The sequence below is a fragment of the Gobius niger genome (assembly GCF_951799975.1).
Source record: "Gobius niger genome assembly, chromosome: 1".
Lineage (NCBI taxonomy): Eukaryota > Metazoa > Chordata > Actinopteri > Gobiiformes > Gobiidae > Gobius > Gobius niger.
In genome coordinates, this window is record NC_136852.1 from 21,435,646 (window position 1) to 21,579,824 (window position 144,179).

At 41.3% G+C, this 144,179-nt stretch overlaps 3 protein-coding genes across 3 annotated transcripts in view; 2 read left to right on the forward strand and 1 right to left on the reverse strand.

Annotated features, from left to right (window-relative positions):
- Positions 1 to 7,654: 7,654 nt before the first annotated feature.
- clmpb (CXADR like membrane protein b) lies at positions 7,655 to 76,910 on the reverse strand. Its single transcript, XM_079553873.1, has 7 exons — positions 76,387 to 76,910; positions 22,149 to 22,300; positions 16,071 to 16,266; positions 11,679 to 11,846; positions 9,799 to 9,921; positions 8,948 to 9,089; positions 7,655 to 8,046 (listed from the first exon to the last, which is right to left on the reverse strand). Exons 1-7 carry the CDS (start codon positions 76,415 to 76,417, stop codon positions 7,710 to 7,712), a joined length of 1,149 nt encoding a protein of 382 aa, XP_079409999.1. The 5' UTR covers positions 76,418 to 76,910; the 3' UTR covers positions 7,655 to 7,709.
- A 53,251-nt stretch (positions 76,911 to 130,161) lies between these two features.
- On the forward strand, positions 130,162 to 133,306 carry rbm7 (RNA binding motif protein 7). The gene is made up of 5 exons (XM_079565060.1): positions 130,162 to 130,398; positions 130,646 to 130,808; positions 131,560 to 131,635; positions 132,297 to 132,387; positions 132,472 to 133,306. The coding sequence occupies exons 1-5, from the start codon at positions 130,306 to 130,308 to the stop codon at positions 132,775 to 132,777; spliced, it is 729 nt and encodes a 242-aa protein (XP_079421186.1). The 5' UTR covers positions 130,162 to 130,305; the 3' UTR covers positions 132,778 to 133,306.
- Positions 133,307 to 135,449: 2,143 nt separating this feature from the next.
- barx2 (BARX homeobox 2) overlaps positions 135,450 to 144,179 on the forward strand; it is a gene marked incomplete at its 5' end in the record, with an annotated part of 9,238 nt that continues 508 nt past the window's right edge. The window contains 3 exons of the mRNA XM_079561236.1: positions 135,450 to 135,636; positions 139,938 to 140,262; positions 142,995 to 143,079. Of these exons, the coding sequence (XP_079417362.1) occupies positions 135,450 to 135,636; positions 139,938 to 140,262; positions 142,995 to 143,079 (597 nt within the window). The remainder of the gene's footprint in view (positions 135,637 to 139,937; positions 140,263 to 142,994; positions 143,080 to 144,179) is intronic.

Below are 144,179 nucleotides of genomic sequence, written 5' to 3' on the forward strand. Positions count from 1 at the left end.
ATAAATGTGGATAATCTTGCAGTTCATGATCCAGCAAACAGTTTATAATCTCTGTGTCCACAGGTCTGAGCACAGCCAACAGAAGGCAGTGAATTTTAACAGGATTAGGCCTATTGTTGTGGGGATTATCTCAATCTAATAACCTCACAGAAAAAGCCTGACTGGCTGCAGTCTTTCATTATGATTGTTCTCATTTTGGTGTTTGCAGAAAAACAATGACAAAGCTGACAAATATGCACATCTATAATTACATTTTCCAAAATTCTTTAACCCAATCAAAAGCCTTTTGGAAAATCATTGGCAGTTTATCCCTGAGAACATTGTTTAGAATTTTGTCGAAAACCAACTGTCTTAATTCAGTGAAACACATTCTGTGCCCGCAAACATTTTCTCTCAAATCCCCTTAAGTTTACTCTGGACAAAATGCTGCTTTTATTCAGGCTTTATTTGTCATGTTTAAATGTTTACATAAGTTTATCTTCACTTAGAGCATCCACACTGTGTAAAATAGTCGCAACAAATATAGCTTCAAGTATAGCTGTTTTCTATTATCCCAAAAAAGGTTGTGAAATGTTTTCAATCGTTTGCATCACTCATCTGTCAAGAAATACTATCTGCTACACCAAAATAGCTACACCCCTGAATAGACACAGCCCAGTTCTGCTGCCGTTGAAAAGGCTCCCCTCAGTCTTTGATCTGAGAGGTGTTTGTGGATTATCACTGAGAGCTGGTGCAGATTTTCAGGGATAAAAGCAGAGATGTACCCATTCGGTGGAGCTCTAGTTTGGCCTCATTTCTTCATTCTTTTGGCTCTGGCTGAGTTCTCTTCACAGTCTTTCGCACACTGCCTTTGTCAAGCGATACGTACTAGAATGTGTACAATTGAACTTCCTACTTTCTCGTGAGCACTTTGTCTGAGTGTACACACCTCAAGCATTTACAGTGTTGTTTGAAAGAAGGCTCAGTGAGAAAGTACAGAGAATTTAACTGGTTGACATATTGTTAGCCAACACCGATGCACATGTTCTTCTTTGTATTGGCTTTATTTATGAAACCAAATTATGCAGAGTCGTTGTTTTACATTTGACACTTGGACACATCATCACTTTTTGACAGTGTGGGGATACTTCAAATACCCTCCTGTGGCACCCGCCCGTCCATGGGTGAATCAGCATCGAATGTCCCCATGACTCTCCCCTCCATAGGGTAATGTCAATCTGCCGGCCACTGAAGACAAGCCAAGATGTGTTTGACACTTTTGCAACTTTTATAAAATGCCACAAAACTGCTTGATGTGGATTTCTTATTTTAGCCCTGGCAAAAGTCAAGTTAAGTGACAGAGTCCGCCAAAGTTGCCCAGCATGTCAGGTTATACTGACGTTTCTTCACACAGAAGCACCAGCAGTTATTGCAAGATATGTGGGGAAAGTCTAGAGTTAGTTGACTTTTCCATATGTAGGGAATGACACTTACCTTATATTAACCTTAGATTGACAAGATGAGACTGTGGCTTAGCTCAACATATTCCCCAAGAGTTTCTTTTGCAACCATTGCAAATCATTGCAGGTGAAATGCTTTGGAGTTGTTGGTAAACACCAAAATTCCAGGACTTTATTCGTACATGCACCAGAGAATCCGTTGTTACTTTTTTATTATTAATTCATCTCTTCATTTAATTTGAACCTTTTATTTGTTCCCTATACAGCTGCTGTGTTTTTGAGAATGACTGATTATGTGATTACAAAGCAAACAATTAGTGTTTTAGAATGAAGGGTCAAAGAAAAGCCATGGAAATGGTTACATGAATTGCATATATTCTTTCTTATTAAGAATCCACATAATTTGTCGGTCTTTCATTGAGCTGTGTGGTACTGACAGCGGCTTGCATCTGTATCGAGAATTATGAGATAGATAGACAGTGTTTAATGGAGGAAAGGACTGGTGCCCAGAATGCCTCAGTGACAAAGGCGTGCATTGACACAGCCCTATCTCTCACCTGTACTACGTTCATTACCATTTGCAATGACAACTACAGAAAACCACTAAAGTATCAATCACTTTCTGTTGTGTTCAGAAGTTCATTGTGGTTGATCACAAGTATTAATGTGGCCATGTGAAAATGAAAAGCTGTGGCCTTTGCAGTTTGACCACATTATGTTGTTAATTCAATTTGAAATAATGATTGTAATGTATTAATTAACCTGTTAACTGCCACCTTAGGGTTAGGATTAGGGTTATGGTTAATTATTTATATCCAAATCTCAAAGCCTACTGACTGGAGAGTTTACAGTCCATGTGCCAGTGTGATACCTCATTTGAAAGACAAGACCTTCTAGTTTCTAAAAATATGTGTGAGATCTGTGTGAGTGAAACAAAACTTACATTACATTTGCCTAACATTTGCCTAACTAATTTAACTAACCCTAACCGTAGCCCCCTGATCAGGGGGGACGACAGCAGGTAACAGGTTAACAGGAGAGATTAACGGAAGCAATACTGGATTGCATAAACCATTTATCAAGAAATACTGTCCACCAAAGAATGAATGTCAGTCAAAATTTAAATTATTTAATTTATTAATTTATATTTATTTATTTATTTAATTATTTAACTTTTAAAAAAAGTATTAGAGTCCTGTCAAACCGAATAACGCTAGACTTTAATTTACAACCAAAAGCCCAGTTAAATTGGATTTAAAGAATTTTAAAGTTTCACATGGCCCAATGAGCATCTACTGCTGATTCTCCACCAGGGGGAGCTGTCAGCATACTCCTACATTCTGCATTCAGCACACAGGCATTCTCTTACAAAAAGCCTATAACAAGAATCTATCTTTGAACTATAGATAACAGTCAACAGCTGAAGACCTCATCTTGAAGCTAGAAATGTATTATTTTAGTTGTTTATTGGTCAACACATCTGACATGAAAAGATGTGAAGTCACTTACAGCCAAAAAGAAAAGTTTTTTAAAGCAGATTTTCGAATATTCATCTTGCTCCTTTAAGTGTAATTAGCTCACACGGCATCTCTTTAAGTGGTGTTGATGCAAACACTTTATCTTGGCAGTTCAATAGATCAGCAACATGAGAGGGACTTTTTCAGAGGAAGGACATGAACGGCATCAATAGGGGCAGGGCAGGTCGATAGATATCTCTGACCTTGTTGCCTCGAGCTCAAGTTGGAGATTGGGAGGTCGGGAGGGAAGCCAAAGATGCCCAGGGTTTGTTCTGCATCTTTGATTGTTGAGGATTTATTAAGAGATGCTTTAAAAATTCTGTTCAACTAGTGCTTTGTATTTATTTCCTTAATTTTTTCACTTTGATCTCTGATTCCCACCAGTGTTTTCCTTCATGCTGTATGGCCTTAAACTCTTTGTGTTTTCTAGAACCCATCTGGTGGAAGGATTTGGACTAAACTGTTCTAAAACTATTGTGTATCAATTTTTCTCTGCTTTAATAATGATAAGTGTAATGAGAGGTCGTACAATATGTAACAACAATAATCAATGAACACAAAATTAGATATGTTCTCATTGTATATTTTATTTGCAAATGAAAGAGTAGTAACTCAGAAGTCGTAAAAATATACATTTTTTTTTTTTACTGGTGTGATATTTACACGGATTGTATTTCTCAAACGAACGGACAAACAAACATAAAACAAAGCACTGAAGAAGAATAGATGAGCATGAATGAAACCGTGTCTGATACATTTCCCTTTCGTATAGCCTTGTTGTGGCATGCTGTCCCTGACGTCCACGAAGCCCCACTGCCCGACAACGGGCCAGTGACGAGCCGAGCACACACACAAAAAGTGCAAGTACATGTATATGAGACAAAAATAAAGCTTCATGAAACTTTCTGTGATTATATTTACAATTGTCGATTCGTTTTTATTGTTTTCTCAATCTGAAGTTATGATACACCAAAACAAAGCATTGCCATTCGCCTGCCGAGTCTCAGTTAAAGACGCGCAGATGCCTTTGTCTTTTCTTCAGGACTTCAACCCGTTATCTTTTGCTGAAATCATTGACATTCCACTATATAATAACACAACTCTCAACATAAAGATGTGTGAGTTATACCTCTATCATATGTAACGCAGATAACCGCAAATGTGTATACTGTGACTACATGTCAGTGCCAATAATATACTATACTGTGGATGGATACAGTCAAGGTAGGATGTGCTGTTCTCTGGTTCCTGACTGACCTCAAACTCTCAGAAATATATCTAGGCCAGAATGGAGAATAGGACTGGAGCGATGTAGGACTTACAAAATGGGGAATCCGCCACCTGAGACATCTCGCCATTTCTGGAAATAATCACATCGAAAAAGATGTAACGATGGGAGTAAATTTTTACAGCTGGAAGACTTAGCCTCTTCTCCACCTCCGATGCTACTGTACCGATGAACTTCAATGGCATGAGGCTACGGTATCTGGCTCTTTATCAATCCTGTTAGTTTTCCTCTCCTGATTTGCACCACTTTGCTCCCATTATAATAATAATAATAAAAACAGTCTTGAAGCATATGCTATCCATGAATTTGAAGATGCATAGCTACGTTTCTGAAACAGCAAGTTTTATGTTCGCTGTATATTTACAAGTGAGTGTGTGTATTTGTGTGCGAAAGTCCCCTGGGTGTTGAGCAACGCCGGTTAGAGTCCTATTCTGTGCTGCATTTGGGAACCCTGGCTCCATCCGTCAGCTGTAACACCTGCAGACATTCGATCCATCACATTGATTTGTAAAGAGCTGAAATAAACAAGGATTGTTTTAGTTTTTTCAAATATGGTGAATCTCTGCCTATATGCATGTGAATGTGCCTTCTAAAGATACAAGTGCACATCAACATCTGTTGTATAGTATAGAGAGGAACACAGTACCCTCCAGTGCTGACAATAAAAATGAATTATGGACTTGCTTTATCTTTAGACGGAAGTAAAAACAGGCAACAAGACAACTGTTGTTTCTGGGGTAAAAGTGGTCTAAATGAGTGCAAATCTACCGTACACACTGGCAGTCTGCAGTCATATCAATTTGGATAAAGGTTGCCTGACTGGATCTTTCTACGTCGCTGACTGGCTAACAGAGGAGAGAGTGTGGGTGTTGCCTAAGGGCTGATGTGGCTGACTTTACATGCACACCCCCCCATAATTGCTCGACATGCATGCATTCTCCAACACACGCGCGCACACATGCACACTCCCTGCTCAAATGTCATCGTCTGTCTATAAGGAGTCATATAAAAGGCTTTTTGTCATCATCCCTCAAGAGTGAAGTCACATGTAAAATCCCAATTCAACAGGGTTGCTTATTTAATCAAAGGATTCCTCCAAATCAAATTTAGAGCAATGCATTAATTGTTTTGTTTTTTCCTGAGAGAATATAGCCATGATGCACTGTGTATAAATGCAATGTCAGAAGCGAAAGAAAAGAAATAAAGGAAAACAAAAACAAATTGAATCCAACAAGTGTATGAACTTAGTGACCTGATCAAATTATTGTCCCCCCCCCCATTGCTGTCCCCTGGGGAAAGGCTACAACAAAAGGAATTCTCTGACGACCAACAAAGCCCATACATTAATAACTGGAATGTGGCTGTGAAGATATGTTATTCAAAACATTGTATTTATCATTATATATGTTCTGTGAATGATAGCGTAATGAAAAACAAACACAACAAAAACAAATCACTTCATTAGGTACACCAGTCTCAAAAAATATTCAAAGCATCTTTTCAGAAAGTGACTTCTTACAAAGCACGATGTTCAATCGAATCATGTATTTGAGTCATTTAATATAAAAAAACACAATAGACAGACGTGTCCAATGTCCATTGTGCTTTGATATATGTTTAGATAAAGGTATTGTCTTGATGGCTAACATGCGATTGCTTGGAGAAGCAGTGTGACAGGTGTACCTAATAATGTGCCCATTGAGGCGGCATATTGAAAACAGGGTGTTACATTTGGATTTCCCATTTGACTTCTTGTAAGGGGTCTGTCCTCTGTCCCCTTACATCCCCCTAAATTCAATCATATGACATCATGTGCATATATCAATTTGTATTTACAATATAAAACAAGTCTGATTACACAATGTACAGTTTATATACTAAGCTCTGGCACTAGATTGCGTTCCCCCTGCAGATAATTGGCGTTCACTCCGCTGGAGGCTTACACTGCAAGCTGTATGACCCTTAAAGCTAGGCATGAACTGAGACCTAACCACTTGGTGGACTGAAGATAAGGACCAAGAAACGAAAAAAATCAAAGAACTCCAAAGGCACACTAGATAGGCAACTTGTCCCCTTTTCAGCTATAGGCTCAATCAAACTGGGACTCAGAGTGCAACAGAAGCAGAGATAGAATGACGTGATTAATAACAAAATGTTCAGTGAGACAGTAATAAGAGTGCCACTTTGCAATGAGTCCGTCTGCACCATATCCGCCAATCAAGCATAACATTTAGACCACTGACCACCTAGTGAACACCTTTTCCTCTAAACAAGAAAGCCAGAATTAATTGATTAAATTGGATTAAGGCCAAAAAAGGAGGGTTAATCGTAAAACTGCATATTTTCTTATTGACAGTGGTTGGTATCAATCAAAAGTGGTCAAACCGTAGACTAATGTATTTAAAATGATTAATGACATTCAGCACTATTTGTTGAGTGTGGGTTTGCACATACACATTTTAGCGTTCATGACGTCATGCTGGGGTTTAATTTACATGAACACTTAATTGAAGTTTGTGCCTTATAACTCAGATACTGACTCCAGGTTTTACAGATCCACCCTCTCCAAGCCTTACACACATTCATCATCAGTTTTCACTGTAACATTGCAGAGACATGACCAAGTAAGATAAAAAACAAAACACTGACTAAAAAACGATCTAAAGATTTGTGGCACTTTTAAATATTAATGAATGCACACCACTGTCAGCCTGTTTCCCAGACAGACATAAACAAGGGAAATAAAAAAGCCAAGCTAATGTAACAGATGCTTATCCCCTATAGTGAAAGTATTGACTGCCTATAGACCTAATACTATTAATTATTCAGCAAAGTTAGTTACTAGCAGCATAAAATAGGGATTCCTAATTAGGTACTATTGTATTATTTACTCAAATCAAGCATAACTTTAAGAAACCAATTCTTCAATCCTCATTGCAATTATTGCAATCACTGTTCATCCAATCCCTGGGACATGGTATCTTGAGGCATGGAACTGTGCCTCAATAGATAAAAAGAAAGAAGAAGAAAAAAAATATCATTCCGTATTTGTTTTGTCGTCAAAACATCTGCATCCAATTCGAAATTTGGTCTGACAATATTTTCCGTCCATCTTCATTTTGCATTCCTTCCTCTGAGCTTTTGCCTTAATAAATAAATAAAGCTCTACTAGGGGGGCCTTTCCACCTTGTTAAACATTGTACTCTCAGTGTCTCCCGAAGCCAAAAAAGGAACTCAGTTCAGCCAAGACACACAGTGTTGCATTCTGGAAATGAAATTTCTTCTGTGTTGTTCATTCAATAGGGGCAAAGCATGTCATATTTTTCTTTATGCATTCATTAAAAAGTACTTTTGGATTGATAATATTAATAACTTCCTTTTAACTATTTGCTTTTATTTATTATAGAAGAGTTTAGTCAATGAGGGCGCTGTAGAGCAGGGGTGGGAGTGCTGCGCCTTTCCTGTTTAAACAGTCTGGAAGGCCTTGGTCTGCGCTGGGACCATGAGGGTGGGGGGCGTAGGTGCGGTGATGTTCCTGGAGTTATATTTGGGTGTGGTGGGGGGCTCGGGGGTCTTGGGTGGGACCACTGTAGTGTAGGCTGGAGGGGACTGAGGGAAGCCCGGGGGTTGTCCATTCTCCTTCAGAGCGGCCACAGCGGGCGGGCGTGGGCGGTGTCCACGCTGGACACTGTTGTGCACCATGGACTGGGTGGAGGATGCACCCGAACGAGAGCTGCCGGACCGCGAAGAGGACAGAGAGTTGGGCTTCACCAGCTTGGCCTTCGGCGCCTCCGCGTCCTCCCTGTGGTAAGAGACACACAGTGAAAGGTCAATTTATATTAGCCCGCGATTGAAAATAGAACGAACACTGCACTCAAAACAGGCCAGCGCAGCATGATTTCTACAGTGCCTTCTGTCTCCAATTCTCATGGGGCTAATGTGTAGAGACCTCATGTAATTCATGAGGCACCCAGACACAGTGTTCAGAAGTGCATTTGCATCAAATAATGAATTCTGCTGAAATCATGAGTTCCACCCTGCAATTGTAAAGGAGAGAAATAAAGTTTTTCTTCTTTTGCTGAGAACACAATGAAAACTTTAGCCTTGGTGATTCATCCAAATACGCCCCTCTGATATTTTAAATATGCAAACTTTCGGAAATTAAAAAACATTAGTAAGTGCAAGAGTTTGTTTGAGAGGAAAAATAAAACAAAGTCTGTGCTCTTCGGTGTAAAAAGCACATTTACATTATTCATTTGTGTCTGTCCCATCCTGCATAATTCATCGTTACATCAGTAATAACAAGCACCTTCGCCACAGCCGCTCACAGACAACACAGTGATTAGCTCAGAATAAGGCTGATGCAAGTTGCACGATGTCATCTGAGGGAAGGAAACAGTGGGACACTTCACATCACTCATACTCTGAAGTGCCACTATGACAAAGGCACAAAGTGGCTCCAAAGTTAAACCTGCAGTGTCTTTCTCAGTACACTTTACACAAAGGCTTGTGATTATCCTCTCCCATGGGTGCAGGACACCCACCTGCAGGTGCAGTATGCCCAGCCTCTCACGGCTGCTGCAGAGAGCTGTACCTTTCTGTAGTTTGGCCGATATTTTCAAGAGCAGCACAACAGAACATCTTATATTTATCTAATGTACAACAAAGTTACTATTGGTTTGAAATACCACATTAAAGCTTACCTGATTTCATTTGGAGTCTCTTCTTCCTCATATTTCTTCTTCTCCTTTTTCCGAAAGACAAGCCAGATGATTAATATCACAATGAGGACACCCAGGGATATCCCCACCACTGCACCAGCCACCATCCCCACGTCTCGAACGTCTGCAGATGAAAAATGTTTCACAAGGTTGATCAGAATTGCAAGTTGCAGAATTGCAAGTTGCAGAATTGCAACCCAAAATGCATTTGGGTTGATGTTAGGTAATGTACTGTTACTAAGTGGCAAATCAATGCCCTACAAAATACTTACAAAAGAGATTTCAATTATAGTGTGTTTTTTAATACATAACAGACAATACTTTGGATGGTAGAATTTAACTGATCATAAATTGTACAGTTTAGGAACTGCTGCTACAGAATCTTGCCTTTGCCCATAAAATGGCACTTAAGCATAACATATGCGGTGTGAAAACCCCCAAATTTAATTCAACACCTGGGGACTCATAGTTCCAAATGAGTGGCCCCAAACGTGTCTTCTTCCCTGCACACCACACTCACTGCTCCGGACCAATCATAAAACGTATTAGTGAATCAGCCAGACAGAAAGTACCGGACTCTGGTCGCCACCTCTGCTCTCTTGTTTGGTGCAGTCCCTGGTGTTTAAACATAACCCGATGTGGAGAAGTGAAAAAGGCAGAGAGCAGAATAAATGTATTTCCAGCTGGAGTTTGAAACAATAACCATCAATCAGAGTGTCAGCTGTGTATGAGGTGACTGCAGCAAGGTCGACCCACCCCTCACTCTCTTTCTCTCTCTCTCACACACAGTATCTCTTTCGCTCTCTCTCCTCCTCTGCTGCTTGAACACTCACGCTGCATGGTGACCTCTACGGTGCAGCTCTCCTCGCCCACGTCATTGCTGGCCGTGCACCTGTACACACCTGTGCTGTCCATAGTCAGGTTTCTCAGAGTGACGATCTCTGGGTTTTTCAGATCTATGAGGAAAATATGGACAAATACTTCAAGTTCAATATGTTTACATTATATATGCAATATAACAGAATGCAGGTATCTTAGAAGGATGTAAAAAAGATGTTATTCAAAAAAAAATGAAGCTCTAAACAACATGAGCTTCAGTGTGCCAACAAAGCTATAAGTAAAATGCAAAATCCATAAATGAAAAGGCAGGTCAGATACGTTCAACTACCATGTATTTTTCTATAATGGCAATCATTTTCATGATATATTTGCATTTACTAACTTACTACACTACACAACTATAGACCAATATCAAATGGCAGCATTTCACATCACAACACCACAGTTATTGTGGAAACTAATAGAGAGGTAGCAATGGCTTCAGAGCTGAAAATATGAGCTATTGTACTGACGAAGCAACTGACTTGCAGCCATAAGCAATACGTATTTGTTATGGAACTCTAAGGCCGTAGATTATCTTGTCACAAATGCCCCTGAGCCAGACTCTGGACATGTCTACCTCAGACCTTACATAAGGTTAGAGGGAAGAATGAACCGTTTATCTTGCACTGAATGCCCATAGACAGTAATAACAAAGGCATGTGTTGAAAATATGGCCCACAGTGCGCCTCTGATGGATCTGTAATCAATCTCACGGATGATAAACATATTATATTACCTTTCAGCAGGCCTGTGAATAATGTCTGCGGATGCTGTGGGTGATCGTCCAATAAAAACTAATTAAACTGAACAGGTGTTGTTTGGTTGAGGTCATTAAATTGAATTTCGGTCTGGGCACATGCCATTGTGGATTTACTGAAGACAGGAGACAGAGATTCAGCGCCTGGAGCTGTTAGTGCCGCTTTAGCAGATATTCACTGTGGAGACGGCGAGGCCCATGGTTACATTCTGTGTCTCGGTTACTGTTTAGAGATGGTGAAGATCCAAGCAAAATGCCAGGATCCACTCTGCGTGAATGAAGTGCGCCTTAGGGCTACAGCTCCGACAGTTTCGGTGTTGAAACTGTCAGTCCATTCCACATTATATTGGATTTTCGTGCACTTTTCACACGTGCATGAAATATTTCAAAGGACATTGACTTCAGATAAAAATCAATTTGAGTCAGGCTAATGAGGAGGCTGGTTAGCATTAACCTTATGCTATGAAGAGCAAAAGTGTAAGGATGTCCTATTTTGTGTCCATTATTGTCCACATTTTTAATGAATCCAGATCATGATTTCAAATGATTGGCCTCGGTACCATTTTAAAATATGACTCATAGAACTCATTTTGTGAAATTATGTTTTGGCTCCAAGTTAACATACACACACAGCTCCCCTTAGTGCTTTTCCTTAAATCCTGACATGAACTTTTGCAGCTATCTGGTAGAATTCAACTGCCACTAAAGTTATTTCTCAGTTAAAGAGACCGTCTTCTGTCTGGTATTAGTCTTATTTTTATGACGGTTTGCTGCCTGAGAAGATAAGGGATGCGTGCAAAATCGGGTCTAATTGGGGCATTAAGAGTCCGTGTTTGTGCCCTTTAGGAAAGCATTGTAGCTAATTATCCAAGTAAAGCAGCTCGGGGACCAGCTGCACTGGGAAGAGATAGTGTTGTGAAAATTATGCAAAAGTAAAGAAATCCTGGTACGATCATTTGTCAGACAAACACAGCCTCTAAAAAAACTCACCAATCTAATAAATCTTGTTAGTGGATACATCTGTACAGCGTTCGGATGGTGAATCAGCATGTTGTGCTCAGACATTTTGCTTACCTATCAGAGCCAGGTTTGGCAACTTGCCCAGGCTCTTGCCTTTGTCCAGGACTCGCTCCCACTTGTAGCTGATGGGATCTGAACCGTCGCTGGACTTACAGCTCAGTTTGACATCAGTGCCCTCCAGGTGTTTGCCGTCCATCCTGCATTCTGGCTTCGAGGGCTTCACTGCAACAACAAGTAATAACACATTTAGAAGTTTTCAGATAAGATTCATGTTCCCGAAGTTGAAAAAAACTGTTAAAACTGTAAGGAACTGCGTGAATTTGAGTCTGAATAGAGATTGTTTATTTATATATAAACAATGCAAGTGTTGCCAACTAAACCTTTTACTAATAATAATTATTTCCGTATTCTAAACAAACATATATATATAGATATAAAAGGATGCATTTTACACACTGTAATTATGCAGAGCTACTTAAATGTACTGGTTCCCCATGTTGGTGGTTTATTGCACGAGAAACCAGCTTCCTCCATCTTCATTATTGCTTTGCCTTGACCACTAAAGGCATTGATGACTGAAAATGAAATGTTTGCACCAGTCGCCCTCGTGTTGGCTGACAGAGGCACGGGAACAACAGTGCTCCCATAGGGAATGGATCAATGTGACCTCAAAGCTGGCTGCGAGTGCTGCTGGTGATATGCTCTGTGCAGGTCAAAGGTTTTGGTCAGAGTCCAATAGCTCCAGGCACAGTATGTATAGAGCCTGCTGCCTGCTCACTATCACTCGCACTGCCACTGAGATGGAGAGTCAGTGCTGTGTTCCAAAGTTGCATATTTTTAGATCGGCGGAGAGCTAAATTTAATCTGTTTCGGACGTTGTTGCTGGAGATGTTCAAACTACGACTATTTCAACCATTTCCACTGCTATTACTGAAATATAGTATATAACAACTAATTGCTATGACATTATCAATATTACTAAGCTAAAAACGGCTTGTACTTAACTTCTGCCACGTTTGGAATATATTTAAAATCAACATAAAAAACAGATCATTCTCTTTTCACTAGAGCAGGGGTGTCAAACTCATTTGGGTCGTGGGCCAAACTTCAGCCCCCACAGCAGGCCGCAAATGTTGTAAAGGACTGGCCTAATAAATAATAACGGCTACATTGTGTTCATTATTCACTCACTCCACACTCTGTGGTAAGCTACTACTGTAGCCACAGCCGCCATGGGGCAGACAGATCATTGACCACATGACAATGATAATGTAATGATAATGTGTTGTTTATATCCTGATCTCTTATTATGTCAGTGCCCTCTGCTGGACAAGTGTGGAATTCATAACTCCGCACAAGAATGGGACATACTTTTTCTTTTACATACTCAGAAGTCCATGCTCTACAAGAGGCCGGATTAAATCATCTTGTGGGCAGGATGTGGCCCGCGGGCCTTGACACATGTGCACAAGAGTTTTATCCTCTTAGCCCCCGCCATTTTCTCCAGTTCAACTTTACCCAAATCTTAAAGGTCACAACCAGTGTAACGCCTCATTTGAAAGCCAAGACCAACAAAACTCATCTAAACAGATCTTGTTCTTTGCGTTGGTTTTTTTTTTTTTTTGCATTTTTGCCACATTTTCATTGTTTTTTTGTTTTGTTTTTGGTTGCTCTTTTGTTGCATTTTCATCCTCGCTTCTGTCTCATTATTGTTGCCATTTTGACACTTTTTTTTCAAGACGCTTTTAGATTTGGGAAAAGCCAAACTGGAGAAAACGTGCTCGGTTCAGGCGGGGGTTAAGAGGTTAAGGATTATTAAGGAACAGAAAAAAATAATAATATTGCAATGAATCAATACACAATGGGTGCATCTATATGGGATGAAATGTGTTGCACATTCAAACGGGGCTGCCTTGTACCCGCATAGATCTTGGCATACAATTACATACACTGGATATTGTGCCAAGGCGGCTACCAGTTCTGCTGCCAAGCTATTATCTGAGCGTGGGGAGCGGGAGGAGAGAGAGAAAAAAAAATGCAAATGTTCTTCTTTCTCAAAAATCGAAAGTGTCACCACAAAGCTGAGGGCAATTTGTAAAAATGGAGCCACTAACTCAGTGAAATTGTCTTTATGGAAGAGCGAGGGGCCGGCGGATTAACAGACTGTTCTATCAGAAAACCAATAGCGCCGGGTCGGACTAATCTCTCGAGACGTTTTAATAAATCGTCTGCTGTTATGACATTGAGAAAGCTGTAGCTCCTCCCTTTAGACTTCCAAGACGGTTCTGTAGCTTTTCCCTCGACTGTCCTTCAGTGCCTGTATAGGACGGGAGACATGAATAAGCAGAAACAGCTAAGCCCTATAACAATCCAAAGACAAAGAAAAATGGAGCACGGTTTTACAGTGATGACATTGCAAGGACCAAAACAGGGTCTGTCTCTGTAACAAGAACTGACTTTCAAAATAAATGGGCTTCCTAAGTAGCTTATCCAACGAGTAACGATAGCTGACAGACTTTCAATGTCATTCCCACGTAAATTTGATTTCAGAATACAACCGGAAAGTAGGGCTGCATAGTATGAGAATATAATATGCCGAAGCTATACGTCACAGAATGGCATACGCTTTGAATTCTCTTAAAATACTTTGACAACCATAACTGGATGAAACTAGGTGCAACTCATGGCTAAAAGATATAAGAAGGTACTGTATAAGTTTCCTGAAGTGGAGATATCGCAAACTTTTCCACAATACCGCAGCGCCCCAACCCCAAAAGAGGATGACGCAAGCAAGGCATGAACTTCTCTCGACTTAATCAATCTGTGCTGTGCCCACTCAAATGTTTCTGGTCTCACCTCATCAACAAAACCAATCAGAGTGGACCCCGAACAGCACGAGTGAAATCAAATCACAGTGTCTGAATCCAATTGAATCATTAGATCAGTCAGCATGACAGAGGAAATGTGCCGCGATAACGATCCAGAGATTAGGGCCTTGGTGTGAGTGTGTGCGGCTTGTATTATTCACCCACCAATGAGGAGAAAAAAAATGAATTTGAACATTTTTGTAAGCTGACCGACATGGCTGGGGCGTAAACCTTTCGTCATTGGAGCGATTGTTTCCGGTTCCTGTATAGAAACAGTCGCTTAATTAGGATGGCATAGATCTGTGTCTGAAAGGTAGAAATGAACAAAAGACGTCTCAAGGGTATTATTCTCAGAAAGAATCGAATTTGTATATATTCTTAAGAAAAACAAACATCGATTGGAGGGTTGAACCTACAACAATTTATGTATTTAAAGCACAACTAAGTAACTCATGCCCCTAGAGGCCATAAGCACCACTGCAGCATGTTGAAGTTTTTTTTTTTACTCATTAATTGTCCGTGAGAGTAAATACTACGCTGACAGAAAAGACAAAGGGAGAGAGGGATATTACGTTGTGCCACAACTCAATTACACAATGGAGATTTTTTTTTCCCACTTAAACTTGACTGTAAATAGGTGAGAGTGGGATAAGATGAGCCACTTTTTGCTTTGGTGGTTGTTGTGTAAAAACAGTACACAATAGATGCATAATTGTACTATACACATTTTGGGATGTTTTCTATTCTTTTGCATCTTCAAAAATCATCTGAATTTTATGGTTTAAAAGATGTTGGTCTTCAGAAAAAACTTGTCTTGTGGCAAATGTCCGGTATTTTGTCATTCATTGTTTCTTATGGAGCAGAGGTGGCTTTTGGGGTCAATTTACCCCATTATTTCCTCTTTGAGAATACCAAGAGAGTTGTGTTTATTTAAGAACAAATCTTCCTAAATTATGAATCTGCTTTTACACCTAACTTAATGATCAACCAACATCAGGAAAAAAAAGTGTCCTGCATGTTTTTGTTTCTTTGTGACGATCGATTTTGGGATCAGGCCAAAAATGTACTCTGAACAGTGAAAATAAAGCTTTTTCATAAAAAAGTGGGGTTATTTTACAGACACATTTTCCATGTTTTTGTCTGTCAAGTTCAAATCATGTAAAGATTAAATCTATAATCTCACATTTCAAAAAAATGTTTTATTATTTAAAATATTACCAAACTCTCCCCAACTGCTTAAGTGGTGCAGTTAGCTTGGCCCGTTAGCTTGTTAGCTTCTTCTTCGTGATTTCATTAGTGTGTATTGTGACCCGGAGGCGTGGAAGTTGCAAGGGTGGTTTTCTGGACACCAGGGGTAGATGAAGGACCCCCCAATCATCCCATCAACACTTGCATTACCCCAGAGGAACTACAAAAAGGATTTAATAAGGTTCACAAGTTACTTAGTTCTTTTTTGTGAACACCATTGACGTCACTATGAAGTGTCTGGTGCTGCTACATCAAAGTGGTTTGTGGTACCAAAGGGTTCTCTGGACAGTCTAAACCACAGGGGGCGCTCTCATGTTTAAATGAGTCTTACCCAGTACAATGAGGTTGACCTGGCTCCAGTGGTACTTCCCTCCAGTCTTGACTTTACAGTAATACTCTCCGGAGTCGCTCAGCAGCAGGTCACTGATTAGAAGAGAGGCGTCCCCACCGAGGTACTCCCCCGCGAAAGACAGGCGGGTGGACTCTGCGTCATTTGTGTACACCTGTCCTCCGAAGAACGTGATGATCTAGATATGAACAAACAGAACATACATTACGAACTTAGATCATTTCACTTGTGCAATAAAGGGCATTGCTATGACCATTTATTCACCGGTGCTTCTTTACTTGCTTATGCACATGGAAAAAATATTAAGTTCTTTGCACTGATATGTCATATTTCGCAACACTTAACGGTAAAATAAAACCATTTCTTTGTATGAAAACTGCCTTCATCTCCATGGAGAGAGCAAGGAACAAAGCTGTGAGAGATAAAGTTTGAGTGCAGAAATGTTCAGAACGTGTGATGATGTTTTTGATGATGAAACAACCTTATAACACGGTGAAAATCTCGGCCAGCCATGGAACCCATTTCTCTGCAAAGGTAAATGGTTTAGGGACGCCATTCATTTACATGGTTGTCCTCTCCAAAATTGCATCCACACTTCTATGCGTGTGTTGTACAATATGCTGAACATAATGGAGAGCCAACACAATAAAGTCGTATAAATAAAAATAAAAAATCATATGAAAAATCCATTCACAAAACTACGAACTCATTGCAAAGTATCAACTGAGGCATGTATGGTGTTTAAGGATCATACTTAAGAGAACAAAATACCGATACCAGCGCAATGATGTTAACATCCGCTTTTCAATTATCGCTGGAAAATCACACTTGAAAAATGAGTGCATTTGCTGTAATGCCTGCATGCTGCCAGCGTTCATTTAGCTGATTATCTGTGAGAGCTCTTATGGCCTATCCACTAACGCTACTGTCAAATTGACCAAATCGAAATCAATTCTGCAGATAAAAGATTCAAGAGCCTCGCTGGAACTCACGTAGACAAAGTAATTCTGAAGAAATGGTTCACTAATGCGTAAGGCACTCTGTGTATATCTATGCATCCCCTTGTACAGAAAATATCCCACTTCGGCTCTGATGTGCAATCCATATTATTTGACAAATCTCTTTAACATAATGTTCCTAATGCTACACTTACTGTCAAACACACTTACATGACAAACTGTATTTTAACATGTCTGAGCTTTAAGAGCACAGAAACTATAGAGACCAGGTGGTGTCATTAACAGTAAATGTTGCTTCCAATGCACATATTTTAACACGAAAAGTCATCAATCTGGCTTCCCTGGCACTCCATTCCCTTCATCACAATAAAAATGCAACTTTCAAACTGTGCATCCTTTATGGGCATTCATAGAATAAAACATCGTCTTTGTTTGTTTCCACTCACGCACACACAAAGCCACCCCAGCTGTCACAGTGGCCCATTGCTGCGGGCGGTGGAGGGCCTGCAGATGTGAGCTGCTAAACGCCAGTGCCACAGTGCATCAGCGCCTCTGCAGAGCGGGGGGGGACACCTGCTGGGATCACAGGTGACAAAATGGACCATTCGCACACGCTTTCATACACATACGTACACATGCGTACTGTCGCCCACGCTCCCGCTAACATGTAAAACACAGCCATGAAGCTAAACAGACAAGATTATAATAGCAGAGCCGCCGGGCAAGCATAAAGCGGAGGTAACACAGCGCCGCACACTCGCATACCAGGGACGAAGTTTTTTTTTTCTGTTATTGGAATAAAATTAGTTTTGTCCTTTAGTAAATGGTACAAGCAGACATTTATAAAAAAAAAAAAAAAAAACACTGGTATATTATAAAGCCTTTTAAACAGTCATAAAATGTCAGGCTAGTAGGCATTTTTTACAGTGACAGTGACAGTTTTCCTCCCTGAAAGTTGTGAAACCTGGTTTAAACGAATTTTGATGTTGTAAATGCATTAGGAAAGTTTGAGATGAGTTTGGACCAGATAATAGCAATTTGAAATTTGAGTGATCCTGTTTCTTTGTACAATCAGGTATAGCTCCTTTAAGGATGAAACAAGTATAAACACGCGGAGGAGACTCATTATTTGATAGAAGACTGATTATTACTGATTATTTAAATTTTGAAATTGTTAGTTGAGGTCCAATCCATTTCAAACATCCCAGATTTTACACAGGCACGAGTTTCCTAACTTTCAGAAAGCAATACAACAACAAGCCTTCAACTTTATTATAAAAGTATACAAAGTAATAAAATAAAAAGGATCTAAAATTGGATTAGCAAAAGTATTTATTTTTTGGGTGTGATTTTACAATACACTGAAGGATAATCTACTCTCCAACAATCAAATGCATTTCAGAAGTCTAAAGGGTTGTATGCATTACACAACCGAAAAATTCAGGTTTTGCAATTTAATAATAGCAATTGTTAAAATGACAGCTAAAGTTCAATGATGTCGTCTAAAATACAGTCATCACGAAGCTGAGCAGACAACACTGGAGTAGCAGAGCCGCGGGGCAAAGACACGACAAAGCAAAGGTAACAAAGTCGTGCATTTTAAAACGACTGCTGCCGATGGGTGAAGATCCTATACAGGCTGTGTGTGAGGTAGATGAATATGTTTACAGGTCTGTTTGCTGCATCTGCTCACAAGACGGATGGGGAGGAATCTGTTAGTTAAAGAGAGTAAATCAAGAGTGTTTTTGCGCAACAACCTGAGGCGAGCCGTTTGTAATTAACATAAGATGTTGCTATTTTCTGCAACAATAAATATGAGCCAAGCTAAATATATGCAACCTCTAATGAGACGCCACAGCAATGCACATACAAGACAAAAAGACATAAATAAACTCCCCTTTAATAAGTCGCATGGTGAAACAGGCGATTTGAATCATAACGCGGGTATTCTCGCACATTATGAATAAGCAAAATGGCTCCTAATAGTGGGATTGTTAGTTGATAATTATCATTTAACATTTAACTTCTCATAACTGTCTCTATTTATGTGCCTGTGAAATGGCGCGTCTGTTGTAAAACACATGTAGCTTGGAGACTTGCTGACATTAAGCTAAAGTGTTGACAATGGTTTCTTCCCCACAACATGGCCATGCTGCAGAACAAAAGAATCATTTATTCATTGGGGCACAGGCGCATTCTCTCTCTCTTAATCAAATTTTCAGACGTTTGATTCTAATTAATGGCGTCTTCAGTGTTATCTTCCTGCTGAATATTCATCACAATGTGGAAGCCTCCATCAAAATCATCAAAGCACGGAAGAACACTTGTTTTCTACTTTCACTCAACCAAAGATCCCTTTTCATTCCCATTTCTGCTTTCCTCCCCTTTCCCCACTGTAACCATTGTCTGAGCTCGACAGCACATCGCTGCACAAACAAATGAGGGCCAATAGAAAGGAAATCTCTTTCTTGTGAGCCTTCATGCTTGGGCTGCTATCTGATACGGTGTTCAAATGGATGGAAAAAGGCAATGATTTAAAAGCAGTCAATGTAATAGATGCGGCACAACAATAAGCTTTGGCTGTGTGGCTGACTTTGAACTGGTCTGAGCTCAACAGGAAAGTTGAAATGTAGATGAATCCCTCAGCCAATGCTTGATTGTGAAAAGAAAAAAATAAAGTCAGGAAAAAAGAGAGTGAGAATAAAATTGAGCGAATAACATTTTGGTTACAACACGACAATTTTAAACATACTGTGGGACTCATTTTTTTAACTTGAAATGAACTTCTTGTGTATTTCTTAAAGTGCATTCAGTATTTACTTGCAAAATCATGGGTAACATATCACACTACAGATTTAAACACTTAGTGACAACTCTCTCACAGGGCTGGCCCTGGTCATAGTGCGATCCAGGCGGCCGCCTAGGGCGGCATCTGCTGGAGGGGGCACCAAGTTGTGCTTCAATTTTTGAACCCCATGAGGTCCATGCTCCCGCCATCTACAACATCGCCGGATTTCCGACATAACTTTGGAACAGTGATAGAGACTTCGGGTCTTTTGTAGCCTGGTTTTACCATACACTCGTACTTACTGCGTTTCGTACAAGGGTCTGGACCTTCACAATTGAGCTCCGTTATCAGGTGGGAGGGGTGAACTCCTTTGAAACGATTGGATCTGATTTTCGCTAGCGTTTGGTCGTGACGTATGTAATGCTCCCGAGTGAGTGAAGCAGATATCATAACTCTTGGGGGCATTCCTTGCGCATTCCAAGGCTTCAGTTTTAATTTCTGGATATTTGGGAGCCGAGCCAGAACGGATTGAAGAGCTTCCTTTACTTTCGTATCCGCCGCCAACCAGCAAATGCGGCGCAAATGCTTGACGTCACCTACATCAACCGCTCGCTGAATGGTAGGTTGAAATTCAACCGATGTAACGCGGCCATTGAGATCAGGCCCAGACGTACATGTAGGGAAATTATAATCGACCGGAGTTTACGGATGGCTAACGCCAGGCTAGATCTTTTGTGTTGGAAAATAGAAATTTCAGTCTTTCAAATGACCCCTCCCTGGTCCTACTGCGCCTCCGGTGAGACGCGTAACATTGCCGTGAAAATTCGGAAATTTACTTAGTAGAGGTTCCTCCTACAACATAACTGTTGTGCACGTTTCATGATGCACATGTTTTTAATGAATAGATAATAATAATAATACAATTTAACAGTGATAATCAGAATGAAATTAAAGAAGAACTAAGTAACTTGTTTACCTTAATACATCCTTGTCCTAGTCCCTCTGGGTGTAATACAAGTGTTTGTGGGATGATTGGGGGTCTTTCATCTCTGGGGGGTCTCTGGTCAGAAAACCAACCTTGCAACTTTCCCTGCACCGGGTCGGAGGCGGAATACACACTAATAGAATCACGCAGGCGTAACTGCTGGCGAGCGCCACTTTAGAAAAAAATAAAATAAATCCATTGTGTAATTGGATGTGCAATATCCCTCTCTCCTCGTCTTTTCTGTTAGCGTAGTATTTACTCTCACGGAGAAATAATGAGGAATAAAAAACGCAACATGTTACAACACCAGTAGTGGAGCTTATGGCCTCTAGGGGCATGAGTTACTTAGTTATGCTTTAACAATAATAATCATTAAAAAAAAAACATCCTTTTCCATTTCCAAAGTGTGTCCAAAAGGATTGAAAAAAAAAAAAAAGAAACAACAACTACAGAATGCTATTTGGGTCAAGAAAATTAAGAAAAAGGCTTTGTGCATGTGCGCGAGGACGTCAAAAGTCTTGCCTTGGGCGCCAAATTGGCCCGGCCCTGCTCTCTCACGTTCATTCACAAAGGGAAATGTGGTGTCACTAATTCCCAAGCAGACTTATAAATAATGAAATTAAAGAAAGCTAACAACGACCACTCGTAGATGACGCACTAAGAAAAGCACAGAGAACAACAATGTCTTTTCAATTGTTAATGAAAATGGCGGATAGAACACACTGCATGGCGGCTGCTCCGCTGGGAAACGCTGTCTGACAGAAATCACTCTAAAAATAGCGCGCTCCTTACCTGACATTGTGGGTTTAAGACAGGCACTATTTATAGAGGCTGAAATATGTTTTAGCTCGGGGCTCTCTGCACCACTTTAGGTTCTCACTAGTGGAGGTCACAGCCTGCTTATACCTTTGGATCCAAGGCCACAGTGGATGTCAAATGTCTTTCTATGGTCTGTTGTTTGTCGAGAAACACCCCATTTGTGAGCTTTTGCATTGAGTAGGTGATATGTGAGCACAGTAAGGACAAACACAGGTGACAATTCAAGATCATCTATTAGTGAGAGAGAAAATAACCAAACTTAGATCAGAACAGGCATGTAAGTTGACCATTAAAAGTTAGGGAACAAAGACCTTATATTTATTACCTGGTCCTTGTAGTAATGTATTCCCTGCTACACTTACATCAGCTGCTGGAAGAGATGTTCCTGCTGCTGCCTGTTTTATCACACTCCCCAACAGTTGCCATGATATTGAGATAATCCGGATTCATAACTCAGTCTTGCTGTCACTGGCTATAATGCTATTCCAAAAAACAGGGAAAAATCTCACCACTTTTTGTTTGGAGTTGGGTTTCTGCAGCAGCCACTCAATGTCGAGCGAGTTGGACGGCGAGAACTGATGGTGACACGGTAAGGTGGCGTTGTCCCCGACGACCTTCTTCATCTCCGTCTGGGCCTCGGCTGACAGCAGGCACAATAGCGCTGTGCGGAGACGAGACAGAAAGAGTGGGAGAGAGAGAGAGAGAGACGTCAGGCCCGGGACGCTGACTCAATTCAAAAAACTTCACACAAGGAGCAGATGCTGCAGATTGGATGCAAAAACAAACGGCGATAGAAGACAGTGAGAGTGAAGACCCTGAATCCACAATAGCTTTCTGACGGTGGCTTTGATTTTGCCACTCGCGACGACAGGGTGATGCTTTGTACATAAGATGATGTTTGACGCATAGGTGATCAAAGCTGCACATTGTAATTAACTCTTTTTGACAAGGACTTTCAAATAAAGCATTGCAGAAAATATGCAACATCTTCGAGACATAGCGATAGATAGATTCGTTCATAGATTCGTCACGTGCACAATCGTACAATGTGCAATGGAATGCGTTTTTTGTATCTGCATCCAAGAGAAAGAGAAAGGAAATCCAGAAAAAGAGAAAAATAGAACAGATAACGCAGCAGAGCACAGCCCATTGATTCCGTCTTAAGTGTATTAAATATAAAATGTACATATAAATGACTAAACTGAATCATATGCATTATTTGCTACAAAGGAAATGACAGGAGTGAACATTTTACACAGATAGGAAAAATAAAACTCAGTGTACTCATACCAAAGTTTGAGAACCACTGAGCATACTGTTCTTCGCTATATTTAGAAAACTTTCCAAATTACTCCTGCTTGCATTTCATCACCCTGCAAATAGAAATGAGGGAGCTATTGCAATTGCATGATACAATCCTATTAGCGCACATACCAAATGAAAAAGCCAGCCCACTCAGTTAAGAGCTTGAGCTGCTGAAGTAGAAATAGCAATAATTCACTGTGTGCTGTGCTTATGCGTGACTTTGGGAGGTGGCCAGACTGTCAGGGCCTCCGTCTCAGTAGGGGGAGAAGTCAGGCTAATTTATTGGAGGATGCGGGACGTCCTGGCGGGGCTTGGAGTGGAATTAGCCAGAGGCGTCACTGGGGCTTGCTGGAAGCTGGAAGAGATACGGATAGAGTGGATTTTTTCTTTTTTCTTTTAGTCGCTTCCACCTGGTGCTGTACAAGACCTGAGCAGCTAATGCAGAGCTTACACACCCAAATCTGACACATACACCAGGCTCAGAAAGCATTTAACTTTACTGCCAGGATTAGATTAAATTTCTTAATCAGATTACATTGTAGCTTCCGCAAAGTTAGAGCTCTGAACACAGCAGATCAATTGGCCACAGTTATTTCAAACATATTGTCTTGTTTGCCATTTTTTTCCTCCACTTTACGCCAAGGGCTTTAAAGGCAAATTGTTAATGGCCATTGTGAAATATGTATTTTGTATGTGATCTGTTTAGGTTTTACCTTGCCATGAACCAAACGGTCAACAAAATGAGTGGAAACCTTCTAAACCTTCATGTTGAGGGACTGCTTTCAAGTTGGGAGATGACGTTTAATTAATTATAATTTGTCATTGTTGAATTGTACAACGAAATTGCATAGATCAGATGAGCCGGAGGTTGGGGAAACCGGAGTACTGCATAGCTGTCAAGTGTCCCGTTTTGGCTGGGAAACTACCATATTTTACCCCTCTTTACCGGCATCCTCCCGTATTAAATTCATCCCGTACATTTCCCGTAATATTACAATACAAAAACACTCCTCTGCCCCTTCAAACTGAACTCTGTCACTAGCCTCATGAGAACTGTCACCTGAAGAAGCCTGAGTGGCAGTTGCTGCGAGGCATGATGCATAGCTGTCAAGTCTCCCGTATTGGCCGGGAAGCTACCATATTTTGACCCGTCTTGGAGTTTGGTTGGGCTGGTGGGACGGCTTGCACCAGAAAATGGCCCCTATTTTCTAATCCAAAACTTGACAGGTACAGAGTACTGCGTGAAACGGTGCACCGCCTCCTATTTCAGAGCGTTGTGTCCTGCACTGATCAGCTCCTCCACCTCCTTCCACTTCCTCCTGTGCAACTATTGTTAGTAGAAGTAGTAATGATGCTTTAGTCTTATGTAGCACCATTTGCTCAAAGTCACTTGAGATTGATTGACCGGTCTCCCATCTCATTACTAACCAGGCACAACTCTGCTTAGCTTCCAAGACCTGCCAGGAAATTCCCAAGGCGATGAAGCCTAAAGTTCTACCATAAAAGTATCTGAATTCATGATGTCATTGGCTCAAGAGTCCTAATTAAAATACATATTATTAGTCAGTACTTCTACCAGGAACAGAACTACAGTAAATAAAACGGACATATTAGTAACTGCAAAAAGGCCAACATTTTTCAGCAGTGTTCCAAGGCCTATTTAGCACTCCACCCCATCCACTTGCTCAACAGTCCACCCTCCCTCAGACCAGCTCGCGTCCCAGAAGAGCTCTGTGGGCCAACAGAGGTGTCAGCTGTGAGCTCTGAAGTCATGAGTCAGGCCTGACGCAGGACCCACGAGGAGAGGCCCTTCACGAGAATGACATCAACGGTTCGGGAGACATTCAGGACTTCCATCATCTTTGACCAGACTCCACCCCAACACCCTGGACTCATCGAACACATCTGAGTATTTAAATTTAGATGACACACTGTAGAAGTGTGTGTAGAGTGCAGAGTCAAATATTTCCAAACCAGTTTTAGTTTTTTATAATAGGATATTTGTCATGACCTTCACCTTCAACAACAGCCTCAGTGTCGAAAGCGGTCGGAAATCTGCGATGTTTGTGCCGGTCTCTCCCACTCATGCGTGCTAATCCGAGGTTAGTGGTTGGCTGCTCTTTAGACATATGCCCAGAGATTCCCCTTTGCTCCTGAGCCTAACCTCTATAATCAGCGCTCCCACATTCAGCAGAAGCCTAAGGCACAACAGAGGAGCAGGCCTGATAAGAGCTCTTGCACTTCCTCCTCATACCACCCACTCACTTTAGCTGCCCACCGCATTAACGCTAGACCTCGAATGCAAAGATTGGGATAAAAAAACAAAAAAAACAAACAAACACATGGTGCTTTAAAAGAGACAGATTTCCATTTCTGTTGTGCAGTTTTAGAAGATTGACTAAACAGGATAAGCTGAAGTAGTAAGGCAGATGAGGGTTTTGATGACAGTTGATGACTTTTAACTAAAGGAGCAACACAGTATGGAAGAAAAAAACAAAAACAAAAGAAACCTGCAAAGCATTCCCCGCGATAAGAAATAGCTTTGGCTAAACACAGTGACTCTAAACACCTTGAATTATTCTTTTTTTCAGAAACCAAAATAAGCTTTGTGTGATGGATGGAAAACCGTCTGCCAAAACAGACTTGGCAGACAAATCACAGAATCTTTTTATATATAAACTGTCTCTTTACTTCCTCACTTTGGTCTAGCGCAGGGGCTTTTGTGAGTGGAATGGATGACACAGTGCTTCCAAAATAAGCTCAAAGCCTTGAAGTTGAAGCTTGTGCCGGCATTTGGATTGGCCTCATTCAGTGTGTGCACAGCTGGGACGCTTGGACGGCAGGACCCCATCATTTGTGTCAACAAGAACTATACGACAAGGCAAAAAAAAATAAAAAAAAATCATCATCTCTGTGGCAGTTTTGCACACAGCGTGGAGAGGAAAAAAAAAAACTGTTTTGTCAGTCAGGCTTACGCTGTGACCTTGCGTGGCTGTTGACAGAGCAAGTATAGAAGAGGTGGACTGTTGGAATAAGCGTCGCATAGGTAGTAGCATTCCTTATGGCAGTGCGATGTATGTGCTCCCATGACTTTATGAGATACCATAGGCACCCGAGAAATCCATCTCAATAAACATGAGGGTCCTGAAGATAGGCGATACATGTTAAGATATGGTGACAATAGCTCAAGGTGAAGCAGCACACATACATATTTAAGCAAGGTGAAATAGTCTTTTAGCAGATCACCAAACAGAATTGTATTGTACCATTATCAGCTCATGATAAACACAAGGATTCCTCTGTAAGGGCATTTAAATGAAGTAGGTATTTCATAACATTATCCACCCAGTCCAGTCAACAATATTTGAAAATCTACGCTGGAAGGGCTAAGTGGCTACACAAACATATCCTCATGTACGTCTCCATGCTTATTCTCTAGGCAATAGGGCCAGTCAAAACAAGCAAAAAAAATAATAAAAAATTAGCACAAATAATGAAAAGGGCAAAAAGATAGACGCATTATGAAAAAGTGAATGAAATGGGAAGGAACCAATTTCTCGGAAAAGGCCCTAGGGGGAGTAGTGCTCCAGTAAATCCACCTCGGAGCCCTGGCAATCTCATTATAGTGTGTCCAGTGAGAGGCACAGACAGCACACAGGCAGACCGGATCATTGGCCCAAAGTCAAAGCCCGATCCCCTCCGTCAGCACATTGGCATTGCTTTAGCCCTCTGCCACCTCCAGCACTAATATGACCTACAGTCCTCGAACGCATCACACAGCGGAGACTGACAGGAAGGAAGGATGCGCAGCTATATAGTGAAAATGCATTGTAAGTTGGCGCCGTGGACGATGGATTATGCCATTACCGAGGTGGATTTCCATGCAGGTTTGAACAGATAGAAGGAAGGAGTGCTGTGTTTTATCTTTGCCGACAATGCCCCACTGTGGGCATATACAAGCTGCTCCGAGGCGCCCAACACATATATTTTCACATGGGTTTTATGAATACGTGACCAGTTATGATGCATGCGGATGCTGCCAGAGATCCCGTTGCTGCTTCTTATCTGCATAATGGAGATGCAAGACGCCGCCTTGCGCTGACAATAAATCAAAAGGTACAGGCCTGTCATTGGGAAAAAGCTATAAAAATACAATAGAACTACTTAGGGTAACCTTCTTATCTGACCATCGGGCCGGAGCCAGGTGAGGACAAGCCCATGCATTTGTTTAAATGATAAATAGTAATAGTGTGCAAAAGGAACCGCCACAAATCTAAGAATACTATAGACAAAAGGATCTATTGGGGATGAGTTATTTCAGGTTGTAAAATAATGCAGATACATACACCAGGCCCGGGGAAAGCTTTTCTCTTAACACTCCCTTAGTAACACTGTTCCAAAATGCATTCATCTTTGTTTTCTCAGTAACATAATTTATAAAAAACAAAGCACAAACAATCATTATTTTTAGTCGTAGCAAATTTGATATGCTAAGTTGAGGAGAGCACAGGAAGGGTGAGAAAGCATATGGATTTCCGCACTGTAAAGACTGAGTGTGCCCTTACTCTGTACAGCACTTACATGACCTGAATTTGATATTTAAATGGCAAATGTACAGACTATAAATACCATCGGCAAAGAGCAGGTGTTCTCTCCAGGTTTTCTCCCGCTGAGATTTGAGAACTCTTTCATATAGATTTTTTCGAAATGCCGCGAAGTGTCAAAAAAAAGGAGAAAGAAATAATGAATTCCAAACTCAATTTTTAATAACATCTTATAAAGCATTGATCCTCTTAATTGCGCTACTTTATTGACCCCATTACAACATCATTTGCATGTGCCAAACTACATTAGTCTCTGTAGTTTCAAGGTCCTGCTCATGCATATATTTCACTTGAGAAAATCAAAGAGTGGCTGCTATTTCTTTGACTGGAGGGCGGCACTTTGAAGGACTAAAATCCCATAATCCCCTTTCCCTCACACCATCTCCCTCATGCTGATGCAGAGCTTTTGTCACTAACATGCTCCAGTATTGTACAAACAGTCAATAGTGGGAAATGAATGTGGTACAAATGAGACGCCAACTGGTAAATGTCGCCGTTAACAAGTGGGTTTCTTCCTCATGATACAGAGGCACTTCTGCTGCACTGCTTTTATTCCAGCTATATTGATCTGAAAATCAAATATCACAGCATATGCAATTCAACACTGTGCAAGAAGTGGATAACCTGATTTAGTGTTTGATGGTAATGATGGTAAAAATCTTTTAACGGACCGAGGACAATGACACTCAGTAAGAGAACAAATAATTAATATCATTATAATCCTCCATTGTCAGATTCACTTTGGACTTAACAAACTGTTAGGATCTTTGGTTGCTACAGTTGGTCAGGTCTAGGTTCGGCAACACAATGTGCTCAAAGAACGAGATCAGCCGACTACCTGAGCATCCTGAATGACTGGATTATTCCACGGATCCCTTCTTCCTTGATGGCATGTGCATAGTCCAAGACCATGCCAGGATCCATCGGGCTCACATAGCATCATTTTGGCACGTGGATTGTCAACCAGAGTCTAGATCAGTGGCCTCCAACAGGCAGTAATTCAATCGGGCCCCTGACTTGTAGAGCACCACTAGGGGGCAGCTTAAATAAAGAAAAGAAAGAATTCCACACGTGTCCAGCAGAGGACACTGACATAAGAAGAGATCAGGATATTATACAACACATTATTGCCACGTGGTAAATGGACAGTCTGCCCCAGGAGCGGCTGTGGCTACAATAGCAGCTTACCACCACCGAGTGTGGAGTGAATGAATAATGACAACTTGTGACACAGGCTTGTAAGGTGCAATACAAGTGTAAGCCATTTTTATGAGCTTGCAGTCCTGTCAGGCTCATTCATATTTATTGAAAAAGCATATTCCCAATCAAAATATATTTTACTGGAGCTTTTGTTTATTGACCCCAGCAATACATTCCCGATATATTTCGCCCCCCAGGGAAATTTAGTTGGAGACCCCTGGTCTCGATCCTAACCCCACTGAGAGTCTGTGGTGGGTAGATAGGTATGTGCTGAGTAATGTTTTGCACAGTGGTCACACTCTTCCATCAATACAACTAAATAGTAGAGTGCGAGATCTTATTTATGTGGGGACTTATTTTTGGTCAAAAAATGTATAAGGTATGGTATAACTGTGCCGTAAAACTGCTTTAAAATCACTGTTGATCAATTGTTTCAAAAGTTTTTTACAGTCAGCCAAAAGATCAATTATTTACTTAACAGTGAACATACTAAAACAGTGCCAAACACCAAAGTTTTTTCTTTCCCAATCAAATAATATAAATACTTGGACTTGACATGTCCCAAAGCTTGGACATGTCAAGCTGTTCTGGAAGATAAAATTACTTAGTTGAGTGATTTGCTGTAGTAACAACCCATGACTGCTTCAGCTGAGCTTGATGCTTCTCAAAGCCTACGTAACTTTGCAAGACACTGACTTGTAGGTGATTTAAACCATATGCCGCATACAGTCTAACAATTTGTGTAAATGAATCTGTTCCTATTTAGCATTAATAGAAGCTATCCGTATCCGTGGTGATTAGATCTGGAAGAGGGGGAAGCTAACAATTTCCAGGACATCTCTGAACCTGCGGGCGAGGGACTTGAGAGACCAATGGGAGCCAGAGCAGGAGATGAAACACTACAGAGGTCTGAATAATGTAAGGCCTGTGGTAAATGTTCACCTCCTATTGCCTTCATTAGCATCTTTTCCTTGGCCTTGTCACTCCTGTCGTTCAGCGAGACAGACACACCATCCAACTGACACATTCCCCCAAATAGATCTAAAATTAGTTCCTCAACGAGCACTTTTAATTCCCCCAAAGCATTCTTTATAGTATTTTCCCTCAGCAAAGTATAAGGAAGAGGGGAGGAGATGGGAAAAGCTAATTACACTCTTCCCTGGGGGTTTGGTGGGGGTGAGAGAAACCTGCTTACTGTGCTGTATGCCTTGTATCAATGCTGCATCTGGTGGCATCACCCATACTCCCAGGTCCAACTGTCTCTGGCACTGAGACTGGCCCATAAATCTTCCTGGTTTGGGCCCAAAACAGAGAAGCGAGCACACCACTTTCACACAGTTCTACAGCAAGCTCTCTTTTTAAAGGCTACACACAATTATTCCTATTCACTTTTTATATTCTTTACCAAAGCACACTTATCTAACTAGCATGTAACAAGAAAACTGTTGTTGTTTATACTCAAGATGCTCATCTCATTGTGTGTCATTCTTCAATTTCCCCCCCAAAAAAATCGATTTCCATTTTGCCATTTGACACTCACAAGATGTAAGAAAAAAGATTATAAAAACAGTGTCCTTAGAAAAACTGTGTAATAAGGGATGAAGAATAAACATTCATGAAAATACATCAGCAGTAATGCACTTTTAGACTAGTGGCTGCCGAAAAAACATTGAAGATGTTTATGTCGTGCTAAACAGTACACATAAACGGATTCACCAGCACATTTTTTCCCCTCCCGCTAATGTGTTTGCACAGAAAAGAGGTCCAAAAGTCAAATGGTCTGTTTTGCACCAGATAACACACTCAGTTAAATGGAGCTTGAAGACGACTGCCCTCTCTTTGCATTCATAGCAACCCGGAAAGGCAAAGGCTCGAATTGGATGCCGTGTTTTTTTGTTGTGCAACTTTTTATCCCCACACAAAGGATTTAGTAAAGAACCGGACAAACTTCTTAAGGTTACTAAAGCTATCTGTGTCTGCAAAAGGGCATCTCCGCCACGCAGCACCAGCGCCGTGTACCCCGCTGTGAAAGTGCTCTGTAATAGAGCATAAAGCAAAGCAGAGTAAATCCTTTTGACATATTAAAACATTCACAAAAGTGCTTGTTTAGAAAAATGCTGGCCAAAAAAAAAAATACATCAATGTAATTTATTTTCTTCAGCTTTTGCTCCAGTGTGCACTACATAAGAGCAAACAAAATATGGGACGTCAGCAGTCGGGGCTATCACTGAAGTAATCAACTCCACATGCGCAAGGAGAACTTTTATTTGCACTGACGGGGGGGAAAACGGCTTTCATCTTTGGGAGAAAAAAAACAAAAACTTTCATAGCTTCCAGGACATTAGTTTTGGATGTGTCTTGAGCTGTCTTGTGCCCCCGGGGGCCAAGCCTATGCGCAGACAGGTCGAGGTTGTGCTATTTTTATTGGCAGAAACAGGGAAGATCTATGTAAAAGACACAAGTGCACAGACAGCAAGAGCACGAGCCTATGCTGAGTTGAACTTCTTGTCTGACCGCGCGGGCCTGACAGATGGTACAGCGCCACAGACTCGATGAGCTATATTCATTATAACGCGGAGGAAGACAGGTTGGCGCACCGCTGCTTATCAACTTAAAGCTCTCCCGTTGGGCACTGGAACCGAGGAACCCGTGCACTGGGGCTGGTTTGTGGGCGACTGGCCCGAGCCAACATGCACACACACAGCCATGATGCCAACTGTGCCCTAATAAGCTCAGTTTTATCAGTCGTAGTATCCTTTTCCTTTTGAGATTGGTACACAAAGCCGCTTGGCCCCCTGAGCGTCCTAAAAATAGATTCCATTTTGGATACACCACAGGGGGTAAACATACAGTAATTACAAAGTTTAAGGCCCTCTAACTGACATTTTATTGGAGTAGAATAACATTTGTTTTGTCCTTCAGTGTATTGTAAAAGACTTGTGAAAAATACCTTTGTTTTGCCTATGAAAGCCTTTTTGTTGATCATGAACTGGCAGTATAGTAGTTTACATTATTGTAAGTGTTCCCTGAAAGTTGTGAAAGGATGTTAGAAATGCATTAGGCAAGTCTGGGATGAGTTTGGACCACAACAAACAATTGAGAATGTTCACGCTCCATCTCCTATTGTTTGTGATAAAAAAGTGTAGTGCCTTTGGGTTCTTGCTCTTTGCTATGCTCTTGCACACAACTTTCTAATGATTTCTTTTCTATAGAAAGCTAAACACCCTTTGTGCTTATTGGGTTTGGTTTCATTTGCCCGTTCCATCCCAGCTTTGGGCAGTTCACACTGTATTACTGAAATGTGTGCTATGACTGGAGGTCAACCGATATGGGTTTTTCTAAGGCCTATGCCAATTTTCTGGTAAATGTCTGGTCTATAATCCAGTAAAAACATAAATACTTGGCCCCTCCAGCTGTGGCCGATTTTATTTTTTCACTTTAGTTGATTCAATCGTAGTTTCTGTCCTAGCTTTGATGAGCTGCCGCTAGCATTAGCATACTGTTGCTAGCCGCGACATTTTGCATGGCAAATCAAAAATGCAATTGTTAAGGTTAAAGCTAACTCAGCGATTGAATTCTTCAGATTCTGTGCTTCAAAATTAGGAAGTTGTTTGAAAGCCCTGACTTCGCTCTTTCCAAGGCCAAAAAACAGGAAGTATGTATCACTTTCGGCCCAGGAGATATTGGCTTTTATTGGTGTTAGATAGGCCGATAGCCGATATTGACCAATCCCCAAATATCGACCTCTAGCTATGACACTATCATCAGTTATCATTGCTTTAGCCTTGAAGCAGATATGGTTTTGCGTCCAGTGCCCTATCTGACAATGCCGGCTTGATTTATTCGGGCCGGGGACTGGCGTCAAAAAATGAATCCTCCGCTATTGAATTTCTTGCTCTTTATGGTGGGCAGTGTATTACCAACTTCTCTCACAATGTTGGAGTGACTGGATGTGGGCACTGACCCCGCTGGATCAATACTTAATAAGCTTTTGTGCTGCCAACTCCCTTTTGCTGCAATCTGCAATTTTTTATGTCCATTAGGTTGGAAATACAGCTGAGTAGGTGAGTGAGCGCCGAAGTCAGATGTGCCAGGCTGTTTCTTATGATGGATGCTTGGTAAATGTGCGATGAAAAAAAGAAAAAAAAAAACTTTAAGTATGAGCAAACTCTGATATAAATGCATTACAAAACCCGAGTGGCCTCTAAAGGAAGCATATAGCGACATGTGGGAAGACAATAAAAGCCACAGTGGGTCCGCATGCTTGAGTTTGGAGGCACGTGACGCACAAGGAGGACACATGAAAAAAAATGAGCCTGAAGCGGGGGCTATATTTAGAGCAGCGCTAACACTCATCTATAAGAGGGCCATAATCTAAATGTGTAAACACTATTTTGGTCGCTGCCAGAGCATGCCTCTCCTCGTTTGCCTGCGCTTGCATCTCAGCACATTTAATCCCATTATTTAGGTCACTTTGCTTTATTTGTCATTGTCAAAGGTACTCAGTTCAGCCGAGGACCAGCTCTCAGCGCAGATGCTCATTTACGTGAGCGAGCTTCACCCCCGAGGAAAACAAAGCGCGGTACAGCGGAGCTACTCCCATGTTGTGAATTTCGTCAGATAATTAAAAACAGGCCACAACTGAACTCCCTCGCCCTGCCCGCCCGGCGCAAAGGTTGCTGCGTCACCAAGCAGTGTCGCAAGCGTAATGGTATGCAGCTGACTTATCGTTTTAGGTACAAAATGACTATTCATGATTGTCGATAATTTATGTTGAATGATTACTTTAGCATGGAGACAAAGTATACAGCTTGCAGACTGTAATTTTAAGGAGAGACAGACCTCGTATTAATCAGTAAAATAACAAAGGTGCCATGTGTACGTGGATACTCATCTTGAAGCTATTAGGTTGCTGCTTGACAACTAATTGGATTTTTTGAGGTCATTAAATGGTAAAACCTGACTCCTTTATGGAGCAATACCACGTGAGCTTTCTCTGTATACATTACAATACAATGACAAAACTGTGGCTAATGTAAACCAAGTACGGGCACATACACAAAAGGTACCAAGCTCTATGCAGAACAGAAGCACAGCTGACAGAGAGGAATTTGAAATACATTTTGTCTGAATGAATGAACTAGCTTGAATTTAAACATCAGTTCTAAATGCGACTGCCATACCATTTCGCCTGATCATTTCAGCGGAAAATACGAGCAGATACAAAAAGACAAGCTCAGGCCCCGTTACACACTGTTGTCACAGCTGCAGAGGACAAGGATGTAACCTATCCGCTCTCGTGACTGAAAAGGACACAGTGATGGCTGCATGTCCCAGAGGTGAGCGCGATGCCACGTCTGTTTTGGCAGCTGTAAACCGAAAGGTGTTGACTGGTGGGTGGGGGAGCTGACAGAACAGAAGTGGAGGTAGACCGTCGTGACCAACGCAGTCAACACGGGCGGCGTGGCTTCCAGGGAAAGGCCTGACTTTGGCTCATTTAGTAAAGCTAATGGAGCAGCGTGCCATCTGTCCTTATGATGAGCTAAGGCCGCTCAGGCAGGACTCTCACCCTATCAGCTGCCATACAGAAGTGTGCACAATGCTTAGACAAAGTGTGCGGACTTTGAATGTAAATAATTATTGCTCAGTTAACAATAAGTCAATTGTTGGGTTTCATTATAGGATGTCATCATAGGATCTTGTACTCCTGTAGTGTCTATAACATGATCATTGTTACTAGGCCAGATTTGTGACGATGTTCGGTAAATACATAGCAAACCTTTATTTAAGTTACATTCAGATTTCACAGTCTCTTTTACAGGGGAGTTCTTGCTTCTGAGAAAGACCTATTGTACATGTCTTTGGTGGTAGAGGAAAACAGAGATATATATGCAGGGAGAGCATGTAAACTCCACATAGAAAGGCCACACCCGGCCTGAGTACTTCTTGCCATGAGGCAACACCACTGTTCCACCCATGCACATGATTCATTTCAACATTTCTGGATTTTTCCTGTGGATATTTCCTTTGATAATGTCATATACAGTAATGAACACAGGCCATGGGTACAGCCCTCGGAGAGTGTGACATCAGAGCTATAAAAATACGTTTACGCATGGATCATAAACACAAGATATTAAATATACTGTAGTAGTAGTAGTAGTAGTTTCTTTCTTCGGTCATTATAGACATTTAGATCACATGTCACATGTTTTTCAAAGATCTTAAACCTTGTATCAGAAGAAAAAAAAGCACTTTAAGTATTTAAGTGCTGAATGATGCCTGACCGAAAGGGATTTAGGCTGAAGTGAAGAGTTATACTGTCTAATCCCTTTTACAACTGTGACACAGTTTCTCTGATACCAACGTTGGTAACACATAAGAACAAAAGTTAAACTTCAATTAGCTTCTTTTTCTAATGATCTTTATTCTCAAATGCTTTGATATCTTATGATTACAATGTTTTTCTTTGTCTTTTTTTTTTTCTTTTTGAGGGATTTTGAGTATATTACTTATATTCTTAGCTTGTGATAATTTGCCTATTGATTTGACACACTTTGGTCTCAAATCCACTGACCTTCCTGACGCAACTCTGCTAATTATTCAGCTTGGAACCCTCACACTACATTGGCAAGCTCCCCTTGTGGATAGAATTTCCTTACTGTAAAACAAGGGTTTAGTTCATGGACAAAAGCCAAGAGGAGGAAAGAAAGTGATCCACAAGATGAAAAAATGGTACTGACATTTATGAATGACGTTTGTGTTGGAGGACAGCCAACATGATCTAATGTAAGTAAGTGGTGCGCACCTTTTGGTCTGTTGAGGTATAAACCTAGAGTGAGGGTCCCTTTGGTAAGCAGGGCGCATAACCCACGTGTGTGCATTCAGCAACCTTTTTAAAAATAACACAGAAACGCACAAAGACACACTTCAGATAAATATGTTGGCCTTTGTGCGACTCAGCAGCGCTTTTTCCACCACTCTCTCTGTCTTCCTCTCTCTCCTTCCAGTGTGCGTAATGGAATGGCCACACAGTCACATGCGAGGGTGCAGAGGAGATTGAAACCAGATGAATGGAGTTTGGGTACAGGCCCATACTTCATTCTCTTCGAGCTGATTAAAACGGGTGCGGCACAAGAGCTGCAGCCCGAACAGCCTATTCTCCAAATGGGACGACCATTTTGCTTATGCGTGTGACACGATCGGCGCGCAAAGAGCAGTGCAGAGGTCACGTGTTCGTGCAATTGACTTGTGCGAACACTAGTCAATGGAGGACAGAAACCAGAGTAAATTATGATAGATATGGCTTTTACTTGTACACAACCCCGAAAGTATTATGAGGAAATATGATGTTGCAACAGTAGTCGAAGCATTAGTCACAGCAGTAGCAGAAATAGTACTTGCAGTGGCATATGTAGTAGCAGCAGAAATCCATTATAATGTGAGCAAAGCATAAAGTTGGAGTCACGTGCATACAGGCAGTCGCCCGTTTTTTTTTTTTTGGAGCGAATGCGATATTAGTTGCATGAGAACCAGAGGAATAATGTGTCCTATGGGTGGGGGCTGAGGAGGTACAAAGTAGGCCATTAGTGCCGTGGAAACTGTACACTGACACGCCAGAGAAATGAGGCCAATCTGCGAGAAAATGTGACGCAAGAACATTTTAGCGTCGCAAAAAATGGCTTAGGAAACAGCGTGGCGAGTCGTGCGTTCACCGCAGCGGCTTAATCTGGCCCTTAGAATCGAAGAAGGTTCCAAACATTACGCAGGTTGCTCGTGTTTGAGATTGTAATGTGTTTGATTAGAAGTATCGGAATAGTGAGTGCACCACATTTGTCAGTAGATAATGCATTACAACAGAAAGCAGTGCTGCAAACTATCGATAATGATTTGTAGGATTATGGAAAATATAGGAAAAAACATAGGCCTATCTATCTTCCTCTGAATGAAACCTGTACTACTACTACTATTACTTTTACAATTACTAATACAAACTGTGCTTGCAGTTATGCTCTGATTCTCTCACAAACTTAAAGGAACAGGCCACCGTTTTTCCATACTGATATGTTCTTACCTCAGCTTAGGCGAGTTGATACGTACCTGTCTAGTACCCGTGAAAGAGTGTGGTAGCTTCCAACTTCACCCCCGTTTGGAGCTATGGGAATATGCTGGGAGAGGCCAAATGCTAACAACATCTTTGGTCTTTGTGCGTGACTGAGCGCACTCACAAAGACCAGACAGCTACGCATCAACTTGTCTAAGCTCAGGTAAGAACAAATCTCAGTATGTAAAAACGGTGTCCTATTCCTTTAACTCACTTATATGACCTTGACTTAACTCAATGACTACTTTCTCCTTCAACCAATTTGATAACCACTACCACTATGCACAGATATGTATAATATTTTCTCTCAAAAGTACACCACAACATTTTTTTAGAGGGTCACACAGTTGAATCTGTTTATAGAGCACAAGCATCATTTACATTCTTTCTATGTAAATGTATACAACTACACAGCTAAGACAGACACAAACATATGTGTCGGTATGGGCCACGGACGAGTACTACTGAGTGATTAGTGCTCCTCTTTCATCGTCTGTCTACAGCCACCTCTCTTGAGATAGCGGCACCAGCTCAAGAATGTGATAGTATTTTTCCAACGCTGTGCACTGCAACTGGTCCGGGCCACACTCGCCGCCTAATGCCAAACACACTTCCCTGTATACCCCTTGACAGCTCAGCTTTGTCACCGTTGAGAGAGTTGTGGCTGGCCTGCTCGCCAACTAGTCTGCACACACCGAGTAAATAAAGTGCATTTCATCAGGCTGTAATGTTTCATCTGTTTGCTTGGTCAACGAGAGGTTAATCTCATTACCTAGTGCTAAATGGCTTGCATGGGCATCCTTCTCAGACAAGACCAGGCAGAGACAAGAGAAGTTAATTAAAAGAGCAATTAAAAGAAGACAGGGAACAGCAGTAATATGTCAGTGTCACTGGCACACAAAGAATGACCATGTTGGATAAAACTATTTAACTCCAGCTTGTCGCTATCAACAAACCGCATTAACAAGGCGACTAATGGGGCAGGAATAGGAACCTGGGTTAAGATATGGGAGTCGTGTGGTTAGGGATGGCCTTCAAAAGAAAAGTGGTGGCTGAGATGTGGTTTACCCACTGTGAGGACCCTTGTTAAAAATACAAGCCCAACCACAAGTCTCAGACACTCTTTATTAAAAGACTTAATCAACTTCAACAGCCTTTTAAAAGCAATTACTCCAGCCTGCAAACAATTACGCGTCAGCCAAAACCGCTTGCAAATGCTTCTTCGACTCGCCTTACGACTTCAATGGCACAGTATCTCTAACATACAAATACAAAGCAATAGGCTGCTTTCACATTTATCTGTGTATTTAATATGGGCAGCAATAACACTGGACGAGCCAGGTGCATTGTTTTAAAGAACATCATCACCTGTCCATAGGGGGCATTTAGGTCATAATAGATACAACTGATTATTTAGATTAGACAAGGCGTATTTTACAAACAACAACTCTTGCAGGTTTTAGCCACGGTTTGAGCTCTATTCAACTGTGAAATTGGAGATGTTTAGACCTGGTTTAGGATGACTATTGTTGTAATTACCCAAGGTTATTTAGCCTATTTTCATTATTTTTCACTATATTGTTGTCATTTGAAAGCCACAATGTCAATACAGAAGTTGTTCAGACTACAAGATGACTTACTCCTGGAAAATTCACAATGATTGAAAATTCCCAGATGACTGAGAGCTCACTCAAACTTTCTGCCACATATTTTTATCCAAGGCAGTGAACTCAGGGACAGGCCCAATCCCAAATTAACGGAAAGGACTGCATTCGTATAGCGTACTGTGCCACTTATCCGTGTGTTAAGACAAAAGAGAAAAATGTTACACGGTATGAGCAAAATGACCCAAAATGTCAAGGCGGAGTTCTTTTCCTTGACTCACTCTCCTTTACAATCCACCTCTTTGTTAATCGCTACACTTCACAAATTGACTCAGACATTAATGCCAAATGGCGGGGGCAGTATATTCCGCTTTGACTCAAACTCCGCGTCCACAGTGCAAGTCCATTCTGAGATGCTATGTTAGCGTTTAGAGGGAAAGCCAGTTGAAGGAGGAGGTTGGGACGCTGTAGCCGGCTCGCTGCGTGCCCCGTGGGTCCCAGAGCAGCCTGCCTCCAGATGAATCACAAACACATCCCTGGGCCTGCTGATCTGATCCCCTGTGACATCGCCCCCGGGAGGCGGAGAGAGACGGAGCAGCCCCCACTGAAAACAAGCTCAACTTTAGACTGAATTAAACATTAGCATGAATGTGTATGGAGAGTATCTGAGGCCATTGAGTAGAGGGACGCATTTGAAGCCGCACTGCATTAGGATATAGAAGCATAAATAAATATTTTAGTCAACAAGGCACTGGTTTTGTAGCATTTCTATACAAAGATGGCCTATCAAATTGAGAGCATGTGTCTTTGTGCAGTCTGCAAGCTCTTTCTCCTGCGTCTGGGTTGGTTTGCAACAGGTGCTTTGGGTTCCCCGATCAACCCTAAAACAGAGGCTGATTCTCCAAAGAGGTAGCCCCGACCATATAGCTCAAGATGGAAATGGATCTCCTGGCGCTGCACTGCGGGCGCCCACTGGAAAATTGAATGGTGAACCAAATGCAGAAGGCAAATTTCCATAGAAAGACATTTAGAATATATTCTGAAGCTATAGGTGCCCAGACTGACAGACATGAGAACTAGTCTTATGATTTACTACTTTGCAAAAAAACAAAAACAACAAAACAAATGGTCAAAGGTGTATTATATAAAACTTAGTATAAAACGAAGTAACTCAGGCCATAAGTACCACTGCAAGTGTCGTGGCATGCTACGGTTTTTTACTCATTAATTGTCCGTGAGAGTAAACACTACACTGACAGAAAAGACAGAGGTAGAGAGGGATATTGTACATCCAATTACACAATGGAGTTTATTTTTTTCACTCAAACTTGGCTCAAGCTTTGCCTGTTAGCCTGTTAGCTTTTTCTTTGTGATTCCATTAGTGTGTATTGAGGCCTCCGGGTCAAAGCAGGGAAAGCTGCAAGTGTGGTTTTCTGACCAGCAACACCAGGTGGAGATGAAAGACCCCCCAATCATCCCATTAACACTTGTATTACCCCCAGAGGAACTACGAAAAATATTTATTAAGGTAAACAAGTTACTTAGTACTGCTTTAAACCAACAAGCTCTAAGTCTTTTATTAGCAGTTCATACAGAAGACTGAATCTTCTAACGCTTGTTGATCCTGAAGCTTGACTTTGAAAAGTAAGTCGCAAATCTAATAGCAATCACAATGCTCTTCATTTTATTTCAGTTTTTGATTCATTGTGATTCAGTTCCAGTTAATCTTGCAGTCAAAATGAGTGACTTCTGTTTTCTTCCCATTTGATGATGTGCAGTCCCTTTCCCTTTTTTGCTGTAGAAATGAAGGCCCTGTCATCACCAGTCAAAGTTACATTGTGTTAGTCCAAGATAATAGTCTCTTGTGGCAGTGTGTCTTTGATGGGGGCATAGTGGAAGTTGGGTTTTTTGTTTCACGGCCTGACTCGTCAGTTCATCTCAGAATATACCTCTGAGTCGAACTGTTACATTATGCAAATTCATGTCCCGCAGTCCTTCCACTTAAATTTGGCCACGCGGCTTTAGATGGGCTGGTCTATAGAGCTTGGCAGCTCGAGCTACAATCAACACAGCACTGCTTTTAGTCACGAAAAAGCATACCCAGGAGGGACAATAAATGGGTTTATTTTAAGAAGCAGAAAGCTGAATCTTAGTTAGGGCAGACATGCTAAGTGCTTTGTCCCATATGCATCAGCCCTCAGGCACAATTTCTTTTTTAATTATAATAGTACGTGAGCAGAGGTAGGAGCAGCTGCGTAAATTGTTTCTCTCATTTTAAGTAGATTGTGTGAGAAGCTCTGGTCTTATAGTGAAAAAAAGAGAAAACCTTTTTTTGTTTGGATTGCACACAAAAGTTAATAAATGGGTGATTCACATGTTACACAATAACATCAACACAAAACTTCACCTTAAAATATAGACAAAAAAAACCAAGTGGTTTATTCACGGGTCATTTCTCCATTAGAGGTGAGTGCACTTCCACCGACAACAATTAAAAAGTAAACTTTCAGGAATAAAACACACACTTTTCAACTGCATGGCGCCTGCTCAGTTGAGGGTTAGTAATGCTTGTGCTATGCATGACTGGATCGATGCCAGGGAGATGACAAAGTTCGAGCCTGACTTACGAAGAAGAGTGGAGATCTCTGCAGACATCTCAGCCATGCCTGGACTGATGAGCATGAATATTTAAAAAAAGTATAAACAGCAAACTACGCTGCTCTACCGCAGTAACACAGCAGGGACTTGATTCGGAGCTAAAAGAGTAAAAACTCAACTCTTCCAAAACAACATTATTATCGATTGAAGACTAACTGAATTGCAAATGCTCACAGATTCGATCAATGTTTCTGATAATTAAGCCAAAACCAGGTACGGACTGATTTATCCTGAGACGTTTGCGCATAAACTTCGTGATCAATCAAAACTCCCCTGGAAGCGAGCGAAATGATCCACCGGCGGAATTAGATTTTCAGAAAGGAGAGCTATTTCTTAAGCTGTGAGGATATACTTGATGAAAATCTGTTGCCGTGTTTGCAAACGGCTTGTGTTTTGTTTGCAGAAATGTAAGCAATCAGTATCAATTCATCAACCTATATTCCTGGTGGATAAAGGGGTTGCTTACAGAAAAGGAAAAGTTATGGAAAAAAGCACTGTTTCTTTGCAACCAGCACAGCACATTTGGAAAAAAAACAAAAATGCAATGCACAATGGTCGATATTCGGATGACCCTATTGACATTGTATTTTCACTGCTCTACGTTGGTTTACTGCCAAGACTAAAGCTCATGCTGAACTTTGAGAACACCTCAGAGTATAAACAGTCCTTTTGGCAGTACAAACCGTTATTGTGTTATGTTAATGTTACTTTTTTCCGTATGACTTTTGCTTTTCAATAATGTTTCTTGACACTTGTGGATATGCACGAGAGACAGTTTTCTTCCACCTTCCCTACTGTTGCTACACTTGACTGCTTTGTAGACTAACATGCCTGTGTGAGCATAGAAATTGCGCATATACCCGTGTTAGGAGGCAAATCCGATCTGCTAATTCTGCTGTTCACACGGTGGATAAGCAGCGCGATCGGGCTTTGCTCTGTAATGTTAAATCTCTCTATGGCCAAGATTGATGCATAATAGACTACTTTTGTATGCTTTAATGAGCGGATAACTTCCGCCTCCAGCAAGGTCTTTGGGAGCAAACATATAGCTACATTGTCTTCATAATTTGACAGATAAATATAGTACATGCATTCCTTACTGATTATGCCTTGTACAAACACATCCATAGAGCTCACATAGACACTGCGTGGGATTATGCATACCTAGCTGATTTGTAAACACACACGCTTGCTTGCACTTTGTGGTGTTAAAGTAACGCTGCCCTAAGCATTGTACCATAGACACAGACTGAGCAGGCCGACCTTCAAGCCAAAACGTCCTTGAGTCCAGATATGTCCTTTATTACTGTTCCAATCCCACGCTAATGCGAAAAAGGAGGGGGTGGAGTACCGCTACATCATCTACATGCAAGAGTTTCATATGGGGACTTCCCTCTATAAGCTGAGCCGTCCAGAATACCTAATGCATACAGTAACAACGCAATTCCCCGGCATAAGTAGTTTGTGTCACGCGCGTGTGCTCGACAGACATGGAGACGCATAAAACGATGGTAAAGACACACACCATCTACTGTCTATGTTAATGTTCCAAGCCATAAATGTGATTGAGATTCAGATCACAGCTCCAAAGCAGGCCCCAGGTCCCCTCCCCTCCAATCCCCCGGCCACTATTCTGTACAACTATAGATCATTTCAACTGCTAAAAGCGTAGAGGAAATGCCTAATGACATTTGAAGGGCTGGAAAGAGTTCCCACTATAGGCGCACACAGGTTTCTTATGAATAACGAAGTCGGGTATGGTTAGAGCATGCCAGGGTCTAACAAGACGATTGTTGCTATAATGTCACTGAGTTTTAGCAGGAATTAGCTTAATGCCAGTCACATTTCACACCTGAATGTCACTGGTCTTTAATTGGCCTGGTTATGGAAGGACATGTGGCCACGAGCCATGCAGGGACATAGATAGTGGCTAGAAAGAAAATGTATATATATATTTTCTTTTCTTACTTTTTATAACCTTGTACTATATAGTATAAGAAAAAGTATACTTAATGATAGGAGAACAGAGATGACTGGAATGACAACCAAATTAAGCCAAAATAAACAAGTAAACTAGTTTGGTAGAAACTCTCTGAGAATTTATGTAAGTCATGAAGCAAGTGTTTACAAAATGTAGTTGTCTGGACTGGGTTGCTAAGAATTAATGTGAAAGGCTACACGTCTAAATAAATTCTAAACAAACTAGTCCAGAAGACTTTGTGATAACAAATGAAAAGACAGCAGCCAGCTAGATGGAAATAGTTAACCAACAAACTCCAACAAACACTCGTGACGGTTACGCGTGTAAAAAATTTACTGTATTATCAACAACAACGCATCAGTGCGTTTCTTCTGCTCAGGTGAGTCTTCCTCAAGGAAGAGTCATATTTAAATGTTACGATCAAGAGTGCCTTGGAGTTTGTGGGTTGGCTTTTTCCATCTGGCTGGCTTTTCACTTGTTTTAACTATCAAGCCACCCATTACATCCAAAGAGCACCTGACAGGTAATAATTATATTTTAACAGGAGGATCCATGAAGCTCCTCTCTTTTCTCACTCTATGATAACATTGCATAATACAACCATATCATCCCAGTGATCTGGTCTCTGCACTGGCTTTCTGTAGCTCAGAAAATATACTTTAAAAGCTATGATAGTGTTCAAGACTCTTCATGCCCTAGCACCAAAGTTCTTTGATATGTAGAGCAATGTGAACCAAGCTTGGGCTCTGAGAACCAATTGTCTCCTGCTGGTGCCCAAAGTCAGGACTAAACACAGAGAGGCTGCATTTCAGTTTTATGGTGCTTAAATCTGTCTCTCGGAAGACACAATATTCTGACTAACTAAATCCAGGCTAAAAACAGTTCTATTTAGCTATGTTTAAAACTACATTCTGTCAGCACTCTTTGATATAATGTAATAAATAAATAATTATTTTTTATATTCAATGGATACATTTTATTTTCCATCTTGTCATTTTAGCTGTAAAACACTTTGAATTGCCTGGTACAGTCTGTGCTCTAAAAATAAACTTGTCTTGCGTAAAATAGCAGGACGGGTAGATGCGATTACACTAATCGTAGTTCTCAATACTTCTCCCACATAAACTCTGCTATGTTTGAAAGTAGTTATTTTTCAGACAGTTATTGAGGCATGTCACAATGCACAGCAGAGGACTAAACAGTGGAAATATTGTGCAACACTAATGCTTTACAAATGGGCCAAGTCTTGCTGTAAATGAGCAAAAGGAATTGTGTTGTTACTGCTGGAAATCACACACACACACACACACACACACACACACACACACACACACACACACACACACACACACACACACACACACACACACACACACACACACACACACACACACACACACACACACACACACACACACACACACACACACACACACACACACACACACACACACACACACACACACACACACACACACACACAAACAAAGCATTAACAGCAAAGTTCACAGAAGGTAATGCATCAAAGCCAAAAATGAATCTGCCTTCATAATCTCACATACCTAGATGCTTTCTGAAGTTGCATGGCAATACAAATAATGAGGAATGATACATTGTCATACACAAGTCAAAAAATAACTATAAAAGGCAAAGCAAATCTAACACACTTGCCCTGAGCTTGAAGGAAAAAAAATCACAGGTCACAGTTCAAACCCTTCACAGCTGCCTTTAAGTCCATGCCCAAAGGCTGCTGACATAGTCAATCTAACAACGCACACAACTATGTGCCATAGCCAAGACAACGTCACATGTTAAGTGTAGTATCAAGTATAGAACTGTAAATGTATATATTTTTTCATATTTAGAACAAATATATGTTTCCCCTCAGCACTTACTCATCACATCAATGGACACTGTATGTGCCACAAACATTGCCAGTCTTTATTGCAGTGACATTAATGTATACAAGGGGCGAGTGCTCGTTCAGTGACCCCATGTAATGACCCTTAGTTCATCGCAACACTTCTTGAGCATCTCATACCGGCTCTGATGCCTCTGGTGACGGCGGTGACTCAAAGTCTTGTCTGTCATAAGAACACAACAACATGTTTTGATCATGAGCCCTGAATGACTTGCATCTTTACTTCATATCCAGTAAAGCTACCTTTAATGTGCTTATGCAAACCTCAATATACCAGTCTGTATACCGGAGTGGAAATCCCATTATGAGCTGAGGCCACCGCCACTGACCGAGAGCAAATGATCCTTTTGGCTATTAAAGTCAGAGTTTCCAAACCTCCACAGAAACACACCAGTCCCCTCAAGGAAACCAGCATCAAAATCCAAGTAACATATAAATCTTTAAAATGTTTTGTAATTCTAATATTAGGCTGTAGTGTAGTGTATGACGAGGATCAGACTGACTGCACCAGTGGAACCAATGACCCTTTACACCCCCAAACTGATCTCCGTCTGAAGCGCTGAGAGGTGAATCAGGACTGGTATAAAGTCTACTCCTGTCTTGCTAGGAAAGAATGTGCCAGAGAGTGCTATGGTAACAGCGGGAAAAACACATACATGGTTTAATGGTTTAAACAAGAACCTAATTTTAAGGCACGCTATTAATTACCCCTAATACTACTTAAATTGAACAAAAAGACAAACAAGCCGTTGGCCGCCCCCTCTCTCTCTGTGTTTAGCTGACCCTTTTGCTTTTCTGATGATTCGTGCTGCAGACATTCCTGGTTCTGGCTCAGACCGAGCTTTGTTTGGATTAGCTGAGAGAGAGCAGAGCCCTTCGGTCCCCAGGGTGGCTCGGCACACGTCAGCCTGCTGTTGGCCTGCAGCCTCACAACCACACACACACACAAAACACACTCATATGCACTACGAGGCATATGAATGGCAATGGCGCAGGGTTACATCCACAGTTCAGACATGCTCAAAAAGACATGCCAGAAAGGAAATTTGCTCCAATTTCTGCAGATAAACACAGTGGTTGCAGCCACTTTCTAGAACTCAAAAACAAGGTTGACCTCCATGTCACATTGCACAATAGACATGCTTAACACATATTCGGGAAAAAGCTCTAATATGGCGAGATGAAGTCAGAGATCCGTGCTAGCGCTGGTGAGGTAAACACACATGCACAACTCGGCCCCGTCATCTGGCCTTATACAGGCATGGTGGCGACCCATTGCCTTTCATGGAAGCTGGTTTCCTGACATCTTGTCCTCCGGCTCTGTGTTCACTGCAGCCCAGCTATAGTTCACAGTGGGGAGACGAGTGGAAGGCAGAGAGAGAGGGAGAGATAGAGAGATAGATAGATGGGGAAACAGATGAAAAAGCCAGAGCTGCAGACTGTAAACGGATAGATGTGGAAAATGTTGGAATAGGAATGTGACATAGCAAAGGTGGAGGGTGTGGGGTGAAAGTATCAAGGAGACAGGAGACATAGGGATGAAGTGTGCTTTCATAGTGTTTACTTTGGAGTCATTTGGCACTAGATTCTTCCCCTGACATCTTGTTTCCAGAGTATGAATCCCTGACTACTACAGCCAGATAATTCTTACATAAAACAAAAAAGAAATCATAATATTAATTAAATAATAAGATTCTTTGCTTTTCTGTGATGTAAAGAGTGTGTCAAAAAAAAAAAATATGCTAAATGCTAAAAGCCTTCACGTGAAGCCAGAGCAACAGATAGTATGTCCAGAGGGGAGGACAGAGAATCACTAATATTGACTGATGCATTCTCTTTTTCCCATACAACAACATTGAGTAAGGCAAAACATCCCCCTCACTCACACAGGCCTCTGCTGCACACATAGGCAGAATATATGGACGGAGGCATATGGGATTAAATAGTGTTTAGTAATATTCAATTTACATACTTACTTACTTACTTACAGCTGATTAGTGCTTAATCCACTCAAAATATTAATATAAAACATGTACTTCTAATCCTGCATCCTGATTAATTATTGTAATTAATATTATTATTATTTTTAGATAAACATGACATGATGATGCTGCAGGTTGGCGGTAAAGATTTCAAAACAGAAAATACATTTCTTATACAGTAATTTAGGATTACTCACAGTGCATGACTGGTGCTAAATAGAAGATAATTACAGAGCAGCTGTACTTATCACAGCAGTAGAGATGCAGTGGTGTAATGTACACACAGTGTGGTGGCAAGCTCCTACTTCCTGCTCCAACAGGAGGTTCTGGTCGACTGAACATAAGACTTGAGTCTCCAGCTTGACTCAGGGGAGTCATAACCAACTCATTATAAATGAATGAACTGCATCCAGGCTTCAGTACATATGCACAGCATGACAGGCAGCATGTAAAGGAAAGGGCTTTTATATTGCGGCATTTTCACAAAGTCCCAGGAAACAAATCCACAATATTGATTAGAAGTTAAGATACAAGGCAGAGACTCCAGCCAGCAAAGAACAGCTGGAAGTCCATCTCCATTCTCTAAACAAATGCACGTGTCCACTCCAGAGAGCAGAAGAAACAAAACAGAAAGAGCCCAGCTGAGGCTGCTACACTGACACACATGCATGATGCATGACAGGGCCAGGCTGGTGTGGGCCCATGTCCTGTGGCGATTGTGAATCATGACTAGTGTCTCTTCCAAAAAGCATTTGCACACATGCTAACTGCTCCGAGGCCTGCAGAGGGAGCAGACTTTATTAGGAAGATTACAAAAATAATGCTTCATTTTGCCAACCTAAGTAATCTACTAATAACCTCCTGAAGAAAAGCAGGCTGATACCAGATAGCAGGTCGTGATTCAGGATTACAGAACCACCATAAAAGAACTGCTCCATTCTTTCAGCTGTAGACTCCGTTAGCATGCACTGGCAATACACAGAACCCCATTCTATCCCTGGCTGGCCAAGCCCTCCAGGAAAATAATACATGCTCCCATCAGTCATGCTACACTGCAGTGCTCCTCAGCCCCCTGCGCCTCGACCAACCTCCATCCAATCCATCATCCTGAGTACGGTGGCCCAGAGGCACAGTCTGCGAAGGAGCTCTGTCCTGAAGCTTGGTTTAGCAATATTTACCACTAAACAAACCGTTTCCAGTAAAAAGTAACCAATTCCTGTGTTAAATGTTTATTCAAAGCTTATGACATGTTGTGCTTTCTTGGCCAATATTTGGGGTTTTCTCAATAGGTTGCCTCAAAAGAAATGTTTAACAACACACAGCTCATAAAAGTTTGTATGGTAGCATTGTGATATCAAGTTAAAGATGTAAAATTCCTTTCCATACAGGGAGAGATGCAATATTTCAGTCTGGAGAGAGAGGAGTTGAGATGCCTGTTATCTGCTGTTGCACGCGACTCCAGACACAACACAAACCTGATTATAATTGAGTAGTGGAGAAAATCCACTGGCATGTGCAGGCTTATTTCAGGAAATAGCTATAAATACATTTGCGAGCCTTGTTTGAGCATACACACGCTTGTTAAAATAGAAAGAATAGGCCAAATAAATCAAATAAGTGAAAGAGCCACATCTACAGACTGAGGTCTATTTATAATGACTTTAAAATGTCTTACTATTGTGCAGTGCGGAAAACTGTTTATTTTCTGAGTGGGCTGCAAAAGCTGCAGGTTGTCAGCAAAAGAATGAAAACAATACAACTAAATTGGAAGAAATCAATTACAATATAATAAATGTTTTACATGGGTATATGCTTCCTATAGTGTGGAGACATTTGCCTTGATTTGGCATAGGTTTGAAATGAGTTGCCCTATACCTGCACAAAAGTAGTACTCAAGTTCCAGACGACTTGTGATTCGTTTCCAAAGTCATTCTCAGGACTTGTGAGTCAACTCGGACTTGCGGGTTTCTGAGGGGAAGTGACTCATGACTCCACTTGAGGTTTATGCAAGAGACTTGGAAATGCCAAACAAAGACCCGGACTTGACTGATTTTGCTCCTTGCCATGACCAATATACAATACAAGTGATGCAAATCCCTAATAACTTGTAATTTGGCAATCAAGTATTGAATTAAGATTAAAAAAAATAAAAAAAAACTCTACTACAACTCTGCCTCTACTACCTCTACTCCCGGTGCCGACCCTCTTTCCATTCTTCCTGCTCATTAACACATCTTTCCTCCTTTCTCTCCTTTATTGTCCCTGTGCGTCCCTCGCTCTGTTCCTCTGTCTCATTAGTGGCCAGCAGTCCTGCCATAAGAGGGGCCAGATGAAACCCGGAGTGCTTTGACCTTCCTTTTAGCGCTAAGGCTACTATCGGTGACAGGCCATCAGCTGTATTGCATTGCTGTCCGATGTGTGCGCACGTCCACATATGCACATGCAACAACACATGCAACGGACTGTGTGGTGTGCTAATGGGCTGCAAAAAAGCACATTTTGATAGATCATGGTCTGAACGTATGACAGCAACCTTCAACGAACTGACCGCCAAGGCTAAAAGGTGACATTTACAGGGGAGAGAAATGACAGCTATCTTGGCCTTGACCCTTCTCATCCTTAGCATGTTGTTGAACTGAGATTATCAATCTGTGGTACAGCATGACATTCTTTAGTGGCAGTGTTGATTTAGAAAACAACATATACAATAAGTCTAGTATTTTTGTTTTGTTTTACAAATATGTATATAGGTATATATTTTAAATTACTTTTATATTTTTTTGTTTTATAGTTTTAATTTATGTGTCTAGATTCTTAGTCATCCTGGGATTTTGTAGTTTTGTAGAACGTTTAGCCTCTTCAGGCTCATGTGTTCAATATTCAAGCTGCTTAAGAGCAATCCCAAGAGGGCTCTACTCCGTATTAATTACTCAAAAAGGTTTCAACTGACGGCACTCTGAGGCATTGCATAGTCCTGATTTGGTCTTGTTTTGGTTCTTGATAAAGGTATTGATTGAGCCCTGGTTTAGTTATTGTTTACCCATGGCTAGCATAGACACATTAGTGAATCCAATTGCATTTAAATGTGGGTTTCACACAATTTTGTATAGATGCACTGATCCAGCTTTTTTGATAGACGACTGATACCGACACTGGGGTTTGAGTATCTGCCGATATCCGACATTTACCGATACCAAGAGACTTTCTTAAAAGTGAATAAAAAATGTATTAACCTATTTTTTCAATTTTAAGATCAATAAAGTCATATTTTATTGTCATGATGTTACAGATTATCAATTAGGCTATATCTATTGATGAACTCTTGGATAAACATTTCACAAGGATTAATGAACTTTTTACCTCTATCCTTGGGCATATGACAGGCTTTAGGTGACATTAATATAAACAACTCACATAATGTGATCTGATCATTACAAATATGTTAGATCAGTTCTTATTTCTTAAAATAAATACAAAAACAAGAATTAGTACGAGACACAATATAGGATATCCACTTAACACACACAAGCAACCTTCCACGAGCCTAACTCCAAGGCCAAAAGGCTGACACATCGGGCAAATGCGATGACGTTTATCTCGGCCTTCCGCCCTCTCATTGCCTCGCATGATCCAGCACTGGTCTGGGACATTATAAGGTCCTTGAGAGGCATGTTAGCACACAGCAGCGTACACATTACAACCGGTCCAACGCGGTAAATAACGCTCTGTGCTTTAATCAGCCGCAGAGACGCATGAGTGCTCTTTCCGATCTTAACAGGCCCACCCTTCATCAGCGCTATGGGTGGTGGGCCGGTCAAAACACGGCAATAAAGACTCCAGAAAGGTCAATGTCCGTGACCTCCGCTCGACCCTGCGGACATGCTAGTGATTCGTGAGCACAAAGCAGGCACTGTTAAAAAGAGAAGCAAGCAGAGCAGGTATAGGCCAACCTTGAGAGCAGACAGACTGTTCCTGTAAGATAGATAGAGTCCGGAGTCCTGGTTTCAATCTGCCTCCTTCATTCACAGTCAAAGTCGTGCCTGTTATTCAGCCCAGCAAACAGTACAGGAGGGAGGGCGCGATGGAAGCGATAATCAGCGTTAAGGGGGAAACTGCTGCTGTTGAAATGATTGCAAAAATATGCCGGATGTGTCTGTTGCAACAAGGCACAAAAGCTCAAGTGGAGTGATTGCTACTTGATATGATTAGCATTCGATATTCGCTAATTTGGTCATAGTGAAGGAAGATTGTTTAGACCGTGCACTTCCACACAAACTGAATCCTTGCATCTGGTGGTACTTGGGAAAATGCGTAGGCCTACTCTGCGTTTAGTCTTTAATGGATACAGATGGCATCTTTGGAACGTCCACAAACTGAAGCTGCTGTGTGGGGAAAACAGACAAGGGATGAGCTGCTCCTTTGTCTACTGCTGTGAATTGCAATCTACATTTTGAGGCATATCCTGTTCGTTTGTAAAGTTTAAGAAAGTCTTTGGCCATGGGTCAAGACCTGGTAAATACAGAACAAATTCCAGATCTAGTAAGCTATGGGCCAACTTCTGCACAAGGCGAAGGCAGATCATTTCAAGGCGCGGCTCAAGAAAAGCAAACCGTGACAACTTCTACAAGCATTTTTTTTTCTATACTTGAACTAAGCTGCTTTTATTACGCATGACTTTTTTTTTTGCACAACCACAATAATGGTGCAATCAAGAAGCCTTTCCATTGAAATTAGGTGATCAGCGCTGGCGACAACCGTTCCGGCAACACACAAAAAGATACAATGTTGCAACATGTTGATTGCATGCCAGAGGATTTACACTTGCTATCATCAAGTGATTCTCATTTCCTCCTTCGCCGGATTGTTAGCAGCTTTATTGTGATTAGCAAATTAGCGCCGGAGCAGATGAAGCAGAGCAGAGGTGTCAGAACTGGAAGCTTCAAGGTGTCTAAATGGGAAATAATGCTATGCAAAGCCCTCTAGGGTCCTTTGTGACTGGCCTATTGTCTATCCCCACAATTACCACGTCATATGTTCTTAGGTTTTGGGGATATTTTCATGTTGGAAAGCTATTAAGAAAAGCGGTTTGTATTTTGTTCTGCAGTACTGTCTTGTTGTCACGGTGCTCCTTTTAAACTGCTTGAAAAAAATCCTTCCCCTTCTATCCTGTTGATATTTCCCCCTTTGACACTGTGGAGATAAAACAGCTTTTGCGAATGTTGTCTTGAGATGTAAATGTGGCGGCTTGCACTGACAATTATTTCTAAAGGTTGACTAATGGGACTGTAAAAAAAAAAAACTCTTGTGGATGTCTCGAACTGCCAGCGAGCAACATGCCAGTGCAAATAGGTGCCAAGCCTAATCTGACAGTAATGGGGGAGGAGGTGTCCCTTTGGCTGAAATGGATCATTGCGTTTCTGGCTTCGGGGGTGAGGCAAGCAGATCATTTTCTGAGGAAAGGCTCAAAGCAGGCATTGATTGGGTCAGACGGACAAGGAGCGGTGCTCATTAGCTCAGGTGCAAACGACCCGAAAGGAAATGCAATCAAAGGAGAAGGTTAAGCAAAGACTGGCCAATATATCACAAGCATTTTTTTTTAAGGCAATCTAACACAAAATAGGCAGACCATTGTAGAACATGGTGATTATTTAAATGTGACTAGACAAGCTGGTGATGTCCCACTTCTAAAAAACTTATGAGCCATGCACAAGGAGAACAATCTTTTTTCCCCCCCCTCTTTAAAGCAGAACTAAGTAACTCATGCCCCTGGAGCCCATAGGCGCCACTGCAGTTGTTGTAGCATGTTGCGTATTTTTTTTTTTTTAACTCATTAATTGTCCGTGAGAGTAAATACTACGCTGACAGAAAAGACAAAGGGAGAGAGGGATATTGTACATCTATTTACACAATGAAGATAATTTTTTTCATTCAAACTTGACCGTAAATACTGCTAAAGTGGCGCTAGCCGGCAGCTAGCTTTGCCCGTTAGCTTCTTCTTCGTGATACCATTAGTTTGTATTGGGGCTTCCAACCCATAGGCAGTGAAGTTGCAATTGTGTTTTTCTGGCCAGAGACATAGGGGGAGATGAAAGACCCCCCAATCATCCTATTGACACTTGTATTACCTCCAGAAGGACGGCGTGAAGGATTCATTAAGGTAAACAGGTTCCTCTTTAAAAAAGGTGTTAACATCAAATGGTTGTATTAATTGTGGCAGGGCTGAATTAATATATAAAAACAGAATATTGTAAATTAGTGTAATGTTATTATCATCCTCACCTTAATGAACTGTGATAAGAAAAAGTTCTGAAGTCTCTGTACTGCATAAGAAACCTACACAAAAGGACATGTATGAGTTTAGCATTCCTTTGAACAACAATGATTTCTGCAATATTCCTTATTATTCAAACTCATCTGTATAATCGTTCATGCTTTGGGGCGAACAGAGATATATCTAAAAGAGGTCAGTGGTGCAGTTAAATGTGCTCATTAACATAAAGCTAATTATTATAAACCTTCAAAGCCCATGAGGTTTACCCATGTTGCAGCAATAGGGCTTCCTACCTTTATCTGCATAATAACGTGCACTTTACAATCTGCCATTGAGAGCCTAGTTTAGCCTTGAGAACTGCTGAGATAGACATCAATTCCCACATTCAGTCACTTCCATAACACAACAACTTGCATGGTCACAAACACAGGAAGTAAGATTAGTAGTATGGTCGTAGTAAACATTATGCAGACAAGCAATGATCATATGGTTGTTGTCTTGCATTGAAAAATAATATGGATAAAATAACAAACAATAAGAAACCGCTTTGCAATGATGACTTTTAAAACAGGTGGGTGAAAACTTTCCGCCAAACAGATCGAGTAAGAAAAGAATAAAAACACAATTCTACCTCCAGAGGCTGCAGCTGAAGGAAACTCAGAAACTGTATGTGATGGTAGCGCAGTGTAATCTGTGGTTAGAGCGAGAACAACACGGAAGATGAAAGTCCCTTTAGTGGACTTGTTTGTGGGGCCTTTGATGTGAGCGGCTGGACTTCTGCAGCACGCTGAGTCTAGGTCAGGTGCACCCCATACAGCTCCTTTATGATGTGCACAGTTTGAGAGAAAGCAACTATTTCACCCCACAGGGATAACTGAGAGAGTGATTCAAAAGGCAAGGATTAGGGCTGTACCTGTGCACGTCAAGCAGGGCATGGAACAGCAGAGTTACTGGTTTCAAGATACAACAGATATTTTGCATTCTCATTGATGTTAGCTTTTATCTACCTTTTATTGAAATACTGTAGGTCAAGGGCTAGTGTTCTATTTGTGCGGTTGGCAATTCTCTACTCACTGAAGTGCAGATTTAAGGGAAGAACTCATAGTGAAGACAGTTTTTCAAATTTATATTAATTTTCATCCTTGTTTTGGTCCTGAATTAGTTTTGTTGCCTTTTGTTAATTTAATGCAGCATACTGTTAAAATGTTGTTGTGTTTTTTTTTTTTATCAGAATATTGGAATCTAGAGAAGACACATTACCTTTTCCCCTCACAAGAAAGTGTACAGTTATAAACTCCACAAGTGAAGAGTGGTTTTAAGAGGCTGTAAGTGTTATTTTGAAAACAGCCCAACCCGTCTCAGGAAATGACAGGGTCTGTGCTCCAAATGCCTATTATGGTGTTTACCCTGGTGACAGAGAGCTCTCATTCGGCTTCATTTGTGGAGCCGTGGGGGTGGCAGACTCTCACACACTGCAGCGGGTCTATTAGGTCTGAAGTGTGGAGAACCCCTGGTGGTAAAAGACTGACTTAAGAGGAGACTCCAGGTGGCTTTAATTGTGCATTGGGTGGGTTTATTATGGCTGACTGGGATCTACACACACACACACACACACACACACACACACACACACACACACACACACACACACACTCCAAAGCATCTGCACTCTTCACTCATTTCTGCAACCCACTATCTGTTCAACAATATGGCGTGAAGATCGAAAGCTATGAGCATTTGAGTGCACAAAAAGGCCACTTATAGCAGTGGTTACTATATTATAATTTAAATTCTGTTTATGTTCTTTGCATGTGATGATGAACATTGCTGTCTTTATCATTCAACTTGACAATAATTAAAAATAACTGTGGTAGAGAGATTATGTTTTGGCAAACCCTTGCAGTGCATAAGTAAGTAGAAAACACGTCAAAACTGATATCAGGGATATCCCAGTTGCTCGCGAAATTGGACATATATAAACTTGCTATAGCATCCTCCAGCCTCTCGGACTGCAATCGACTTTTATATGTTGCCAACAGCTGTTCAGATGAGCGAGATCATTTTAGACACTACATTACGCCACTCGAAGATATGCACACTATTAAAACTAGCTTGAAACATATATTGGTAGACATTAAGATAAAGTGAATATTTGAGGTTGAAGCAGATGTTAGTGCTTATAAATCCGCAAGCGGTTCTTATTGAGCATGCTTTACTTTCTTACAGTGTACCAACCATGAAGCGTATGCTAACATATACAGTAACTACTACTCGTATCTGAAAATATCAAACCAAATAACTAGCTTTAAACATAGACCAGCAATAGTGCAGTGACATACATGGAGTTAGGGATGCACCGATACCGATATGTTGTATCGGGCCGATACCACATGCTTATACTCATACTCGTTTTCATTCATGATGTCCCGATACCAGAAACCGATACCACTTGACGAGTGGCCAGCGCGGGGAGCTAAAATAGCAACAAACTGACTTTACTGACTTTACTCCATACTACACTCCCTAAGAGTCTGTGCTGGATTTAACCAAAGCTAAATGTTGCTAGTGCTACAGTGCTAGTGTGCAGTGTTAACAAGATACAGGCTAATGTTGCTAACTAGCCGCTAACTCGCGGCTAACAGTTCTGGCGATTCTTTTGCCGTTTTATGCCCAGGGGCTTGTTCATCTGAAAAACTGACCCAGCGACTAAAAGGTACTCAGAAAATCCAAAATTAGGAGATAAAGCATGTCCATATTGAGCGAAAATGAGCTGCAGCAAAACAATCAAAATACTATAGGCTACTTTGCTAAAGTGCTATAAACACACGAGAAAATCTACATGGAGTTGTCGTAAAGGCGAAAAGAGACCATTTAGCTGCAGTAATAAGAAACGATCTCAATACTATTGTTAAATATCCATCCATCCATCCATCCATCCATCATCCATTTTCTTCCGCTTTATCCGGGGTCGGGTCGCGGGGGCAGCAGTCTCAGCAGAGATGCCCAGACTTCCCGATCCACACACACCTCCTCCAGCTGTTCTGGGGGGACCCCGAGGCGACACCAAGCCAGCTCGGCATAGTCCCACCAGCGTGCCCTGGGCCTTCCACGAGGCCTTGTCCCACTAGGACATGCCTGGAACACCTCCCGCGACCAGGAGGTTATTTAACTATTGTTAAATGAAAATAGATATATGAATAAAGCACAAGCATTGGGGAGCTATAAAAATAATAATGAATGAAAAAATGGGCATCTGTTCAATTCTGAGAAGACTTCTCTTAAAAGTGTAGACTACTTTATGCAAGGAAATGTAATTGAGTAAATTAACTAATTACTGACCAATCTGCTGTGAAAAAGTCTATTCACTTCAAAAAGTATGTTGAAGAAAATGCTTTGTACTCGTATTGGTATTCTGCAACGGCAAGTACTTAAATCAAAGTACTCATACTCGAATCGGTTTTAGAAAAAGTGGTTTTAGTGCATCCCTACATGTAGCACACACCTTTGATTGTGTCCGTGAGGGTCACACCTCCACCTCAGCCTATCAGCGCAGAGCCACACCTTCATTGCAACAAATCATCGCCGCTGCTTTTAACCCGGTTTGCATGCTTCCCAGCTGTGTTGCGACCCACCTCCGCCCCATCTCCGCCTCTTCCATCCACGGCTCTCCCTGCTGCATCCTTGTCAGGCCTCCCATACCACCACCGAGTGTCCAGGCTCCGGGGGAAGACATCTCCTACTCTTACCTGCCCATCCATACTAAATTTAATTCATATATCTGATGTCTACTGCCGGGGTCTGATCGCCAAAAATCTACATATGTCGATAGACCTTTCTAATCGCTGCTTTTGTTTGTTTGAGTCTATCCAAGTTGAAATCCAGTCAGTGCACCCTTTCAAGAAGACCCAAGCCAAACTTCTACATGCATTTTCAAATTGCAAACAGAGGTAGCAATGTCATTTGAATGATAATTGCAGATGTGTAGTGTTAGTGGTTGCAGCAGTAGTATTGTAGCGACACAAGCATTGATTGTACAACTGCAGCAACAGTTGTACTACAAAAGGCAGAAACATTCAAAGAAGTCGTGCCACAACGTTTTCAAACCAACCAGCCCTAGACTCTAGACAGCACCAGTGCACTGTGACTCTGTCTATATAATACAGAGAGGCTTATATGACAGGGATCAATTGATGAATAGGGGAGATCATGTCGCCTTTCACTTGTGCTCTCTCCTCTTTTTCAATCACACTCACCATATGGCACGGATAACTTTGACGGCGTTCATTAAAAATCTGCTGATAGAGGAGGGGGCGGCGGAATGGGATGCAGATGATGCGGGCAGATAACGTCTCCCGTGGTTCCCTCATCCTTATTGCGTGTAACTATCATCTTGATGTCTTTGTGCCTCAACATTGTTCCCTAGTTTGGAAAATGAGGTAAATCGGATTCACAAAACAAGTGGATTAACTTAATCACCCGTCGGCTTTGACAATGACCTTGGCTTCTGAGGCATAATAAGGATTAGTTATGAGTGGAAGGACATATGCCATGCAGAAGAATAAGATTATGGTTCTCCAGTGACGGCACGATTGAAATGTGCTGTTTGACGTTCCTTCATAGTGCAAGGCTGCGATAAGGGCAATGCGCCACAATGCACCGCTGTGATATTACAAGGAAAATTGAATCATATTCGAAAGCTCTATCGTCAGAAATGCCTGAATGAATTGATAGTGAATTAATGTCTAGAAACACTTTTTTTCCTTTTAAAAGGCATACCTATAAAGCATTTATATGAGTAAATCACATGAGTTGATCATGAACCAATGATGGACTATCAATGAACTAATAATGAAATTAGGATTAACTGTTAGTAAACTAAAAATTAATGATACTACGCAGAACCCTCAAGCTCTCAGGCCTCTGGTAGAGGACCCGAGCTTGGAGGATGAGTTTTAGTTCATCTTTAGTTCTTTTAAAAAAGTAGTATACAGTGTAAAATCTCTTATCTCTTATAGTCAAATATATTGTTATTGTGATATTTCTTTTTTAAATCATAAAAAAGAAATATCACAATAACAATATATTTGACTATATAAATGACAATGGACAAATTACTTCAAAATTTTACGGCGATCTATTTTCCTTGCAAATATGATCTACTCAAGCAATTTAAATCCTTCAAATTCCTTCATTTCATTTTTTTTTTCATTTTACTTTTTAAGCACCTGTCCAGCTGTTCTACAGTCAGTGATATCGTGATAACGATATGCGACCCGTATACAGTAGTAAACAGTTTTAAATAGTTCATTACCAGTTTGTTCATGATGACAGATAGTTCATGATTAACTTGTATATTGTAAATGCAATAAGAGCTGGAGGATTAAACTATTGTGCACGTTTTTGTAAATGTTTTATAGGTTTAATAGGTTTGCCTCATTATAAATGTTGATAAATGTTTATCAAAAGCTCACAATAGACGAAGCATCCATAAGCAAATGAAAAAAGGTACTGCAGTTGCCTACTAAGCCCTATGTGTTCTTATAAACGTATCTGTAAAGCAATATTAAAATATTTCACTTCTTTCAAGATATTCTAACAAAAATACACAGTACTAAACCACATGATGCTAAAATAGAAACAGGATATGAAGCGTTTACATTTACATAGTGGCTATTGATTCGAGACATCCTTCCACATATACAGCACAATTCTTTTCGTTATTGCTGGACAAAACGGCATAATATTTCTCATAGCCCATGCTACAGTATTGATCTCGGACACAGGAAGGAAGTTATTCTAGGGCTTATATGTAAGACAATCCCGGCACATTGCTGCACAGTGGCTCAATAAGACACATTAGTCAACAAGGTCATGCAAATTAATAAATAACTTTGACCTTTGGTGTGACTTACAGGAAAGGTGAGGTCAGCTGGGAATATGGGGTCACAGGACATGCAGCTAAAGGTAAATGGAGAAAACAAGCTCGCCAATAGGGGAAGACTGATGGCAATTGATCTTACTGAGTGAATGGGCTAAGTAATTTACCTCTAAATGGGTAGAAGTCTTTGAGAAAGTAATATGCCTCATAGCTGTGCCCTGGATATGACATGATCCGGCTATTGCAATACATGCAGCTCTTGGGATTAAAATTACATTATATTTGCCAATACGATAACGATAATCTGCTTTCATCCAGCCTTACTAGAAAGTCACTCTTTGCATTCTTTGATGCTGTTATTGTTAGATTTGGAAGAGAAACCAGAGCAGTAGATTTGTGCATAAGCTTCACTGTATCATACTCCGCTGATTACTACAGGACAATGGGAGACAAACATGCAGCAGCCTTTGTTCACTTGCATTTTTTTCCTCCCCATGTGCTATTTTTTCTCGTGCTGAGCCCTGCTCCAACTGCGAGGAGGTGCTGTTTTGGGAGAAATGACATTAAAATGTGGTGAAAGCGGTTACATAATGGGCGCTGGTGGTTGGGCCTTTTTGTCTGCATTTGTTGCGTGCAGCAATTTGTGCATTTTGTGCAAAGTGAATGAATGACTATAGGTAATGTATGATGTAATATAGTCATATGTTTTTCATATATCTGTTGCTGTAAGTATTGTGCATCAACATTTCCAGTGCAAAATGGTCCAAATGGCACGAACACAACTATAAACCATGTTGGCAAAATTTAGATCAAGAGAGAAAGAAAGAAAATGGCACAGTGTTCGGATCAGCCATTAGCTTCTATGACAAATGTTTTGGGTATTTCATTCCAATATTTAAATCTTCCATTAGAGAGGAACAAAATATAGCTGTATAAGAACACATCCTGAATAACTGTTCCTATTTTGTGCTTATCTTCTCTCACCCACTCAACTGTCTCTCGATTAGACATTGGTGGGCCGGCCTATCCCCTTGACAATGACACTTATCACTTTGAGCAGGAACAAAATGTTTGCCCAGTATGTGTTGCTATGCATGGCATCGGCCACAGAGTACGCACACACACACGCACACACGTACACACATGGACACACACACACACACACCCTGAGTCATGAAGCACAGCAGCGACGGCGGTGGCAGGCGGCTGGCTACGCAGGGCTGGCATTGCCTCTTCAGTGGCAAGTGTAAACTGATTGATTAGAGCGCTACACTGCAGTTGCTCATGCTGACTCATCCCATACACTACGGGAGAAGAAGGGGGGGAGACAAAGGATGGGGCAGCAAGGTAAAAGGACAAGCCTGGAACTTGTTTTTTTTTCTCTTTTAAAAAATGATGGGCTGATAGCTGATAGCAACAATTTGCCTGCTAGTTCTTGGTGAAAATAATGTAATTAAATCTACAGTGTCAATTTACTTAAGGGAATGTTTAAAAAAAAGATATATATATATATATTACACTACCTGGAGAAAAATATCAGGTACAGAGCCTGTGAGAAGCCAACTGTAACTTTTTGCACGGTGTGTAGTTTTAGCATAAGGACACCGGACACGATATCAGGGTTCACAAGGTCGTATCCAACCCCCTTCGCTTTCAATCTACCATTTCCTCCACTTCCTCCATGGCTCAAGGTTATCTGGCTAAGGGTTTAAGGATGGCAGAAATAAGGGTCGCTAAAGGTTAGAGCTCACCTGAAGCAACACTGCACACAGAAAATGAGGGTCCTTCAACGGCAGGCTGTTTCTGATTAGCAATCTCTCCCAGCGGACCCACAGTGCGCCGGGCCGACGGTGGGAGAATCAGTCTGAGGTGGTTAGAGAGATTGTTAATGCCGCGTCTAAGCTAGCCAGAGGAGGGGGGTGGGGAGGGGGGGTGGAATTTGAGCAGCGACGCAAAGGGGTGGATGCACCATTTTTCTCGTCCAAAATGAGCCCAATGTCACCGTGACAGCGCGGCGCATCCTCCGAGGGCAGCGCGCAGGGCCGCGGGGAGCATAATGGATGAGTTTGCGAGCTGCCTTCTCCTTCTCCATCATCTCGCAACAGATATTTATACGCATATACATAGAAAAATCTGACGCTTACGAGTCAAAGCCCACGCTGCAATATGCTCATGCTGTGGTGTCTGGGGCGGGCGGGGAGAGGAAAGCACATGCACAAACAGAATACTAACAACAAATATTCACACGCAAGGCCATCTGGGGATAAAGACATATGAGTGGTTATTCGTGTCCACATGAGGTGCAATTAATCACAGGGATCACAAAATACAGTATTTGCACACATTGGATGAGCACAAAAATGTAATAGCAAAGGCTGCCATTATTTATTTAATATAATCCTTGGCTAGTAACGAAATATCCTCTCTCCACTCTAACTTAATGCTTAACAATCCTTCCAACTATGTAATTTAGACCACTATAAACGCGCTCGAAATATGTGTTGTCCTTGTCATTTCTTCTTCTTCGGATTTTTATTGCACCTGGACGTGTTTAAAATGTGCACAAATGACCAGAATCACAATCACAAGCACACATGATAAGACTCTTTCCCGAAATCGTGCATCCCCAGCATACAGCATTGGCGTCATTATAACTCCTGCCTATAGGCTAATGCCACAGGATCAATGACATCCCCATCCCCCTGCCTCATGCCTCTGACCCAGAAGCACCAGCTCTGCACGGGACAGGCCGGGCAGCCCACAGCTATGTTCCTTCAACGGCATGAGCACTAGCCTGAAAATCTAAGGCAATAAGGCCCTTGGGTCATCCCATTGTTCACCATCTCCACATTCCTATCTAACACCCACAGAAGCCACACTCCAACTCGACAGAGGAATAATGATGATATACAGCAGCGCTACATAAATACATTGCAGTTATTTGCTTCTTATTGAATCTATGTCATTTTAGATTAGTGTAATGATAACGTCAAATGAGTGTGTTCATTCTGTCAGTCCTCAAGCTTTGAAATAATCAGGAATAGCAGGTAATATAATACATTTGAGTCTGATATATGTTGATTTTGTCTTAACTTAGCTATAATGGTAAAGCTTGAAATGAATAGATGAAACAACATTTATTCCATGTAAAGAAATGCTGTAGGAATTGCAATAAACCATGGTCGGAATCTGTAATGGGATTGCTTCATATTTACAGTAACTACAACAAATTATAGATGTCATCTTTTTTGGAATCAGATTACTACAATTGAATTTAAGCATAATCCAATAGTATTTCTCAGATCTTCGCATAACACAACTGCTCTGCTTTCTCTCACCATGCTGCACTGAGGAACATAAAACCTGCGTAAATAAGGGATATCGCGCCAATTACAAACATAGGCTGTGCAGTTTGTGGAAAATGTTTCATCACATTTTCCCTAACAAGTCTTGTGATTACAGTTATTCATGTTTTAAAATCCCGATTCAGTTCATTGTGCATGTGTCGAGTTTTAATATTGCAACTCTATTACAAGCCGTAGCTAACATTTCACACACTGACTGTTGTTATGGAGGAGAAGACTTTGAGGTGGCAGGGCAGTAAGAGTCACCGCTCATAAACATGTTCCCGTAGGACTGGGGCAGGCATACCATGTAAACTGCACCAATATGGGTCGAAGAAAAATAGTCTGGCACAGGAGATTGATGGACTATAAGCCTTCTCGCTCCCAGTGCTTTCCCTCGGCACAATCCACTGTGGTGTACAGCTATGATTACTTGTAGTCAAGCGATGGCTCTCAGTGGATGGCAGGTACAGTCTAAATATTAGGATTAATGATCAGGCTGGTCAGTCACCAGAGCATCCTTCATACTTCCACTAGTCTACATCATGTTGTCGAGTAGGTACACAGGAAAAGGGCAAAGGGCACTATAGACGATTAGCTCGCACAGAAAATAACCAACTGACAATTGCAGGACTTTAAGGCAGGTATTGAAGATGTAAAAATAGAAAAAAAAAGAGATTTCTCAACAACTTTTATGATTGTGGTCAATTTAGATTCATTTCAAAGAGCACATAGTAAATAAGTCCGGGATCATTGGCGACAAAACTGGAATACAAAGTGCAAACCTAATGCAAGCATCACACTAATTTCATGTTTGTAGAGGTCTACACTACATTGTAAGGAGCAATATCCAAAATTCCTTAAAGCAGTGCTAAGTAATTTGTTTACCTTAATAAATTCCTTTCGTAGTCCCTCTAGTACAAGAGTTGATTGGATGATTGGGGGGTCATCTCACCCTGGTGTCACTGGCCAGAAAACCATAATTGCAACTTCCCTGCCTGCGGGTCGGAGTCACCCATACACAGTAATGGAATCACGAAGAAGAAGCTTATAGGCTAATGGGCAAAGCTAACGGTGGGCTAGCGTGACTTGAAACAGTATTTACATCCAAGTTTGACTGAAAAAAATGTTCTCCATTGTGTAATTGGATGTACAACATCCCTCTCTCCCTTTGTCTATTCTGTCAGCGTAGTATTTACTCTCACGGACAATTAATGAGTAAAAAACGTCACTGAATACTGCTTTAAAGCTGTGGTAATCAGCGTATTTTTCCTCCAGCGCGAACCAGGAAGTCAGGCGCTAAACTAGCACAGCGTTAGCCTTGGCAGTCCGCATAGTTCACGTCGCGTTTCTAATTAATTCAACTGAACAACTGGGATGTGCAGAAGGGTCTGTGAAAGCTAGGAATGCATTTAGGCAACAGCTAAGAGATTTTACACATCTATGTACGATTTTCACGGTAGTATTTCAGGTGTAATTCAGGTAGCGCAGCTTTAAGAATTTTACGCTGGTCCTTATGGAAATTCATCAAACATCCACAGTATGTTATGATAATTGGTGCATGGGGCTGCATAGGCATGTTGTCATAGTGTTATGCTTGACTCGCGTAGGTGCTTTAGAAAAAAATCAATATGTGAAAGACCTTTTATACAAGCATTTTTTTTTTCTTTCTGAGAGACCTTATCTAGGCGCCGTAACACATTAAGATGATGATGTGGGTAATAACAATACATCAAAATGTCAACACACTGGACATCACCGCATGCACTCCCCCACAGGACATCGCTGTAGCTTATACAACATCAATTTCTAAAGGTGTTAATATGCAGTAAGGAAGATTGAATCAGGGCAGAAAAATAACAATACCATTATGTGCAATGAATATATCAAAAACATGCCAGCGTGACTGAATAAAGATTTAATTGAAGGCACTACACGGTTGGGTCACAGGAGAACAGAATGATGCTAACTTATACGTCAATAAAGCTCCTTTGCTGCACAGCGGTGGGTGACAAGCCTATTGACACGGCTTCAGAAAAACTGCACTGGGGTCCATCCATCTTCACCAAGGGGTCATAAACGACAGCCTCGGTGGACGAGCACAGCCAGAGATTAGTCATGCTATCTAGGAAGGCGTGAAGGGGGTTAAGATCATTTGAACACCCAGAGAGTTTAGTGTGTGAAAAAAGTCCAAACAGTTTGACACAACACCTCATCTTCATCTGACTATAGACAGACGGCATTTCTGGAATCGCCCATATATATGGTCATGTTTGAAACAGTTAAGGGGGAAAACAAAGAATAGAAAAATCTTAGCTTTCTCCAATTATTAAAAAACGACTTTAAGAAATGCAGAATTATTGATACAGTTTTATACTAAATAAAAATACATTGTGCAAAGTGGTTCAACAGCCCATAAATACATACATAAATAATGGAAACTGATAAAATGATGCTTTGCTAACGCTAGCTGCCGTTATTTCGCTTCTACTAAACAATCTGCTGAATGAATATCCATATGGACCCGATTAAGACTTGACTTTACTTTTGTACGATAAATACATTTATATTCCACCAGAAAATGGCTAAAAATTGGCTGAAAATTGTGTTTATCAAAATATTCTATTTTCCCCCTCGGCGAAGCCACGCCCCCTTCTATGACGAGATTCCGTCTATATGGATAGCAGCTACTATGGGCCTTAGCTGAGATACAAACATGACAATGGCTTAAAAAGAGACAATTTATGTTAAAATACTATCATTTTGTATACAGTTAATTTACTGCCATTCATGTCCTTTTTGGTTAATATTTCCACCAATGACTGAACAAATTCTTTCTAAGAGGTAGAATTCTGCCTGTCTTTGAAGTTTCACGCACACCAAACACAGGTTATTTTACGCAAAACAAATTGCCTTATCTTTCCCTGTATAAGTGGTTTCGGTGGGCAGACAGATTGCTTACTCTCTAAGGTGTCCTTGGGTCTATAAATACCTCCATATACAAAATCTCAACCGATAAGAGTCATGCGAGGTAAATCTGCTGTATCGGACTTTCTCCTCAAATGCTTAACAACCGAGTCAGTCTCCACAGAGTTAGCTGCGCCGTCACAAGCCTCTGTACGCTTTTATAGAGCCCTGATAAATTGTGGCAAGCTCATACTGTAGAGGAAGCCTCAGTAGACAGACATTGATTTTAAACAAATCTGTCCGGACGTCTCGTGTTTCTGGCTCAGTACACCTCTCTGCAGCTAATGAGCAGCCGTCTTCATTCGCCTTGGACGGAGATGTTCTGCTGCTCGCCGCGTCGTGTCAGGAAATACAGAGCGTTCATTACCAGAGGAGAGATGCAGAAGAACAGGGTATGATGGCTAAGCCCGAGTCCAAGACAGACAACGATGTCCCCTAATCCTCTCTCAGCAGCAGTAAGCCTCCCCTTTATCGCTGGTTAGAATAAGACCCTCCCTAAATACATTAACTCCAGCTCATGCTAAAGTTTTTATAAGTGGCTGCAGCAGTTTGTCAGTGGCATATGGCAGGCTACTTTATGGAAGACATATTTACAGCTGCTAGACTACTGTACATGCTGCATTTGGCCACTGGAAAATACTCATTGTAACCAAGCTGAAAACAGGGCAATAAAATATTAACAACATACAATCTTTTGGGACTCGCCTCAGTACTTCTTTCTTGCACTGCCGTCGTTATGCATACCTGTATTACAGCGGTGTGTACTCAGTATCCTCACATGAGCGGGAGCTATTTCAACTGCCTGAATAAGTCATAAATGAAATATGATAAATACACTTTAGCTAACAGTTTACATACACTTATTAATAATGCAGGGAAACTGAAATCAGGCTGTGGAAAGCATTAAGAGCATTAAGATAACACATCGTCTAATATAAAACATGACAGATAATGCGGGTCATGAATGTCTGAGTGAGTGTTTATGAAGGTTCGGTTCAATACGACTGCCATTCAATTATCTAGCATTTCATCACAGCTGCTTCTTGTCGACTTTATTGTTTGTGCTAGTCTGATGTGTGCCTTTAAATATTAACAACAGCATCATAGAGTATAACACAACCAAACATGAGCCTCGAAATGCTGCTCATTTTATCCACTGACTGCACGCACTATTAAGAGCTAGTGCCTCTTGATGTCCCTGGCTAAACACAATAAGAAAAGAGTGCAGTGCATGTGTTTGAGGGTTTCTGTATTCTGAGAGCAGCCCGCCTGGACGCTGCTGTTTGCTTAGACAGCAGATGACTGGCCTTGCTCTCGCGGCCTCTCGCTCGGCCACGGCAGGAGAGACTTAATTGCCTCATTAGTAAAAGAGCCAGCGAAGAGTCAACCTCTTCCACATTGTTCAATGTCAAGAGAGCAACCAAGAGGAAAAGGTTAATACAGTAAACAGCATCTCCTGCGCCTAAGTGGGACAAATGTTGTTTCTTTTATTATGGGTCGCTGGTCAGACGTTATATGTTCAGGAATAGAATCAGGCGTTTTTATATGTTTTCATCTTACTTGTTGAAATTGACTGCATGCTTTGAAGCAGTACTAAGTAACTCATGCCCCTAGAGGCCATAAGCGCCACTGCAGGTGTCGGAGCATGTTACGACAAAGGGAGTGAGGGATATTGTACATCTATTTACACAATGGCGATGATTTTCTACACTTAAACTTAGCTGAAAATAATGTTTAAGTGCTGCTAGCCCACAGTTAGCTTTGCCCGTTAGCCTGTTAGCTTCTTCTTCCTGATTCTATTAGTGTGTATTGGTAACTTCGACCCGGTGCAGCAAAGTTGCATTGTGGTTTTCTAGCCAAAGACACCAGGGGGAGATGAAAGACCCCCCAATCATCCCATTAACACTTGTATTACCCCAGAGGGACTACGGAAAGGATTTATTAAGGTAAACAAGTTACTTAGTACTGCTTTAATCCAAATCCAATCTGGCTAAATTAACTTTTGATTTAGCCGCAGTGTTTTTATTACTAGGAATGATGACTGCTAAAAGGGGGCACACAGTAGCACAATGGTTAGAGCTTTAACCTCACAGAAAGAAGGTCCCAGGTTCGATTCCTGGCCAGGTGGGACCCTTCTGTGGGGAGTTTGCATTTTATCCCCATCTGTGTAGGTTCATGTACAATATCTCCCCTAGAACTCCCCTACAAAGATGATTCTGAATCTCAGTGAGACTTTCCAGGTTAAAGGGTAAAGTTCAAATAATTGATTCAAAGTGAAATATTATCACATTTGGTCACAAGCCCAGATAAAAGGGAATAAAAATGTGCATATCATCTTGAGGAAAAGCTGTTGTAATGCAGTTTAACAACATGCACGACATTGCACACGGCAGACGAACTACGGATCAATCAGAAAGGGAGGAACGAAAGACAGCTTACACAAATAACTATTCAGTCAAGTGCATATAGTCTACCCTTAATTTGCGTAATTGTAGTGTAGAGAGAAAATCTTGGTAACTCCCGAAGCTGCCTTTAAATTTTTATCCCAGTGTAGAGAACAGCCATCCTGCCAGCTTTAATTATTTTAAAAGCCTGAATTTGCAAACTCCGCAACTCGGCTCTTTCCTCTTCCACAGAATCCTTGGACGTGAGACAGCAAATCAAGCCAAATACTAACACTGTTGATTTCCGCCTCGAAAAAAACATGAAATGATGTCTCCTCTAAGAGAAAATACACACATCTAACATTCCGCGACATATAAACCTCACTGTGCTCGCTGCTAATCCAGCAAGCACAGGACGTTTTTTATATGAAATGTGACAGTTTGGACAACAATTCCAAGCCATGACAGGCAACTTGAGCACTGTGCTAAGCCTCTGTCTGCTTCTGGGCTTGAGATGTGGTGATGTCTGATTTGGATCTGAAAATGGCATGACAAGAGAAGCTAAACGTGAGCACAATATGGACAAACCTGACATTCTTTAGTTATACTGCGATATAATGCATCTACAGCTCCGGAGCACAGTCTGACCCACCGCTTTCCAGGTCAGAGAGAAAACCTCGTAAGCCCTTTGTGGAGCTATATGGATTCTCCTGCAGCCTTGAAGCTGTTTGCATTGTGCTATTCGGCTTCTGCGGGGCATTTTGCAACAAGACCTATTGTATATTCCTACACATCTGCATGGGCAGCATTGCATAAAGGCTCCATTTCATCAACAAGTCAAGTCTAACGAGTCGGAAAAAACAAAGGTGGTGGTCCCATCTGTTCAGAAGCGCTTTACTGTGAAGTGGGGAAACAGCAGCAGGAGGAGAGCGAGAAAAAATGTAAATACATGAGAAATTCAGATAAACAGCGCACTGACCACAACGTGAACTTGAACAATGTGGCAGAGGTTGAGAAATTGATTAAAAGAAGAACAAGGGTAGTATGAGAAGCACAAGAAGAAGGTGGTGTACAGCACTCATACTTGAGACTTGGTGTACTTTGCCATAGAGAATTTTTCAAGGAAATAACAGGAACACTTTGCCTCTAAATATGAACAACAGAGCGGCTTCGACAGAGAAACATTTGGTGGCATTACATAGTTAATTGTGGACAACCAAACGATTGATCAGTGATCTCCAGTTTACAGAGTGTTTTCAGCGTGGTGGGGAGAGCCAAATGGCTGACATTGTGGTTGGATAATTAAACCATCCATCACACACAAACACCACAGAACCACACTGGCATCCCAGGATAGAACCAGGGTTATAGCCTTTTAGATTTACTGCCAAACAATGATTACATGACGTCTGGTATTGATCACAGAAAATTTATGGAAGTGGAATTTCATGTCCATAAAGGGCGATTTCAGTTGAAGTTTGCTTATAATGGAACATGGTGACTTTCCAACTGCAGGCAAAAAAGTTGAACTATTTTAGAAATGATATAAAAGTTGCACAGATGTTGGATTTAGCTATGGCTATCAAACATTGTTGGCAAAGATGACCACGAAATCCCTTCTCCTCCAAACATCATCCATCTTTTGAGTCTTGGGTGACGAGCAGAGGCGTTGAAGATAAATGTGTGAGGGGCAGAAGGGCCTCTGCTGATTAAAGCTCGGACACTTTAGGGAAAACTGCGGAGCAAAGGAGGAAATGGACTGAGACAATGGCGCGTGTGGGTTCACAACACCTAATGGAGTGTCCTCGTGCTGGGCTAATAGACTGCTTCAGATGCACAGGAAACAGCGGGAGTCTAAATAGAGCGTTGCGGAACATTTCCCCCCAGTTCATTGAGACAGAGCCCAATTGTAAAAATGAGAAATGGAGGGGAAACTTATCCGCGTTCCATTGTTTGGTAAGCTATACGTTTTGCCTGCAATTGTTTTAAGGAAATGCACACAGCTCAATGCTGAAATTGAGGTGGGTGTCATTTTATGTTTCGAGTAACAAATAAATTGCCTTTGCACATTGTAAACAAAACAAAATGCAATGGTTCATAAATTGCATCATTGGAAGCAACAGGTGTGCTGAGCAGAAACAATTGAAAAAACACTTTACAAACAAAATAAAAAGAGTAATAGTCAATGCATGTTTTCCCCGTAAGTCTATAAACATGTAGTCCTTACATATGGTGGTGTATATATGGCGGTGTATATGCCCTCATTCTAAAATGTTGCCAATTGACTGTGCATAACTTCAAATCATAACAACACTGCCCAAGAAGTGACTTCCTGTTTTGATCCAGCAAACCAAAATAAAAGCACACAGCTCGTCTCATTGATTAGTTCAGCAGGTACTTGCAACATTACATGAATACAATTAAATACACAAGTGTTTTTTTCTGTTAAAGGGACTAGATGCAAGTTGGTCGTTTTATACTCACTACTGCCACTTCTGGTCATATGCGTAACTGCTCCTTCTATATTAAGCTCGTGCATGACGGCACTTTGGACCCGAATTAACAGCTTTCTGAGTGACAGTGCAGGATTTTAGAGGCAGTTGTGGTGAATAGGTCTGGGCTCATTCTACAAATTAAGACGTGGCTGGAACATGTAGAGGGATGAAAATACTTAGTTTTAACATTTTTAAATTCCGTGTAGTCCTTTTAATAGTTAGGCAGAAAGAAAGTTGAACTAATGAACTGCCGAACTAATGAATAAGATGGTGCTTTTATTTTGGTGTGCTGAATCAAAACAGGAATTCACTTCTTGGGCGGCGTTTTTATGATATGAAGTTATGCACAGAGTCAATTGGTAACTCCCAGTCTAAAATTGGCTAATCTTGTGTAATTCCATTAAGTGTTAGAATAAGCCCAATTTTCTGAAAAGAGTCAGTCGTTTTCTATGTTAATATAGTAAATGTCTTTTCTTCCCTCCCCCCTAAGAGTTAATATTTGGACATACCCAGAATGACTGGAGACAACAGTTGGGGTCTGACAAGGTGCACTCAGCAACCAATTAAAGCCAAACTGTCCCGGATCAAGGCGTGATTGATTATCGACAGACAGTTTACTGCAATTCTGACACCCCTGCCACTCACAACAAAAAAATCTGAGCGCAGTGTATCTCGGGCAGGCGCGGCCTTGTGCGGGGAATAAAAGCCGTCAGGCCTCCAATGATTTCATATCATCTTGACCTGACATGTAATCAACATGACGACATTTGTTCGACCTCAAGTCTTTCTCACAATCTTCCAGGCAATAGAGTAAATCTTATACACGGCGCGTGACCTCTACTGTAACGCAAGCAATGTCATTACGGAGACGCTCGCCGCGCACAAATGTTTCATCACTGTAGTTAGCTTTTATCCTTTTCGTGTCATTGATGTAAGCGCGATGCTAAGCCCCCGGCAAGTAAGACACCTCAGTAGTGGGGATTTTTTTTTTTCTCTTTTTTGAGCAATTTATTTATCCTGCATGGCGAACAAAACAGAGAGGCATGCTACCGGGTTTCTGAGGAATGACACCACAGATCAGTGAAAAGAGACCATTCCAATTTATTCTTTGTCTGTCAACCATCCCACCATTGTCTGTGTTGCTTCACAGTGAGCTTTTTTCCCTTTGGTCTTGTTCGTTCGTTGCCAGAGATGCAGTGTGTGGAATAGGCAAGCGCGCTGTATTCAAGTCGCTAGGGCGGAGAGAACTTGATAGCGATCTCAACCCCCGGTGCTTTACAAACAAATCATTAAATCTGTATTTGAAATTGCGACGCATTCGGATCCCCTTTATTTGTGCCTGAATTGGTTTTAGTGGATAATTGATTAAAGCACAAAATAATATGGAGACAGCCCTTGAATAGGCCGAGCGAGTGGGGGGGAATTACATGCTCCGCCTCACAGACAATGGCATTTAGCTCATTGTTTTGCTTCTAATTTGATCCTACTGCTGCATGCATAAAACAGACGTAGACCTTGGTTTAAATCCCCTGCTTACAAATCCAAGTGACATTTAGGCTGGGGGTCCAAAACATGTTTATTTTATTTTTTTCACCAAATGCCATGATCCCCTTTGTGCGATGCAACTTGAGAGCTTTAGGAAACCAATACACCCATTAGTGACTTTCTGTTTGCAAATAATAAATAAATAAAACCCTGCTCTAGTCCGGACAAATCCCATGAAATCAAACAATGTCTCATGGGATTTGACAAGAGTTGATCCCTGCCTGTATCGAACATTTTTGTCCAGTACGTTTGTCAAAGTCGTCACCAAAACAGTCATCTCTTTGTCCTTTTTTTTGTGTTTAGGTTGAAAAAGTAGGTGTAGCGCATGTGGAAAGCCCTACAGACCAATAGAGGAGTGGTGCTGTGCATATGGCTCGAGTTAAATGTGGACACGAGCCTCGGCAGAACATCTGTCATAGATTAGCAGTAAAGTGAAAGAGGCAGTTCCTGTTCATACCAGGAAAAAAAAAAAGGAAAAAAAAAAGAAAAAGAAATCCGACTGTGATTTTCCCCATGAAAGATGAAAAGAGGGAGGGGTTTATAGGTCAAAAACACAGCACAGACCCAGTTCTGTCGAGGCATGATTCTTCTGTTTTACAAGATATAACTGACAAAGACCCATACATGGAGAATGACGGGCGTTGCAGAGGACACAGTAAAATATACCGAAACCAAGAAAGCTTTTGAGATCCAGCAAACGTACAGTATATCTGACTTGCATAATAACAGACATTTCTTTTGTGCGTGTCGGAAATTTAGTAAAAATACAGTATTTTCTGAGCATATTTTCTCTGGCAAGCCTTTGCCGCTTTTTCATTTTATTAGGATTACCTTCACTGCGCACATTTTCAAACATGTCTGAGATAGAGAATACTGAAACATGAACCAAAAAGATGCATTTCAGACCTCCATTGTTCATGAGACCACACGGATACAGGATATTCGGTTCTTTGCAAAGGACATTGTGTCTCCTGGAGAAATTGCAGTCTTTGCTATTTGTGAATTGCAATCATTCAAATTGTGATTTACATTAAGTGTAATTGCACCCTACAATGTACCAACACATCCAGTCAGGAGGGAAAGTTTGTTCCAGTCCAAAGCCAGGGTAAATAGATGATTAAAAACAAATACAACATATGAAGAATTTGCTTTTACATCCATTTGAGCTCTTTCCACAAATGATATGAGTTTGACCTGAATACATAGTGGTTGGAAATGTGCAAAACTTGAATTAACATTTTTTACCGAGGTCTTTCTGGCATCATGAAAATCCAAGCAGGCCTCCGTCTGACCTTTAGCTTGTAGGGCCAGAAGCACTTACTGTACAAAGCAGGTAACATTCCCCCTATTCAAAACCGCGCAGGGCCAGGCATCTCGCTGTGACAGAATAGGTAGACCTTCGCCGACTAAAAGCAACTCAATCAATGAAACATGAAGAATCTCTCAGGTACAAAGGGGACAGCTTGTTATTCAGGAAGGCACAGTGTCATTCCGAGGCTATGTGCTTGGAGGATGGAAGTGCTGGGCAAGGCAAATCGGTGTTTGTTAATGATAGGGGTCAATATTCGAGAGGCGAAGGTGCAGCTCTTCAGTCACCTTTGTATGAGGTTTTGTATTCCGCGCCGCTGTGCCCTTGCTGAGCCGTTCAAACAGCCACATGGAGAAATGCAATCCTCTCCTGATGGAAATCTGTTTACATTGTGTTTGGCATGTCAAATTGCACACATTGGAAGGGACGTCATTTATAAGAGAAAAAAAAAGCAAGATAGATGTATTGTATGTCTATTTTGCCCTTTTGCCAATACCTTACGGTAGACTGGTGGAAGGAAATAGCAAAATCAGTAAAAATGGAGAGACTGAGGCAACGATGTTTGTCCTTGATCCAAATGACTACTGCTAATTTTTATAGGATTTGGAGTTGTGAATTCCCTCTTACTCACTTACATACTTCATGTTGATTTTTTTTTTGCGAAGCATCTAGTTTATGCAATGTGCGCCTACATTAATATTATTCACACCCGCTCCAGGCAATAAATTAACTGCCAATTACTTTCTGTGGAGTAATTTTAAGGTTTACGGTTTGACAAGGAAAGTTCAAGGTTATGTTGGTGTGAAAGGCTTGCCACCTCGCTTACAAATACCACAAATGCCCGTTGAAGATGTAGCTGCCTGTACTTAAAGAGAAGGCATATTAGATACACAGTAGATTCCTCAAAGACATGTTAGAAAAACTATGAGATCAGAGCAAACCACTAGTCCTCAGAGATCGAAATCTAGTGCGTTTGTCAAAGTTCGATAGCGGAGTTGGCGGGGGGTTCGATTTAGATGTATCCACATCAACATGTCACTTCATAACCTCTGGCTTAGGGAAGCTCATGTCTTCTTTACAACATATCAGAGATCCAAGCCCGTGAGAGATGCTAAATATAGAAATGGGAGAAAAAAATATGTTCTATGTATGGTAGCCATAGCATTAAACAGCGATCACAGGCTGGGTGCAATTCTTCAAAATGTCTTTTTGGCATCTTACATGTTATCAAGAGGATACATCCTCAACATTTCTTAGAAGAAGAAGAATCTTCTAGTTTAGGTGTGATTGCTCTTCTCTAAAAGCCATAATGAAAAACTCACATGCAGTTGACTTAAACTACGCCTTTGTTCGTTTAGTGTCTGCCATATCTTAACCTCGTAGTGTTACAGTGATGTACATTTATAGTCTCCCTTACCTGAAAAATCTGCTTTATAAACAGCCTGTTACTTCATCCGACCTTCTGCGTCTTGCTTCCTGCTTTCGGAGCAGCAGTCGGGAACTAAGGAAGTCTCCGCAGCAATTAATTGGGCTACTTATCGGTAATGTGAACAGTGGATATTACATCTCCAGCACATATTAAATTAAGGATGTCTCAAGTCTTACAAGGCCAAAGCCAAATAAAAAGGAAATGAGAGCCTATTAATTACTATTGATTCTTTTATAATAAAACAGCCACTTCCTCTCTTTACTCAGTCCACTGTGTGTCTTAAATTATACAGGCTTCAGCAAAATGTCCTTTAGTTGAGCCAAGCAGAGCAGTCTGGACTAAAAACCCACATGGAGTATTTATATGTCCTCTTGTTAAAATTGTCATTTTGGCAGAATTGTAGATGACCTGCTCTGATAGGATGGGACAAAAGTAGTATCTTGCAGCATCAATAGTTTAAGCTGATGGCATAAGAGGAAAAAAGAAAAAAGAAAAACTCCCTCACCATGGAAACAAGTTGTTTAAAAGTGACGTTGATAACCATATTGATATATCCGTTTTGGATACTGTGTAAGAAGATGTGGATGGCTGTTGGCTAACCCTGCATCTATGGGCCTTAGGTGGCTACCTTCTCTAAAGTGATCACTCAGCTAGGTTGCAAGACTGGCAGTTTATGTATTTTTGGTGCCTGCAAATTAAAGCCACATCCTCCTTGCTTATGAAAACAAATCCATCACAAAACATTCAGTGGTTCATATAATGGGCCATAGGTAAAATAACATGTAAGAGGCATGCACAATCTAGCAATTTCAAGCTATTCTAATTCCACCTCGTGTTCACATAAAATGAAGCACAGCCAAGAATAAACCAATAAGTCGTGATCAGAAAAAACACACACTTAACTCTGAAATGTCCGCTCCTGTTGTAGCAGTGGTAGTCAATGTGCCCATATGTGTTTACATGCCAGACTGACCTTAAGCAATGCGTCATGTTTACTGATCATTACGTGAGACATTTTGCCTCATTAAAAACAATAATGACATGGTAAGGATTCCGCTGTACATGGGCAGTTAGTGTAGCCTATAGTTTACCATTGTTTGGCACAAAATGATAAAGACAAAATTCAACAGTCCACCTTTTTGAGTTCCCTGTCTGCACATACTGCTCATCTATTGTAGCCTAAGAGCTCCAAAGTTGCACAATCTCCGTTTCACAAGAAAAAGGGAAGGCTTTGGGGGGGGGGGAGTCACCGTTTGACACATAGAATCATGAAGTATAGACAAAAACCTGTGTAGAAAAGTCCACACCAAATGAGTTTTTTAATTGAAGCATTTCATCAAGTATTTTGGTCAAATATGGAATATTCTCTCCTTTAGGATTTCTTCCCTCCCCAAGTATCCAAGTGTCACAGCCAACACATTTTGCGAGCCACAGAAGGGAGGGGTCATGTGAACTTTCAGCTCTAGATCACACTTTAAACACCGAAAGTTCCGCTAAGTAGTTTATTCGTGTAAATAATCAACGCACATCTGTCTTTACGCACAGGCATTTGCAGTAGTAGGCGACAACAAAAGTGTTCACAAAAGAATACAACACATTCTGACATCATGCGTTTACGATGCCGTTCGCAATAATCGGGTGTGTGGCGGGTGACTTGGAAGAAGATCGGAAAGGAAGCGACACATGCAGATAAATTAGCGCCAAAGATTTCTTTAAAAAAAAAATATTTCAAAAAAGATACAAATAAAGGTAAATGCGAGACTCACCCAGAAACAAAGAACGAAACGTGGCAGACATCACGGCTGGAAATCCCAAACGCAGCGTAGGTGGCGACTATGTGTTCAAAGTACCTTCACATAGCCTTTACATGCGGCTGACCAAAGCGCAGCAGCGGGCACGGCAACGCGGCACCATTAGTGGAACAAGACGACAAATGAATTGCCAAATATATTCATTGAACGCGCGAGTCCAAGGGCATCATATGTTGCGCGCGGAGGTGAAGCCCGCGACAAAAACCGTAGCTTTCTTCCCGTTCCCGGTCATGTCCGCTCGGGCTGTGTAGGACTTGTGGTCAAATCAAAGTTCCCCCGTGCGTCTGGCTGTAACGGTGTCTGTCTCGTAGGTCCGCGCTCTGCCTCCTCCTCAGCAGTCTCTCCCCCTCTCTCCTCTTTCTCCGCTGCACAACGTGTCAGAGAGGGAGCGAGCGAGGGAGCGAGGGAACAAGAGAGCGGGAGGAGGAGGAGGAGGAGGGCGAAAAGGTGGAGGCAGAGGGGATGCTGAAGGATGGAGACCTCTAGAGTCTGAACTTCTCTTCTGCCACGGTTCGGGCGTTTTTGCGCACACGTGAAGGGCGCTGGTGGCTCGTGCAGCGTTTGGTAGAACCCCTGTAGCGTGTGCCAGACGGGGACCGGCCAATTACTCCACATCATCAGTCTTTTTTTTTTTTTTTTTTTCATTAATCACATTGTAGATAGGCTAGAACGTAATGAAATATACCGGGAATGAAATACTCGCTGAAAAATTAAGTTAGCCCACTCAAGGCTGTTGCTTCTTTATCTAATATACTAGCCTATGGGTTCCTGTATCCCAATATGCATCTAATTGTAATGGCTGTAGTAGCAAACATTCAGCCTCTCATTTTACTGTATTGCCTTTATAGAAACTAGAAAACTGGGGATTTTTAGAGTTAATTCAGCTTTGCAATTTCTTTGCATTTTCATGTGTATCATATTTATCCTGTATCTCTTTAAAGTAAGGGGACCATCTGAACTCTGTGCTTGAAGTGCTGGATGTTTCGCCTTTGATCCAAGAAGCTTCGTCAGCAACACTCCATCAGTCCAACTCAGGTGATGGCTCAAGAACATACAACATACGCACAGTACAACTGATCTATTCCCCAACGTTTTGGAATTGAAACAATACTATTTTAACCATTGTTTTGTGTGATAATAGAAGCCAAGAGGAGAAGCTTACGCATAAACGAACCCATAAACAACTTAGCGTGTATGTCAAAATTGACATATAAAACTATTAGCTGCAATTTGCTGTTGGTATATTATCTTTATGTAGAGATTTGCATCATCCAACATCAAATGTGTCTATCACTGCAGAAGCGTCTTTTTTGATGCATGAAGTGGGACATAAATCAGGATTTAACCAGTACTGATGGTGCAGTCTATGTTTCAAAGACTGTTTATGTTATGCAGGCAGATGACGCATGTTTTGATCAAAGGGACTTTTAACATGTGTTATCAACCAGAAGGCGTATTTTTTACTTTTCATGTTGTCCACCAGACACTTTTTATTCTATCAATCTTTTTTTAATGTGCCACTTTAGATTTATTTCATGTGCGGCTTTGGGCACACAGTCCATGGCCTGAGTTAGGTAAACACACTGAGGCGAAGAGAGCTTGGCTAACGCTAATGGCTGCACTCGGACCTTGAGACAGATTAATCCTTCCTCCCGCTCTCTCTCAACAATCTGTAGAAATAACAAAAGCTTTTCGCTCTCCACTGGCGGTCTGCCTCTTAGCCCTCAAGTGGCCCACATGCTCTTCAGGACCAGCCCGCTCCCAATGCTTTCCGTTCCAATAACTAGATAGCCTGAAACAATGTCTCACATGCACAAGACACACTTGCACAAATATAAGCACACACATACACACCAGAATTCCCTTTCTTCTTCTTCTCCCCCTCCCGTCACCAAACGCAAGAAAGCATGTCAAGAGATGACATACTTAACACAGGCCCAGATAGAAGCACTTTCTGTATCAATAACATATAGCTTTATAGCCTGATGTAAGTTTCAGTTATTTAAGATCCTATTAATTAGTCTACACAAACAACATGACCATACATCATCTCACATCGTTTTCATATTCTTTCTAGTTACATTGTGTTCACACTGAATGTCATTCCTTCAATTTATTTGGGCTTGGGGATATCTAAACTGTCAAGAATATCAAACTAGTGTGGAGCTAATTAGCAGTGCAGCTGAAAAAAACAACAACTCTTATTTTTCCCTTAGGACTGAAATAAGCCCGTTGTTCTTGGTTATCAGAGCAGATTGGTGTTTCCACTGAACACATTCCTACAAAAAAAGCCACAAACAAAAGCTAAACATGGTTACCACTCTGAACTGCTTCAATATGAGCTGTCAAAATGTGATAAATTGCAGTAATGGAAAGGCCTGCTTCTGTGTTGCCACACAGAAATGCCCCACTGCAATCTGCGGTCCTGCGCCCCATACTGTTGTGTGTTCGGAGCCTGCAGCCTCAATTTTCAACACGCGTCAACTTTTAATCTCGCAGTGCTGGAACTGAGCGCAGAACAAACCGGGGCTTTTCTAATGCATGCTCAGTCTGACGCACGGTCTGGGCAGTATGCATGTTCTCGTTGGACCTGTTTTATTTGTAGTAGTCTACCTAATCGATCTAAAACTTACTTGATCAGAACGTGTGTGTGTCCGATACACGATATGTGTGATGCTGCAGGATCGACAGCAGATTCACAGTGATGGTGTGACTACTGACTGTGACTGTAATGTGTCTTCTGCGAGCCCTGGGATAAACCTGCCTGTGTTTGGTGGCTTGGCCTTGGTGCATGATATAGCGCCCCAATGCAGATGGCCTCACAGATGGTTGATATTTATACCAGCGGGCCTTGAAAAGTCACAAGTGTGGAAACTGCTTTTGCTCTATGATTAGTTTCACTTCACCCACAGCACAATCATGTTCCTGTGCATCCATCCCTCCCACTAGCGCCTGTACCACAATTTGTTTGTGATGCCATACTGCTCCTGATTGATGTTTTATAGCAGTAACAATCATCAATGTAGATTTCTCTTCTTCTTAGTGGGGCTGTTGTAGGGATTCTTGGAGTACCCTCTGAAGCACATAAAAATGTAATCCCCTAAGTGCAGGGACTAGGATTTTTTTCCCCCAGAAAACATCGAGGACTGACATGGGTTGCATTTTAGCCAAGAGCACTCCAGACTTCTGTACTTTAAGTGGATTTGAAATTTAAATTTGAGTAACAAGATGCACCTTAGACCTGGATCTGAGTGCAGACATTATTCTCACCCGTCGAACAGCTGTATCTCCTTCATCACGACATTACAAAGGCGGTGATAGTGCTTTGTTGATGCGCTGACGACTCCCCGCAAACACAAATGCATGCTGGGAATGCCTGGCTTGGACCACATCCTCGCCCCACCTCAGGGAATGAGAGGAGTGTGTAGTTAAAAGGATTTTCAAGTTACAATAAAGATGTGGAAGAAGCCTTTTGTTTAGGCCTGCTATTTTTAGAAAGGCGTGGTGCTGCGTTGCCGTTTGTTTCTCACGGCTCACAGATCCTTTATAATTTAATGAGGAAGAGGGCCCCCCTCAGAGATTTATGGAGAGCTTCTCAATGCAGCGTTGGCCACTTGGCTTATTGATCCAAATTGGATGTTTGTTTATGGGCCAGTAAAGCCTCTTCGCTCTGCGCAGCGCTCCCACCTCCTGTACATTCAAATGACTCGGCTTCTTTTCATGTCTCTTTATTATTGTTTGATCTCGTTAAACATGGAACAAACCCTAAGAGGCTGCCAGAGTAACAATGCATGTAGAGCTCAAATCAAGCCCACAGCTTGTCCAAATAAGACCACACTAAATAGGCTACTGCGAATTAAAAGTTTACTTTTGTGATGCTCTGTTCTTGAAGTCACTAAATAATCTGCCTCCTATAATGATCTTTACATTTTGGCTCATGATCATATGAAACATATCTGACTAAAACCGTACATATCAATAAATATTGAATTATGACTTTCATTTTGATCTTTTTTTTATTGCTGTTTGGTAAACAGTTTAGCTGTTTGTACCCAAGCACCAGAATCACGTGATATGCCCGAGGGAGATTATGGAGAGCTGCGCATAAACTACATGCGCTACATAGCTGACGATAATGTGCTCACTATATTGTGCATGAGGGGTTGGGGCTAGGATGCACATTCGGACACTGCATTTGTCTTTTCATTTCTTCTTTGCTCTCATCTTTGGCTTGGTACTTCAGAGTACTTTCCAATGATTTCCAATGATGATTTTTCCATTAAAAAAAACTGCATCTGACCTTGTGTAACTCCCACTTCCTGTTGTACCCGGTGCTGGTGCTGGTGTGCTCTGTTTGACCGGTAGATATTGTTGCAATAGTTACTTAAAATGTGTTATGTAGTCATATTAGTGTTGCTGTGGGTTCTGCTACATTCAAGGTTTTTAGCTTTAGCTTTAGGACACACAGGTAAGGTCCACTGATGAAGAGCACAAGTGTTCCATTAGTTAAACGGAATTTATTTGTTACAAAATGTATTTCTTTCATATCATTTCAGTTTATAAATATGCTTTTAAAATGTTTAACACAAATGTATGTTTAGTCCATGAGGCACAGATTCCACATGTTGAGAGAGAGTCCTCCAACAAGTCCCCGCCGACCGTTGGACAGACCCAAACCGCAGACAGACTTTTAGTACAGAGACAAGACAGTGATGGGCAGCGTTGGTGCTACTGCCGTGGCACCTGTAAAAATTAGTTTATGGTTACAAGTACAGATATTTTCTTAACCACCACAGTTGGAGAACATACCAGTTAGCGCCACCTTTCGTGCACTGTACTAATGGAAACACTCATGCACAGGACCATCAGGGGTCCACAAACCCAATCCACTGCAATGCTACAGCGTTGCACCATGCATGATGCACTCCCAGGAAGGGACCCACAGCGAGGAAGGGACCCTAATACGACGGGACACTAATCAGGGCGAGCATAAAGAATGAATTTTAAGTAAGTATGGCAACAATATCCACCTCTCGGACAGAGCACCCAAGCGACAGCACCGGGTACAGCAGTAAGCGGGAGTTACACAAGGTCAGAGGGCGAACAATACTAACCCGGGGCCTTTTATAGTGCGGGAACATCACTACCCCAAAAATACTTGCACCGTCACACATGTTCACCTTGAGTGCAGACTCAGTTTTACTGTTGCAGAGATGTGTATCAAGTTTTTGAACTGGCAGTGTAGTGTTTGTGCAGGTTCCAAGTCAAGGATAGGGTGAGGGCATCCAGTAATGTGCCAAAACATCATGCAAATTGTCACAGCCAGGAAGAGCAGATGATTTTGGAATGAAAGCATAATAAATAATTTGTGCGGGCCATTGTGGGCATCAGCTGCAGTCACAGTTTTTGACTACAAAGCCATTAAATATTCATGCACACCAATTACTTTTCATTTGTGAAGGAGATGAACATAATTTGAAATTCAGCATGTTTTCTGTCATCTCCTTGCCACATTGCCACGAGCCCACAATGCTCCGTAAAGCCCGCTGAGTTCAAAAGTAGTTACTCCTTTTTCAATTTCATGCGCTCCTCGCAGATGACATGATGCTGAGACTGACAGACTTTGAGACGTGCTCTAATTAAACGCTGCCTCGTCTCTTGGTTCCCATGCAGACAAGCGTGTTGGACAATGAAGAATCTGAAAAGCAATGACAGAATGGATGGGTGAAAGAATCAATTCATCAACAAAAGCGATTACGAGACTAAACGCAGATAATGATGTTACGTGCAGGCGGGTTAAAAATGACAGAGGTTTTCATTAGACGCCCGTGTCTGCCTGTGGTGGAGGTAATCATGTTGGATCGTAGCCTCTGACCAAACAGTAAAAAGACCAATCAATCACATTTAAAGATTCGCATAATACATCAGGAGGGTGCACAACAATACGCATGAGTTTGTCTTGTGTGCATAAAAGCATGGACACGTTGGCTCAATTTTTAATTAGCACTGGATAGTGTTTATTAGAACAACTCATGAATAACGACATGACAAAATGTGTGAATTGATATAATGAATGGCGTAAATAAGGATCGATTCTATAATTCACTCAAGTTAGCGAAGTGGTAGACACTACAGAATGTAATGTTATGGTGCAGTACATGATTTCTATGACTGCTTTTTCATCAAGCTGCCCCCTTTATGGAATCAACTATTTTGACGACGAACAATGTGGATGATAACGTGTTGCCCTGTCCACATACCTCTTTTCCTTACTTGTTCGAAATGACAGCAGACAAACAATCTAGCCGCAAACCATCATCAAATGTATTTTTTGCAGTGGTTCCATTTCCCAAACATCTGGCATAAATCCGAGAACAAATAAACGTATGCCGCATGCTTTGCTAGACAGAGTTCTGTTTTTCTAATCAGAAACAGTAGCACACCAAATCCCTGTGATGTAGACTGAGAACACAATCTTCATTAACATAGCATCTGAGTAGTTTTTTGTGCAGCCCAGAAACCAAATTAGCTGATTAGCCACGGATTTAAAGCTAAATTGAACGTCTTCTTTGTCATTGATTGCTCTGCGGCTCGGGCGTTATTGACACACCTCCGTCTACTGTTTATATTTAGCAAACAGGCCAGCATAACCGGCCCAAATGGAGCACTCTTGTTTGAATGGGCTAATTTTGCTAATATTCCCAGTCCTTTTCACCCGGCGTCCAATCACAACACAGACTGCTGGCCTTTCTTTGATGAAGTGGTGGTCACCGGGGACTTGAGTGATTTGAGCCATATGGTGCTGAAGAGCTGCGTAAATCACTGGACACTTGGCATCGCGCTGAAGAGCTCGAGAGGATGCAGCTGAGTGGAGAGCAAACTTCTACCCCACTGTATTCATCACAAGTCAAATTATTGGGATGAAGCATGTGTTTTTGGTATAGGACTAACTAAACCAATGAATAATATCGATAATAAAGATACAAACTACCACAAATCACTCAGGCACAAATTATTGGAAGGGGGCTGAAGTGCCTTGCCCCCATCACAAGATGCCTTTGGGGTTTAGGTTAACTTTGATATACTATAGAATGGGTCCAGAAATGAATATGTGAATGACGCAATTTCAACAATGCTGTCCGATATAACCATATAGTATAATTCTATGAAAGGGGAGAATCTGTGTATCTAACATACACTTTGCTCATAGTGAAGTTTCATTTATTTACTCTTGAGCACTTTTACAAGCCATTGGAGGAATATTATACCCACAAAACACTGTGTAAACGGGCACTTGATGGGAGCTCAAGTACACCTCGGCCGTTCTCATTGTGTTATGAAGGGCGAGTGGGTAAACCGATACTGCGTGGTTAAAAGGTGAAGGCTGCCTTTGTCATGTCGAGGGGCTTCAGAGCAAACCTCTTCCATTTGTCTGCTAAATGACTGAAGGATGCGCACTATCCCCTTTCACTTTCTCAGACTGCAGCTGCACCAAGGTCAAAGCCGTGATTGCTTTTCTAAAAGGGTTGTACAAGGACCAGAGGAGTCACCGGGGATCAACTGTGAAAGGGCCATCAGGTGAAAATCATATGTTACGGAAAAAAAACTAGACTAAACTAGAAAACTAATAAAAGTGGTTGTGAATGCATTCATGAGTATAGTCTTGACATTTTCAGAATCGAGTGGATTGGTTAGTTTCGTTGATGGAATGGTGTGTAGAATGTATTTGTATTTGTGATGATGTATAACAAGAAACTGATTTAAATACAGTAGATTAGTGGTTCTCAACTGGTATGGTGTCGGGATGACAATGACAAGCTGCAACCCAAATATGAGACTTGTAAAATGTAATGCAAAATATTTTCTTTTCCCATAAATATTGTTGAATAAGCAGTAAATAAGCCCAAAAAGCTGAAATTATGATAAAAAAATAAATAAAAACCTTCAACCTGGATAGACTCAAACAGACACCCGGGCAGTAGACATCAGATATATGTATTGAATTTAATATGGATGAACACTGGTGGTGGTATGGGAGGCCTGAGAAAGATGCAGAAGGGAGAGCTGTAGCTGGAAGAGGCGGAGACGGGGCGGAGGTGGGTCACAGTACAGCTGAGAAGCAAACAAACTATGAATGCCAATGGCTTAATAGCAACACCGAGGGCGATGATTGGCTGCTACGAGGTGTAGCTCTGCACTGATAGGCTGAGGTGGAGGTGTGACCCTAACAGACATAATCATTGGCTGATGCTGAAATTGGTCTCCCTGGTTGAATTCACACCTAGGTTTCATAACACATTTTAACTGAATCAAGGAAGGTTTCTACACATTTTCTGCTCATAAATATTAAAATATATGTTTTCTGGGTAAGGCTTGAAACGCACTGAAAACAGTTCCGCGAACCACTTTTGGGTCCCGACCAACCAGCTGACAACCACAGCTGTAGAGAAACTGGCTGAAAACCGATAATTTCCGCATCGATATAATTAATCGCTCTACCCATGTACATTCACAGTTATTACCTTGAATAAATAAGTATGTCAATTATTCCAGTATTCCAGTGTCATTGTCAAATGTGGACATCCCTAACTTCCTTGCATTCCTAAGGTCTCAATTCTTCATGGGGATAAATTTCAAGGCACATTTTCCACCTTTCAGGTAGATGAGCGGCATGGTAATATATTATTATTTTAGACTCAGTGCTACTTGGTTTAGGATACTTACAGTGTGCATGTGCTAAACCTTATGTGAGGAGAAAATAGCCTTCTTTTAAAATAACATATTTATATATATATATATATAGGTATGAAAAATTGGACAGCACCAGGCCCTGACATGATACACGCCTACTGGCTTAAGAAACTCACGGCTCTCCATGAGCGCTTGGCAGCACAAATGAACCAGCTGCTGAGGGATGGGAATCACCCTGAATGGTTAACCGAAGGGCGCACAATCCTGATCCTGAAGGATCCCTCAAAGGGTACAGTCCCATCCAACTATCGGCCAATAACCTGCCTCTCCACAACGTGGAAGCTCATGTCCGGCACCATAGCGGCTAAGATAAGTAAGCACATGGATCAATACATGAGCACAGCTCAGAAGGGAATCGGTAAAGATACCAGAGGTGCCAAACACCAGCTCCTGGTAGACAGAACAGTCGCTCGAGACTGCAGAACCCGACACACTAACCTGAGCACTGCCTGGATTGATTACAAGAAAGCCTACGACTCAATGCCACATACTTGGATCATTGAATGCCTGGAGCTATACAACATCAACAGGACTCTAAGAGCCTTCATTGCAAACTCGATGAGGTTGTGGAAAACCACCCTTGAAGCCAATGGCAAGCCACTTGCACAAGTCTCCATCAAATGTGGCATATTCCAAGGAGACGCCCTGTCCCCACTGCTGTTCTGCATAGGTATGTAAGGCAGGTCCTAAGAAGCCAGCTCAATGGCAAGAACAAGTCCCGGGCAATAAACAGCTACGCCCTACCAGTAATCAGATACCCTGCAGGAATAATAAGCTGGCCAAAGGATGAGATACAGACCACAGATGTTAAGACGCGAAAGCTCCTAACCATGCACGGAGGGTTCCACCCCAAATCCAGCACCCTGAGACTGTACGCTAGCCGTAAGGAAGGAGGCCGAGGACTAGTGAGCGTGAGAGCCACTATCCAGGATGAAACATCCAAGATCCATAAGTACATCAAGGACAAGGCTCCGACAGATGACGTGCTCAGTGAATGTCTCAGACAATGGGGAACAGAAGATGAGGTGCTGGAGGTCCCGTCATGGGAGGACAAGCCCCTACACGGCATGTACCACCGAAACATAACTGAAGTGGCGGATATACAGAAATCCTACCAATGGCTATACAGAGCCGGACTAAAGGACAGCACAGAGGCACTCATCATGGCTGCACAGGAGCAGGCCTTGAGCACCAGAGCAATAGAGGCCCAGATCTACCACACCAGACAAGACCCCAGGTGTAGACTGTGCAAAGAGGCCAATGAGACAATCCAGCACATAACTGCAGGGTGTAAGATGCTGGCAGGGAAAGCTTACATGGAGCGCCATAACCAAGTGGCTGGTATAGTGTACAGGAACATCTGTGCAGAGTATGGGCTGGAAACCCCAAGGTCAAAGTGGGAAACACCTCCAAAGGTGGTCGAGAATGACCGAGCCAAGATCCTGTGGGACTTCCAGATACAGACGGACAAAATGGTAATGGCGAACCAACCGGACATTGTGGTGGTGGACAAAGAGCAGAGGAAAGCCGTTGTGATCGACATAGCGATACCAAGCGACTTCAACATCAGGAAAAAGGAACATGAGAAACTAGAGAAATACCAGGGGCTCAGAGAAGAGCTGGAGAAAACCTGGAGGGTGAAGGCATCAGTGGTGCCCGTGGTCGTTGGGGCACTCGGGGCAGTGACCCCCAAACTGGAGGAGTGGCTCCAGCAGATCCCAGGAAATACATCAGACATCTCGGTCCAGAAAAGTGCAGTTCTAGGAACAGCAAAGATACTGCGCAGAACCCTCAAGCTCCCAGGCCTCTGGTAGAGGACCCGAGCAGGAGGAAAAAGAGACCGCCCGCGGAGGGTGAGGATATATATATATATATATATATATATATATATATATATATATATATATATATAAAATAACATGTTTTCAATAAGTTATTAAGACCAAAATTACCCTTGCCATTCCACCAAACTAAATCATTGGCCCTAAAATACAGCAGGATGCCTTATTTGACGCCTAATTGATTTTCGACAGCTGAGTCCTCACCAAATTAAAACATTCATGGGTTTCAGTTCATCCTAATACAGATAAGCCTTGTGCTGACCGATAAGAGCCTTCTCAGCCCCTCTATATTGAGCTAACTTGATATCAGATTACATTGTTGTGGGTGCTAAGGGGAATGTCTGAATAACCCTCGGCTCAGAAAGTACAATAAAAATGATTTCCAGGAGGTGAAAATGTTCTCGCCGTCAGACAATCATGCGCTTTGAGCGAAGACTGCTCCAAAGCCAAGGCAATTTTCCCCGACACACTCAGAGCCACTGCATGACTGATGCAGAGACCAGTGAACCAAGATCATTTCTTTGACAAGCTTTGCCAAGAACGAGGGGACTAGAATGAGGAGAAACACACAATGGTATGGCATCTCTGATAGGACAACAATAGTCATGTGACACGCCCCAGATTCTCTTTAATACCAGCAATACACAGCCTCAAAGATGTCTCAGATGAGCTATAAATACTCCATCCAGGGGTTCAGAGGGAAAACACTCTTCTCCTTGCTGTGACCTTTTCTTAATGCAGTAATAATACAATTAGAGGTGTGCTTTGGTACACAGCCCTTTTATCCGTGCTCTAATATGATTGGTTTGTTTAGCATTCCCAACTGGATGCGGTTAATTACACCCAGGGTCTCTTAGGCCATCCACACCAACAAGGTTTGCACTCTTGTATGCAGCTCATGATTTTAAAGAAGGTCACACTGGAGGCTAATTTTATTATGTACAATGATCTTTTAGAAATTGTATATAGATTGACCTTTTCAGAAACATACTTCTCCTTGTCACAATACCTGGCCAAATGCTGCGAAACAAAGAGCGAAAGAGTGTCCCAGTCAATCAGTCAGCATCAAAATTACCATCATTTTTAGACTATTGAGCGCATCTGAATTGAAGCTCCAACAAAGCTAAGACTAAATAAAAAATAAAAAATAAAAAACAGCTGGTCTCTCAGCCACAGCTGCTCACACTGTCAAATGCGGGACTTCGTGTGTGGTCAAATATTTCAAGAGAATGGTGGCCTACAGATACATCACTTTTATAAAAATATGTCAAGAACTGAAAGGTTTACAAATTCGTTTTTTTTTTTAAACCCGTGTGTTTTCAGTCAAACCAAAGCGCTGCCCGCAAAGGGACTCCTCCTCGGGATTGTGGCTATGTTTAGAGCCACCTTCTTCGGGATGTCTGCACACAAAGACCCGGCCCCCGGGAGTTTCCCTGTGTTCGAAGCTGCTCTGAGCTGGGTCTGTGGTGAATCGCTCGAAACTGACTTTTGATTAATTCAACCCGCCGCACGCTACGCTTTGTCCTTCCATAGTATGTCAGCGGTAAGAGAATTAAACACATTTATTTCGCTCCAGAAGTTAGAGGGAGGGCATCCTGCTGACCCCGCCCCAGTATGCAGTAAACACACGGACAGTGGTTGAGGAAGACAGCGATAGTGTTTGCCATTTGTCCGAGTTATAGCGTAGATGAGTGTGGTTTGTCCGAAAGAACCCGCGTGAGCTCTACATCGTTTCCATGCGGAACAACTTTATGTTTGGATACTTACCGTCAGGTCCATAAATATTGGGACATGGACTCAATTCTTATGTTTTTGGCTCTATAAACCACCACAATGAATTCCAAATGAAACACCAAAGATGTACATTAACTACAGGCTATCAGCTTTCATTTGAGAGCATTTACACCTAAATTGGATGAACGGTGTAGGAATTACAAGCGTTTTTATGTGAGCCCTATGTTTTATAGGGCAAAGAGTGTTTTTGTTAAATGTAGGTGTATTCTTGTTGATAGCATGACTCAATATTCAGTATGATGATAAAAATCTATACATTAGCCGCATCGCTGTTTCAGCCATAAGGTTCAAAGCGTGGGGGAAATATTGAGGTTTGCAGTGTATCATCCACTACTTTAACTTAAATCCTCTGCCTCATCTTCACTTTCATCAACATAATCTGCATATACATTTAACATGAGCTGCCCTTGTACAAATTCCCGATCCTACAAGACCTCCATCTCTGCCTCCAGTCTCCAGTCAAGTGCAGATAATGAATAAGCAAAACGGTTGTTTTCTGTTATTCTATGACATCAAGCCAACTACCAGGATGGAAATGTATAATATCTGGCTTGTACACCGGTCGGCCTCTCACGGCCGACCTTTCTGTCCAGAGACCAGTTTTCATTCATCGGGTGCAGAAGACCCTGTACCTTCAACCTACAGTATACTTAGTGAGTACGGCTGAACTGTACTGGTCAAATCACAAATCTGGAGCTCTGGTCTGATGTCATCCTTTGTTGTCGACCTCATTTGTCACCAGCGGGCTTATTCATGGTTCTCTTCATTCGGCCTGATCGAACCCACAGCCTATAGCAAAGATTGAGATGTCATCATGAGAGAGAGTTTGATAAAGCACCAACAATAGCAGCAGCCGAAAAGAAAAGCAGCAGTCGGCCGTGGTCTTGCGGGGATGTTTTGGTGCCGTATGAAGTGGCGAGCACAGGTTTCCAATAACACAAGTAATGAATATGATAATGGAGGGCCCGCTTGGTCTCGCTTGTCAATCTTGGCCCGATCGGGTTTAGTGGCGCACGCTGTGGAGGCCATCACGCTTGAGTTGTGGAGAAGGCCCTGGAGACACAGACAGGAGAAACACAATCAAGGGCAGATAGAAGTTCAGGTCTCCTCTGGGAAACCCCACAGCTGCAGCGAAATTGCCTCAGCCTCATTTGTGCCACAAAAATAGTCCGGTTTTGGTTCTGATGGTCTCATTCACATTAGCATACTGCACACAAAACATGTGACCCTACTGCAATATAAATCTTTTCATATGTATTGACTTCTTGGCCTGCAAGCATTGTTTGTTATATTTCAGACCAAAACATGGGAGAACACAGAATACTATTTGAGTAATGGATTTTAAAGTAACGTTTATTTTGTATGTGTATTGATGATGTTGTATCCAGGGTAAAATAGAAGAATTGGCAGTTTTCATTGGCTAATCAGGCCTTTCAGTTGACTCCTTTATGAGTAATTCGCAGTTTAGGGGATACTTAGAGTAAAGATGAAAAGGAGTACACAAGATATACAGTATATTGGTAAAAAATGTTGGGAGCCAATGTCTCCACCATTTTACTGAGCCAAATTGCTTTTCCTCCTGTTCGAATCAGCTTTGAGGACAACAGGTTTGATTTTGGCACAGTGTCTCACCACTTGTGTGATAAAAAAAAACAATCATGGATAACCGCAGGTGCAGCAGTTACAAATAAACATTAAAACTCATGTGTTATGATATCAGACCTCGGTGTAGACATGACAGTTTTGATATTTGTCCAGCAGCAGACCGCTGTTTACGGAGAAGAAACAGCGTGTGACACATCCTTGCGTGTAATCAAAGTGTGTTTTTTACAGGGAACAGATTACAGCCTGCATGCAGCTGTCACTTTGCTTTATACTGAGAGGGGCCACCCACGAAACATCACCTGGCTCATTTACACATGTGGCTACTAGGCGCTAAAACATAAAGAGCGGATTTAATGAGAAAATGTGTAATCACTTTGAGAAAAGGGCTTGTTATCCACATTTTCCGGTATATAACCCACAAATGTGTCCAGAAGCGTATTCATCACCTGATACCAAGTGAATAAATGTAAGAGTCAATGATTGTCTGGGTATGTCTCAATCTCTGTCATTGGTCCATATTTCCTGGCAGTTATTTGTGAGTGCTAGTGCACCAGAGCAAAGAGAAACTATATTGCAATGACGCAGTGTTAAGATGGATAATAAATTGTAGAGAAACAAGAGTTTGACTTTATTTACAATGGACAAACAAAGCTCAACACAGACACAGCAATAGTCATATTTAGTGAACGACTCATAGAGAAGGTTAAACAAGGTATTTTTGAACATGACATGCCCTGTAGCAATAGTTGCCATTTATGCATGACTGCTCTGGTCTGCAGTCGGCAGGGTCGGCCGCTGAGCTGGAGGTGGAGAGAGCAACACACTGTTTATTAAACACACTAAACTAGAGGTTTAAATGAATCAAAAGCAAGTGCTTTACAGGTGCGATCTGAAGTGTGTGCGCTCGCACCACAGTCCTCCTCTAATCGCTCTCCAGCTCTCTCTTATGTGCTGATGTTCAACACAAGTCTCATCTGGATCACACCACACTGGCGGATCTGAGGCTCCCCAAAATTATTCATCTTGGTCTGGGGCCAAGTGTGCCTCCTTGCCTTCTTCTCTTGCTTAAAAGAGTATTCTGGGTTTTCATGACTCTCATTACATCCCCGACAGAATAACAAACATTCAAAAACAATGTGTGCAAGCATCAATGAATAAAGATCATTGGTTTATTTGCTTTTGATAACATTTTGTAAAATCACCCAAATATTGTATAAAAGGATCATTATCCCTTTAGGTTTGTAATGATTGCATATGTGCAGTGAGACAATACTACCAAGCCTCGGTATGAAAAATAAAAAGCTGTTTTGCCTTGGACCTGCGCACTGCCTGCGGTATCCTTGACGACTCGTGTAACTTCAGAGGTGGAGATGAGTTGTGAATTGACCTCGCTGCTGCCACCAAGATCTGCCAAAGAAAACACAGCCAATGATTATATATGAGTCACTTCAACTCTATAAATAACTGTACTCGGCACAGACTAATTTACATTCATTCATTTAACCCAGATTATTACAGACTATTTTTTTCATTTTGTTGCTGCTGAAGGAATCAAACAGTAAAAAGATGGAGCTTCTAAAAATAGCTTCCTTACAATAAAGCAACACTCATGGTTGTGCATCTTTGGTACAATGGTGCAGAACAGCACTCTGCATGTGCACAAGAAACGGAGCAAATCCGAGAAAAAGGGGATCAAGGCCAAGCACCAGTTTGTTAAAAATAGCTGCCCTCCTTGGCATTTTTCTATACCTTGCAGCATTCCTTTACCTAATAATAGTAAATACACACTGCACTCCGAGCCAGAGCAAACAGTGTGAGAGCAGACCAGTACCTCGAGGATAGATGCACTCGGTTATGGTAATGCTTTTGGAAAAGAGGCTTCCTTGATTCCCCGGGACACACTTCATCCCGTCCCCAAGCCCCTATAATGAGCTCCAACAGACAGCAGCGCAGTGCAGGAGAGTGGGAGAGAGAGCCAGAGATGGCACTGCGATGTAGCGCACGCTTGCCCCACAGCAAACAGGAATTATCTTCAGAAGGACCCTAAAACACATGCTCCAGTCAGACTTTGGAGTTTGGATAGCGACAACACACTTCCAGTGGCTTTTAGGTGAACTCTGCGGCTGGGTTAAGTGCTTCTTAAGAGTGGAAGCAACTCAGACACGGAGCTCCAAAACATGTGTGCGTTTTTAAAAGGTAGAAGCAAGTGGTGTCCTCTGTCAAATGCTTTTATCTCTAGGCTATGCTCATGCTTCCAGCTGAACATACTTTTATTTCGCAAACTTATTAATTCATGCTAAATGACTTTTCCTTTACATGGAAGCATAGGCCTAACTGTGCAATGTGTGGTATAAATTATTTCCTGATATGTTATGCCGCAGGGCCATGCAGAGAGCCCTAGGTCAGGTGGATATAGTATGTGCTACTTTTAATATTTTTGTTTTTATGGTAAAGCCAAAGCCACACTACCCAAAACATTAAAAAGAGACAAACAACAGCAGGCAATATTTTATTTATTTATTTATTAATTTCTTTATTCTGTGCAATAGGTCTCTCTCCTTCTCCCTTCTTTGGAGTGTTTAACATGTGAGAGTGACTTATTGCTTGGTGTACGGGGTAAGTTCACTATCACCCTTGCGTCTCCTGGCAGGTCAGACCAAATCAGATCACCCAGTTTTCTTGGGACTGATGCCTTAATAATTAGAAACGCCATATGAGACTCTGATTCTGTTGAAACGTCTTGTTGAGGTCTTTTCACTGTTTCTCTCGACATTTGAAGTCTGCATAGGCAGGTTGGGAAAGTCCTCTTCTGTGAACAGGCTTGGTGAAGCAAGTTCTTGACAAATTTCTTGTCTTGTGCTCTTCTGGTTCCATTCCAAAACACTTACCTCAGGTTGAGGAGCTGGAAGCAGAAAAGGTTTCTGCTTCACTGACTCTTCCGTCTTCTTCTGGATTCTTGGGCAGTTTGCTGTACATGGAGAGGTTTAACAACTTCAGTGTGCTCTTCTTGTTGAAGTTTTGGTGCTGAAACGGGAGTACTCTACGTCTCTTTAATCTGACGATTCTCCAAACCATCTGCTGTCGTTGTCTTCTCAAAGTTTCTTATACCCTCTGAGGACTGCACAGGCAGGCTGGGAAAGTCCTCCTCTGTAAAGAGGCTTGGTGCCGCAGCCTCCTGACTATTTTCCTCTCTTGTGCTCTCCTGTGCCCCTTCCAAAACGCCTATTTCAGGTTGAGGAGCTGGAAGTAGCAAAGGTTTCTCCTTCACTGACTCTTCTGTTTGGGGCAGTTGTTTGGGCTCTTCAAAACTCCCTGAAGGAACATTTTGTGCTTGGTTTACAATTCTTTCATTTTGTCTCCAGTTTCTTGGACCCTGAGTTTTTTCTCTATGGGCTTTTCGGTAGTTATTTGTATTTGTTCTAGTAACAGTCTGTCTCTTTTTACTTACATTTTGCTTTATCTTGTTCAAAGGTGTTATAATCCCTTCTCTCACTTTGACTCTGGTTTGTAGAGGCATTAGACACCTCTTCACTGTAGTTTTTCGTAGAGGGAACATTAGCATGGGGGTTGACTTGTAGATTCTCCAAAATGCCTGCTGTTATGGTCTTCTCAAAGTTTCTTTTATCTTCTGGGGATTGCACAGGGAGGCCAGGAAAGTCCTCCTCTGTAAAGATACTTGCTTCTGCCGCTTCATGATGTTCTCCTCTTGTGTTCTTATTATCTCCATTGCCAACACTCACTTCCTTTTGAGGAGCCAGCACAATAATAGGTTTCTCTTTTTTTTCACTTTTGACATTTTGCTGACGTTTTTCAAATCCACCTGACCTGGAAAAGAATGAACGATTTTCAACTCTGTCCGTGGGTGGCTTATTTTGGCTAAAGGTGTTAGCTCTTTTGTCATAAGCCCTTCTTTCATTCTCAGCGTAGTTCCTTGGAGTGTTGAGTGTCTCCTTTCGAGGCTGAGTATAAAAATTATGACAATGAACAGCTGTCCTATTGCTGGATGGTGGAGGTTCTGCCATGTCCTGTCTCGAGGTGTGTGGCCAGTATTTATATCCCATCCTTCCAATCCGGCCCCAGTTTTGAGAAGCTTCAGGCATTTCTGATCTGTAATTCTCAGTTGTTGTCCTGTAGACATTGCTTGGACGTGGTGAGAGCTTTGATATTCGGTTCTTGGGATGTCAGAACTGCCTGCGTTCTTCTTACATCTTGAACTTGCTCTCTGTCATCGCGGGTCACTGGGGCCTGAGGTCAAGTGGAGCCTGACTCATGGCGATCGTCAAATATGTCCTGTGTGGGGGTCACAACAGTTGTTTTCGCTGCCTTTTCTAAAGGCTGGCTGAGGACCTCATGCTGTTTAGATGCTTTGGCCTTGTAGGAGCTGTCAGCAGAGAGACCATTAGCATTGATGCTGGTTTCCAAACACTCCACTTTTCTCCCAGTCTCTTGACTGTTTTTCTTTGATGTCTCCACGGGAAGGCTCGGAAACTCATCTGCTGCAAACATGCTGCTGGCTGGAGCTGCTTTAACCTCTCCTTGGCTAAAGTGTTTCAGTCTCAAAGCCCAAATGTTAACCTCTGGTTTAGGGAGGGGCATTACTGCTGTGTCTTCATGTTGTCCCTGCTTTTTTGGGTCTTTCGACAGAGTAGGTTTGGTAAAGGATCGATACTGCCAAGTCCTTCTCTCATGTTTCACAGGAATTGGCTCGTTGTCTGAGAAATCCTCGTAATTATCCAAACACTGTTCATATTTATTGTAGGCCTCCTCAAAATACAATCCTATTGGCTTTTTTCCTTTCCCTCTGGCCATTTTCAGAGTTGTTTTGTTAAAAACAAGCGTTAAAATAAGGCAATTATTAATGATTTGCTCTGCTGAAAGCAATCGTCACTGTTGCACTCACACAAACTCCTGCTCGAAGATGGCGAAAGTGTGGAATCTACTCCAAGTAAACTTTGACCATGTGACATACGACGATACAACGGAGCTACCATTAAAACGTTGCCATAGAAGCATGCCCTTATTTGGGAAAATCGACCAACATTTGCTAAACACAAAATAAAAAAATATAGAAAAGAGCCCTGGAACAGCTTCATTAGTTGCGGTTCACTGCTGTTAAATACATCTAGGCCACACCGTCTTTGCTCTGCCCAATCCCGTCAGACCTTGGAAGGTACTTGGATGGGAGACCGTTTAGTAACACCAGGAAGCCTAGCGAATGTAGTGAGTGAGTGAGTGGTCGGAGGGGCCGATGGCGCAGACTGGTTGCCTCGCTTCCGTCAGTCTACCCCAGGGCAGCTGTGGCTCAATAGTAGCTTACCACCACCGAGTATGGAGTGAACGAATAGTGCAATGTAAAGCGTCTTTGAGTGTCCAGAAAAGCGCTGTATAAAACCAATGCATTATTATTATTATTATCTAGTGTCTAAATGCCTTTATAACTCCTATATTCTACATGATAAACTCTCCATTCATTTATTAAACTACAATATTCCAAGAGGAATCACACACATTGTAGTGGTTTTGAAGAGCAAACTCTTCCATTTTGGTTGAACTTGACTTTGCAGCACAGTAATAACATTGTAAGTGGATGGAAAAAGTGTAGTAACTTTGAACAACGGATATTAATGCATTTTGCAGCCCTGTCACAATTTTATCACAAACACACCTTTGTTTCCATGGCAATTTCCCGCCTTGACATGAGTTAAGGTAAGGGTTTTGATTAAACGTACATTATGATATACATGAATTAGGTGTGTGAAGTATCACTGTGCTGTGTAGACTCGATAAAGGGTCACGTATTTTTTCTATACTTGATGCACATATTAATTATGATGAACAAAATAAAAAAGGGGTATCATTTCTATGCCACAAGTTGTATTTTTTTCTTAACTGAAACATTACTGAACACCCATATACGAGGCCTTGAACTGACTTATTGTGTCTTGAATAATTGTATCCTACAACTAAAGAAATCGTGCCGCTTCCTCTTTTTGAACTGATCAGATGTCTTAGCTTTACATAAGCAACAAAAACACAGATCGCTTACAACCTGGTTTCTGTTCAACTGTAAGCATTTTTGGCACCACAATTCAATCACAGGAAACACTTATTTACAAAGGAAATATTCAAAGCTTGTGTAGGGTTAAAGCCTTGGATATAATGGCTCATAAATAATAGAAGCATTGGCTTCATGTCACCCGCTGACTCCAAACGCTGGGTATCAATTTGAGAGCCAAGGCCAGTCATACAGCTAGCCAGAAAACACCATAAGCCTGGCCCATGTAATTGTATGTCTATCCAACGTAATACCCCTAATTACATCAATTTGCAGGTACCACTATGGCACCAATGTCATGGTCAAATGCACTGCAAGGGAATTGTCCGGCAACTGATGAATGCCTTTTTCATAATGGGGTAGTGCAAAAGCTCTTTGAAATTCATTTAATTCGTATTCTATTTGGGATAAGCCAAGGCTGAGACCATTATACTTGCAGATGACTTTGGCAGAGCACATTCACAGACATTTTTACATATCTGGCCACTCTGGCAGAATACTCTCTGTCACTTGTTGTTTGTGATTGGTGAATAAACAATGCATGTTCTCCCCCAGGCAATGGTACACAAGAAATAAAGCTGAATAAGTTGACTTCCCCCCTCCAGATTACCCTAAATGTAGCTTGTCCTTATTAAATTGACATTTCAGTCAACAGAAAAGTTGTTCAATGGGTCGGACAATAACAGTCTCTATTAGCAGAGTCTGCATGCACTGTGTTGTCTTCATCTCCCAAAATACACATTGAAATATGTCTGTACAAAAAAATTAGAGTAGGAAAGTAACATGTTGGTAAAGACTGTTCTTGGTTTTGGATGTTGTTGCAGGAGTTTTAATTCTTAAAACAGTAGTTAATGTAATCAAATCAAATCAAATCAATTTTATTTGTATAGCGCTTTTCATACATGTCATGTAACACAAAGTGCTTTACAGATTTAAAAACATTCTCTCACACCCACCTCCTTCCAAAAATACAGACACATTGTCGCATTCACACTCCCCCCACCCACCTCCCCAGAGACACACCACACAAGCACACAATACACACTCAAGGTAAAACAGTGGAGACTATGGACAAAAGGCTAAGATAAGGCTGGGTGCAGATAAACCAGGTAAGGGAACACCATCCAAGGAGCCGTCTGCATCGGGAGCGGCACCTCGGCTGCAGCCACAGGGACCAACACAGGGTGCCCGGACAACACCACACCTCCATCCAGACACCCACAAGACAGCCCCCCAGCAGCCACAGCCAATCACCGCTCCCGAGGCAGAGGGCTCCTCCAGAGGAAACTGGGAGAGCATAAAAATTGTTAAAATAAATAAAAGTACGTAAGTAAAATTGAATAATAGGATAATAAAAAAATAAAATAATAAATAAATAAATAAATAAAAGACCGAGAGGTAAAATACATCAATACAAAATAAATATTAATAGCTATTAAATGTCAATTTAATTAATTGTAAGGTGCTGATAAATGATAATAAATAGGCCTAGCAAAAATAAATATCAGCTAAAAGCTAAGCTAAAAAGGTGGGTCTTGAGCCTGCTCTTAAAAACTTGAACGTTCTCTACAGCCCTGAGCTCCTCCGGCAGGTCGTTCCAGAGGCGAGGGCCGTAACACTGGAAAGACGCCTCACCGTGAGTTTTCCTGTTGACTTTAGGAATAACTAGGAGACCCGTGCCGGAGGAGCGAAGGGGCCGTGAAGGTTCGTAAGGTAAAAGCAGTTCTGAGAGATAAGAACACTGTAAACCCAAATTTTCTTTCACATAATAAGTTAAGCTATTATTACTAATCGTTTCATTATTTTACAAAAGGCGGGACCATTACTAAACCAAATGTGAATTGTAAACTACTTAAAATTAGTATTTGCAATACTAATGACTCTGAGCAGAGATACCTCACATTTACATGTTTTTACCGATTTTGGGAGGGGCTTCACCGGTGAATTCAAACAGGAGCACGCCTCTTCAGACTGTTGGCTGCAGATTGACAGTACCAGAGCTTATGAGATGAAGTGGATGAATCAACGGCAGTCTGGTTCATAATAGTTTATCAACGCATGGTAAGTGCACACATTTGGTTCCGTTAGCAGCATAATATTTCAACTTGCTTAGTAAAGTAACATTTTCGACGCACGTACCTAAGACAATGTCAACCTCGCAATTTAGCCCTAACCTGCGTTATAAGTCAATCATATCTGAGAGTCCTTTGTAGTTTTCTTTTCTTTTGTGACTGAAAAGTGCTTGTAGTGAACATAAGGCTTACTGCCACCAACAGACAACGGCTAATGCTAAGTGGTAGCCATCGGTAATGTTAGCTTGCTGTTGTGTACAGAGTCATTTATTACATGCTTTACATTTTTCGTAACTTTGACAGACAGGGAACCGTGCAAACAGTGATTCCTGGCGATGTTGCCATACATTTTGCTTTAGCATAAAAGCATTCATACAAGTGAAGAGTTCTCCTTACATACATAATGCAAAATCTGATGTGACTTCTTTCCTCTAGATGACGGCACCTGAGAAAAGGACCATGAGGGCCATCTTTACTGAAGCTGATGCACTAGAACTGACACTGGAAACCAGACCCACAGAATCTTCCCCAATAGAGAGTGGTGCTGTGAGTGGGGACCTGGTCTGCACTCCTTGCAGGTATACACAACTATTCTGTATGGTCATTTGCTCTCTAGTTGTACAGCACACTAACTTCTTTCTTCTTCTTTTTTACATTTATCTGGAAATCCAAAGGATTGTGGGAAATTGTCAACATTTGGCACAGCTTTTGCAGCAAATGCAGGTAACACTTTATAATCGGGACAACACAACAAAGCACAAATTGTCTTGTATGTTTGTGTCTCTGTTGGAGTGTATGAGATACTACTTTTTCTTTTAAAGTATCATGCTTTCTGTCTTACAGTCACTGGATCCCTCTGGGAAACAAAGAACAGTTTCACTGAGAGGACTTCATCACCTACTCTGAGACAATCACTGAGTTCTTCAAATCTAGCTTTGTAAGTATATATTTAGTTTGTAATAGGCATCTTTAATAATTTGACATTCATTGTCTAATTTGAATTGAATTCCATAAATATTCTTAATTTAACACAAAACAAAAAGCGAGATAACGTTTTGACATAACCAAAATTAATAATGATTGCAAACAATTTGAAGTATCTGCCACCTGCTTGCTATATGAAACCGCACCCTTAGACACCTCACAGGTCGTCTTTAACTAGTTCCTGTTCTTGTAAGTCTTAATGGTGGTCTGTTGTAGCTCAGTCATTTTTTTTCAATAATGGTTATATTTCTGGCAATGTTTTTTGTTTGTCTTTAGGACGGTGATGAGTGCTTTGGCCAAATTGACGTTGGGATCTTGTTGGTGAATCCGGAAGATGCCTCTCCCTCAACATCAGATCTTCACCCAGCGAGCCTGAAAATCATCATTGAGGGCAAAGTTGTGTAAAAGCTGACGACCCTACCCAGCTGTCTGCCTCCTTTTTGAACTCACATATGGACTCCACCTAAACTACCCCATGAAAATCTGAAATGCCCTCCAGTTCATTCAACAGGTATTTTATAAAGCAGAGACTTCAAACACTGAAAAATCTATTACTTATGTAAAATAGTGCCGGTCCTATTTTTTTGGCAAGACAAATAGGTCAACAAAAAGTTTGGTGTTTTGAAAATTTATTTAGCAGCTAGAAGCTTGTATTTTAAAAGGTGGCTACAAATATATCCAGCAGTACATATTTCATTAAAATGTGAAGTGAGTTAAAATGTATGTTTACCTGTCTAAGCCATTCCTGGGTTCCATAGTCTTTTGACCACATTAAAGATGATGTACTTTACTGTACTTTACTGTACTTATTTTTGTTTTATATTAATGTTAAAAATGTTTAACGCTTTGCTTATTGGTAACAGAAGACTGGAATACTTACATTTAAATGTTTAAAATGTTGCTATTGCACTATTTTTTCAAAAAAAATTGTGGAAAATAAAATGAAATTGTCTTTTTTATGTAAGAAACAACGGATATACAGTCTATTATTGTGTAATGTAAAATAAAAAACATGATTATGATTTACATTTAATAATTCTAATAAACAAGGGTAATACATTCTCATGAATATGATGCATAAATACTCATAAACATGATAAATAAATAATGATAAACATGTATAATGATTACTAATATACACGGGTAATGGTGAAGTTGATTACTCGTAAACATTTGTTTTAAAAGCTTGAGTTCTTTAGTTATGAATTATCTTGGACACAAGACTTTACGTGAACAGAGCTTGATTTGTTAGGTTTTGGATTTTGTAAAAACTAGACATCCCAGTGCAATCACTTACCATGCGTGGCTTTAGTAATGATTACTAATTTGGGTTTACAGTGAAGGACCAAGACCATTAAGACATTTAAAAACCATTAAAAGAACTTTAAAATCGATGTACATTCGGAACATACTGTATGATATTTACTCCCAGAAATTGGCTAAGAGCTTTTGAGTTTTACTTAAATCTTTTTATTTTTATTTTATTCTCTTTCCACCCTTTTGTAAATAGTAAAAAACGTAGAGATTATGCCATCATTTGCCATGCGTCTAACTGGGATTCATACGAGCTATCGCCCCTGCCTAAAGCTCATAGCTGCAGAGACACTCGCTCCTTGCAGACAGTCTCGAATATGGAACAAATGCATGTCAGCCAGACAGTGCGTATGAATGCAGCCCACGCAAATGAGTTTCCGCGCCTCTCAAAGAGGCATCATTCAAGCGCAGCAGATGAAATTCAGAAAGCAATAAAAAGCCAAACACTGCCAGTCATTTCCAATGCGACTTCTAATTTGCTATTTAACTTGGTAATGTGATATTGTTTGAAAATAAAGTATGTGGAGCTGTAAATTGGATACACTATGGAGCGGGGAAATTACATTTGATGGAGTGTTAACATACGCCGCAACGAGCCAAGATGGCAGACGCTCCTGTGTTTACACAATGGAGGGGCGTCAGTATGCAGATGTTTGTTACGAAACAGGTCATGAACTAAAAAACAGCAACTTGTAGTTTGTTAATATTTTTGCTGGTTACTTTAGACTACTTTGGAAACTTGTATCCTAAACCTAAATGTACAAAATAACTTGAGTGTAATCAGCATTACAGTCCCAAACAGGAGCACATGGTGAAGGCAGTCTGGATGAGCACCTGCTTGGGAAATAATACATAATCGGAATTGGGTTAAAAATAAACAGCTGAAAGAAAGAAAAAAAGTCAAAATAGCGACAAAAACAAGATATAAACGAAGATGAAAATACAGCAGAAAAGCATCAAAAGAGCAACAAAATAGTTACAACAAAACAGGGGATGAAAAGTGATAAAAGACAACAAAAAACCCACTAAAAATAAGATGAAAAAGTGATGACAATGCAAGGAAAAATCAATGAGTTTTGTAGGTCTTAGTTTTCAAATGAGGCCTAACCTATAGGCTGTAAGCTCTCCAGTCAAGAAGCCTTTAGATTTGGGTAAAAGCCAAACTGGAGGAAATGTCCTTGTTTAAGGCGGGGATTAAACAATTTAAAGGGGCTAGATGCAAGTTGGCCATTTTATACTCACTACTGCCACCTCAGGTCATACGTGTAACAGCTTCTATATTAAAGGGACTATACGGAGTCTAAAAATGCTACAATTATGTATTTTCCTCCCCCTACATGTTCCAGCCATTGTCCTAATGTGTAAGATAAGCCTAGACCTGTTCACCACAACTGCCTCCTAATCCTGCACTGTCACTCAAAGGGTGATACTTCGGGTCCGAAGTGCCGTCATGCACGAGCTTAATATAGAAGTTGCAGCTACGCATAAGACCTGAGGTGGCAGTAGTGAGTATAAAATGGCCAACTTGCATCCAGTCCCTTTAAGCTCGTGCATGACGGCACTTCGGACCTGAAGTAACATCTTTTTGAGTGAGGGTGCAGGATTTTAGAGGCAGTTGTGGTGAATAGGTCTGAGCTCATTCTACACATTAGGACATGGCTGGAACATATAGGGGGAGGAAAATACAGTTTTTTACATTTTTAAACTCTGTATAGTCCCTTTAAACAATAATGACCCCAAAACAATAAGTCTAAAACAAAAATGACAAAAACAGCACTTTCTTGTTTGATTAGAACCAGTGCATGTTATTGTTTCTCTTTATGTTTGCCTGCTCACAAATTAACTTTATCGTCCCCCCAAAACGACTTTGATAATTCCTCCTCGGAGAACGCACCAAGCCGTTCAGAATCCCAAATGGTTGTGCCATAATCCAGCAAATTCGGGAGGCTAATTGGATTTTTCGAAAAAGGCCCCAGAAATAGTAGCAGCATATTAAATACTCGCTCCGTCAAGTTTATTAGGGGGAAAAGGGGGTCAACTGTAACAAAAAGAAAAAACAAAAACGCCGTGTCCCTATATGGTCGACCAGCACAATCAAAACACCATTGGTTAAACAAAACAAATGTAGAAAAGTGGAAGAGCCCGACATCCAAATATAGACGTGGGGATTGTAACGCGCAACCCAGAAACTAATTACGGCTCATTGGTCTGACGCACGCAAGTACCAAAGTCAGTCAGATTGAGAGCATCTTCAAGTACTACATACAGTATATCCGTCCTACTGCTGCTTACATCAGCGACATCAGACACATAGACACAGATCATAATGATTTTAAAGTATGATTGTGTGCTATATAGTAAAAATATATATATATATATATATATAGGCTAATATATATAGGCTAGTCCTTATTATTAATTTGCTATGACCCACTTTAACTCTCTGGCTTTGGAATATTATATGTTTGTATTGCTTTGTTATAATTTTATTTCACTTTTCTAAATAGACATTTCAAAGAGAACTAAAGGTATCTGAGTTTTTTTCTTTGTCGATCAAATTGGTTCATTGGTGTGCGTTGAAAAAATAAATAAATAAAAAGACTTCAGGTACTCGAGGCAGCCCTTTTATGGATGCAAACGCTTGGATGTATTATCGCTCAGATGCTGGTTAAAGGGGCGGCTGTTTAAAAATAACACCTTGCAAGTTGTGACCCAAATTTGGTGCAGAAATAACTGCCTGGAAGACCAACAGCAACGCGGGGAGCTCGAAAGTCTCATTTACATTTCAGTCATGCGCTCCGATAGGGGGAATTATTTATTGATAACATTGAGACGCAACAAAGGCACACGACTGCACAACAATTGCATTATATCTGGTGCAGGGTAATTAGCTGATTGTGCGCTACGATTCGTACGGCTTTGATTTAAAATGATCTCTTGGGGAACAAAGAGGGTTTCTAAAAGGGAAGGAGCAGGGCCCAATTAATTTTTTGTAACCCACGCGCCTAAATTCCATATAGATTTTTCAATTATTCTTTGACCTTCTGTGGTGTCAATGGTTTAACTGGTTTAGTTTCTCATTACTGGATTATTGCTCACACAAGCTCGAATGTTCAAACGCTTAGTTCTCATTTTCAGATGAGTTGTGTGCAGTCGGATGACTGGATCAACTTTTTTTCTTTTTTTGGGTAAGTCATTAAAACAACCAGTATCGCTTTATTAAGGTGTGCTCATTAAGTATTAATAAGCAGTAGTAATCATTTTAGGGTTAGGTTAAGGGTTAAGCGTATTATTAATGGCCTATTAGTATGAGAACAGATAAAAGTATAATAAGCAGTGTGTTAATACTTTAATAACTTATTATTAATGCTCATTAATACCTTATTAATACTTAATGAGCACACCTATATATAATATAAAGCATTACCAAACAACCTGCTATAAATACTAAATGATTTCCAGGTTGTTGTTTTTTTTTCACTTTAAAGGTCCTATATCATGCACAATCAACTTTTTGGAGCTTTTAACCATGTTGTTAAAAACCCAGAGTGGTTTTTGGCTTCATTCACGCAGTTCTCCGCAATCCTCCTGAATCCTGCTCTATGAGCAGCTGCTCCGCCCTCTCCTGGAAAACAACTGACTTGTTCCATTGTGTCGTCAGAGCAGAACGGAAGTGCTCGACGTGCCTGATTTTTATTTTTCCTTATTTCTGTCGTAAAGAAGAAAGACAGAAAGAAAGAAGGAAAGAAAGAAAAAAAAAGAAAGTGCCAGTCGCGCTGACCCTGCAGGGAAAACAAACGCACCCCCTGAGCATCTGAACATCTCATGTTTCCACCAAAAGTTGTGAATAAGGAGCTCTTTCTAACCTACTCTGGACGCCTGTTCTTTTTTCTTACCTAACGATAATGTCACGGAGAAAAGCGCATTTGGCTGTGAGAGAACAGGACTTTTCTAAAGAAGAGGCCACTCGCCAGAAGTTGGACTTTCTCTCCGGGATTCAGCGACTATCAGCCAAAATAGTGTTTTTCTGTGACTGTCACTGATGGATGCTTGGTGAACCTTGGCCAGAATCAAAATGGATTAACTTTTATAACCAACGCGAGTCCCACAATATAAACACGATGGACCAGAGCGGTGAGTCAATCAAAACGCGTGTTAGCTTGTGTGTTAGCCATTTATTAAGCTGTGTTGCACATGTCAACTCCTTATAACATTTATAATATTTATATTTCTTCTACTGCCACCAAAATTAGTGCTCCATAGCGGTAGAGGTACAATATATCATATAAATGCCAATACTTTACTTTGGATTTGCTAAAATAGCATGATACAGATCCTATAAAGACATCGTACAAAATAATATAAAACATAAGGGTAATTTTTAACTTTTAACATGTATGCCTTCCAGTGAAATGGGATCTTTGCCTTCCTCCTCCAGGGAAGTGTAGCTCCCTTGAATACATCTCCAGTTTTGGAGCCAGGGCCATGCTCAGGATTAACTAGCTGCACGTTTTGGGGTTACAGAGTATAGAAAAGTGAACAGAGGAGACCCAGAATATTTGCAAACTCCATAAAGGCCGCGCCTCTTCGGGACCTTCTTGATATAAGGCCTGGTGTGTTCAGCGCGTGATAAAAAAAAAAAGCGAATTACAAATGATTTAGTGTCGTTTGATGATGCTGAAGAGGCAACACATCATTTCAGCAGTGATGGCAGTTCTGTATTAACGCTGTAATAAATGACAATGAATCGAGTGAAAATCCTGCGGCTAAAGTAAATCTGCCTGTAGCAACAACATCCTATGCACTGATCTTCTGGATTCCCTCCTCCTCCCTCGCAGTGTGTGTGAATTATCAGTGACTGGAGGCGTTTGCTCCAAATAGGACCATGAACCTGATCACCGCCATCGCCCTGTGCACATTCGGCGTATTCCCGACACATGAGGCGAGGTGATGGCTCCTGGGCACCTCCTCATTACCTCCCCATCATTTCTTTTAATTGCACCTAATGCCGTTTTACTGCTAATGGGTGTCATAGTCAGATGAAAGCTCGAATCAGAAGGTGTTTATGAAGGGGGAGCTCTCATTTCTCCCCCGACACACACGCCTTGGCGGTGAGAATGTCCTGACCGCTGAAGAATAGGTGGTCCCTGTGCCTGTAATCACGCCTCTGTGTACACACTAATGAACCCCATCTCCCATTGTAATGAAACCATAGAATGCATTCCCCCCTGAAGCAATGTATTTTTAAGCCAAGTTAGCAAATACGCCACCGTTCTGCTTGCAGAGTGGACTTGCTATTAAATAATTTACTGATCGTTGCCTCCTAAACAGGCTGGGAACGTGGCTCCAAATAGGACCATGTGCATCCAAAGAACGGTCAAAACGCAGATCATAAAATCAGTAGTCGCTTTATTCACTTTCTTGCAAAAAGACTATTGGACCCATACACTGGGCTATTTTGAACTGTCTGCAGTAGCCTCAGCTTACATAAACACTACAAATCCTGAGAAATCACCACAAGTTGTACACCCAAAAGGAAACGCCAACTGAAACAAAGATGTTCCCTGTAATGTTAGGCAGTGAAGCATAAAACACGGGCGAATTTTGACTAAATAAACAAGCGAAAAACACAAGTGGAGACAGTGGATGTCTCCTGTGATCACTGATGACTCGCAGCATATCTGTATTCTAAACAACCCATTGTGCGCTGCTGAATGTCACGCAGAATATTTCCATTTACACTCTGGCGACATCTCAGAGGCGGGGAGCATCTCATTTGCTGTTATTGACACACTGTTATGATAGGTAGGGCAACAAAGAAACTGCAGTGCAAACAGTTTATGCAAGGGATATATAACTTCCAAGTAAATAGTGATGCCGTGCCAAGGAGTTCACGTCACACACACACACACACACGTACACATGCACAAAAGTACAAACCTAACAACAAAGTCACAAAAGTGTGCCTCACCAAACCCTCGGGGCGACTGCGCTGCCACCACTTGAGTGATGAATTCAGTGGGTGCAGCTTCTTGAACGAATGGGCTGAAAAGCAACTCTGACTTAGACGAGGCATATCTCCAGCATGCAGCCCCACACATGCAATACTTAGCCAAGTTTTGGGATTCCAGCAAATGGGTCGTGCGCCACCGCTGCGAGCGGCGATCGAATATATCTAAACGCCCTCAGAGGTGGAGGTAAGGAATTACAGGCAGAGGAGGGAGAGAGACAGTTTGTCACGGCGCGGGACGATCAGGGCAATCTCATTTTCTTATTTAGCATCCTAATCAATAATGCTCTCTTCGGAAAATATGATTAAACAAAAGCCATTAGCTAAATGTGATTGCTTGTCAGGGCTCAATACAAGCACACATTCAAGCAAAGGATGTGAAATATAATGTGTGTAAAAAAACAGACTCAAACTTCAGTACATGACTTTTCTAAATAATGATGTACTTTTTAGCTTAATTTTTATAATCTATAATTCTAATTATGTTTATGCCAATTGAAATACTCTTCATATCAGGTTTGTGAGAAGTAGATGCGTTTCAAAAGATCATTTATTTAGCCCACCTCACAGACATTATCAGACATGTCCTAATGCTCTCTATCCAACACACTGAGCCAACGGCACCAGGCCCCACACACTGAGAACATGTCATCATTGTTGCACATCTACCAGGTAGATCTGGCCTCCTTTTCTCTCTTCCTGTTGTTTCCTCCTCTAAAAATAAAACCGTCTTCTGCAAAGATGCCATAAGGCTCCAATGTGGTCCTCCACGGGGCATAGAACCAGTCACTGAAGACTCGCCTTTAAAGATTATTATGTAATGTGCACTGTAGTTCTGGGATCTTGTGTAATCTAAAATTTTAACTGTCCGGCTACACTTTCCATCAAGCAATATTAGAAGTGCATAAATAACCCAGACTCTTTCAGCATGAGGGAAGTGAGGGATGAATTTATTATTTCAAAAGTCAAGTTGTTTTTGTACCAGTTATCCTGTTTGCCAAGAGCCTGTTTTCTGAAAAAAAGAAAAGCAAAACTGATTATGTTTTAAATATTGAACAAACCATTCTCTGAAGAATTGACTATTTATGAAGTAATATAATAACCTGAGATGCTTAATCCTTACTGTACTGCGTGGGGTTGAAGGAAAGTAATACATTATAAACCCCCTAAACCGCACAGTATGAATGTGCTTCATTGGTGATGTTATTAACAACAGAGCATTAAACATCTAACTAAGTCATTTTCTCCAGTTCAGCATTACCCAAATCTTAAAACTTCTCAACTGGAGAGCAACAGTGTAATTCCTCACTTGAAAGCTAAGACCGACAAAAGTGATCGTGACTTTTTGGTGCCGGTTTTTGTCATGTTTTCATTGCATTTTCGTTTTTGTTTGTGTTGCGTTTTCATCCTTTTTTGTCTTGCTATGTTGATGTTCTTTCCAAGAAGCTTTGAGATTTGGGTAATGCCAAACTTTTGAAAATGTGCTCGGTTCTTGTGGGGGTTGAGAGGTTAAACAAACAGTAATGCAAATGATACTATTAGTTTTGTGTGTGCTCCGATAGCCTAGTGGGTTCTGGCCTTGTAGACGTGGTTTCAAGTCCCGGCAATGACAGTTTGCTGAATGTCTCTCCTCTTCACCTGCTTGCATAAATAAATAAACAAATAAATGTAGGAGTATATATTTTTTCAGTTCAATCCTAATTGCTACATCAGTTGCAATCAATCAGCACCACGGACAGTTCCTTCAAATGCAACAACAAAAGGTTCTTGGTAAAAAAAAAAAAAAAAAGTACACTTCATTACAAATGTCTGCGATTGTTAAAAGTCAGATGTGGAGCCGAGTCTGCGTGGACTGAATGATTAAACGCGCTGAGCGATACACGGCTGCATTAGTGGATTCAGTCAGTGGAATTAAAAAAGGTCATAGAGCTTAGTCAGTAGAAAAATGACTTTAGGAGGAAATGTGGATGAACTGCCTGTGTGTTGGCTCCGCGCTGACATCAGGAGAGGCCAACAGCCCTTTGTCCTCGCTGAACTAAAACATGCTACAGCACATCATTATCTTTCATAAAGTTCCCGAATTGATGGATTTTAACATCATTTTTGCTCAAGGACATTTTAATCTCCTTTCAGCCGCTCTTATCTCCGATCTATTTGGTATCGATTTTATACCCCATTGCACATAACCGCGTTACACTTGAGTTATAAATACTCTTGTTCCTTATTTTGGGACAGTGCAGTTGGCTGCTCACCTTGATCCATTGTCAAGTTCAGCAGTGAGCAAGAGGAACCCAAAATCTTGTTTCTCCACAGATGGGAGCGGGCAGATGGATATTTGAATAGAGCTCGTCATGTCCTTGGGCAATGCAAAAATAAAACGAAACCAAAAAAAACACTTGATAAAAATGGCAACAGCTGAAATTACACAGTAGGCCTTAGAAGTACAAACACTGGTCAATAATATGACAAGGCTAAGCGTGCCATTCTGTGCAGTACAAACCGGAAAATTGAATGTTTGATAAGGACAATCAATAATGTAGATACAGTAGATAACCTTCCTGACCGACATTTATGTTGAAGGATTTTGCTTTGTCCCCCTGTGGCTTGTGAAATGTTCATTCACTTTGTTACACAGTGCAATGAAGAGAGTTTCGGAACACATAATGGATATGTAGGCAACACACATATACAAAGCAATGAATTTTAATACCCACCTCGGGCCTATGGGGTAGAATAGATTCTGTTTGAAAGGACCCTGAGCTGTGCAGTGAGAATAAAGTTGATCTGACCTACCATGAAGCTTTTGACTTTGGTCCGGGTCCAAAATGATCCACGAGGGCAGATTAGCTTGAACCTCACACCTCTTCAATTTAGCCTATCAGTACTCCCACAGAAAAGTGATTACCTGCTCTCCTTAAATCGGCTGAGAAATCGAGGGACTTCTCAGAGTTCAATTACAGTTGAAAAATGAAACTATCACCCCACATTTTCATTCAAAATCATACTTTTTTTTTTTTCAACAAATGGGGCTTATTGGTGTCTTATTACTGCAGTAAGGTGTCCTCTTGATTATTGATCCAAACCAGTCTCCAATAACCTGCCCCTGAGTGATGGGACGGCCCCATGCCACTCACAGCGTACGGTAGTATGTACGTGGTCACAAAGCAACAATAAATCAGCATTGATTTTTCCCAGCCTCTTGATTTTGAAGGACAAAAGAGCAGCAGTCTATTATGGGGTGTAGGGGAGAAGGCCTTCTCCTGCAACATCTGCTTTAATGAGAAAGCCCGGTGGAGGCTTTGTGTCCAGACGAGTGTCACTCACATGAGACGGTATCTTTGTATTCCCTGAGAAAAACAATTATCCTAAAAGTCAACGTTTGTAATCAGTTTAGGATCACTGGGAAATGGTTTATCCATGTGCAGCTCCATACCAATTCATTCTCTTGATATTGTTATACTACATATATGTACAAATATATGAGTGCGAGACCAAATCACAAATATTCACAAAGCAGCAGTATGACGGTGGACCAGAGAAATGATCGGTGTGTTTTTTCCAAGCGTGTCAAAGCCAAAAGGTATCCATCTCGCTTTTTCTGAGTGTCAGAGCCAAAAGGCATCCCACAGGTATAGTTACAGTAATTATACTTCTCACTGCAGCAGCGGGAAAGGACCACTCTTCCCATGTGGAGAGGAACAGTGCATGTGTGTGTGTGTGAGTGGAAAAGGCCGAGACTCAGACAGAGAAAAATGCCTCCATTTATGGAAGTCTCCCTTCAACAACAAGCCAAGGACAGCCCTGTCAGTGAATCTGACCCAGAGGTGCCATGGTTCATTGACTATATTCTCATTCCTCTGTCAGAGTGGTACTAGTATCACCTGAAAGATGACTCCTGCAGCTGCACTGGAGAGAGCTTGGACATGGACTTTGGAGAATGGACTGTGGTGAATCAAAACAGCCCACAAAGCACATAATGGTGAGGATTAGCAAGTAGACAATGGCGTTTACATGTCCAGCTAAATTATTCTCTCATTTATCCAACATAACTCAACATGGAATTATTATAATCCCTACACCGCTAACAGCTTTTGTTACTAAAATGTGTCTTATTGACATTGCAGAAAAAAAGAGTTGGCCTGTCATTCAGCACAAGTGCAAAAGACAAACAAAAAGACGCAAAATTATATGTGTGGGGGTATAATGTCAAACTGATTTTTTAGTTAACTTATGCACACCGTTTTAGATCAATATTGCAACTAAGTATACAATAAATGCTTGGAATTATTACCAAATACCTGCAAAAAGTACCCCCTTTAATATAAATGGGGACAGGAAAGATGGAAATTCTTAGTGTACAAGGAGCAATCCCTTAAATAAATGGTTTACTTGAAAATTTGTGAAAATAAAAAAAATATATACATTTTGAAAATGCCAATTTTTCCACAGGAAAAAAAAAAACGGGTATAGCCTCCATCTGAACATGTGACATCATCACCACCAACTTCTCTCTTTCTGTCAGCAACAAAATTGCCATTACAAAATTATGTTTTAAGAAAATGTCTGGCACAGCATCAGCATCCCATTTAATGTTATAGAGTCACGAGATTCAATAATGGCTACAGTCTATTGATACCAGTCAAAAAGATGAATGGATTGGAGAAGAAACAAATAGTGACAAAACAATTGCTAAGTCCAATTGAAAGTTATAGGGAACACAACTTTTTACGTGTTACCATGGGACAGCAGGATGACTGTGTATTATTTATTTTATATTTGTACCAATGGGCGAGAAACACGCTTCACTTTGGTCCTCGTGACAGAGAGCTGACATTATGGCTATATCATATTTTTAACCACGCTGGTTTTTGTTTTGTAGAAATAAAAAGTTTAAGCCTGAGGCTTTGATTGACAGGCTCTGGAGCACTCGAAGCCCTGTAGCCAGTCCGCCGGTCCCGCAAAGGCGAGGCTTCCTGCCTTTGTGTCCTTTTTTGTAACATACTCTGTAGGAGGAGATTGAACAGCCATCATGATTTTCTTTCAAATGAAAGAAAATGAAAGAAAATCCATTCAGTTTTGTATACATGCACATACAATGACATGTGCATGTGTACAAATCATAGACTGTATATTTACACATGCACATACAATAACAATAATAATCCAATGTTATTGTATTGCAATTAATTAATACAACATTTTTAGAGATTTTCAAACACTGTAAACTGGATTGGGTTGATTGAGTTGAGGACGTTTCACCTCCATCTTCGCTCTAGTATTCAAATGTCAGACTGAATTCAGAATTCAAATGTTAGTCTTACCTTAACATTACATTCGACAATATTTCAGCAAAAAGGGAAATTCGACTGTGAGCCAATACAAATATGTGTCAGGAAGACAACACTATTTTGGGCTTGTATACCAAGACAATTACCCTTTGCACTTGAATATTTGAGTCTATTCAGCACATATGGTTTTGAAAGCCATAGCAGGTGCCAAAGGAGCCCCCCTAACATACGGCAGTGAGAATTAAATCATCCAACACTCTCTACGGTCCTCTCATTCAACATTTCTCCTCACTCTATCCTAAAAATATCTGGCATTTGCGAGGGAGTAGCACAAACTGGTGTAGAAAAGACTGGCCCAGCGTGGGACCTTGGGGAGGAGGTGATCCCTGGACATCTGTTGGTGAGCATCCTCCGAGATGGGCCTGTGGTGATCAAAGTCTGCCTCATTTATTTTGGTCACAAAATTTGCTTAGGACAACAATATTCTGCAGAAAATAGTAATACCGTGTTGGGCCATTCTCAGGTAACGTGAGAAACTGCACTCACGAGAGATGTTTGGAAATGAAAGTCTCCCATCAGGTACCCCATAGTGGACAGAAGGCAGGACAAAGCATAGTGACAGTCAATAAAAATGTTAGTCAGATCTGTGCTCTGTATAGTGTGTTTAGTTATACAAGTGCTGACACAGACAGGAAAGCAGGCTCGCTTCAGTTTATAAGAAATCATTCTAGAGTTACTCTACAACAGATACACTGTCAGCTCTGTTATTTTTGCCTCCCCCCCAGGACATAAAAATGAACTCTTTTTGGTCAACAACTTATACACAGTTCTTGGTCGCATGTCTTTAACCTTAAAGGGACTATACAGTAAAAAATGTTCAAATGAAAATCCTGAACTGTCACTCAAAAAGGTGTTAATTCAGGTCCGAAGTGCAGTCATGCACAAGCTTAATATAGGACATGCAGTTATTCGCAAGACCTGAGGTGGCAGTAGTGACCATAAAAAATACCAACTTGCATCTAGTCCCTTTAAAGGTGCACTATGCAACTTTTCAAGTGGAAAAAAAAATCTTAATATTTGCACATATTTTACCTTTTATTGACTCAGTGGCTTTATTGGTGTTGCATGACAACTTTGTTTTCCATTACATTGGCCTTGATGACGCTCCAGGATCAATTGTTCTTTAGGGTTCGTACCAGAAACTGGCCAGAAACCCCACAACAATTGATTCTGGAGTGTCATAAAGGCCACTCCAGTCCACTCCACTCCACTTTGCTTTCCCCATGAGGGAAAGCAAAGGTGCCATGCTGCACCGATAAAGCCACCGACTCACTAAAAGGTCAAATACGCACAAATCTCCACCTTTAACCTTTTAATGTTGACAGTGACATTCAAAAAGTGCAACCATGCCATTTTGACTACAGTTTAATTGTAACCAGAAGCCAAGTTTATTGACAGATTTACTGTAGCTGTAGCATCAAACCGTAAGATGCCTGGGTTTTTGCACTCTCAGTTTTCTTCGCTTGTTTGATGGGCAAATTGATTGATTTACAGAGCCGTGGACAAACACACGTGAAAATGCCCTTGCAGACTTGGAGGATGAAGTGAGTGCCGAACCGGGGAGGATACAGGCACCGCGCGGAAAACCTATAAGTGGACCGTCTAATTGAAGAAGACACACGTTGGACTGGTAGGCACACAGATCACGCAGTGTTACTCCACAGGCCTGCTTTGATAGGATTCCTGCCTTTTTACATTAGGGGAGAGAGGAGGCACCGGCGCAGATAAGTGAGGATCAGTGACTTCCCGCTCCACATCACCCCAGTTTAACTCAAGTCAGCCACAGAAGAACATTTCCGTACACGGCGCTTTTTGAACAATTGGCTGCTCATTCGTCATTCATTTATTCTTCTTCTTTCTTGCTCATCCACTGTCTTCTGTAACTCGTCTTTAAGCCCTCTGCCATCCTCGACTGTTGGAAATGTTAACGTAATATCCAAATAAATAAAGGCCAAATGAACACTATATGCTGATCATTATAGTCTCCTAAAAAGATGATTTAGACATTGCTAGAGGGTGTCAAATCTCCACTTGTCAGCCGAGGTGGCAGCCATCACAAGCCGAGAAGGCAATGCAATGTGACTGCAGCATGATCCAGTACTGGTCAGTATTCCCACATAACATTGGTCACTGTTTGCCCTGACAGTTATTAATCACCCCGTCTGGCGCCCACTCTGCCCCGGGAGAAAGTGCAGAATTATGCACGATCAGGTGATGCAGCGGGAAGCAGCGAGGTGCCACGTGAAAAAGAGCAGTTGTAAAGAGAGGTGCAAAGATGCCCTCCCCTGCAGCCATGGCTATCCTTTATCTTCACACTGCCCGGAGAAAAGCTGCTAACTGACAACCTGCCTGCCTCGGATTGCCTCAGTGTGAATTATTAATAAGCACAGAACAACCGTTGAGCTATGGGCATATTCTGCTATTTTAAAGGACCTTTGGGAAATAATATCAAATAGGTTTTTTTCCTATGATACATTGATACAGTGTTGAAGTATCTGAGGCATTCTTGGATTGGAGACAATACACATATTAAAATAATGTGTTAATTAATTGTTATACAAGCTGAAAGTAAATCTGCAGGAATACTCCAACACATTAATAAGAATAAATAAATAGATCAATAAATAAATAAATAAATGGCTGTCATAGATGGTCATGGTTGGAAACTTCCTTGGCTTGCACTCTAGCAATCATTGACGTCTTTCAGTTGAAACTATAGGACTTCGATATCCATCAGTTGGATTCCTTTGCACACAAGAGTTGCAGACTCGGAGGCTGTAGATACGAATTGGCCTGTCAATTGTGTCAATGTGGACGACGTAAATCCAAAATGTTGCTTGATTGGCATAAGAAATTAATCAGGGAATGAAAATGCGGTTAGATCCATCGATAAATAGTGAGAGAGAGAGAGAGAAAGAGAGAGAGAGAGAAAGAGAGAGAGAGAGAGAGAGGGAGAGGGAGAGAGAGAGAGAGAGAGAGAGAGAGAGAGAGAGAGAGGAAAGCAGAGAGGGAGAGAGAGAAAGAGAGAGAGAGGGAGAGAGAGAGAGAGGGAGAGAGAGAGAGAAAGAGAGAGGGAGAGAGATGGAGAGAGAGAGGAAAGCAGAGAGGGAGAGAGATAAAGAGAGAGGGAGAGAGATGGAGAGAGAGAGGGAGAGAGAGGGAGAGAGAGCGAGAAAGAGAGAGGGAGAGAGATGGAGAGAGAGAGAGAGAGAGAGGGGGGGAAGCAGAGAGGGAGAGAGAGAAAGAGAGAGGGAGAGAGATGGAGAGAGAGAGGGAGAGATAGAGAGAAAGAGAGAGGGAGAGAGATGGAGAGAGAGAGGGAGAGAGAGAGAGGGAGAGGGAGAGAGATGGAGAGAGAGAGGGAGAGAGATGGAGAGAGAGAGGGAGAGAGAGAGAGAGAGAGAGAGAGAGCGAGAAAGAGAGAGGGAGAGAGATGGAGAGAGAGAGGGCGAGAGAGAGAGAGAGAGAGAGGGGAAAGCAGAGAGGGAGAGAGAGAAAGAGAGAGGGAGAGAGAGAAAGAGAGAGGGAGAGAGATGGAGAGAGAGAGGGAGAGAGAGAGAGAGAGAGAGGGGGAGAGAGAGAGAAAGAGAGAGGGAAAGAGAGAGGAAAGCAGAGAGGGAGAGAGAGAAAGAGAGAGGGAGAGAAATGGAGGGAGAGAGAGGGAGAGAGATGGAGGGAGAGAGAGGGAGAGAGATGGAGGGAGAGAGAGGGAGAGAGAGAGAGAAAGAGGGAGAGAGAGAGAGAGAAAGAAAGGGGACGACATAGAGACACAGAGACGTAGAGAAAGTGAGAGAGCGAGCGAAGGCTTTGAATTAAATTGTAATGTTGAGTGAATGTGACAGAGTTATCATGAGACAGAAAGAACTGTGGAGCGCTAGACCTCCATCTGGTTTGATCTAAAGTGATATGGAAGTAACCCCTATGTTCGACCTAAGTAGCCCAAACGACTGAATCAAGTCATCAGTCATGACCATCCTCTGAACGTCCCGCCCCAAAGAGCCGACTTGGGCCAAAAACAACCCATAACAGTCTGACCATCTCTGAGTCAGCATCACAGTAATCTAATGAAAAGGTCAAGTTATGCCATGTTATAATAGAAACCTTCATGCCAGTGGGCTAGAAATTAATTATGTTGGTTAGATATTATAGGGGCATTTGATTTTAACAGTGGACTGTTTCTTAGTACTGCCTGAAGACAAGACAATATCTATGATTTAATTATAAAAAATGCCTCAGCTTTTCTTATGTAAGTGCTTCTTAATACTACATTAACTCTTATCAGAGAAAAATGACTAGAGTTGTCAGTTGATTTGATGTAAGTCCAATTATTTTTACGCCAGTGCTTCAGGTACTCCTGACACTGCTCCCGGCACCACACTGCGGTCACCCAATGCCTCTGGTTGCACTCCTGTGCTAAAGAATGGATCAAATATACAGGATAAATGGGTATCGCTTTATATTAACTAGTGCTTATTGAAGCCACACCTCATAAAAATACCTCATAAAGGTGCAAACAAACATTTATGAGGCTCACCCCTCCTAAGACATGACTGTAAACGTTTACTTTTTACCAAGAGTGGGTACGTCTCCAGCTCGTCTCCATGGAGATGTGACTAAAGGTAGAGGTACGCATCAACTCATCTAAGCTCAGGCAAGAACATATCTTAGTATGTAAAAATGGTGGCCTGTTCCTTTAAAGGAATAGGCCACCGTTTTTACATACTGAGATATGTTCTTACCTCACTTTAGACGTGTTAATATATCCCCGTCTGGTCTTTGTCTGTGCGCTCTGTCACGCAAACGGAGCACATACGCAGCCTCTCCCACATGTCACATAGCTCCAAAAAAGCTCACGATAGAAGCTACCAAGCTCTTCCACGTGTTCCCTATTTAAATAAAGTTACGTGAAGTGTTTTCATGTGGGAGAGGCTGCGTATGTGCTCCGTTTGCGTGACAGAGCGCACGGACAAAGACCAGACGGGGATATATTAACACGTCTAAAGTGAGGTAAGAGCATATCTCAGTATGTAAAAACGGTGGCCTATTCCTTTAAGGTTATGGGTTTCAGGGTTAAGGTTGGGAATACGATTAGGATTAGGGTAGGACAGGAATTAGCATGTTATTCACGGCCTATTAGCATTTCAGTTGCTAATAATATAAGGAGCAGCTTATTAATATTTTTACAAACATATTATTCATGGCATATTAATTACTAATGCTTATTAATACCAAGTCCTACTGGGGACATTGAAAACAAACATGTACCGTTCCTCATTAAATGTGTGTTGACTCAGTAGTTGCACCATTAGTTGACAGTCGTCGTTAGTGGAGTAAAAGATGACACAATTATTCAGCAAATGACTAGATAAATTATGTAGATGAGCTGTTTTCAGTTGCAACATCATCATTTTTTTTACTGGCATCAATCATGCTTTAGTCCCTTAATGCAATAAAACACCTAATGACAAATGCATCGCAGCAACACAATGCTGATGGTAGGTTTTTCCCGCTTGCATAAGTGAACACGTGAATGCGCTGGTTAGGCTAACAGTGGTAGCTGGGATTAGACGACGCATTGGACAGGAGCTTTCATCTGTCTATGTCAGCGTTGGCTCCCGATCGATGGCGTCACAGATGTAAGACCTTGTCCGGAGAGTTTGACAGGTGTCCTTGTATGCCTAATTCCTCCGTGCCACAGTGTCTCTGCCCTTCTCCTCTGTGACTCAGGACTCCAGAGGACTGTCACATGTCCCCTGTCGGCACTGAAAAAGCAAACAGCCAAGGTGAAACCGAAACACACAGACTGTAAAGCTGGATAGGCCTAAAAAAAAGCCTTGTAAATGCAGTATACAAGTAAATTGTGATAATGTTAGAATGGCAAATGTTCATGGAGCTGGCTGTGACAAACTATTAGTTCTCCTTGTTTGATTTGATGATGGTCAGATATTAGATGCCACTTTAAAAAAAAAAACAACAACAACAAAAAACAATCTTTAACCAGCAGAACAGCGTCAGTGCAGCGCTGACGGAGAGGTAATCACTATTCACAACACAAAGACTCTATTATATGGGATACAGTGCAATGATGCAAGGCAGTGTGGCGTGAAATTGAAGAAGTGACATATCGTGCTTTCGTCTCAGTTTTTATTTGTCAAGCCTCATGCAGTTCAATAACAAGTCGACTTGAGTCTGGTGACACTGTCTTATTGTTTTGTGCTAACCAACATTTTGGCTATTTCGGGCTCTGGATTTGGGGCAGCTGCCGGTTGACGTGGTGCATTTTGGTGACACCTGACGACTCGTTCTGATTCAGCCTGCCTCACGACACAAAAGTCTGTCCAAGTGAAAGGATGGAAAGAGAGTTTTGGAGATGGACTGTCAGGAGAAATAAAATCAGCAGACGAGGACAGAGCAGTTAACGCTCCAGTGGCCAGCAGTCAGTGGCACTGGCTGATGGTCACAAAGTTGGCAAACACACTGACCTTATGAAGTTACAGCCTGAAAGAAACGTGATCAGAGCATGTTATAACAAAGTCATGTAATATCACACAAATATTATCCATGTTTTTGCATGACTTTGGAGATTACAGTCCTAGTATCCCATTTTATATTCATGTTCCAATCATTCTAACTAAAACCTTATGTAAAACTTAACTGACATCTAAATGTATAGAAGAGGCAGATCTAATATGTGCTGTTTACAGATTACAACCGTGCTTTCTCATCAATTTAGTTTTCTAATCAGCGCATGAGCTCTGCGGTCGGCGCAGCGTTATGACTTTCAGTCCAAATTAAAAAATACTTGCGTTCTGAATTATAAGTTGATTCATTTAGTATTCTCTGTAATTACTTTTTAAAGACACGGCTCTCAAATGAAAACAACTTGATCTAAATGGGAGTTTCGACGCTTTGAGTCCTTTAGGTCCCGCTGAGAAACCATCCGCGGCGCCAAACGCTTTGGTTCTTGACGCGGGGCGGGTAGGTGACTGTATACAAACAGCATGTCAGCCGCCGCCGCCCGTGCACAAGGTGGAAACGCAGGGGTTTGGAGTATGAAAGAGCCCTAACACTGCCATAGTTGGCTGTCTGGCGCGTGAGATGCGATGTGACAGCTGAGCCAGGCTGTGAGGGCAAAAGATGAATTCACAAACGCTCGCCCCGGGGAGCTGTGCGTTTGGGGAGGAGGAGGTGGAAAAGGGCTGCAGGGCGGCGACAGTGTGGGCAGAGCAGCCAGGGGGGCGGCCAGACAGCGAAATGCTTCTACGGGAGGGCAGGGGGGACAAAATGATGGACAAGAGTCAGCTTCTCAATTGGACTGTGTGGCTAATTATTAATTGAAGTTGATTTGTGCCTAAACACGTCCCTGTGAAGAACCGGGATGCCACAAATATGTTTGGGAAAAAAAGTAAAATAAAAAATCTGGTACATGGCCTTTAAGGTTATATATCCTTCTAAGGCCTCTGCAATACCACAAACAGGAAGTAGATTATTCCAGTCCATTTTAAATATTACGATTTGAGTGAACAAGATTGAGTTACTGAGAAAGGTCAAAGTGATTTTGTTGACGAAGCAGTATATGAAGTTGTTTTAACAGAGTGTGTTTGTGCATTGATTTCATACTGTCATTTTCATCTCTACAGAGTCTGATGTGTTGGATATGATAGCCTACATAGTTCAGCGCTAATCAAAGCCTTCATTTGTCAACTCAACTTGAGGCCCCATCATCAGCCCATGTGCGTCTCTAATCAGGTTCACACCTTGATTGTAACAGATGCAGAGTACGACAGGCATTGATAAAACGATTTTCCAGTGCTCTGAACCTTCACACACCTCATCAGCACACAGAAATGTGAAGCCTATATTCAACAAAATATGTTGTGTCATAGAAACATAACAAAAAACGCCCTTTACAATCACTGGTTTACTTTCTCTTCTTGTCATGGTTTTCACTCTTTCGGTAAATCAAGGCATTTTTTTGTTGCTTAAGTCATTTGATAAGTCAGTTTTGTTGGTAAACCTTTTGAAAGAATATGAGCAACATAACTTTTCACTTAGATGGAACTTTTGGAATTAGCATTAATGTTTTTATTCATGCTTTGCTACTTTGCTGCACCATTGCTTGCTGTGCAGTTTTGCTCTTGGCGATCTGAGTAACTCCAATTTCAGGTAGAAGCACACATTAGCTCAGAGGAGGGTCCATGGGGAGGTCCTGTTTGAACAAAACTTCCCACTGTGTTTTAGTGAAGGTAAATTTGGCTGCAGACTAAACGGAGCAATGTGCAGAAAAGATACACTATGCAATTAGTTAGACGGAAAATTGGCCAATTATAAATTGTTAGTTAATCTTAATTTGGTCATTTTGTACCATGAACCCATGTTACAACATTTTAAGCATATTCTAAGAAGTAAAACCTGCTATTAGCTTGTTAACTCGTATCTGAAATGGGATAATGAAAGCAAAGGGGAGTGGAGCTGGTCATAATTCTTTCCTGCATACAGTATAGGGAGCGGATGCATAGTTAATGAATTGGATGACACCAAAGACGAGCTGCTGATACAGTGGCAATTACCAAGCGCTGCCACTGCATTACCTCCTCTGTCTTAGTCACTGCTTGTGGCCCTGAGCGCGACTTGAGCAGAGCTCATAGCAGCCCATCTCTCCACACTTTCCCTGGCCATCAGTATCTAGTTTGGCACCTGTGTGCAGACATTTATATGCTCTGGCTACAACTACCTGGGCAAAGGTGTTTTTGTGTGCAGCAGAATAAAAAAATACAACACAAAAAAAATAGTTCAAATGCTGTTTTGCCGACTACCTGCCGAGTACCAAATACTGTTACTTCTGGGTGCATTTTGGCCTTCTTTTTTGTGGTTGACATTTTCATAGTCTCTCTGACCTGAATCTGACCCCACTAATTAACAAGAATCATTAATCATCAAGTGGTCCTGGCTGTAAATAAAGATTGCTAATGCTAATGTTTGCTAAACTGTCGATGATCATTTCTTTTGGCTAATTGATTGCACCCTGGAGCAAGGGTTTCTCATTACAATCGATCAAGTACAAGAAGCCATTTTGGATCCCACTGACATGAAACTGTCAAACAGTTTAACTCCAAGTCAAAGACAGTATAACTGCAGAGTCAAGAAATATGATTGGATTCACTACAAATCAGTATTTTTTTTGCATTTAAAAAAAAAAAATCAATTATAGTAAATGCAACCATTTGTGTTGACTCACATGACTAGCAATTGACAAATAGAAATAATTTTTAAAATTCTAACTGACCTAAGAAAAATAAAAGATAATTCTGGTTTCATGTCAGACAGTGAGAAAAAAAAGGAAATGTGTCCTTTTATAAAGTGTATAAGTAAACATATGGTTCCCGCTGTTATGTATCATAAATGGGGCTTGAGATATTTCTACATTGAGTTGGATAAAAGTATTTTCATGTTGTTTTTGTTTTGCTGTTGCTTACTCAAAGTATTGCTCACTCAAAATGTCCTTCTGCACCCTGCAGCACTCTCTCATTGTGCAACATTATGAATAGTATATGCTAATGAGGCCGTAGGTGGAATACTTTGCAGTAATTAGGGCTGCACTGGAGGAGAAAATGCATGTGATTGATTGTTAATCAGTGGTGATCTAAAAGTGGGATATGAATCTGGAGTGCCCTCTATGCAGCAGAATGTACCAATAAAAACACAGATGCCAGGATGCAATGATTACATTGTGCAGATGATGATGGGATTGGACCACATAAAATACTATGATAGCCAGTCAGGCGGACCCCTGGTAGTGCTCCAACGCTACCAGACGGCTTATTACACAAAGAAACATGGCTAAACAACAAGCAATTATCCACACAACCTTCCAGTGTACACCTGTGGAGATCCTTAAAGCTAATTTAGAGGGAAAAAATCCTAAGAGTGAGACATTAACTCTGCACAAATGATATGAAAAACTCAATTAACATCTAACCAAGTGATGAAATATAACAATACAAACAACAGCGCCTCTGGGTAAAGTGGAAAAACGCTCATTAGCCAGATGGAAATTATTAAAAGAAGGCAATAAGTAGTCCTTCCCCGTTGAGAGGCGGTGCAGGGTGGAAAAGCTGAAGATGTTGCATATTTACCAAGGACAGGAATAATAATCCTCACAGGGAGCACAGTTTATCTCATTGATTCTAATGTGTATTTGTATTAATTAATGTATATGTTAATATATCAAAATCTGTTAAATACCTTTAATTCTAAATCCAAGTAAGGCCAATAAACAACAGATCAGCGTTTACATGCAGCTGTCCATGAAATAAACCATTGCTAAAATGTTATGTTTTTTTTCTTTTTTTTTTTTCTTCTAAATTTACTTTTGTTTTTGTACATTTCTTATCCATTCTGTTTGACAACTATATTTTCATACCACTGGACTGTGGAACCTTTATAGACTAGATTATGTATTTTAGCTTGAATTTGTTTAATGAAATATGAAACACACAAACAGAAACAGTAACAACGTGTGTCCCTTACATTCTGCTCGTTTTATATTTGTGTTTGATCACTGACCAACCTCAATTAGTTTTCAAATGATTTAAAACATCTAATCTCGCAGAGCAGTGTGACTGAATGGGCTGTGTGTGTACTGTAGATAAAACTATTGATTTCTTTGTGGGTGGTCTTTGATCTGCACAGAAACAGAGTGCTTATCTCACCAGTGCATTGTAGGATCAAAACAGTGAGCCAGGGGAGGAGTGTTCACATGTATGAGATTTTTACATTTAGTCATATTTTGTCAGAGATCAATTACTGCTTGTGCTAGTGCTTCCAGTTTCTCTAAACAAGTCTCACTGGTGAAGTGACCGCATGGAAGGAATGAGGCGGCACACAGTACATACTGTACCAGACAGGTCTTGCCATGGAGGTCTCTTTGGACCGTTTATTTGCAACATGGCAGTTCATATCGACTTGCATGGCATAAACATAACTTTCCTTGACTGTAGCTGTATTTCTGTCCTTATGGGAAGAAAAACAATGCCTAAAAGTGTATTTAAACACAAACAGCCATTACAATCATGAGACAAAAGTTTTTTGTCTTTTGAACATGAAGGTATAGTCAGTACAGCACTGGGCACATGTAAAATGGGAAAGGCTTGGTATACCTGGGGCCTGTTCTTTCGCCTGGCGCAAGGACAGCACTACTCTAAACGCATTGCATGACATTTGGCTCCACGTTCTCCAGAGGAACTCTGAAAGAGACGCAGGACTTTGTGGAGAACAGCAGCGGAGCCGAGGCCCGACTTTGCCGGGGTGACGAGAGGTTATTCCCTGCATATGCACTGGAACCTGGCGCGGATCCGAGACTCGCCGTGGTCACCGGACAACCAGACGTACGGGTGACACGGAGTCTGACAACGCGAGGATGTTTGAGGACAGAGATGGAAGTGGACAGATGAGCATATGGAGTTGGCAGTGACGCATATGGAGGAGAAGAACGAAGACATCAATGGTACGTAATGCTTTGGTGTCGCTGTTGTTGTGAGTAAAATGGCGATAACCTATAGCCTACACATATAATATAATATAATGTGAGAGTGGTGAATGGTAGCCGCTGCTGCGGTTGGGGAGGTGTGATGCGTAATAGCGCAGAGAGCCTTTGGCACTGCTGGACGTTCAGTTCCTCCACAGGTGTGGCAGGGCTGAACATCTGGGGCTGCTTTACTTATTGCAAGTTTGTGATTTATTTCTTTGTGTTAGAGTTTCGGAATCGTCGTCGCAAGGGGTCAAAAACACTACATAAAATAAAGTTGTTTCTGAATCGGGTTAAATGTAATATACATACCCTCAATGGGAGCTTGGGGGCGCTGTTTTAGCGTCTTATATGGTCGTAATTCAGGGATAAGACAAACGACCACTTGTGTCGTATGGATTTGGAGGACTTGTTGGATAAAACACAAATGTAGCTCAAAAATATCATCACCCTTTTGTTGACTGATTTCCTCTGCAATCAGACATACTGATGATATACTATATGATTACTCACAGTAAAGCAAAACAACACAAACATGAATTTAGCTTTAACATATTCCTTGATGCATTCAGGATCTCATCTGCATGTCATAAAGTGAGCCATGTGTTACTGTTAAAGAAGCATACAATGTACAGCAATGATTTATGGGGGATATCCATATATGTGGCTATAATTACATCCAACAGCATTTTTCTTGTACTTAATGCATGTGTTGATGTGCATGATTTATTTAGCCTTTGACAGATCTGAAATTGGAAGCATCAAACTGCCGTACCCTTAGTGCATCACCAAGTGCAGAAGCGCTGCTGTCACCTCAAGACAACATTGTACATATGTGCTGCATCTCATTTGCATAAAGCGCTTTATGAGGTGCACATTTATTTACATTTAGTCACCACCATGTATTTATATATCTCAGGATTCTGATAATTTTGTAATAAAGAGGTAAATCTGAATAAATAGCCTGTGCATCAGTAACATTTTAAGAAATCAAATCACACACACAAACACAGTCCATTACATATGTATTTTTACCCCTCATTTAGATCGAACTGAATCAATTTTCTATTTTATCTGGTTTTACACGTCGTTGCATCATGTTTGCATTTTTATAGTTCATGAGGGAGCAACTCTTTTTTTTTTTTTTTAAGGGTTTCATATCCCAATGGATAGCAAAATGGATAATAGCATATTTCTTCAACCATGAAAGTTGTTAAATGGAACTGGGTTTCAATAGTTTATCTTTCTTAAGAGCACTTTTCAGCATCTGTGAGCACATACTTGATGCTAAAATAGCTCTGTCTAATATCTAGGCCACACAGTCACCCCTTTCAGCCGAGCTCTGTGGAATATGAGGCTATTTAGTCAATACATCTGACAATACTCCATCTACTTTAGTCACTAGTTAATGCATGAACCTGTGGCTTTTTTTTTTTTTTTTTTTTTTGCCAGAGGGGTGAGAGGACCTTTATATCCACTAACACTGGGGAGAGAACTAAACATTAATATTTCATAATACACCAATGCCTCGCAGACAAATTTATGTGGACACCTCGTCAATAACTGGGTGAAAGATTGATAGACTATGATGTCCCCTGATGGGGCATGAGGCAGCTGGTGGGAACGTTGATCCATGGGCTATTTTGGGTTGTCTTTGTTTTATACTTTAATATGCAAGCCAGCAAAAGCACTGTTGCATGGAATACTAAAGTGGCATTAATGTAAAGCATCATACACAACTGAGCACACAATATCAAACAAGAGAAAACTAGTTACATAATGATAACTTGTAGATCATTTCATGACATTTAAGTTCGACTAAATGAGTGCAGTAATATTATTGTTTGTATACTGTATTTTGTCTGGAAGAAGCCCATCCATTCAGACAACTCTGCATGACTTTACTGGCTTTGACATAGACATATCCTGGATCTGTCAGACCACTTCTCTGTACTTGTCTGTTGCTTTGTGAAAAGAGTTGGGCAGCTCCTGTATGTTTCCAAAGTCATGTTGCTTAAAGTGAAGAGTTCGAGTGAGTGGAGCTAGAAGATGACTGTGTGTGTGTGTGGATAAGTAGTTTTAGTCAAAATGACACAGGTCTAGTTGGATGTAGTGGCCCAGCTAGTAAAGGTTGTTCTGAGATAACTAAAAAAATCAGTCCTGCCAAGTCTGATGCACTGGCTGTTAAGGAAAGTGTGCCTCACTACATCGACCACATTCAGCCACCTACAGCCTCCAATGAGAAAAAACAGCGTCAGTTTCTTTGTTTGGGAAATAAATCCTAGGTCCTCAGAGCAGAGAATATCATTAATTTTAGCTCATGAAAGGGGATTTTCTTATCTACCCAGACAGCTAGATGGTTATGCCACTGACTGCAGGGCTCTACACACTGTAGAAGCAATTTTCAGTACAATCACATTGTTGCAGTGGTCAGATTGCTAACCCCAGTTCAAGTGCAAATCAGAAAATCATTATAATGCATTTGAAGCTTGTATTCGCATGACAAGGAATTGTAGAGTCTCTGATAACCTACTTTCAAAAGCAGTGAGATTGATCTGATAGAGATCCTGAATGAGAGGGAGGAGATGGTGGCAGTACATGAGTGGAGTTAAATATTATATTATCAGGTATTTCCCTGTAATAGCTAACTCACTTCCATATGGCACTTTTAGCAAAGGGCATCTCAGTTCTCCAACAGAATCAAGGATGATAAGTGCTGACGGGGCTCATCTTCAACAGTGAAGGGGATGGGGAAAATGTGTGCAGTGATGGTGTGTGGTGTGTAACGCCCCATAATCTTACACCACCAGAAAGGCCTGTCTCTGCTTTTAGCCATAAAGTGTAAGGTAACATTAGTCAACCATCAGGGCTGGAGAGGGTGCTGTCTGGCTTAAGTGATCGAAAAGGAAAGTGGTTTTGAATGGTGTACCGCAGTCCGACTTGAGGGTCTGATGCCAAACCTCTCTTTGTAATACTGTTACTCAGCACTGCAGCACCCTTGTATTAGGATGGATGTCCCTCCAAATGTGTGTGTGCCTGAGAAAAGGAGACAAAGCATAAGAGCAGGGTCGCATATGTGACAAGGTCATGCTGCATCAGCGTGCTACAAACATGCTGAGCTCATATTGGGATAACAAGCATGCCATCCCAGAGTGAGGGTGAACCATCTCGAACACTTCAATGAATTTGCTTGCATTTGTTTTGGAGTTGCTGAAATGGGTTGGCACGCTGCCATTGTTCAGCACTTGTCTGTGTGTGGAGAAAAGTCACTTTATCAGAAAAATAAATAAAAACTTTCAAAGTGTAGACAGAACACAACCAAAACTTCCACAACCCATTTCTGAAACAAATCTTTGGATACAGTGTTTGCTTCAGATTTGTTTTGTACTTTTCACATACATATAGTACAGTATAGTTTGTTTTATGTTTAAAAAGGTGTGTATTGAACTTCCATTTTAATAGACATATGTCTAGAGAGAGTTTAATTCATGCAGTATATATGATTACATTTAGCATGTATAAAAGATTGAAACATTGTTCAAAGAAACCCGTAGCCCGGTGAGGTAAAAGCAGCCACATAATTTATAGCCCACAATCCTTAATAATTAATGACATCTACCACAAAAGTGGTTCTGCTTGTCTACTGAATTAAGTATGATTGATTCACATATTGCCATTGGAAGCAACACTGGAAGCATCCCTATCAATGCAGTCTGTCCATTGGTGAAGTAACTGAGGGGGAGAAAATGGGCAGTGCTTCAGATGAAGATGAGAGTATTATACAAAACTACTAAGTATTCATTTCCTAATTCTAGGGAAATTAGAAATTGTAGCCTAGTATATTAAGGGGATTATTTTCACGCACAAATATTGAAAGGGAAAAATGGACTAGGGTAATATGCTTAAAGTTCACATTCTGAAAACCTCTAACGTAAGATAGCATGAAGTTTTTATTAAACATCTTTTAATTTTAAGATAAGATAATCCTATATTGATCTCACAATGGAGAAATTCACTTGTTACAGTCGGCGTTCAAGAAGATCACTCAGAGTGTGCAAAAACAGACAGGAAAATGTGCAACCAGTTAAATAGTATAACAACGAGGTATCTTAATATGTATAATAAGTAAAGCAAAAATCTTAGGGGGCAGAAATATAACAATAGGGGAATAATAATAAATAAAAATAGGATAAAAAATTAGAACAGGTTATGTAAGTAGAATATCAGGGTGTAATGTCAATAAGTGATGCTGGTACAGGGAATAAAGTGCAGCTGATACATAGATTATTGCACGTGGTTTGCAAGGGGGGTTATTGCACATGTTACTTTACAGTCTTATTGTACAGTCTGACAGCAGTGGGGATGAAGGCTTTGCGATAGCGCTCCTTCCTGCACTGAGGGTGTCTCAGTCTGCCACTGAAAGAGCTGCTCAGCTCTTCTACAGTCCCGTGCAGTGGGTGGGAGGTGTTGTCCATGATGGAGGTGAGCTTGGCTAAAACCCTCCTGTCACTCACCTCCTCCACAGAGTCCAGGGGGCAGCCCAGGCCGGAGCTGGCCCTCCTGACCAGCTTGTTCAGTCTGTTCTTGTCCCGCTCTGTGCTGCCCGGGGCCCAGCACACGGCAGCGTAGTGGAGAGCAGAGGCTACCACAGAGTCATAAAAAGTCCTGAGCAGAGGCCTGCTCACTCCGAAGGACCTCAGTCTCCTCAGCAGGTGGAGGCGACTTTGGCCCTTCTTGTACAGAGCGTTGGTGTTGTGGGACCAGTCCAGTTTGTTGTTGAGGTGAACACCCAGGTACTTCAAACTGTCCCCCTCCTCAATGTCCTCCCCCTGGATGTTCAGCGGTGTGTGCGGTAGGGGCTTCCTCGTGAAGTCGATCACCATCTCCTTCGTCTTACTGATGTTCAAGCACAGGTGGTTGCGCTCACACCAGTCCACAAAGTCTATGATGACTGACCGGTACTCCAGGTCGTTCCCCTTAGACACACAGCCCACGATGGCGGAGTCGTCGGAGAACTTCTGCAGATGACAGCTGTCCGTGTTGTATGTGAAGTCCGATGTGTAGATGGTGAAGAGAAACGGTGAGAGGACGGTGCCCTGAGGGGCCCCGGTGCTGCAGACGACCACCTCAGATTCACAGCTGCGCAGCCGCACATACTGTGGTCGGTCCATGAGGTAGTCGATGGTTTATTGAAACAGAAAAATCCCACTGAGGTTACCGAATCTTTTTGGGGGAGTCCTGAACCTTGAGAGGACACTTGATTTTATTTTAGTGGTGGGGGGACTGGAATGTGGGTGGGGAGAAATGGCAAATTCCACAAAGGCCACACCTGGTCTAGCATTGAAGTCGGGACCTTCTTGCTGTAACAATGGTCACATTTATATAGTGACATATCTTGTCTGCTTTAGGTAGTCAAAGCGCTTTACATCAAGGAACCATTCACCCATTCACACTCTCATTCATACACCAATGTATGCTTACACTGGAGGCAAGGAGGGTGTGAAGTGTTTTGCCCAAGGACACAACGACAACACAGGACTATAAATAAAATACACTATCTGCCCTGTAACAAAAAAAAAAATCTCCTTTGGGAGATTAATAAAGGGAACTAACTAAAACTAACATTGTAGCTAATCTGAGTGGATAGCCTAACATAAATAATTAATATTACAATGTATTGTAATGTATTTTATTTTCCCGTTAATGCTCTACTTATTTGCAAGGCAAGATGCTGACCAACAAAAGAAAACACCGCAAAGCTCACGTAGGCTGCTTTGCTATTTTGTAAACCCTGAGGCACGCGAACTGGTCACAGCCTGCCTTACAAATAAGTCCACACTGCCATCTACTGTTGGTTTGAAGCATAACATGCCAGCAAATAATACAGATGAATCAAAAGTACCCTCAAAAGAAATGCCCAACCAATTTAATATTTTCCATTTTGACAAAAACTAAACTCTTCATATACAAAGCCATCTGCTTTATTGGCTTTACAGAAATTCTTTCATTGCTGCAGCTGCGACTTTGATCTGCACAAGTTTCACTGAGCTCTCCAAATTTCTGGCCGGTGGCAACGGCAAAAGCAGGGAGGGAATGCACCGGGGAGATGAAGGCTGCAGGGGTAATGCCAGTGTTTTGACTAAATGCTAAAAATAGAATGAAAAGCATACAGTCATCAAACTACAGTGCACTTTTTTGGTGCTTCTAGGATTCTGAATTGCAACGCAGTATTTTTAAACATTTCCCTTTGCTTTTTCCCCTCCCTCTCATCCTCCCAGGCTTGAATCCTCCAGAAGGTTCTGCGCAGTACCTTAGCTGTTCCTATACTTTTGTAGACATATGTCTGATGTTTTTCCTGGGTTGTCTACTTATTTGTGAGTTATTAATCTTTCAACCGACAGAGGGCGGTAACGTACAACAAAGGGTTTGCTGACACCTACACAGACACATAAGAGCAAGAAGGTTTGCGTCACGTGACTGCGGTTCAGCAACAGCAGGCCTCGTAGCCGTTAGCATTTAGCAAAACACATTCCCTCGGGATCTAGAGAGGATTCACAAAGCTACTGAAGTAAGATGGGCATAGAAGAAGAAACTGACAGAACCCTCTTCATCAGGAATCTGGACCAAAGAGTGACTGAGGAGCTGTTGTTTGAGCTGTTTTTACAGGTGAGTTTTCCGCTAATGTCGCTGGTTAGCATGGCTACACACAATCTCACTGTTTGAATACGTGCCACGTCAAAACAAGGCAGGACTAGATCGACCCGAGGCCTTTTTTAACTTTAGTTAGTTGATGTGGGCATGCACTGGCAGTCAAAACCAAACAGGTGGGATTTCTGTCAGATGTTGTTTGCGTGTGTGTTGTGTTATGTCTGTTAGCTCGTCACTTAGGCTAACCGTATGTTTTACCTGGCAGGCAGGACCTCTCATCAGAACTAAGATCCCGAAAGATCCCGATGGAAAGCAGAAGACGTTCGGTTTTGCTGTGTTCAAACATGAAGCGTCAGCGCCCTACGCTATGCATCTTCTGAACGGGACAATGTTGTTCGGGAAAGCCATCCACGTGCAGTTCAGATCTGGTAAGTCTGCACATTTCAGGTTGAGTTACGCTGCTTTTATGAGTTGACAACATGATCGATTTCCCCTAATGTGAATACCCTCGACAGCTGCTCATGTCATTTATAAGATAAGATTAAGCCTATATGGTATATTTGGACATCACGGGCATTAATACAAACACAGGTGTTTTTACTGAAAGGTTGGCAGTTCGATTCTGTGACTAGTGTGTGGGCAAGACACAGACACACCCACCATGCCAGTGTTAATGAGCTGTGTTAGTGTTAGAGGTTGGAGTCGTTTTCAGTCTTTTTATAGTTTACTTTTGTAATGTAGCATTAATGTGCAAGATTTGAAGCCTTAATAAATAAAACTGTCTAGGCCAGTGGTTCTCAATTGGTGGGTCGGAACCCAAAAGTGGGTCACGGAACCGTTTTCAGTGAGTCGGGAGCCTTTCCAGAAAACCTATTATTATTATTATTATTGTTATTAATAATGATGATAATAATAATTGATTTTTATTTACTTTTTATCATAGTTTCAGTAGTCAATAGTTTGTGAGAAAAATTAAGTATTTTACATTATATTATTTTACATGTTCCAAGTCTTATTTGGGTCGTGGCTTGTTATCCCAGGGTAATGGTGTGTCCTGACGCCATTACCAGTTGAGAACCACTGGTCTAGACTAGCTGTATATCATCAACACAGACCTATGTGGATGAGTGCAAATAAATGTGTCTATTTTAATCTAACTTAAAATGAAACTATTCACAGGAAGCACTCATGGCAACAGTCCAGGCAACTCCCAGAATTCAAGTCCTGCCAATACTCCAAATCCGCATGGGGCAAGGTAAGAAAATCATGATGATGACCAACATTGTTGCTACATAATTGACTTCTCAAATTTTGCTGAGATCTATTTACAGGGCTGTGCATAATTGAAAATCTATAACAATTATGATTATTCCTCTAATCTTTTACAAAAATCACAAAAGAGAAAGCAATTACTCCAGCTTTACTCACACTTGTCCATCTGAACTGTGCCCAAGCATGGAAACACACTATAGTGTGTTTGGATTGTGTAGTGAAGTGTGAGTGCATCTGATCTATGCCCAGACGTGCTCAGTTCCAGACATAGACACCTCCCCAATTGAGCCTGAGCAGGTTTGATTGCCATGCGTTTTATGTGCAACCACGCAAGCTCTCCTCTTCTCATATTGTGCTCTCAGATAGGCTGTACTTGATTGATTGATTGATTGATTGATTTATTGATTGATTCGGGCTTTTGTAACTATCCAAAGCTTTTAATTTTGCATTGCTTTATTAGATAATCATTTAGGGTGACAAATAATCTTTAGAAAGTTGTGATTTCCTTACTTCTCTAATAACATAGCAGCCCACTGTAAACTGTTTGTTGCGTGTAATTGTGCAATTTTCATATCTGTATTTTATGCAATGATATTCATTGATTTGTGTTTTTGTTTTTTTGTTTTTCATCATGCGCATGACAGGAGCCCAGTTCAGTTCAATTCTCCACCGTATACTCCTCCACAAATGCAGCGAAATGTCTACAGCCCAGACAATCTGCAGAAGCATGTCATGGTAGAGTTTAATCTTCAAACCTATCGTTGACGTTTACATATTGTTGTGAAGATTTTGAAATAATTGTCTTTTGTCTGTTTGTAGATGAACAATATGTGGTCAATTCAAATGCAGCAGATGCAGCAACTTGAGGCAGCAAACTTTTCCTCGAGGCCGTTGTCTGGTAGCAGTCCAAGACAACATGACCACGCTCCCTACCGGCAGAACGGCGGAGGCAGGGGTCGTTACCAGGATGAATCTGGGCAAGGGCGCCACCACCAGCACGGCCACAATCGGGACGGCCATCACCAAAATGACCGCAGCCGTCACCATGACAACAGGAGTATGAAGAGACACGACGACCGAGGAAACAACCGCAACTACCAGGACTCCAGGTGGAAACGATATTGAGACATAGAGGGGATTTTGTAGACATTCCCCACCCTACGGACACATTGTTACTCAAAACAAAACATGTATTGTGTTCTTATGTACTCAGGTTGTTTATACATCGATTGACTAGGTTTAAGTCTAATGCCTTTGAGCATGCTTTTTTTCCTGTAATTTTAATGTTTTTAAACGTGTACAGTGATTTAATTTGAGCTTTTTATTCAGTGTGCAGATATCTTAGGGCCAAGTCTTGTAATATAATTTGGGGAATGAAGAAATGCATAAAATATAAATGACATTGACTGGTATACAGGTAGTACCTGTTTGGTGCTTCCAACATTTTAACTTGTTTGGGCATTTTGCTAAATAAGAGTTCACCAGCAGCTCAACCACTGCACCAGCACCAAAATGTATTGTTGGGATTGATGTTGTCCTTGGTCCATCTGAAACGTTTTTATTTTTTCTAAATTCTTACTCTGTAAAAAAAACAAAAAAACACAATGTTTTAAATAGAAGAACTTTGATTACATAAAGCTCTTTGATTCCCCCAGTCCTTTGTCCTGTGTATCTGGTTATCTATTTTTGAGTAAGCTTAACTGATTATGAACAGTAATTATGCCCTCCCATTGTAGTTTGTGTCACTTAATGGATGTGGCCTTTCGTGGTCCCTAAATATCCCAGTGTAACCAATCTACTCTATCCAGTGGATATCTACAGGTGGCGCCATACATCCGTTCATTTAGTCAATTAAGACGTCAAATATAACTGACCACAAGCAGTGCCTCTGTTCAGCCTTTAGCCTTTTATATTTAGGATGCTTTCAAGTATTAGTGAGGGTTTAGCAGCTCTCTGGGCGTCCTGATGGATTGTTTTTCATAATTTATTATGGTAAGAGCTTTTCTAATCATATGGTTCTTGACACCTCCAATTTAAAGCCTGCGTTTATTTTCCAATATTATTGACACGAGTCCTGGAAGTGGGTTATTGTGCTGCTAGAATTAGCTCCACGTTGATCCTACACATCTCACATTGCATGGGGTCGTTAAGCGCGTCTGTGTTCACAAAGTGGTGATCAAATCCTTTAATGATTGCGTCGAGGTCATAATCTAGCCTTCCGAAAGTGCTTTGCCTCCAACGGTGGTCAGGTGCTGTATCGACATATCCAGCACAAATCTCGATGTCCAAAAGTGTCTCTGTATTTGCACCCTCGCCGGCAATAAGCTCGGTGTCTTCTCTGTAATCTGGCCCGTGTGCGGTTGCACCCTGATGTTATCAGATGGGTCTATTCACTGTTGGCATAAAGAGGGTCATTACTGTGCTCATGTAGGAGCATAACTCTTAATTGGTTGATCTGCCTGGCGTCTCCACAGTCCGCTCTGTTCAGGCTTGTGTCAAACAGTGGCTATAGTACATTTTATTAAGGCACTGACCGCGCTCTGCTGCTGCGCATTATGGGCACCAGCGCGCGCTGCCTGTGTTCACGAATCCGAGCAAAATGACCTCATGTTTACTAGAAACAATACTCTCAAATTGTTCACAATTAAAAATACAAATTTAATGGAACTTTATACAAAAGAAGGATTTTCAGTTGTTATTTACACAATACGCCGTTTTAATTAGTCTATACATTGATTATTGTTTAAATGCAATTCTCTAATGACTTTTCCGCAGACATAGAACGTCTCGGGTCGGCGCAACAGTTGTTCTTGTCTCTCTTTGATCGAGCCTGAAGCCTTTAAGCGGCCGAGCCCTTGCAGCACATTTCCTCTGTAATCCTCCACTTTTTAGTCTGCTACCGAGGCGCGAGACCCCGAAGCTATTCTTTCTTTACTCCATATGGCATTATTTAAAATTGGTTTGATTAATGTTGTAGCCTAAAAGTTTGCAAGTTTCGAGACAATCCGGACAAATCTACATCAATGATGTTAAAAAAGTGCGTCAATATAATAGGACTAAAGTGGTTTAATTCCTTCATGTCAAGCAGATTAGCCATACTTGTTCAACAAGACGCCTGATGTGCCATATTTTACAAGCATGCACATATACGCATTTATTATGGGCGTATAGGAAACACAGTATTAATAGCTAATAGGCAAGTCAAATCTTAAAAAAAAAAAAAAAAACAGATTACAAATCCCGCACCAAAAGACTTAATAAATGTGGTCTAAAATACTATTAAAGGCCTATTTTCTGGGGGGAAATCTTAGCCCACTAACACTTGCCTACGGGCTAGGGCTAATAAACATACAGCAAGACATTTCAAATACTTATTTTTCTTTTCTTTTTTTTATGTCAGCAATAATCAACACTAACTTTTTTGATTTTTACTTAGCACGACAACTACAGCGACGAAGTTTGTTTGGCTTAAACAGAATATTGAGAGTAGGCGCGTGCATGGGTAGGTAGTTGTAAGAGGCGGGGGCAGGGCGGATGCAGCGGTAAAGATGAGTTCAGACTCCGATGGTTTATATAGCAGAGGCTGTGAGCGCACGCTGGAGTCACTTCATTAACGCGGGCTTTGGCTTCAAATCAAGCTCGCAGCTACATGTTCCTTTTTAAAATAATGCGTTTCTCACACGCATGAACTTTGAACCATTGCAGCAGCAAATTGACCCCAAGCAAACTCACCGGTCCCTGAAAAGTGCACTTTGCGCGTCAGAAGCACCGGGCAGAGAACAGCGCACGGAGAAACCATGCACTGTCAAGCCGAGCTTAGGCTCTCCACTCCAGGGCAACTCAAAGCAGCAAGAAGACGCTACAAGACGTTCATGATCGACGAGATCTTGTCTAAAGAGACTTGTGATTATTTCGAGAAACTTTCATTGTACTCCGTATGCCCTTCGCTCATCGTTCGCCCCAAGCCTCTCCATTCATGTTCAGGTAAATGTATTAACTTTATTAACTAACAATTGTTAACTAACAATAAAACTAATAATCAGAGCTTGTGCGTAAAATCGATTTTACGCACGGGCGTAGTGTTTGTAGGATATGTTAGCCGAGTGAATTGCTTATATTGAGCGGTGTTACTGGGTTTTCTTTTATCGCCTATGTGTTTTCATTTTGATTGATTTTTTCAATATCATCGTTAGTCTTTGTATAAAACTGCACTGTTACACTCCCAATACCAGCAAGTCCTGATCGCAAATCATAATCGGTGCTTGATCACCTTGCTGTGGTGCGCTGTACCAGTTATTTGTGGCGAAAGCATGGGGCAGATAGCGACGCTTCAGGGCTCGTATTCGAGGCATGATGCTAAATAAGTTACTTTGTCTTGTTAATATCAGACTCCATACAAGATAATTGTTCAAATGGCTATGGGTTCGCTCTGCGCACTTGGATTGTTTTGTATCCTGTCATATTGACAACGTGGACACTTTTTCAGTATGATGTTATAATAAATACATAAGTAAACCGTAATTTGATTTTTGTTAGTCCTTTTAGCTCATATATGTGCCCAGCCTCTGTGCCAAACATGTAGCCTGTTATTCTTGCTGAAGATTAGTTTTACAACGACTCAGCTGCCGCGACACTTTTGTCTTGTCAAAACAAAACAAAGCGACTTGACTGATTCCTCATTGTAATCCATCTACATCCCAAATGCGCCCTCGCCGCGTGTACTAAACGTGAAGATAATTGCCCAAAAGTCTGAAATAATTGCCAGCGCAATTTGATGATGACAGCGGTGGGTGAATAAAAATAGGATTCCCTCATCCTTGGGATATGAATTGGTGTGTGCTGGAGCGCATGATGGCTGGGCTTTGGCACTCTTCTGCGCGCATGGATAGGGTATCCCGATGGAGCCGCATGTCAGAAGAGTTCGCCCACCACTATATTTGTAGCTGCGTGGGTGTGAGATAAAGTGTATTGCTCAACTTTGTTGGCTTTTGAGGGCTTTATATAGCAACTGACTCCGAAGTTCCTAAACAGTGAGATTGCGGAGATGCTTGTGCACAGTTTGACCAGTAGAGGCCATTAAAAAAACGGTTTTGTTGCGTATTTAGACATCACAGTTGTGATTGTTTGGCCATTCAAATAACAGTTCTAATTTTATACATTGACTTACAGCTTGTTTGGCACCAATTCTCAAAGTTTTAATGTTTAAAATGAAATAACGCAGATTTAAAATTATACTCTGAAAAATATGCCAAAACCAAATCATTTATTTGTATCTATTTATCCGTATGTATGTATTCTGTATTGTTAAATTTAGTGAGGCAGTTTTCTCAAATCACTTAATCAAATCAATTAATCACTTAATTATTGAGTCAGTTTTTATTTTTATTTTTTTACAGTTTGCCCCATACTTTTGTTAAAAAGCCCTAGCCATTTTACAGGAAGAATCGGGAGGCAATGACTCAATCCTTAGCAGTAATAGCATGTTTCACTATTTCATTTAGGCTTCCATCTTTCAGTGCGACAGAAAGCCCTGCCCAAGGACGGAGTTTAAGAGTTTAAATCTCAGAGAATGCACCGTAATCTCATTTGACAACTTGATGAAAAATATTCACTGCCGCTTTTTTTTTTTTTTAAGGAAGGGAACACAGAAACTGCACCAGTGTCTATATATATACACATGTACATATATACATAAACAATAATGATAAAAAGGGCGATACGCAGTAAAGAAAGACCTTATTTTATCAAACAAACAAAATCAGGGTTCAAACTAGTTCAGGTTCCCAAAAACGGCCTTTAAAATGACCTTTGTAAAACACGGGTTTTAGTGAATAGCGATCCAATAGGATTATCTCTCATGGCATTAGTTAACACCTGCACAGTCCTGTATGTAAAATGGGAGCACGTGAGGCCACTGTGGTACTGGTTTTGGGTCTGACTCACGGCTTAAATGAGTAAAAGTACTTTCTAACTTAATCCTTTGCATACAATAACGTCGTCCATTAGGCTTAGAGGCTTGATTACACCCTTGTCATCACATCGGTAGAAAAGTCACACACACAAAGATAAAATACTGCTCCTTTTTCTGGGATTATGTTTCAGAAATCTGTCATCTTCTCGTCAGATGTCATCGGATTTCTCTGCTTTCGCAACAAGCAATGAGTTATGAACTGGTTGTTAAAGCAGGTTGTGCTACAGGCTTGTTTCCCTCCTTTCCAGAAGGGCCGTGTTAGAGAATAGGTATCAAATTAAACAGTTATCGCTAATGTTTAATGTTTTCCATCAAAGTGCCGGCTCTTCGATACATTATGCTGTATAACTGCCTGGGAAAATATCCAATTTCATTGTTCCATCTCCTCGGGTTAAATGCGGCTAATTAAGAGCAACACTTTTGGGTGGATGCAGAATAACTTGTAGCACTCTTCACACTGACTGATGTGCACTCAAGGCTACAGACAAAATAATTACCTTGATTACTTAATCCGAAAATGGTCGGCATTTGAACAGATATAAGATTAAGTTGCATTAATATTAAACAATGACATTTGAGATCGATGCACTTTTTTATCATGCAATGTCTAAACCCACCCACATTGAAAAAAAAAAAGCAGAGTCAAGGACTACTCTTTGTGCTAGTCCAAAACCTAGATAAATACGGGATGTGTAAAAGTGTCAGTAAGGGCATGGCTTATCAGTCACACAATGGTCCATGCTTTGTCCACAACTTACCCTGTATAAATAGAACGGACATCTTGTACTACGGTGTTCTGGCAGCTCCAAAAAGGTTTCTGTGATATAATAGTGTTTGATTTGATAATATGAAGTTGGATTCTACAAGTAGCTTTTAATCGAATGTTACAGCTGTAATGGTTAAACTGTCAGCTATTGACAAGAATCTGTCTCTTGTCAACGACATGTCAGAGGCATCTCTCATCAGCAGGTTGACATGCTTTCTCTTCCCTTTACACGGATTGCATCACAAAAATTCAATTCAGCATTTAATGCATGCATACTAAAAATAAGATGGAGCAGCTTTAGAAATACACAACTGTCACATCCAGAACAATTTTCATTTTTGCAACAATGTGAAGCTGCCGAGAGGAGAGGGGCTTCTTGTCTCGACCTGTTGCAACAAACTCACGTTGGAGGATTTAGTGACCTCAGTGCCTCGGTATGATGTCATGATGCGCCCAAGGCAGTGTCTACAGTGTGTTCGGTGTGTGCGCAAAGCTCTGTGCGATTACATTCTGCACTTAATGATCAGCACCCTTGACTCACTCACATCTTAGGGTAGTTTTATTGCCTACTCTTGCACAATGCAAGCTGTTTTGTAGCTCCAATTATCCTTTAGTATCTTGTAAAAATTGAATTAAAGTATCTGTTGACATTTTTTCAGAAGCCACTAGGCTAGGGCAGTTCATTTGATGAGAGTTTTTTATTTATTATGTCTTCTTGAGAAATAAACTTTAGTTTTTTGGTTTCTTTTTGAAAGACACTAGGTAGAGTTTTTTATTTTTTGTATTAAAAAAACAGCATATTTTTCATTTTGAACCAAAATTTCAATCTGCTTACAATATAGCAATTATGTTCCAAATAAAGTGAATAATGTCCATTTCTTTCTATTCTCTAAGACAAAACAATTTGGTCATATTCTCCTTTCCCTCAGTCAGCTCTCTGCACTCCCCTGTTTTTGATTCAATGTTGCATATTTTATATTTGCATAATATTGCAAATATTATGAAAAAAAAAGTGTCAGTTCATTAGTTTCTGTCTGATATTCTTTGCTGTGTTGTCGGACAATTACGGAAAAGGTTAAAACATTTTCCAACCAGAGCTGTTCAAATAGAAACTGCAGTAATGAATTAAGTACAATGGCAAAAACAGATTTTTTTTTTTCTATAGAATTTTACTCATGATAAAAACACAGTACTACTACTACTAACTACTCCAGTTCATTTGTAAGTGCAGTAAAAGCACTTGTTTTAAGAATGTTAGAAACACATATAATTTTAATTTGACAAAGCCTTATGAGTATTTGTGGTAGTATATTTATTAGAGGTCCAAAATAGCCTTGTAAAACATGGTGTGCGTCATGGAGTTCAGTGCCCTGTTCATGCTCGGGGTCAAGTGGAAAACACTTTTCACTGCAAAAATAGCACAATTAAAATATGAACCTGTCTCAGCCATTATGAGCGATCAATAACAGGGCAGCTGAGGTCCTGCCACAACTGCTTTCCCTGTTACCGCATTTGCTTAACGCACAGTCTTTCTCCCCCCCCCCCCAGGCTCGTCGTCTCTGCGCGCCTACCCGCTCCTCTCTGTGATCACGCGACAGCCCCCCACCCTGGCCCCCTCTCATCACCTGTCCCGGGACGCTTCTCCAGGCACGCTGCCCTCTCACCTGCCCCTGCTCTCCCCTCAGCAGCTCCCCCGCGGCCTGGAACCCTCGCCCAGCCAGACGCCCCTGAGCATCAGCAGCGACTCGGACACTGAGCGCAGCACGCCCCGCCTCAAGAAGCCCCGGCGCAGCAGGACCATCTTCACGGAGCTGCAGCTCATGGGGCTGGAGAAGAAGTTTCAGAAGCAGAAGTATCTGTCCACACCAGACAGGTTAGTGTGTGTAGCAGTAGCAGAAGAAGCAGTACTTTTTTTTAATTTATTTTTTATCACCACTCTCTACAATTACTGAACAAAAAATAAGTTCATTTATTTATGTTTTACATTTCAATCAGAAATTTGTTTTGTCCAGTATATTGTAAACTCAGTCGTTATAACTATATCCTGTGCATCCAATTATAAAGCCTTTGTATCAATTTCATAAAATCAGGCTAGTTTGTTAGGATTTCAGCGACCCTGAAAAGTTGTAAAAAGTGTTTATAAACTCAACCTTGGGAAGAATTTGAAAGCTAGGGATGTGTTTGTGAAGAGTTTGGACACACTTAACAATTTCATATACTTAGCAGCATTATTAGTGCCCGTAGATGCAATACATTCGAGACGATGTGGAAAATAGTGTGTGATTTGTAAAGCTGTCATTTGCATTTAGTATTTACTTGCTGTAACTAGCTGCAATTTGCTTTATTTCGCAACAACCGCATTTACTTGTGTACAGATCTTAGGATTTATCCAAAACCCATTACACCAGTGTGAGTCAGTTCAGTTAATTTCTGTCAGGAAGTTGAGGAAATTGAATATACCACACAGAGCTGAAACAGAATCCCACATTAAAGGGAGTGATTAAACTCGGATCATCGCTTTTGCCTTTCGTCAGAGCGTCCTAAATGATTTTTGTTTTGTGAGTGTGTTTCATAAAAGAAGTCAAAAAGGCACTGACGCATCAAACGGATCGCATTGTGCGCTTATTAAATTTCCAACCTGATCTACAAGAGCGACTTGACTCGAGCGCCGTATAAGTGTCACTCAGCGCTGACATTTTGATAACCTGCCTAAAACATACCTGGCAATTAAGTGCATTTTCGGAGCACAACACATTCGCACACCTACCTACAAAAAAGGGCAGGCATTCACAGGACCACGATCGCAATTATGAAGAAGTGCTTAACCAAGCATCATAATTTTTCATTTATCCTGTGGGGATACTGCGGAGTAATGTGAATTTGCCAAAGCCAAAAGCATTACCTCAGCATTCTAGTTGGGACAAGATTTTAACCCAGAGCGGTTTAAAAAAAAAAAAAAAACAGCCACACTGCCTCATTCAAGAAAACGGGGAGAGGTGCCAAGCAAAGCAAACGCAAATGTTTTACACTGATTTACTGCCAGTCATTTCGCACATGTGCAGGTGTATTATCTATAAAAGCTGTTTCATTCGCCGCGGTGTGATGAAGTAATACGTATATGCACAGGAATATCAAGAGCAAACGTTTCAGGTCACATGTGGGACTGAATTTTTCCAGTTTTACTCTTGAGTTTCATTCTCCCAACAGGCTGTGCTGTTCCCGATAAAATCCACGGCACGCTTGAAGCATAAATGTCATAAAAATGTGGTTGTTCGATAGGAATTCTGAATACTCAGTGACCTGTAAAAGTATGGGGCGAATATCTCTGTATTAACAAGGGTTTTGCACGGATGACAAGTAACTAGATAGTCGAAAGTCATATGATGTTAGTATTGTTATATCACAGAGAAATGATTTAGTTACTACTAGTTTGGTTTTCTGAAAGAACAATTAAAACAATGTAAATCAATATTAGAAGGAGAGCAAGCGATGGAGCGCAATAAAACATTTCAGCGTGCTCAAAATAAACCGTATTTACGAAAATCCATTTCCATGCCATCCGTGAAGGAAAACTCCCACGATACATTATTAAATATATCCCATCTTGGCTCGCCTGCAGCCCTTTGGAAAGCCCTGGGAGCGAGCACAATGATCTAACCAGCCACCCATACAGCGCCCCTGTCACAGTCTCCCACTCTTTTGACGCTGGAGAGAATTAATTAAACACACAGCTGGCAGGAGAACATCGGCAGAAAATCCCCTCACATCAAAGCCATGGCACGCTCCGCACTGCAGTTTGGTGTGATCCCAAAGATAACCAGAGTATTTTTTTGTTTTTTTTTTCATTCCAGCGCAGTCTTGGCAACGGGGACCACAGCGGTGTTGATCGCTGCGAGCATGCAGGCGCACAGTCAATTTCTCAGACTTTTCACTTGTGTTTTAAAGTGACTGAGTTCTTTGTTCAGTTATTAGTCAAACTTATCGAAATCAGTTAATCCCCTGTGATGTTATGATTTCGGAAAGTGCAGATGGACTTTTGGTCACTGCAGATGATGCTGTCAGAAAGAGTGGCCACCGAAGGAAGTGCAGGATTTAAGAATGACCAAACGAAACCGCTATCTTTTAATGTTGCCTCGATTATGCTCATAAATAAATCAAGGGCCGAGTGCTGTTAAGAACTTAATCTTTTGAAGTCTTGAGAAGAGGAAGTCTCTTTTGCAACCCGTCAGATAAACCCTCCCTCCGTCTAGCATCGGATTTTGTTATTTCTTGTGTCTTTCACTGTGGTATTGCATTACGCGACTGGGCCAGACCTTTTTAGTCGTGGATCAACACATGTTTTTTTCATTCAACACCAATCATTTCACTTCATCCGGGGGAAGATAGTGTTACTAAACCTAGTGCAGATGTTTCCTCGCTGTTTCCTATAGGTGCAGGTGTACAGTGTCAGAATGAGCCATTTGGCTTTGATGTGGAAGACAAAACTTAAGTGTTTTCTTATCCCTCCGTCTGAAACCTCTGCTTTCTAACATAAAAAAAAGGAAAGAGTGAATCAAAGGTTTAGGAAGTAGCAGGTGTTAAACATGGTGTCGTTTGCTTCTGCAGGTTAGACCTCGCTCAGTCGCTCGGACTCACCCAGCTTCAAGTGAAGACGTGGTACCAGAACAGACGCATGAAGTGGAAGAAAATGGTAAGAACATTCGGTAAAGTTAATTCCACTGAATGGCAGCACTATACCTGATACCATCATGCATACTTCCGGCGGCCATTTTGAATACCAAAGTGGCATTATGCAGTACTACATGTAGCAATATCTCTACTGAGGATGAAAATGAAAGACAACTGATTGACAGTGGCATTTTTATATTCTCGTAATCATTGCTCAAGAAGATATCTCACGGCGTTAAAACACGGCCCCAGAGACGCACGTTTATGTAATATAACCAGCAAATGTGGCACAGATGTAGCAGATATGTCTGTCGAGCTACAGCAGGATTTAGAAAAGATATACTTCACTCCTCAGACTAAATTAACACCTCAAAGAGGAAACAGAAAACCTTTCTCTGTGATTTTTACAGTTTGTCATGTCAACAGAGTCTCAGTCTGAGTCAGTGTTCAAGCTGCTCAAGACGTTAGCATGCTACCGGTTAGCAACTGTCAACCATTGACTTGAGTGTGGCTCACATCTATGAACACTGAGGAAATACTACAGTAACAGCTCAGCTCTGACCTCTGTCACATGTTGTATCCAAGGCTAGATGTTTGGAGTTTCAGTGCTTTCTCTTGGAGAGGTCGGAGCTGAGCTGTTGAAGCTAAATGCTAACTGGTAGCATGCTAACATCTTACTGGCTCACTGGTTTCTTCATATAAACGTGCGCTCTCTGGGTCCACTGTCAATCAGTTTTCTTTCATTTTCATTCTGAGTAGAGATATTGTTACATGTTGTAGTACTGCATAATTTCACTTTGGTATCTAAAATGGCTGCCAAAACAACAAAAGTCAGATGACTGAAAGACATGTATAAAAGCAAATAGACAATGTGTGATAGCCGATACTGGTATCTCTGTACTGGACTTGGACGAATTGAGAGGAGGATATTTCGCTTCTATCTTCAAAAGCCTCACTCTCGAAGTCAAGCGTAACACTGGTAACACAGAGAAGCTTTAGAGACCTGTTGCCAGTCTCACAATGTATCTTTGAAACCCATCGAGCAGTACTCGTGTGCAGTGCTAGTAGTGTTGTCTAAGGTGTGAGCAGCGATGACAGCAGTGAGAGCAAACACTTTAGAGG

Bases quoted from the DNA above. Each gene is read 5' to 3' on its own strand.
- clmpb (XM_079553873.1), bottom strand. From the start codon at position 76,417: ATGTCTGCCACGTTTCGTTCTTTGTTTCTGG. The intron at 22,301-76,386 runs GTGAGTCTCGCA...GTCTCCGCACAG, and splicing joins GTTTCGTTCTTTGTTTCTGG to CGCTATTGTGCCTGCTGTCA. The intron at 9,922-11,678 runs GTAAGCAAAATG...TTTTCCTCATAG, and splicing joins GCCAAACCTGGCTCTGATAG to ATCTGAAAAACCCAGAGATC.
- rbm7 (XM_079565060.1), top strand. From the start codon at position 130,306: ATGGGCATAGAAGAAGAAACTGACAGAACCCTCTTCATCAGGAATCTG. The intron at 130,809-131,559 runs GTAAGTCTGCAC...AACTATTCACAG, and splicing joins CCACGTGCAGTTCAGATCTG to GAAGCACTCATGGCAACAGT. The intron at 132,388-132,471 runs GTAGAGTTTAAT...GTCTGTTTGTAG, and splicing joins ATCTGCAGAAGCATGTCATG to ATGAACAATATGTGGTCAAT.